Source organism: Cryptomeria japonica, chromosome 3, assembly GCF_030272615.1.
Source record: "Cryptomeria japonica chromosome 3, Sugi_1.0, whole genome shotgun sequence".
Classification (NCBI taxonomy): domain Eukaryota; kingdom Viridiplantae; phylum Streptophyta; class Pinopsida; order Cupressales; family Cupressaceae; genus Cryptomeria; species Cryptomeria japonica.
This window is the reverse complement of record NC_081407.1, coordinates 868816986-868961164: the sequence shown is the minus strand read 5'-3', so window position 1 is coordinate 868961164 and position 144179 is coordinate 868816986.

Sequence of the window (144179 nt, the reverse complement as noted above, 5' to 3'; positions counted from 1 at the left end):
TTTGTATGCCCCCTCCAGAGATGGGCTGAAAATTTCAGAAAATCAGGTGATCTCTTGAAAAATAGAAAGAAATTAGAGGATGATAGAGGAGATGAAATTGGAAAAAATGGTGAAAGAATGGATGAAAATGGGGTCAAAATGGAGAAATGGCAAGCCTCAGAAGTTCTCGAGCTCCACAACGGTCAACGAGGTGAAGTAGGGGGAGGGTTGGGTAGGGTATATTTAGGTTAGAAGGACTAAAATGGCCCTCATTTGCACACTCTCCTATAGTGATCCAGATCTCCTGATAGTGACAATTGTAGTAGATTGGGTGATCGAAAATGTTGTTCCCACTCGCAGATCATTGCCTGGAGTGGATCCAAAGGTACCAAGGGCCAGCCGACTATGAACCCATGATATATCCAATTATAATTTTTTCCTTTAGATCTCATTTATTGCACCTAATAGCTAGGGGAAAATTTTGGATGACAAAGGCACTAAAATGTTGTTTTAGCACTTTTGTCATCTAAACTAGCACTTTCGTGTTGAAATGGCACTTTTGTAGAGTAGTTATAACACTTTTGTCAATGTAGTGCTATTGTTAGCTAGATTTAGAGGACATCATTCAATATCTCTTGGACATCATTGACAATAAGCATGGACCAAAAGAGTAGTCAAGTTTCATTACCAATTCACAAGGGTTTGAGCAATGCAGGTAATGACAGTCACAGAGAGTTCTAGTGATTCCTAATCTTATCAAAGTGAATATAGACGAAGATGTTAGGTGAAAGATAGCAATGAAAGCCTAAGAGGTTTAACGCGATAGTAGAAGGCACTAGTAGAACAACAAAGAGCATAGCCAAATCATTTGGTTTAGCATAGTCTCTTATGCTTATCTATGGTCACAACCTATAAAGAATTCTAATTGACCATGTTGGACCAAAAATCCCCTTAGCATACTAGACAACAAGTTTTTCATTCTTGAATATTTATGAATACTTCAGGGGGCTCCTTCTAGTACTCTCTAATTGTGTCGTAAGAATGAATAATGGTGTGATCAGCTTACTTGTCATCACTTTGGGTCTGTAGATGATGAAAAAGCCAAGTTCGGTTCCTAAAAAATGCTTATCTCATACACCAGTTATGAATGACCTAATAACCAGTTGGGTTTGGTGGACTATACTGAATGTTGTGCTTGGATTACTTGCTGGTGTAATGGTGAGAAAGGTGAATGATGGAGAGACCAAGACAAAATATTTTCTTCCCTTCGAGGAGAGATGAAAGCATCACTATGAATTTCCCTTCAAACACTTTATCGACATTAAATTTAAAAGAGGGGGAAACTCACTAGATCCAATCTCTTAGGGAAGAGATTGAATACTAAATGAATTGATAATGGGATAGAAATGACAAGATAACCCCTCTTTTAGAAATGGAAAATGATTGAATTATGTGTTGTAAGACTAAGTGAAAAGTAGCAAAGAACACATTATAACTCAAGATACAAGTGTGAGATGAATTTTTTCACCTTGATCTAGCTATAATATGTCAAGACGAAGCTACCCTACAAATTTGAGGAAAAGTTGTCAAGACTATGCTGAAAGTGTCCACGGTCCTCCGAAAAATCCATGAAATGAAAAGGGTTTTCCCACCTCTGCAAATGGAGTCTGAATATACAAACACAACTGTACACTTGCAACCTACACATAGAAAAGAGAGGAAATGGGGTTGGGATTGGGGGTTTTCCTTCAGGTTAAACCCCAATTTTGGAATTAACCAAATGATAAAAGAAAGCACTTGCAAGTAAATGTAAATGAAGAGAGGGAGCATGTTATCACAAGGATTTAGCCCTAGTCAAGGAATAAACCCAAGAGTAATGAACACAAAACATGAGGTAGTTTCACTTTCCTCAGGGTCACTATGTTGTATAATAACTCATCTATATTATTTATATATATATGTGTGTGTGTGTGTGTGTGCATATAATAATCAGCATTCCCAAAAGAAAGGACACTACCTTAGAAGAAAGAGAATAGACGATGTCTTTTGACTCAACATGAAAGAGACAAAAAGAGATCTCAATGCTTTGCATCATCCTCAAGTAGACATTGAGGGAAAAATAGAAGAAAAAGGATACACATAGAAGAATAATCACAAAAGAGAAAGAAAGGAGAGAGAGATAAGATCTACAATGCTAATATTACTAATCTAGCACAACATTTGCCTCCCAATCTTATTTATCACTATTTTGGCAAGGCGAGCAACATGCCAGAGGAGAAACATTGAGCATAGAAGATGGAGCTATCACAAGATCCAAACAAGGACTATGCTCATGTGGTAAGTCACTTCATTCGATTCTTGGAGCTAGGATTAGGGTTTGTGAAAATTCAATTTATAAATCCTTCTCCATATCAACATATTTATAATCACTATGAGAAGCATTAGGATTTGTATTGGCATCATGAATAACATTTTCACTCATTTCTTCATCAAGATTTATAGAAAGAGGAGCACAAAAATGAATAGGAGTAAAACCATCACATGTTTTGTACAACTTATGATTTGGAGATGTCGGTTCAACATTTTTCTTAGGAGAAAGGGGAATCATATCAACTATTATAGTCTTGGGAGATTGAATAGTTTGAGGAACAAATTCACAAGCTCGACCATAATGCCTTCATCGGTGGTTTGTCACACAATGATTTCATCAAGTCTTAGGGGAAGACTGAGAAGGAGGAGGAATATTAATGAAAGGAGGAACAATCTCCTCTTTGATAGTTGAAGGCTTCAGTTGAGATCTTTTAGGTTGGACAAGAGGAGAGGCAGGCCTCTTCTCTCTATAAGAGCAAGGAGGTGGAACTAATCCATATAAAAGAGGAATATAAGTTGTAGGAAGGATACCAGGTCCATCATGGGGAGGTGATAATGGTCTAACCTTAGGAGGAATATTGTTGTTCTTCTTGGGAGAAGGCATAGTCACATCCATAGGAATAGGTTGAGGATTTTCCTTAGGAGGAAGATTAGTCCTATCCGTTAGAGGAAGGATTTCATCTTCAATAAGGATGGGAATGTTAAGTGTTTGGGATCTAGGTTGACTCAAGGATAAGATCATATCTTTCTTCCACTTTTTATAAGATTGAAAAAGAGCATTGATCCTTTGTGGAAGAGATTGAAATTGCTTAGACCAAAAGAGATCAATAGTAACACTAGGGCTTCTTTCGGATGGGTAAAATAAGCTATGGTTCACGGTTATGATTTCTCCATTGTGAGGAAATTTTAAACACTTATGAATAGGAGAAGCAATAGCCTTCATGGAAGATAGCAAAGGGTAACCCAACTTCACACGAAATTGTTTGGAAGAGGGAATGATAACAAAGTTGACATCCATAGATTTAGTGTGAAGTTCAACAGGAAGGGTGATAGAACTAATGGTAGGACAAGAGAATCATGTTGGCTATTTGGAAGAATTGATTATGTGTCGCATTGATATTTTGTGATTGATGTCAACACTAGTTGTTTTGGATGCTTTACTGACACCCTTCTGGTCTTGGTAGGTTGAGTGGTTTCTAGTTGGTTTGGATTCAGCACGATCCAATATAATTTGGTTATGGAATTTCCTTACTCATGTTCATATTCAATTAGTTGGTTTTGGTCTAGTGATCAGATGCTATCTTGTTTTCTTGGAAGCTTGGTTTGTGGTTCCAGCGAGGGTTTCACAGATAGAGATTTTGATGAAGATCTTTGATGATATGCATAAGTGGTATTGGTGTAGCTTCTGGTGGAGATTCAAGATGCTGATGGTGATCATGTTCAAGACTTGGTGGATTGGGATCATTGTTTTAGCATGTGGACCTATATTTGGTCCTTGTTGATCTAGGTTATGGACCGAGCTAATGTAACATGTGGATTGGACCTCTCGATGTGTTTCTGGGATGTCTTATGAGTTGGATATTATTTGTTTCATCTAAGGCCACCATGTTTTGTAATTATGTAATTGGTTTATTGTCTAGTGGATGATTTGATTATTTATGGTCGAGGGTTTGTATATATACGATGTAAGATCTCATTTTAGATTATGGTCATGGAATGGGATATGGATATGTAATATGTGAATAATGTAATATCATTTAGGTGGAGGATTTGGTCAATCATTGGAGATCAAATTGGGTTTATGCAAGAGGATTTAGTCCTCCAGTATTGAGCTTAATCAAAACTGTACTTAGGCATAGGAGATACTATCTTTGTAGTCCTTTCCTTCTTCTAGATTGTAGTTTGTATTTCTATGTAGTAAGTGAGACTCCTTTTGTGATGAGCAGTGTGCTCTAGGTTGTTGGCCTTCCTACAAGTGCAGCCCCCCCAATTGTAATTCACATACTTACTGTAGAAGTATTATCTGATCGTGGGTACACTTCCCACATTGGTTTTTCCCTTTACCACATTTTCCACATATAAATCTTGGTGTCATGTGGATGGTATTTATTCTCTGATTATTGTTTATGCTTAATTGGTTTAAGTATTATCCTAGTATTTGGTTTAAGCATTCTGGTATTAATGTTTTGGGTTCTTGTATTAAAGTTTCGATTGGTAATGGTTCTGGTAAACTGTGACAACCGATTCACCCCCCTCCCTCTTAGTTGTCTTCTGGTTATTTGAACTATCTAACAATTGGTATTAGAGCTCTGGTCATCTTTGCAGAAAGCTTAACCACTTGAGGAAGATCCTATGGCAACTAATAGTTCAAGTTCATCTAGAGCTATCTTTTGGAGAGATATTCCTAGGCTTGATGGAACAAATTACATAGTATGGAAGATTTGGATGGACTCATCTGAGATGTCTCAGTAAGGAGATTTGGGAGATCACACAGAATGGTGTTACACCTCATAATATGACATCTAGCAACCCTCCTCTGACAACCCTGGATAAGGATCTTTAGAATGATTGTAGAGGAAGAGAAGCCCTCTTATGTGCACTTTCTAATCATCAAATAATGGGATTAAGCAATAAAACATCTAGAAAGGCTATATGGGATAAGTTGGTGACTCTTAATGAAGGTGACCCTACTGCCAAGATTGCTAAACTTGATGGTTATTGGGTGAGATATGAAAACCTGAAGATGGAAGAAGATGAAAGGATTACTGCATTCATGGAAAGGGTAAATGAGATTGTTATGGGAATTCAATGTTGTGGTGGAACTCTGAGTGAAGATGAAATAGTTTCTAAAGTTCTGAGAGCCCTACCACTGGCTTACATAATGAAGGCTACTTAAATTAATGAATTGAGAACAATGGCTAATACCTTTGTCAATAGAGATACCTTGGTTGGGAAAATATCTTCTTTTGAGCTTGAATAATTTGGACCTTATGGAGTTGTGAAGTTTGAACCCACTTTTCATGCATCTACATCATCAATCGGTAAGCAAGATTGGAAAGCTTTATATGCAAAGGAATTGGATGATATGAAGAGAGAAGATGATGAGTTTGAGCAACTTGAAGCACTATTTGCTAGAAGAGTACCTAAAGGACCCATAGGAAGTAAGTATGAAGGAAAAGCACCTTTAAAATGTTTTGCATGTAACAAGATTGGTCATTTTAGATCTAGATGTCCTGAAAGGAATTAATGATTTGAAGAAAGAGTTAGAATATCTTTTAGGCCTAACCCTAGATATCAGAAAAAGTATAAGTGTAGGAAAAACAAAGACAAATCATGCTACATAGTGGATGAGGATGGTGCTACTGATTTTGATGATGAACCAACAGAAGAATTTGCTAGTGGTTCTGACAATGGGAAGGAATGGATGTTCTTGGCTATCAAGAAAGATGTTTTGACACTAGAAGAGAATGTACCTAAAGAGAAGGCACTTGTTGCTAAAATTAAAGACAAGGATGCATGGGTAATTGACAGTGGTTGTTCACATCATCTGACTGGAGATAAAGGGAAGTTTCTATCTTTGCACAATATTGATAATGTTTCTTTTGTTCAAGGTTTAAGGAATAATATTTTGAGTGTAGGATAATTGGTGGATAAGGGATTTTAATTACAGTTGAAGGATGGAAAATGAAAAATCATTAACAAATCTAGTTTGGAGATTGCAAATGGTACACAGACAAAAGGTAATAAATTCCATTTCAATTCCGATGAGAAGACATGTTTGATTTCACAAATTGATAAGAGTTGGTTATGGCATAAAATGCAATGTCGTGTGAAATTTGATTGCATTGTAAAGATTGGTTCAACAAAGGTAGTTAGAGATATACCTAAGATTGTGAAGCCCTATAATCCGGTCTATAAAGAATGTCAAATGGGTAAACAAGTCAAAACCTCTTTTAGGAGTATACAAGATAAATCTAATGGTGTGTTTGATCTTATTCATGTTGATTTATGTGGCCTTGCTAGAGTTAAAGGTTTTCAAGGTGATAGATATTTCATGATAATCATTGATGATTATTCTAGAATGATGTGGGTTACTTTTCTAAGGGAGAAATATGAGGCTTTTGAAAAGTTTAAAATCTTTAAAGCTAAAGTTGAGATAGAGACAAGATTGAAGATTAAATGTTTGAGGTTAGATCATGGTGGAGAATTCACATCCGGTGAGTTTAATAACTTTTGTGAGAAGCATGGTATAAGGAGACAATTTTTTTCTCCCCAAAAACCTCAGGAGAATCGAGTTGTGGAAAGGAAGAAGAAAACTATCTTGGATGTTGCTAGAACAATGATGATGGAAGCTAGTCTACCTCATATCTACTAGAGAGAAGTAGTGAGCATAATGTTTTATACATTCAACATAGTACATATCAAAGGAGAAACTGGTGAGACACCTTATGAATTATGGTTTGGCAATACACCTACAGTTAAGTATTTCAAAATATTTGGTAGTAAATTTAATATCAAGAGAGATAATATTATTGGCAAATTTGATCCTAAATGTGATGGACGCATATTTCTTGGTTATTCTAATGAAATAAAGACATATAAATGTTATAACAAGAGATTACAGATAATTGTGGAGAGTGCTAATGTCAAGGCGGATGAGTTGAATAGAAGTCAAATCAAATTTTATGAGTAAGAACTAGTAGTGGAAATGATTATATCTGAATTGGTAGTGCCTTTACTGGAAAAGAGTGTTGAACTAGTTACTTCAGCAATATCAGAAAATTCAATAGTAATAGAAGAACCAGGAAGAGGAACAGAGAGTCAGAAGACTCCTAGGTATGTGAGATTGAATCATTTAGAAGATCAGATCATTGGGGATAAGAACAATAGAGTGATGAAAAGCACAAGACTGACAACTAATGTGGTATGTTTAATTTCTCAAGTTGAACCAGTATCAGTAATTGAAGCATGTAAATATGAATATTGCCCGAAAGCTATGGAAGAAGAATTAGATTAGATTGAGAAGAATAACACATGGACTTTAGTTCCCCAGCCTAAAAATAAGAATGTTATTGGAACTAAATGAGTTTTTAGGAATAAATTGAATGAGGATGGTCAAGTTATTAAAAAAAAGGCTAGATTGGTTTGTAAAGGATATTATCAGAAGGAAGGAATTGATTATGGAGAGACTTTTGCACCTGTAGCTAGGATTGAGGCTGTAAGATTATTTATTGCCTATGCCACCCATAAAAACAACAAGGTGTATCAGATGGATGTTAAGTGTGCATTTTTTAATGGGGATCTTGATGAGAAAGTTTATATTGAGCAACTTGATGGTTTTTCACTTTTAGATGATACAAACATAGTTTGAAGGTTAAGGAAACCTTTATATGGATTGAAATAGGCACCTAGAGCTTGGTATGCAAGGTTGGATAAATATCTTTTGAAGCTTGGTTTTACTAGAGGTAATGCTGACAGTAATTTATATTATAAGATCACTGATGATGATATACTAATTATTGAAGCATTTGTTGATGACATTATTTTTGGAGGTGAAGATAAGATATGCATGAAATTTTCTAAGAATATGGAGAAAGAATTTGAAATGTCTATGATTGGGGAAATGAATTTTTCCTTAGGTTTGCAGATTACTCAGGCTGACAAAGGTATTTTCATCTATCAAACTAAGTATACTAGGTAATTATTGAAGAAATTTGGTATGGGAGATTCTAAACTAGTAAGTAATCCTATGGTTACAATTGAGAAATTGAAAAGGAAAGATGTTTCTACATCGGTAAATCCTACAAGATTCAAATCTATGATTGGAGGTCTACTTCATTTGACTCAGACTAGGCCTGACATAATGAATGTTGTTTGTATTGCATATACATTTTAGAGTGATCCTAGAGAAAATCATGAGAGTGCGGTGAAAAGAATTTTTAGATACTTGCAAGGTACATCAGAATATGGTTTGTGATACCCTAAGGATGATGACTTTACTTTATGTGCATATACATATGCAGATTAGGCTGGTGATGTTGATGACTAGAAAAGTACTTCTGGTGGAGCTTTCTTTCTTGGAAAGAAGTTGGTTTCATGGATCAAAAAGACACATCCATGTACTTCTTTATCTACTGTTGAAGCTGAGTATATTGTTGCTGCTACTAACTGTGCATAGGTTCTATGGATGAAGAAAATGTTGAAGGATATTAAAGTGCATTGCACTGGACCAATAGTTATTCACTATGATAACTCTGCTGCTATTGTCATATCAAAGAATCTAGTATTTCACTCTAAGACAAAGAACATATCTATCAAGTATAACTTTTTCAAGGAGAAGGTGGAAGAAAATGGACTTAGACTGGTTTATGTGACCACTAAAGAGCAGATTGAAGATAATTTCACTAAACCTTTTCCTAAAGAACCACTTGAGTACTTCAGAGATAGGTTAGGGGTTTTTGTTCTTTGGTAGACAACTGAATGATGCTTTTTGGCATCAGTCCAGTATGTATTATCAAAGATATTATTCATTCTAGCATTGATGTGGGGATGCTTCTACTCTGGGGGGAGTAGTTAGCTTTGTGATTCAGTGGTTTATGCTTTTGCTTTGCTATTTATGTCAGATTTATGGAATTGAAGTCAAAGGGGGAGAGGTCTTGATGTGAAAAACTTAAGGAGTTGTATACATTAGGGGGATAGATACATGTGTAATTTAGAGATTTATAGAGATATCATTCACAAAGGGAGTTTGGTCTTTGTTTCAAGACTTCATTGCTATATCTTTATGTGGGAGATTGTTGGTTGTCTTCCATTGGGGGAGACTTGTTTGGAAATTCTTGGTACTTAGATGTTTTTCTCATCTAGTGTTTCCATCAATGCCAAAGGGAGAGACTATTGGCCATTTGGAGGAATTGATTATGTTTTGCATTGATGTTTTGTCATTGATGTTAACACTAGTTGGTTTGGATGCTTTATCAAAACCCTTTTGGTCCCAATAGGTTGAGTGTTTTCTTGTTGGTTTAGATTCAGCATGATCTGGTATGCTCAAACATGATTTGGTTATGGAATTATGTTACTCATGTTCATATCCAATCAATTAGTTTTGGTCTGGAGATCAGATGCTATCTTGTTTGCTTGGAAGATTGGTTTATGGTTCCGACGAGGGTTTCACTAGCAGAGATTTTGATGAAGATCTTTGATGATATGAATAAGTGGTGTTGGTGTAGCATCTGGTGGAGATTCAAGATGCTGATGGTGATCATGTTTGAGACTTCGAAGATTGGGATCATTTCTTTAGCATGTGGACCTATATTGGGTCCTGGTTGATCTAGGTTATGGACTGTCTTAATTTAACGTGTGGATTGGACCTCTAGATGTTTTTCTGGGATGTCTTAAGAGTTGGATATTATTTGTTTGGTCTAAGTCCGACATGTTTTGTAATTATGTAATTGGTTTATTATCTGGTGGCCGACCTGATTATTTATGGTCAAGGGTTTGTATATATATGATGTAAGATCTCATTGTAGATTATGGTCATGGAATGGAATATGGATATGTAATGTGTGAATAATGTAATATCATTCAGGTAGAGGATTTGGTCGATCATTGGAGATCGAATTGGATTTATGTAAGAGGATTTAGTCCTTTGGTATTAATATTAACCAAAACTGTACTCAGGCATAAGAGATGCTATCTTTGCAGTTCATTCCTTCTTCTGGATTGCAGACTAGATTTCTATGTAGTTAGTGAGACTCCTTTTGTGATGAGAAGTGTGCTCTAGGTTGTTGGCATTCCTACAAGTGCAAGCCCCTCAATTGTAATTCACATACTTACTGCAGAAGTATTATCTGACTATGGGTAGGCTTCCCACATTGGTTTTTCCCTTTACATGGTTTTCCATGTATAAATATTGGTGTCATGTGGATGCTATTTTATTCTATGATTATTTTTTATTCTTAATTGGTTTAATTGTTATCCTGGTATCTAGTTTAAGAATTCTGGTATTAATGTTTTGGGTTTTGGTATTAAAGTTTTAATTGCTAATGGTTTTGGTAATTTGTGACAACTAATTCACCCCCCCCTTCTTAATTGTTTTCTAGTTATTTGAACTACCTAACAAATCCATTAAATAACTTCACAACCATATTAGAGTCATCATAGATTGGTTTATTCAATCATAAAGTGAAGAGATACTCCTCAGTGATGAGATTAACCATGCAAGAGGGATCAACAAGAGCACCACGACAAGGTATGTCCTTAACCTTTGCAACTATGCATAAAGGCCCATCGGGTGCCCTAATGGTCTCACTAGGGTTGAATGTAATACAAGGATCCTTAGGTGTCTCTTATTTCTCTAACATGTTCACCAAATTTGGAGTTGTGGTAGTAAGATCAGAAGGAGAGAAAGAGGTATGTTCAGTCTCAATCACATTAGAGGTATGAGAAGGCAAAGGGTCAGTAAAAATCTTAAGATTTTGATTAGGAGGAGATACTGATTTGTTTCCCTTATCATTCACACCTACCATGGATATAGTATTATTATCAATCAAATCTTGAATCTCAATTTTCAATGCAAAATATTTCTCAGTATCATGACCAAGCTGACGATGAAATTGACAAAAGGAATTGCTATCAAAATAAGGGGATGCAAGCTTAGATGGGTCAACTGGTTTGATAGGAGGAATTTTGATCACATTTCTTTGTAATAACTGAGACATAATACTATGCAAAGATTCATTCAAAAGAGTAAATTATCTTTCTCTTTTAAAGAATTTAGAAATAGGAGGGACACCAGTTGTAGCATTCACATTGTTGTTGTTGATTGTATCATTGAACTTGATGAATCTTTTTGTTGGTTTGAATTTCATAAATGGTTGTTGAACACTTTCCCCCTTATCACTCAAAGCCATAGGTGTAGATTGCTCCATTTGACTCATAGCTAGTTGATAATTGTGGAGTGTTGTGCACAACTAGGAAAAGGAAGTAAACTCAGACAAAAGAAGTTTTTCCCTGATATCTTTTTGCAAATTAGAATTGAAAATTATTTGAATATCATTATCAGGTACAAGAAAAGAAATGTGAGCACACAAATTATTATATCTACCAATGAAATCTGTCACTTTTTCTTTAACGCCTTGTTTACAATGTATTAAATCAATAAAAGTGATTGTAGGACCAATGTTGTTTTGAAATTGTTGAATGAAAGAATTTGCTAATTGTTTAAAAGAAGTGATAGAATAAGAAGAAAATAGAAATACCATTGTAAAGCCTTATTTCCTAGTGTTCTTGTAAACAATTTTGCAAGCAATCTTTGATCATAAGAAAAATCACTACACAAGGTTTGAAATGTTTTAACATGTGTGAGAGGATCACCTGCTTCATTATAGAGTTCCAATTGAGGGACCTCAACGTGCTTAGGTTGGATGGCTTCAATAATATCAAGACAAAGCGGGCTTGCAACATCAAAGCGGAGAGTGAGAAGAAAGAGGTTGTGGGAGAGGAGGAGAAGGTTCAGAGAAAAGAGTATGTTGAAGAGCTAGATTCAAACCCTATTGTCTTAGATAGTAGGAATGAAGCTCAGCATACAATGAAGGAAGTTAACCCTAGGTCTGTGAGCTCTGCTCAAGGTATGGAAATAACGGATTCCATTTTGAACGCTGCCAGAAATAACACTCTAGAATTTTTCAATTTCCAAAAATGGGTAATTGAAAATATCTGTAGTATTCTGAATAAAGAGAGAGATTTAGATTATAAGATTCAGAATTTGATTAAGAATACCAATACAGGTAAAGAGGATGCGGAGGTGGACACCAGTGAGGCAGCTGACGAAAAAGAAACGTAGGATTGGCTAGAAAAAGAAATGATTAAGGGAGACTTGAAGCATCTTGAATATGTGATCAGAACCATCAAAGATAAGGGAGAGGTTGATAATGAAATTATTATCAACTGAATTACTAAAACCAAGAAGGCCTTGAAGAAATTTATGAAATATAGCCTTGAGATTTTGAAGGTCTCGTCTCAAAATATGAATGCCCTAGTTGATTGTTTGGAGAAGAACCAGTAGAACAAAGAGATGGTAATCATTGATGATGTCCTGACCATCAGCTCTGCTCCTCAACCTTCCAGATGAAGAACAAGGTAGACCACTAGCAATTTGGAGATGAAGACTAAAGACACCCATCAGAAGCAGGATAACAAAGACCTGAGAGAAGCTGCTAAGGCTATGATGATGCTGGTTAAGGATGCGGAAGAGTCTATAAAGTTTTTATCTAAAATGTAATATTGGTCTTTGGTTGCCAGTCTCTTGTTGGCCTTTTGTTGTCGTTTTCCATAGTTGTTTTTTTCTTTGTTGGTCTTTTGCAACTTTCCTTTATATGTCCTATTCTCTCCAGTTTCTTTCATGCTTTTCTTCTCATTATGTAAGCGAGTTTTGGGCCCCTTAAAACCCAATTTTCCTTAATCAAAAACATCAAATGGGGGCACACTAAACTTGGATTGACTCATGGAAGCAATTTGTTGTTGTAAGGAAGACACAATTTGAGCAAGATTGTTAATGGTCGCTTTAGTAGAAGAATTGATGTTAAACATGGTTGATTGAGAAGGTAGTGTGATGTTATTAAAGGAAGGTATGGATTGAGAATAAGTTGGTGGGACATTATGATAAGTAGGCATAGGTGATGATTGAGTAGGAAATGGGACACTTAAAGGAGGAATAAAATTATTGAATGAATTGCCCGTTGTGTCACATTGATTGGTTGAGAGATAATAGGAATACTTATGGAAGACATAGGTAAATATGGAGGATTAATGAAGAAGAGGGATTTCCCCCATGACTAATGGTTGTAGGAATGACATTTTGAGTTGACGTAGCCATGTTGTTTGAAGTGAAAGTAGGAATACTAACCATAGGAGTGGTCAAAGGAATAGAAGAATTAATTTGATTCAAAAGTTACGAATAACCTAAGTTCTCAGCACAACTCTTGATAGACATGACATTAGAATCAACAATATGAGTAATCCCATGAAATATATCAGTTACATTATTATCACTTTGAATCATGCATTTAAGGCCTTGAATTAATAGAAGAGCTTCACTATTAGGGTATTGTTAGGACATCCATTGTTGAAATTTATCAAATTGATTATCCAATTTTGAAAGTTGATCTATGGAAACTCTACTTAAAGCTTCTTCGGGTTCATCATGAGATTCATCAATTGGATAGATAGGGACATGATTAGGATGGGAAGAATTACCATTATCCTTATTAAATAAGTCATCCAAATTATGCTCCATCTCCTCAGTAGTTAAACCTTGGAAAGCCTTAATTCTAATGCTTCGTCTAATAGGGATATTGTAGGTAGGACTAATAGTGGTAAAACTCATGCACTAGAGAGAAAATTTTGAATTTAAAATTAGAAGAACAAAGTGTAAAAAAATTGAATAGTGCAAAATTTGGGAAAATGATGATTAAACAATTTGAACTTTGTTGAAAGAAGAAAATGACACAATTTCTAAAAATAGTTTTTATGATAAATGAAAGAAAATTGGCATTTACAATTAGGGCCAATGGGATACCACTTAATTTTTTAAAAATTCTTGAAATTTGAAATGTTGAATATTGAAGGTATTTTTTATTCTATAGGGATCCAAAATTGACAAAATCAGCCAGTTTTCTGGATTTAAGCTATTAAATATGTTCATAACAGTCTCCCAAAATTTCAAGAAAAAAGCAAGGGACAGTCTTGAAAGTGCACACGGTCCGTCCAACTTTTTTCAAAATTTTTCAGGGATTAAAGTTACAATGATTTTAAAGCTAACCTCAAAAAATTGGTAAACTTTACGATCTCTAGATAGGCAAAATGAAGGGTTGAATGTGAAAATAGGACCCTATTAGGGTTTTGAGAAAAAAAAAAGAAATGAATTAAAAATTTGAAAAGGTTCAAACCTAATGTAAAGGGACAACTTGAAAAATGTTCAGAAAACTGAAATTGACTGAAATTGATTGAAATTTGCACAAAATCCAATTAAATTTGAACATTAGGATTTTAGGACCTAACCACTTAATTTTTAAAATTTTGAATTTTGAAAAAGGGGGCAAATTGAAAATTTGAATTGTAGGACAGAAGACAAGTCTGAAAATAATCACAAATCTGAAAATTAAATGGAAATTCAATTTTTGCACAATTTCAAGATGATTTTTGAAAGTTAGGGTTTTGACAATTAACCTCTTAATTTTGTGAATTTGATTTGCAAATTGAACAAGACAATGAAGAAATTGAATTTGACAAACAAAGCAATTCTCAGATATAAGACAATAACAAGCAATTTTTACAGCACATGTTCAATTTCAATTTTAAAATCTAGGGTTTTGAATGAATTAACCACTAAGTTCGTAGAAAATTTAAACTTTTAAATTAAAAATATGCAATGATTTTCAAAAAAAAGAATGTAAGATGTCGGGTTCACAAAAATGTAATGGTGAAAAAGGTGAATGATGGAGAGATCAAGAGGAAAGCTTTTCTTCCCTCCGAGGGGAGATGAAAGTTTCACTAGGGATTTTCTTTCAAACACTTTATCCAAATTACATTTAAAAGAGGGGGAAATTCACTAGATCTAGTCTCTTAGGGAAGAGATCAAATAGTAAGTGAAATGATAATGGGATAGAAATGACAAGCTAACCTCTCTTTTAGAAATGGAAAATGATTGAATTATGTGTTGTAAGACTAAGTGTAAAAGTAGCAAAGAACTGATTATAACTTGAGATAGAAGCGTGAGATGAAGTTGTGCATTTGGATCCAGCTATAATATGTCACGACAAAGCTACCTTGTGAATTTGAGGAAAATTTGTCAAGACTGTGCTGAAAGTGTCCACGGTCCTCCAAAAAATCAGTGAAACGAAAAGGGTTTTTTTGCCTCTACAAATGGAGTCTGAATCTGCAAACACAGCTATACACTTGCAACCTACACATAGAAAAGAGAGGAAAAGGGGTTGGGATTAGGGGTTTCCCTTCAGGTCAAATCCAATTTTTGGAATTAACCAAATGATGAAAGAAAGTACTTGCAAGTAAATGTAAATGAAAGACTGAAATATAATTCACCTCAAGGGAGGTTGTAGATAGAATGTATGTAGATTTTCTTGTATTGAATTTAATGTTGAAAGGGATCTCATCTTCAATGGTTGAATGCTTGAATTGATTGCAACACCTATCCTTGAAGGGAGACTTGAGAATGCTCAATGATGGAAATGAATGTTTGAATGCTCTTGAATGCTTGAATGTGTGATCTCATGTATTCCCACTTATCCAACTTCTCCATATTGAAATTATGAAAATGGGAGGGAAAATGCCAATAATATACTCGTCAATTAGGGTTAATTGACTAATTTTTCATCATAGGCTGAGATAGGGAAAGTTTTTCCCTCTTTATGCAAAGTCCAATGCAAGGATAGGGATAGAGGGGGAATCAAAATAGGGCAAGGACAAGGGTGCCATGCCCTTGTCTTAGGATAGGAAGCAGGTTCAAACAGTGCAGAGGGAAGAACAAGTGTGGTTTCTGGGGGTTGAGCAAGTCTCGGGTCTCTGATTAGGCTTGGGGATTTAGATAACCAACATGAAGACAATTATATGGTTGCAAATGGCAAGGGTCACAATTTTATGACACTACAATTGGATATGTACTTTTCCCTAAGAACTATTTTGGGGTCTAAGGCTCATTTTACTATTCAAAAATGTAATAACATTCCTTTTTTATTCTCTAATTACTTATCCTAATTGAGGTTGCAACTTGAATGTGGTTTAGCAAGGTTGGGAGGTTGTGTTGGGTTGTGAAAGTAGTTTGGGATTCTTGGGAGGTATAGATGCCCAATTTCTTTTGTAATTAGAGGAATAGGGTGGCCAATTATTTTTGGTTTGAAGCCAAAGTGATGAACAAGAATATTTTACCAACTTCAATTGATTTAGGTAATTACAAATGTCATGATTTTTCACAATCTATTACAAGTTTTAATAATTTAAATCAACTTATTACGAGAAGAATTGTAGTGTCCCTCCTAGACTTATATTTTATCTATGCATCAATAGACTTATTTAGACACATGGTTGATGTTTTGATTATTACCTTTGACTTTATTTATATCTTAGATGATGTTGATAATGCTGGATACTCTAGATGGATATATGCTATTTGATTATTTATGAGTATGATTGTTACATCATAGACTATATTGATGATGGACCTATATTTGATGGTTTATATGTACTCACTATTCATTATGGTGTTGGCATTTGATTGAAGATTGCATTGATGACCTATTGTGTTGTCATTAATGTCAATTGTAACTAGTAATGATGTTGTCTTGCAACCGATAGTTGAGCAAGTGAAGGAAATTGGTATTACTCTAGAAGCAGTGTGATCAATCGGTAACCCTACATGTTGATGTCCCAAACCCTAACCGATGAAGCTTAGTGAATCAGTTATGTTTATGCCACATATGCATGTTGTATGTGATGAGTTTCAAGTGGTTTTTGGCACGTAGATATAACAATTTTATCTTGGGGCAGAGCGAGTAGATTTCATAAAGAGGAAACCGCATGATGAGTTACAGGAATTGATGAGAGGTGATCAATGAGTGGTCTAAGTTGTCTTGAACAATGTGCTGATAATTGCTATGTAATCTAATGGTCATACTTGAACCGATTTGTTTGTAATCTCTTTTAGATCTTACGTTTGTGATGTTTTACCGACCTATTGTTTTGCTTATAAGGTCGATGAGTTGTTTTGTAGTAGTGTTGGAAATTTTGGTTAAGTGTTAGTGTGGTTGATTGCCAAACTAGAAGGAGTATCTATAGTATGTGTGAAGGCAGATAGGAGCATAAAAAGGATCTGATCAAGTAGAGTAGTGCTATTTACCAGATCAACAAAACCCTATTGTTCTCTAACAATTACAATTGTTAAATCCCTTAACTGGGTAAGATTTAACAGGATTAGTTCTATCTAAATCCTCTAACCAGGTGATCCATTAGCTTGGATTTCAAATCCTCTATCGAAGTTACTCCTAATAGGGTATTGCTTCTAATAGGGCATTATAGTCAATCCCTTAACCGGGTGGTCCCTAATAGGATTTGTTCCTAACTGGACAATTTGTAAAGCTTTAATAGGCTTGGCTCCTAACAGGGCAAACTTCAGAAGAGTTCAAAATACTTGTGGATACTCATCCCCACCATGGTTTTTCCCATTTGGGTTTCCACGTCAAAAATCATTGTGTCAAGTGGTGAATGGCTTTTGTGGTTATGTTTTGATATGGTTAATTTGCTTAGTTGTTAAATCCACTTAGATATGTTAGGATGGACAACAGTAATCTAAAATATGATTTTACTATTGTTAGTAAAGTATATTGATGTTTTGGTTGAATGGTTTGGAAGTTTCAAATCTATTATACTATTATTTTGATATGCTAGTCAACCAGTAAATTGCCAGTGCTATTGTAGTTTGTAGTTTAGTGTTTGAACTAGTTAGTCAAAAGATTGTTTTTGAGTTTGGTGAAATTTGAGTCAGTTTTATATCTACTGATTCACCCCCCCTCTTAGTAGTTGTCTAGATCCTCATTGATTCATCATATCATCAATTGGTATCATATCATTTCAGGTCCTTTAGTGTCTAAGCCTAACAGCTTGAGGTAAATATCTAGAAGAACATGATGAAGAAAGAAGGTTCAAAGTTTAATAGGTAAAACTAAAGAATATGGAGTGATAGGATAAAAATCTATATCAAGAGTCTAGGAAGTCAATGCTGGGAACATGTTGTTACAAAATATACTGCACCTAGTGGGATTTTGTCTAATGATCAAAAGAAAGAGCAACAAGAGAATAATCAAGAATTGGAGATCATTATCATTTCCTTGCAGAGTTTGTTGATGTCCATGGTCTGGAGACTGCTTATGATGTGTGGAAGAAACTTGAGGATATCTATAGCAGTGATGAGCATGTGAATATTGCCAAAGAAGAGAGTCTGAGAGGTAAATTTGATGACATGCGAGTGGCTGAAGGTGAGAATATTCAATAATATGGTCAAAGGATCAAGGAGATAGTCAGTGAGATCAAGAGTGGTGGTGGTAAGGTGGAGGATTCCATAGTGGTTAGTAAGGTGTTGATAACCCTTCTACCAGTCTACGCTATCTGAGTTGCAGCCATTTAGGAGCTAAAGTCTATTGATAAAACAAAGGTAACTCTTGACTCCATCATTGGTAAACTTACTACATTTGAGCTAAATGGTTATGATGGTAGTGCTCAGAAATCCAAATCTGCATTTAAAGCTTTAGTTTCTAACCCACCTATGAGGAAAAGCAGAGAATCTAGTCATAATTATGAGTCTAGATCTAGGAGAAAAGTTGATGTTGAAGATAGTCTGATCGAGCTTGAAGCATTGTTGGCCAAGAAGTTACCCAGAGGTACTGGTAAGTATAGAGGTAAATTACCTTTGAAGTGTTTTGCATGTAACAAGATTGGACATATTGCTACTAACTATCCTAATGGTGACAATGAGCATAAGCGTGAGAAGTATAAGTACAAAGGAAAAGGAAAAAGAGATTTCCTCATTGTAGTTGATGGTGGAATCACTGATGAGGAATCTGAGGGAGATGCAAATGAAGACATTTTCTTTGTTGCCATTAAAGAGGAGACATCTGATTAGAAGGCATTAGTTTATTGCATGGATCTTTCTAATGATTGGATCATAGATAGTTGTTTTTCACACCACATGACCAGTGATAGGAGTAAATTTATCACTTTGAAGGAATTTGATGGAGTTGTGAAAATTGGAAATGACTCATTTTGCATGGCAAAAGGAAAAGGAACCATTTCTCTTAATGGAAAGAGAAGTGCAGATGATGTCTGCTGGGTTGAAGGATTAAAGCACAATCTTTTGAGTGTAGCTCAACTCAATGATAGAGGTTATCCATTGGAATTTAAGAATGGAATATGCAAAATCTATGGGAGAAAAGGAGAAGTGATTGCAACTAGCAAGCAGACAAAAAGGTAAGCCATTTCACCTAAATCCTAAAGTCAACAATTGTTTAATTGCTAAAGTAAATGATAGTTGTCTTTGGCATCGAAGATTTTGTGATATAAATTTTGATAACATTACCAAAGTCAGTAAGTCCAAGTCAGTAAGAGGTTTGCCTTAGTTGGACAAACCGATGAATTCTCTATGTAAGGAATGTCTGTTAGGAAAAATGACATCCTCAACTTTTAAGAGAAAATCTTTCTCAACAGAACATTTGTTAGACTTGGTTCATATAGATCTTTGTGGACCAATAAGGACTAAAATTATTCAAGGTGATAGATATTTTATGATCTTCACTAATGATTGCTCAAGAATGATGTGGGTCACATTTTTGAAGGACAAAACAAAATCCTTTATTAAGTTTAAGGCATTTAGGGCCTTAGCTAAAAAGGAAAGTGCTAAGAAGATAAAGTATCTAAGAACTAATCAAGGAGGTGAATTTACTTCAGAGGAATTCACTAGATATTGTGAAGACAATAGACTTAAGAGGTAGCTTTCTGCACCTAGGACACCATAGTAGAATGGTATTGTAGAGAGGAACAATCGGTCAGTTGTTGAAGTTGCTAGAATGATGCTAATACAAGGAGGTGTAGAGAAAAATTTCTGGAGAGAAGCTGTCAGCATAGTTGTCTACACTATGAAACGGATATTGGTAAAGAGAGGTAAGGATAAAACTCCTTATGAATATTGTTATGGTAGATCACCTAATGTTAGTTATTTTAAGATTTTTGGTAGTAAATGTTTTATCAAGAGAGTTGACTATGTTGGTAAGTTTGATGCTAAGAGTGATGAAGGCATATTTCTTGGGTACTCCACCAAGAGTAAATCCTACAAATGTTACAACAACTAGACAAAGAGAATCATTGAAAGTGTTGATGTTTGAGTGGATGAGTGTCCTAAAGTTTCAAGAGAAACCAGTGAGGAGAAGAAGGAAGATGATCCTTACATTCTGATTTTGGAACTAGAACCGGTGAAGCCAGAAGTTGGTGAAGTGAATGTTGTAGTACCAGTTCAACTGAAACAGGTAGATTCTGCAGAAGATGAAGATAGTGAGGAAGAAAAACCTAAAGATAATGATCATGTCATTCCAAGGTATGTGAGACTCAATCATAATCCTGACCAGATCATTGGAGATAAAGATGTTGGAGTGTTAACTAGAAGAAGAATTATAGTTAATTCTTGCATGATCTCCACTATTGAGCCTAGTACTACTAAGGAAGCCTTTGGAGATGATAACTAGATCAAGGCTATGGAAGAGGAGCTTGACCAGATTGAAAAGAATAATACATGGACCCTAGTACCCAGATCGGTAAACAAAAATGTGATAGGTACTAAATGGGTATTCAAAAATAAACTGAATGAAGATGGAGTAGTAGTCAGAAACAAAGCTAGATTGGTATGCAAAGGTTATGCACGAGAAGAAGACTATGGCGAGAAGTTTGCACCAGTTGCTAGATTGGAAGGTGTTAGGACTCTACTTACATTTGCAACATATAGTGGATTCAAAGTATATTAGATGGATGTGAAGTCAGCATTTCTAAATGGAATACTGGAAGAGGAATTATATATTGAACAACTAGATGGTTATGCTTTGATTCATGCAAAGGACATGGTGTGTAAACTACACAAGGCACTATATGGTTTGAAGAAAGCACTGAGAGCATGGCATGAAAGAATACATTCACACCTAATGAAGATAGGTTTCCAGAGAACTAGTGAAGACAACAATATATATCTCAAGACTGAAGGAGATAAGATACTAGTTAGTGAAGTGTTTGTGGATGATATCATTTTTGGAGGCAATGATGACGAGTGATGACTATGAAAATGAGATGAAAAGTGAATTTGAAATGTCTCTGGTAGGAGAGATAAAATTAGTCATAGGTTTGCAAATTCAATAGATGAAGAGTGGTATTTTTATCACATAGTCCAAATATGTGAAATAGGTATTGAAGATATTAGGAATGGGAGACAGTAAACTATTTGGGACACCAATGGTTATAGTTTGTAAACTGTCTGAGGAGGATGATGCCACATTCGTTGATGATAAGGAGTATAGGTCAATGATAGGGAAACTGCATTATGTTGTTCACAACAGACTGGATATTTCTCATGCACTTGGATTAGTTGCCAGATTTCAGAAGAACCCAAAGGTAACACAAATGATTGCAACTAAAAGGATATTTAGATATTTAAAAGGTACTATTGATTATGGATTATGGTATCCATATGCAATTAAATTTGATTTTAAAGTTTATACAGATGAAAACTGGGCAGGAAATGTTTATGATAGGAAGAGCACAATTGATGGTGCATTATTTCTTGGATGAAGACTTGTATCTTGGAGCAGCAAGAAGCAAAGTTGTATATCACAGTCAACTGTTGAAGTTGAATATGTTGCAGTGTATATGCATTGTACCTAGGCAATCTGGATGAAACACATTATGGAAGGATTCAAGTTGAAGATGATAGAACCGGTAAAGATTTTATGTGATAACACCAGTGCAATAAATATCTCAAAGAACCTGATATTGCATGCTAAAACCAAGCATATTTAGTTGAAATATCATTTCTTGAGGGAGAAAGTGTAGAGTAAAGATGTGTTATTGGAGCATGTATCTACTAAGGAGTAGCTAGCGGATATCTTTACTAAACCTCTTCCTAAGACTACTTTTGAGTATCTTAGAAGTCAGCTAGGGGTTGTGCCCCTACATGAGGTCAATTGAGAAGATGTGAAAGACATAAGTCCCAGAGAAAATTTTAGAATCTTGAAGAAGGATTAGTGTAAAGTGGAGCTACTCCACAGGGGGAGAAACAAGATGCATATCGTTGTTGCAGAATAGTGAAGTCTGACATTGCATGTTTTGCTTTCACTTTGGATTTTTTGTCAAAAGGGGAGAAGAACTATATGATTATGGGGGAGAAGAATTGTATGATTGATAGAGAGAAGAATTGTAGCCAATTACCAGCTGAAGACATGCTGACTTAGTTGAAGGAGAGTACATGGTAAAATGTAAGCCAAGATTCCTATACCTGTGTATGTGCATTACTCTCAATCATCACAATCAAGGGTATTGATATTTGTATTGCCATCAATGCCAAAGGGGGAGATTGTTGACATTTGATTGAAGATTGCATTGATGAGCTATTGTGTTGTCATTGATGTCAATTGTAATTGTTAATGATGTTGTCTTGCAACTAGTAGTTGAGTAAGTGAAGGAAATTGGTATTACTCTAGAAGTAGTGAGATCAACCATTAACCCTACCTATTGATGTACTAAACCCTAACCGATGGAGCTTGGTGAATCGATTTTATTGATTTATGATCAAATGGTGATCGGTTATATTTATGCCACATATTCATTTTGTATGTGATGAGTTTCAAGTGGTTTTTGGTGAGTAGAGATAACGGTTTTATCTTGGGAAAGAGCGAGTACATTGCATGAAGAGGAAACCATGTGATGAGTTACAGGAATCGATGAGTGCTGATCAAGGAGTGGTCAAGGTTGTCTTGAACAATGTGTTAATAATTGCTATGTAATCTAATGGTCATACTCAAACTGATTTGTTTGTAATCTCTATGAGATCTTAGGTTTGTGATTTGTTACCGACCTATTTTTTTGCTTATAAGTTTGATGAGTTGTTTTGTAGTAGTATTGGCAATTTTGGTTAAGTGTCAGTGTGATTGATTGTCAAACCAGAAGGAGTATCTATAGTATGTGTGAAGGAAGATAGGAGCATAAAAGGGATCTGATCAAGAAGAGTAGTGCTATTTACTAGATCAACAAAACCCTATTGTTCTCTAACAATTACAATAGTTAAATCCCTTAACCGGGTAAGCTTTCACAGACTTAGTACTATCTAAATCCTCTAACAAGGTGATCCATTAGTTTGGATTTCAAATCCTCTATTGAGGTTACTCCTAATAGGGTATTGCTTCTAACAGGGCATTATATGCAATCCCTTAACCGGGTGGTCCCTAATAGGATTTGTTCCTAACAGGACATTTTGTAAATGTTTAATAGGCTTGGCTCCTAACAGGGTGAACTTTAGAAGAGTTTAGAATACTTGTGGGTATTCATCCCCATTGTGGTTTTTCCCATTTGGGTTTCCACGTCAAAAATCATTGTGTCAAGTGGTGAATGGCTTTTGTGGTTTTGTTTTGATATGGTTAATTTGCTTAGCTGTTAAATCCACTTAGATATGTTAAGATGATTGACAGTAATCTAAAATGTGCTTTTACTATTGTTAGTAAAGTATTTTGATGTTTTGGTTAAATGGTTTGGAAGTTTCAGACTTGTTATACTATTATTTTGATATGCCAGTCAACCAGTAAACTGCCAATGCTATTGTAGTTTGTAGTTCAGTGTTTGAACCAATTAGTCTAGAGATTGTTTTTGAGTTTAGTGAATTTTAAGTTAGCTTTTTGTCTACTAATTCACCCCCCCTCTTAGTATTTGTCTAGATTCTTATTGATTCATCATATCATCATATGGATCATATTGATTATAATGATATATTGGTTATGCTAGCCCTAGTTCTTGATCATATGGGTTGAGTTGATGTTTTGATGATTGTGATTATATTCTATCATCTTCATGATTAGGGATGATTTCATACCACTCATTGTGAGCACAATATCATGTGGTGTATATATGTTGTATTATGTTTAATGGTCGATGCAGGTACCAAACATCAACTCCACCTAGTCTCATAGGTCTAATCATTTCTTTATCCCAGTAGCAAGTTGTTGGAGATGGCATGTGTTTTCCTCTTACAGTCTAGGCTTAAATTGTCTATCTAGTCAATTTGTATTATGGCATAGGTTGGTGGTTAGAGTTTGTGTTGTTGTTCGACCCTATGTCAAGTTAATTGAGATGTTGTGAGCATGTGTTTATTATTAAATTAATAATTACTTCATTATAATTTATTAATGTTTAAATTAATTTATTATATAGTATGGTTATTTAATTATTTTGATAATTTATTATTGAGATTTTATATTTATTTTATTGGCTTGATTAATGTTGACTGAGCTTGATTTATTTAATTTATTGATTTATTGTTTATTGGATATTTACTAAGTATTTATTGTTTATTAATGTTTCTTATGTTGATATTGATTTTATAATTAATTAAATTATATTTATGTTGGTCTTGATTTATTTAATTTGTTTATTCATGAGTTTGACTTAATATTAACCTATTATTGTTTATAATAATATTATTTATTTTTGTTACTATATGGTTGATTGAGGAAAATAAATTTGTTACTTACCCTTTTATCTGACTGGTTGAATTTCGAGGGGTAAGTAAATAGAACTATTTTATATTATTTTCCTTGATATTATGAATGGTAGGTATAATATATAGTTTTATGAAATATTTTGATTGGTGGATGATTTTCTATGGTTTTGCATTAATTGTCTATTTATTGAGATTTCTTTGAATTAATTATCTATTTATTGAGATTTCTCAGAATGTTGTCGGGTTACCATCTAGGACCATTCTGATTGCATTTTAAGTTTGGATTTGGGCGAAGCTTGGATTAATTGAAGATTTGGTGATTGAATTTGGAAACTGTTTGGAATGTAATTTGCTGGTTGGATTTTGTCTACTTCAAGTTTCTTTGTCTTCACTTTGATATTCCGAGTTTGGAGCTTCAAATCTCTCAACATTTCAATTTTAAAATTCTATCTTCATTGCGTCTATTGGGGGGAATGATTGTAGAGAATAATTTAGTATTAATGAATTGCAATTTTTGTTTGGGAAAGATTGAATTTATGTTATATAAATACATATGTGTAAATCTGAAAATGGAGTATTCTTGGGAAGCTATTTTGTATATTGTCTTTATGAATTTATGTATGTTAGGGTAACCAGTGAACAACTAAGGGGGGGTGAATCAGTTGTTAACAAGTTATATCATTTAATCTAGTTAATAACCATAAACTAGATTAAGTACCGGTAATAACAGAAACAGATACTGGTAAGCAATATAAGTTAACAATGAAACATATAATCAACACAATGCAACCATACAACATAACACCATGATTTGTACGTGGAAAACTTGGAAAGGGAAAAACCACAGTGGGAAGCCTACCCACAGTTAGATGATACTTATGCGGAAAGTATGTGATACAATGAGGGGCCTACACATGCTGGAAGGCACACTGCCTAGAACAGACTTCTCATTACAAAAGAGTCTCACTAACTATAGAGAGGTTATAACCACATCAAGATAAATGGACAACAATCCGGAGTTAGCTTATAACCACCTCAAGATAATTACAGTAAGATCATTACATAAATCCATATTACAATGATATGCCATGTCTTGTTAAGACCAAAACAACAATAACCAATCCATAGAACATCATGAAACATCCTAATAACGTGTAGAGTACATGTTAACATGATACTAGTCCATAACCTAGATAGGTACCAGACCTATTCTGGGTCCACCATGCCAAAGAAATGTCTTCAAGCAGTTGAAGCATGATCAAAGAACATCTTCAACATCTTGAACTCCATGTAGAAGTCTCACCAACACCACTTATGCATCCTATCAAGATTTCTCATTAAAATCTCTGCTAGTTAAACCTTAAACCAATGTCAATAAGGGTTTACAAGAATGTATGATAGCATTCGATTACCAATTCAATACCAACTGACCAAAAAATGCTCAAGGAACATGTAACACATAAAATCAAACATGCTCCATTGATCCAAACATGTCAGAAGTTTCTAACAAATAGTATCTTCTGTTGCTAACACTAGATCTTCTACCGGTAACCAAAACTTGTCTGCCAATAACCAATCATAAAAGCTAGTGTTGACATCAATGACAAAACATCAATGTAACACATAATCAATTCATCCATAATGCCAACAATCTCCCCCTTTGGCATTGATGGCAACATTAGATGTGAAAAACATCTTAGTACCAAGAAATTCCAAGAAAGTCTCCCCCTGTGGAAGACAACCAACAGTCTGTTGAATATCAATAACTCTCCACCTATGAATGATATCTCTAAATTTATTTTTCACATCACTATCTCTCCCCCTTTGACATCAATGCCAGAAATCTTACATAAATATCAAAGCAAGAATGTAATTCCTTGAATCTCAAAGCTGACCACTCCCCCTAAGTAGTAGCGCCACTCATGAGTGCTAGAATGAATACTTTCTCTCATAATGCTTGCTAGACTGATGAAAAATTGCATCAATCAAGTCTCTACCAAAGGGGTAGAAACTCCTAACCTATCTCACAAATACTCATATGATTCTTTAGATAGGGGTTTAGTGAAGATATTTGCAATCTATTCTTTAGTGTTCACATAAACTAATTTGATTTCCTTTCCTTCTACCTTATCCTTCAAAAAATTATACTTTATTGATATATGCTTAGTCTTAGAGTGAAATATCGGATTGTTAGACATGCCAATAGCTGCAGAGTTATTACAGTAGATAACTACTGGTCCACTACAATTTACCTTGATATCCTTTAACATTTGCTTCATCCACAAAACTCGAGTACAATTAGTTGTTGTTGCAACATATTCAACTTCTGTAGTAGATAAAGAAATGCATGACTATGTTTTGATGATTCATGAGACTAGTTTCTTTCCAAGAAAGAAATCTCCACCGGAAGTGCTCTTCCTATCATCAGTATCTCCTGCCCAATCCAAGTCAGTATATGTAGATAAAGTGAAATCATCATTTTTAGAATACCATAAGCCATATTCTATTGTTCCTTGCAAATACTAGAATATCCTCTTTACTACACATTCATGATTTTCTTTAGGATTACTTTGATATCTAGAAACAATACTTACTGTATTCATAATATCTGGTCTAGTCTGAGTTAGATATAACATACCACCAATCATACACTTATACCTTGTCAGATTTATCAGTGTAGAAGTATCCTTGATAGATAATTTCTCACTTGTCACCATAGGAGTACTTACCGATTTGGAATTATCCATACCAAACTTCTTCAACAATTCCATCAGATACTTAGTTTGACAGATAAAAAAGCCTTTGTCAGTTTGAGTAATCTGGAAACCTAAGAAAAAGTTCATCTCACCAATTATGGACATTTGAAATTCATTCTTCATGTTGTTAGCAAATTCCATGCACAATTTATTTTCTCCTCCAAAAATGATATCATCAAGAAATACTTCAATTATCATAATATCATCATCAGTGATCTTATAATATAAACTACTATCAGCACTTCTTTTAGTAAAACCAAGCTTCAAAATATATTTATCTAGCCTTGCATACCAAGCTCTAGGAGCTTGTTTCAATCCATATAAATGTTTCTCCAATCTAAAAACCATATCTTTATCATCTATCAGTGAAAATCCATCAGGTTGCTCAATGTATACTTCTTCTTCAAGTTCACCATTCAAAAATGCACATTTAACATCCATTTAATAAACCTTATAGTTCTTATAAGCTACATAGGTAAGAAATAGTCTAAGAGCTTCAATTCTAATTACAGGTGGAAATGTTTCACCATAATCAATTCCTTCCATTTGAGAATATCCTTTACAAACCAATCTAGCTTTGTTTCTTACAACTTGACCATCCTCATTCAGTTTATTTCTAAAAACCCATTCAGTTCCAATAACACTCTTATTTTTAGGCTGGGGAACTAAAGTCCAAGTTTCATTATTCTTATATAGCTTTTAACTGATTTAATTCATCTTACATAGCTTTTAACCAATGTTTATCCTTACAAGCTTCAATAACAGATGTCAGTTCAATTAGAGAAATAAGACATACCTCTTCATTTGGTAGTCTTCTTTTTATCATAGCTTCCTTGTTCTTATCTCCAATGATTTTATGTTCAGAATGATTTAATCTTACATACCTCAGTGTCTTCTGAACTTTAGGTTCACTACTTTGATCATCAATCACAATTGAATTTTTTTATTGTGCCGGTGTAACTGTTTCAGTTTCTTGTACCTATTGAGGCATTGTCAGTTCAGTTATGATCATTTCCACTACTAGTTCCCTATGATATGATATAGATTGATTTCTGTATTGCTCATCCACTTCCACATTAGCACTCTCCACAATTTTCTACAATCTTTTGTTATAACATCTATATGCTTTGCTTTGAATTGAATAACCAAGAAATATCCCTTCATCACATCTAGGATCAAACTTTCCAATTGAATCATCTCTTTTGATATAGCATTTACTTCCAAAAATTCTAAAATATTTAACAGTAGGTGTATGTCCAAACCATAATTCATAAGGGGTATTATCAGTTTCACCTTTGATGTGAACTCTATTGAATGTGTCGACTATTGTACTCACAGCTTCTCTCCAGTAGATGTGAGGCACTTTGGATTCCATCATCATAGATCTTACTACATCCAAAATGGTTATGTTCTTTCTTTGCACTACTCCATTTTGCTGAGGAGTCTGAGGTGCAGATAATTGTCTCCTAATTCCATTTGTCTCATAATAACTGTTAAATTCATGAGAAGTGAACTCACCGCCTTGATATGATCTTAGACAATTGATTTTCAATCCAGTTTCTATTTCAACCTTTTCTTTAAAGATCTTGAATTTCTCAAAGGATTTAGACTTCTGCCTAAGAAAAGTCACAAGCATCATTCTAGAATAGTCATCAATAATCAACATGAAATATCTATCACCTTGAAAGCTTCTGATCCTTGCTAGACCACATAAGTGAGTGTGAATCAAATCAACTATATCATTATATTTATCATGTATTCTCTTAAAAGAAGTTCTAACTTGATTTCCCAATTGACATTCCTTACATACCAGATTATGAGGCTTCATAATCTTAGGTATATCTCTAACTACCTTATTTGAATTGATCTTAACAATACAATCAAAATTAACATGACACAACCTCCTATGCCATAACCAACTCTTATCAATATGAGCAATCAAACATGTCTTATTACTAGTGTTCAAGTGAAAGATATTACCTCCAGTTTGAATACTGGTTGCAATGTCCAAACCAGTCTTGTTAATGATTTTGCATTTTCTATCTTTAAATTGAAGTTGGAAAGCCTTGTCTACCAATTGACCAACACTCAAAATATTATGCTTTAAACCTTCTACATAATAGACATTCTCAGTATTATGCTTACCATCCAGAGAAATAGTACCTCTACCTTTGATCATGCATGCTTTGTCATCTCCAAATATGACTTGATCGTCATTGTATTCTTGCAGGGACATAAATTTTCATTTATCTCTAGTCATATGATGTGAGTATCCATTATCAATTACCCATTCATCCTTATCTTCAACTTTTGTTGCCAGGGCCTTTTTTTCATTCATGATAGTTGGTTCTGATTCATCTTCTTTTAAAGCATAGAACACCCATTCCTTTCCACTAGCAGAGTCTTCTATCGATTCATCCCCAAAGTCATCAGTTACTCCTTCCTCATCTGCTATGTAGCATTGTTTACTTTTCTTGAATCTATATCTGTTATGGTTAGGCTTAAATGTTTTCTTAACTTTTTCCTCAAACTTAGCATTCTTTTCAAGACATCTAGATGCAAAATGACCAATCTTATTACAGGCAAAACATTTAAAAGGTTATTTTCCTTCATACTTACTTACTATCGGTCCTTTAGGTACTCTTCTAGAAAATAAGGCTTCAAGTTGCTCAAATTCTTCATCTTCTTTCCTCATATCTTCCAATTCTTTTGCATATAAGAATTTCCAATCACTTTTGCTAGTAGATGATGATGATGATGCTTGAAAAGAAGGTTCAGATTTTACAGCTCCAAAAGATCCAAATTATTCAAGCTCAAAAGCAGATAATTTCCCAATCAAAATGTCTCTGTTAACTTAAGTGTTTTCCATTGTTCTTAGCTCATTAATTGCAGTTGCCTTCATCTTGTAAGCCAGTGGAAGGGCTCTTAAGAGTTTGGAAACTATTTCATCTTCACTAAGAAATCCTCCACAACATTGAATTCCCATAACAATCTCATTTACTCTTTCCATAAACACAACAATTCTTTCATTATCTTCCATCTTCAAGTTTTCATATCTTACCCAATAACCATCAAGTTTAGCAATTTTTAAAGTAGGATCACCTTCATTTAGATTTTTCAATTTATCCCACATAACCTTTTCTGATGATTTATCAGTCAATCCCATGATTTGTTGATCAGTAAGTGCACACAAGAGGGCTTCTCTAGCTCTGCAATCATTTTCAATATTCTTGTCCAAGTCTGCAGGAGCAGGATTTCCAGATGTCGAATCATAAGGTGTGCATCCTTTCTCAATGACCTCCCAAATATCCTTGACAAGACATATAAGATGAGTCTCCATTTAAATTTTCCATATCCCATAATTTGTTCCATCAAGCTTAGGGATTTCTCTTCTGAAAATAGTTGTCGGTGGATTTGAAGTGTTAGCTGCCATAGGATCTACCTCAAGCAGTTAAGCTTCTGGAAAATAGGACCAAAGCTCTAATACCAACTATTAGGATAACTGGTGAGCAACTAGGAGGGGGGGGGAATCAGTTGTTAACAAATTATATCATTTAATCTAGTTAATAGCCTTAAACCAGATTAAGTACCGATAATAACAAAAACAGATACCGATAAGCAATACAAGTTAACAATGAAACATATAATCAACACAATGCAACCATACAACATAACACCATGATTTGTACATGGAAAACCTGTAAAAGGAAAAACCATGGTGGGAAGCCTACCCACAGTCAGATGATACTTTTGTGGAAAGTATGTGATACAATGAGGGGCCTTCACATGTAGGAAGGCACACTGCCTAGAGCTCACTGCTCATTAAAAAAGAGTGTCATTGACTACAAAGAGGTTATAACCACCTCAAGATAAATGGACAACAATCTATAGTAATGAATTTCTAGAGATAGCATCTACCATGTCTAATTACAGTCCCGGTTAAGCTCAATATCGAAGGCCTTTGACCTCTTTCTTAATCCCAATTCGATCATCTATGATCGACAAAATCTCCTTCGCATATGATATTGTATTTCAAGACTATGAATACCTTTTCCATATTCCCATAACATTACAATGATCTACAATGAGATATTACATCATTTTATATCAACCCTAAGGCCTTAACCAATTAGGTTGGCCACCTAAAAGATATTATAATAAGATCATTATAGAAATTCATATTACAATGATATACCATGTCGGCTTAAGACCAAAACAACAATAACTAATCCATAGAACATCCTGAATCATCCCGGTAACATGTAGAGTGCACGTTAACATGATGTCGGTCCATAACCTACATAGGCACTCGACCTATTCTGGGTCCACCATGCCAAAGCAATGTCTTCAAGCAATTGAAGCACGATCAAAGAACATCTTCAACATCCTAAACTCCATGAAGAATTCACACCAACACCACTTATGCATCCTATCAATATTTCTCAGTAAAATCTCTACTAGTTAAACCTTATACCAATGTTGGTAAGGCTTTACAAGAGTGTATGATAGCATCTAATTACCAAGTTAATACCAAATGACCAAAACATGCTCAAGGAACATGTAATACATAAAATAAAGCATACTCCATTGATCCAAAGATGCCAAAAGTGTCCAACAGATAGTCTCTTCTCCTGGTAACCAGCCATAATAGCTAGTGTTGACATCAATGACAAAACATCAATGCAACACACAATCAATTCATCAATAATGCCAAAAATGTATTCCATTCCTTGTATTCTTGTTAGCCTTTGAGATGCCTTGTAATGTTGTTTTGTCTCCCATTATGATGTTTTTCATTTTCATGAGTTTTTGTACTAACTTAGTGTCTTTCTGTGTAAGCCTGTGTGACTTGTGAATCTAATTTTTATGTTATCAAGGCATTATTTGTACAACACAAGATGATGCTAAGAGGGGGGGTGAATCAGTGGTTTTTAAAAAACTTTAACCTTTTAATCCTAAAATTTAATACCGGTTAGTTGTTCAAACACAAAGTATATATACTAGAGAGATAGGGGGAGACATAAAGATGCAGGCACACACAAATACACATCACATAAAATTGGATATATGAGGAAAACCCAATGTGGGAAAAATCTTGGTGATAAATGTTGCTAGAGTCTACTGCTCCAATCCAGTCTCACAATAAACACTTGTATTACAAAGTTTAGGGTATCGACCCCTTATTTAGGGCACCAATCCAAGGAGCACCAACCCCTAACTATTTATGGGCACCAACCCCTAACTATTTATGGGTACCAACCCAAAGGAGCAGCAACCTAGTGAAGATAATGAATAGTATCAAAATAATACATTAGTAATAACCTAGTTACAAATGAGTTATGTAATCTCTGCATACAATCTCTTCACCAGTTCACCTCTGCTCTATTCTCAGCCAGTTCTCTACTCACCTTCACTCTCTGGTGCAACTTTACCAATTCAAACTCTACCTCTTCTCTATCGGTTTACTATTCTTTGATCCACTGCCTCTTGTCACTACTAGTACTTTGCTCACGATGTTCTGCTTCACTTATTGTTGCCTTCTTATGGTTCTAACACTACTGGTCCACTTCTGCTCTATTTTTGCATTTCTTAATCCCCACCGGTACTCACCTTTCTCTCCTTGACTCTCTATTATTTTCTTGGCATTTCTCCCTTGTTGGTTCACTCAACTATTATATTCTTTTGCATCTTATTGGCTACTTTAACCTTACCAGTTAAACCTTTGCTAAACCCTCTTACCGATTAGATCTTCCAACACTTAGTCACTATGATCTTCGATGAACTCTCTGACTGGCTAACTCTCTAATGCATTATTACATACTCTTATCTGACATCACAATATCATTGGCAACATCAATCATCTACAATCTTCCCACCAAAACTAAAAATCAAACCTTGGAGCACTTAGGGTTTCTTCTACTAACACCATCAATATCAAATCATATATGATCTTGTCTTGGGATTGACAACCTGCAACAAATCAGATAACATGCCATCTTCTGATCCTTCCTGTGCACGTTTACTATACTTAGTATTCTACAACTTGTTTGTCGACCTTGACCATGTCAATCACCATAATTTATCTCGCGGTTGCCTTCACCAAATTTGATCTACATCTGCACAGCCTGCAATGATTATCACACCATATATTTTTAGCATTTGGTCTATCTAGAGCTGCATTCTCCTATACCTCACTTGTGATTTCCACAGTCAACATTAATATGGACCTACTCAACATCTACCTCACCAAACACTCTTCACTAACTACTGCATTTTTGACACATGAAGTTCATGTGTCCTCTTTGTTATCATCCATCTTAGCTATGTCACTTATGTCAGTTCAGACTTAGTCATAGACCACAACACACAATTGGTGTATACCTATCGGTTCAAATTCCCTACCATTTATCCTTCATACTATGTGGCTTTATGTTCTGCTAGTTCGATCATATTAGCGTATTTACTACAATAAGACACATGTCTAGAATGATTCACCATACACATCTTCATCCGGTGAGAGCCTTTCACCTTTGCCTCTTTGGTCTCTTGTCAATTGACTACACTTCTATCTGCATACTGGTAACAAACCTTACTTGCCTACTTGCATTCTAGTTACATGACAACTCAGACATCAATCATCAACATGGATCTTTGTTGATATCAGTATTCTTCTAACTCCATGTTTGCAACTTCAAAACCTCACCTTCATCTTCATTTGATTGGTTCTCCTCTCAACTAGATTGCCAAGGTGGCAAAAACATCACTCCTTATCCTACCTTTTCTATCCCGGTAGCTCATCATGCCATCTCTTGTTGATTTAGTGCCCATCTTTGGTTTCACATGTTGGAGGCTTTCTCATGTTTCACTTTGATCACCCAGTGTCTGTATTCAACCACCTTCCTTTAAATTCTCTGACTATCTTTGTTGGTATTTTGGTATGGTTTTGTAATTGATGTCAACACCTGCTAAATACACCTACTTTGGAGATCCAACAGCATTCACCAGCAATTAATAAACTATTCAAACAATCACCGGTATATGGTTAACCAATAGGATATAATGTTCACCGGTACTTGCAATGACATGGATGACACTTGGTAATGTCGAAGACATCACGTGGACACTTTTCCTTGAAGTAATATCATAGGTATATTCTTATTTGCATATTTTCTTTTATCGACAAATAGGTCTAGGTTATCTAGGGCTACACCGGCAGGTTTATCTTCTCCAGATTAGCATGGCTCACTATGGAGATGATTTATTATTGTTGTAAAAGCATTAAGCCGACATGTTTAATCGGTTATTGCCTCAGATATTGTATTATTTGAAAAATGTTTTTATTGTAATATCTTGTAGAGCCGACCTACTAAAATTGGTCTTAAGGTATGGTATCAATATAAGATCTTATTTGAAAGATCAGATGTGGAATGCAAAAAAGATTTAAGGAAGGGTATATGCGAGATCAAGTAGAGATATACACGAAGACATCATTTGAAGGTGAAGTTAGGTTTTTGTAGAAGCATATCAGCATTACACTAGTACTGAATCTAGCATATGAAGATTCTATTTTGTATAGTACATTCTTATTGGATTTAACCATCCAACTATAGTCAGTGTGACTCCCATTTGTGTTTGAGCAGTGAGCTCTAGGCTGTTGGCCTTTTTGCATGTGCAGACCCCTCTTGTACACTTACTATCTGCAGTAGTATCATCTGATTATGGGTAAGGTTTCCCACCATGGTTTTTCCCCTTATAAGGTTTCCACGTACAAATATTTGTGTCATGTGTTGTGGATGACTTTGTGCTTATGTTTCATGCATTAATTCTTACCGGTATAGCAATTTTCTATTAACACTGTTTACCGGCATACTTAACTGTCTTACCAGTACTAAGCATTAAGATGGTTAATAAGATTTTGGTTTGAATTTATTAGACAACTGATTCACCCCCCCCTCTCAGTTGTCCCCGGGACCTACAGTCTTATCCCGAAGGGTTATAATACATTCTATGTATGTTGATAGATAATCTAAGTATTACCACTTACCATTTGGAATAGATGGACCAATGCACTGAACATGTCAATCACCTAGTGAGAGTGGATCCTTGTCACCTGGTGGTCACCATTTGATAGGAACCGGTTGCCAATACATTTTTTTCTATAGTTATAGTATAGCACTGATATGACTTAGCTGACATTAAGTAGATACATCTTCAATTAGGAACGTAACCTGATAGACATTGCCTTTGTCTACCTCACTAACTTGCAGCAGCCCAAACTCTGTCAGTCATATCTTCTTCCTTTGATGCAGGTGGGAGTCCTATTGTATTACATCCAACAATTTACTAGTTGTTTGCACATTCTTCATTAGTTCAACCTTGCTTTCTTATTGGTTACATGCTTACCAGTTGGCATTGCCAACTGTCTCCAATGTCTACTCACCAATTTACACTAACTTGTATACCGGTGACTCCAATGACTCATTGACATCCCATACTTACTGATGACTGGTTATACTGATAACATGCTATACCGGTTGACATCAATGATAACACAATGTCAACAATCTCCCCCTTTGGCATTGATGTCAACACATGTAGTATTTGGTATACTATTGTCTTATCTCTCCCCCTTTAACAACAATGGCAAAGGGTACTAACAAAAATTTCTACTAGTTACTTCTCCCCCTTTTACAATTATTCTTTGCATTCTCTCATCCAGCAACACTAGAGGTAGAGGGTCTAGACACCAACTGATACCAATTGTATATACTAATCTAATACCAATTGCAGAAAAGTGTGTCAGTGAATTTCACTTACCTGCCAGTCAGACTGCATCTTCTCCCCCTTTTGGCATGTATGAGGTTATTTTGACATTAATTGTTGATGCTGAAACTAATACCAATTTGATATCACTTGTATATTTCTTTGATACCAAATGTATGTTCTCCCTCTTTGCAAGTGACTCTCCCTCTTTGTCAACTCTCCCTGTATACCAGCCTAGTGTTCCTTTTACCTGGTGGTCCAATTGTGATTTCAATTAAACACAAATTGAATAGCCATTGAAAGACCTCACAAACAAGAATCGATGAGCACATCCCAAAGTCTCAAATGTATTGGTACAACCATAGACACTTGATATCCTCCTATGTTCAATATATCTGATACCAATCAGAAGATATGGTTGTGAACTCCCCATGAACCACATATCTCAGGTCTTCATTTCCTATCAGGTCCTAAACCGGGACTCCAATTTGCACCTTATACTGGTAGAGATGAGCATATATGATCTATAGATGATCTTCTAGCTCCATGATATCCATCACAACATATGACATGATCCTATATGACAACAATGCCAAACCACACCACCATCATGTCAACTATCCAACTGGTTAAATCAAAATGATGTGTCCATATAAGCTTGACTATTGGACTAACACATTGTCATTCAAGACTTCTCCAATATCACCTAAGATAATTTACTCAATCTAAGCCACTAGAGTCACCACAATGATCATAATCTGCCATTTCAGTTAACAACCATACCGGTAACATACTATACATACTGGTTTACCATACCGGTCCAATATCTCTACCAAAACACTTTGTCCATTAGCCTTTGTCTTCTTGTGGGAAGTGCCTCTAATCCCAATTGCAATTCAAACCTTCCATTGACACATACAACAATAATGCATCTCTCATATGTAGATGTGTAGCCAAGGTAGCAACTACACACACTGTCATCTCATCTTCTTCCTTGTACTGACAACAAATAGTCCTTTCCTTGGTCCTTTTCTAATTTGAGGGTGAATGATATGATCAATATGTAACTCCCCTTGAGTACTGCATCTCCTTTAAGCCTTAGGAGATATCACCTATGCATTGGATGCATAGTGTCGGTCCATGGTTCTACTCTCTTGCTTCTTCCTCCATACTTGCTTGATCTCCCTTTTTTCATTTTGAGTCTTTGGAGCATTGCTAATTTGCGTCTGTTGATTGCTCCTTGCTCTAGAAAATTTTGAAGCATGACAAGAAGCATTTCTATAGAAACATATTGTGTTCATGCCAGCCAAATGATTGGAGGATCTTCTATCAAACCAATTTGATCTTCTTCTCCAAACCATGCCATTGTGACCAACTATCAGAACTAGTAGGTTTCTTGATCTTGTAGGAACAAATCTCCTTTTGTTCCATGCCAGTCTTTGATTCTCATATGCTCTATAACTCTTTACAAATTGAGCATAACTATTACACCAGCTGCCATATGACTGAAATTTCTTCTTTCTACATTCATGACTTCTATGGCCAAAATCATTACATCTTTGACAAACTAAATCGTTATTTTTATGAAAAAGATTTTTCTAATCTTAGATCTCATTTTACACTCATCTTCTCTATGGCCATAATCTTGGCATGAAAAATAGTAACTGTAGAAGGAGGGCTTACAACTTACAAATTTATTTTGTCAAGCATGAGGTGATCTTACCATCTTGGTTTATCCATTTCTACTTCTTCGGGGATTGTTCTTGGGAATAGTAACATCTCTTTGTCTTCCATCGGCAAAAGGTCTTTTAGGTTGTCTTCTTATGTTTCCATTTCTGATGAAGCTTTCTTCTCTTAGCTTTCCTTTCTCTTTAGGATAAACATTATTCCTTCTTGCAACAATGCTGGTCTTCATCCTCATGTCTTCACCAGTTGTAGTTAGGTCTACCTTCTTTCTTGGAGCATTTCTGACAGTGAAGGTATGTCCTTTATTATTTCTGCTTAAGGATACAAAATGAATTTCTTTGTTGGAGGTATTCTTGCTTGTGGATCATTTTCCAACATCACATCCAATTCATCTCGTATCCTTGGAGTGTTTTTGTTTGCTAAAAATTTTATCTAGAGCTTCAGAGCTGCTATCATGCCAGATCCTCACCTTGAGCTCATCTTGACATTTCTCAAGGTCTTTCTAGAGATTCTCCATTTCTCCTTCTAACTTCTGACATTGTTTTTCTGTGGCCTAAAGCTCTGATTCTAAATCTTTACACTTTTATTTCTTGGTATCCAAATCTGATTTTGGTTCTTCATTTATCCTTTTATCATCATCCACTTGTTCTATTGGATTTGCAATGGTTGACTCAGACTCTTGAAGACTTTTTAACAATCGGTCTTTTTCCATAATGGCAACATTCTTGAACATCTTATATTATTTTCTTACTCTACTAATCTCCACAAGTGTACTTACAAGGTCTCCTTCAAGATCGGCCTCAAATTCAACTTCTTCTTCATCTTCTTCATCGTTGCCAAACATATCTTGCCGGTAGGATTGATCTCTAATATCACTTTCTATCTATTGGGCCATGAAGAGATGGGCTTCCTCTTCATCATTACTATAGTAGCTAACTGATCTACCTTTATCAAATCTACAGATTTGTTTGTTTCATTGATCTTCTTACTTTCACAAACTGATTTTGCAGTGCTAGGTTCATTACCATAGAGCTTCTTCAATTTGTCCCATAGGATTTTTGCACACTTGCACCTATCTACCTGTGAAGAAACATCATCGAAAAGTCCACTGAATATGGCATTCATTACTTCAGCATTACATTCATATCTTCTTTTTGCATCAAGACTGTTGGGAGGACTGACCAGACTAGAGAGACCATTAACAACTAACTTCTAGACATCATAATCTAAAGAGGAAAGGTAGACTTCCATTCTACAACTCCATATAAAATAGTTTGACCCATTAAACATCAGAGTGGGGATTGACTCAAAATTAACCATTGTGTTCCCAAAACCAAAATCTACCCAAGTTGGAGAAATCTTATCTAACTAGGAACCTATGCTTTGATACCAATTGTAGAACACAAGATGCCACTCAAAGGGGGCATGAATCAATGGTTTTCAAAAACTTTAACCTTTTAATCCTAAAAGTGTGTACTAGTTAGTAGTTCAAAAACTAATTAAATATACCGAAGAGAGAGGGAGAGACATCAAGATGAAAGCACACACAAATACACATCACATAACACCGAATGTACGAGGAAAACCCAATGTGGGAAAAACATCGGTGAGAAATGTTGCTGGAGTCTACCTCTCCAATCCAGCCTCAAAATAAACACTTTTATTACAAAGTTTAGGGTACCAACCCAAGGAGCACCAACCCAAAGGAGTACCAACCCAAAGGAGCACCAACCCCTGCACCAAGTACCAACTCAGTGAATACAATGAATACTATCAAAACAATACATTAGTAATAACCTGGTTACAAATGAGTTATGTAACCTTTGCATATAATCTCTTCACTGGTTCACCTCTACTTTGTTCTCTATCGGTTCTCTGCTCACCTTCACTCTCTACTACAACTTTACCAATTCAGACTCTACCTCTTCTTTGTTGGTTTACTATTCTTTGATCCACTACCTCTTGTCACTACTAGTACTCTACTCATGTTGTTCTATTTCACTCATTGTTGCCTTCTTATGTTTATACCACTACCAGTCCACTTCTACTCTGTTTCTTCCTTGCCCGATCCCCACCGGTACTCAACCTTCTCTCCTTGATTCTCTTCTATTATATTCTTTTGCAACTTACTAGTTACTTTAACCTTACCGATTAAACCTCTTCTAAACCCTCTTACTGGTTATACCTTCCAACACTCAGTCACTATGATATTCGATGAACTCTCTATCTAGTTAACTCTTTAACACACACTCATGCGCTCTTATCTGACATCACAACATCATTGGTAACATCAATCTTTTGTCTTCCTATATATCCATCAGTCTTCCTACCAAAACTAAAAATAAAACCCTACCACACTTAAGGTTTCTTCTACCGATAACATCCATATCAAATCATATCTGATCTTGTTTGGGGATTGACAACCTACAATAAATCAGATAATATGCTATCTTTTGATTCTTCTTGTGCATGTTTGCTATACTTAGTATTTTGTAACCTATTTGTCAGCCTTGACCTTGTCAATCACCATAAATGATCTTGCAGTTGCCTTCACCAAATCTGATTTGCATCTTCATAGCTTTCATCAATTATCACACCATAGATATTCACCTTTTGTTCTTCCTTGAGTAGCATCTTCCTGTACCTAACCCATGATTTCCACAATCGACATTAATGTCGACCTACTCACCTACTACCTCGCCAAAACACTCTTCACCAACTACTAAATGTTTGACACCTAGAGTCCATGTGTCCTCTTTGTAAGCATCCACCTCAGCTCTGTCACCTATGTCGGTTCAGACTTAGTCACTAACCACAACACACAACCAATGTATATGTACTGGTTCAACTTCCCTACCAGTTATCCTTCATATTATGTGGATTCATGTTCTGCCAGTTGGATCACATTAGCCCGGTCACTACAATAAGACTAATGTCTAGAGTGAGTCACCATACACATCTTCATCCAATGAGAGCCTTTCACCTTTGGCTCTTTGGTCTCTTGTCGGTTGACTACACTTATGTCTGTATATTGGTAACAAACCTTACTTGCCTGCCTACATACCAACTGCATGATAACTCAGACATCAATCATCAACATGGATTTATGTTGATATCAGCATTCCAGTAACTCCATGTTTGCAACTACAAAATGTCACCTTCATCTTCATTTGACCTATTCTCCTCTCAACTAGTTTGCCAAGGTGGCAAACACATCACTCCTTATCCTATCATTTCTATCTCGGTAGCTCATCATGCCATCTCCTTCTAATCTAGTGCACATCTCTAGTTTCACATGCTGGAGGCTTCCTCATGTTTCACTTCAATCACCCAGTATGTCTTCAACCACCTGCCTTTAACTTCTCTGACTGTCTTATCTCAGAGGGTTATAATGTATTCTATGCATGTTGGGAGATAAGCTAAGTATTACTACTTACCGGTTGGAGTAGATGGACCAATGCACTAAACATGACAATCACTCAGTGAGAGTGGATCCTTGTCACCTACTAGCCACCATTAGATAGCAATTGGTTGCCAATACATTACTTTCTCTGCTTACGATATAGCACTAATATGACTTAGCTAACATAGAGCAGATACATCTTAAATTAGGCACATAACCCGATAGACATCCCTTTGTCTACCTAACTAACTTGTAGCAACCCAAACTCTGTCGGTCATATCTTCATCCTTTGATGTCGGTGGGAGTCCTCTTGTATGACATCCAACAACTTACCAATTACCTAGACATTCTTCATTAGTTCAACCTTGCTTTCTTACCGGTCACATTCTTACTAGTTGGCATTGCCATAATGCCAACTGTCTCCAATCTCTACTCACCGGTTAACAACAACTTATATCTCCAACACTAATTTGTATACCGGTGACTCTAATGATTGGTTGATATCCCATACTTATAGTAATGCCCACCAAAATACCCCAGAGAAATATAGCTAAAAACATGCTAATTTAATTTTTTTTTTCAAACATCACAACACATAAAATCACTTAAGAAATGCAACAGGCACCCAACAACATTTAAGTTTTATGAAAATAGAATAATTCACTTAAGCTATTTAAACAATTATGCAAACGGAATACACTAAATCATTTCTACTACTCCCTAGGTTATCTCAACAACATTACTTAATCTACCTACATAAGGAATAAGCATTTACTTTCTTCCAATTCAATACCTCATAATCTTAATCATTATACACACATAGGTGCAACATAGCAATACCTAATACCCATGATATGCAGCCTACCTAATCTTTCATTTAATATGAGATTCTATCTTTTAACGCATAGCTATTTCCTTTGTCACTTAGATTCATTTTATACACCAAGTCCAAATATTCCTATTACCATTAACCGACCTTCGAATATTAACAAAACCATTCACATACCAAGATTAACCCTTACATTGCATTACCATGATTTCCATTTACAATTAACTTCTACATAGTCATTTATAATTCTATGCTCATAGCATACTTATTACTTCATCATGATTCCAAAAGCACATAATGCAATAGTCACAAATTCTCCTTAAAAATTTAACCCATAGCTCATTTAGTAATCATAAAATCTCTTACACTATATCAACTAACCAACAATCATCTCATCACAAATTAAGTAATTACATGAATTCATCTCAACACAAATTAAGGTACAATATCCTAATTCCATAACAACTAATAGCATCCACCAAATGGAGATATAATTCTTAAACTATAACACATGATGCATTATAATCCTTTCCTAAAAGACAATCATTCATTTTACCATCTACCCATACACTTACTAATAATTTCCATTAATAAGATTAGCAATTCATTCACTAAGGACATCCATACAATATTTTCATAAGGAACATTCAACTGCTCCCCAAACATTATAAGATTTCAATTCAATCATTAGATCACTTTCTACGAAGTATGATACTATAATTTCAAATTCTTTAATCATAGCTCATAAACATGTCCTAATACATCTTCCAACATTACTCAAACTCACACATCTTATCAAGACAAAACATTTCTTCTACTTAAATCATTAGTTAAAGACATCATTTCAAATCTAATACCATTATCATAATATTTACTCGATTTACTTTTAACATGGCTCATCAAGAATACAAAATACATCATTTCAGTTTAAACAACAATACTTATCCACATCTCATGCATCCATTTCATTTAATTTAAATATGTTACAATACAACTCAAGGTTCATCATCATAATCATATATCATAATCAAAATCTATCACTATATCTAGAACAACATAGTCATTCCTCATAAACATGATCTCTTTTACAACCATTACATAAGAATTTCATTACATAAGTCACATCATCATTTACATTCTTGCTGTAATTATTATCCATGAATAATCTAAGAAGCATCCTCATCCACTCAAGAAGAATCCAACGACAAGAACATCCCAATGGTTTAAAAGCACTAACCACCTAACCATGTGGAACCAAAGGAACCACCCTCCATGCTAGGAGATGACACAAGGTCCCAACACACACTCTACATCTAGACTGACACTCAAAACCAAAGAGACTAACCAACAAGGACTCTCAAGAAAGAACTCACACAGACCCACAAGAATAAACTCCCAGAGGCGTAAAACTCATTAGGACATAAATGCATCCAATAAGCATAATCATAAATCATAAAGGGGGAACATATGTAGGAGTGGAGTGTCATCACACACCATCCTCATAACATAATAACACAAGGCACTAGCCTGATGGACATGTGGAGCCATCTCAACCTATGAGAGACCAAGGGAGATTAGCTTACCGTCTTCACAGCCTTCTCATGCTTATCCTAAAACATCCTCCCTAGGACATAAGTCATGAGGCTCAAAACTATTCATTATCTTGTTTAAGTGAGTTATAATTTTCCCATCCCAATTAATTCATTATCAATGTTATCACTTGTTTACAAATCATGGAAATCTCCAATGTGCCCTGGTGGTCTAGACTTCATGCATCCTTAGAAGGAACCTCATGCCAGCCTATCTCTCATGACCTCGGTCATCACAAGGAAGCCCACTCCTCCTAACATGGCCCAACAACACATCACAAGAGGCTATACCAACATAAATACATGAAAATAATACTCAATGCAGCCAATAACTTCCACACATACTCTCACAACATATGCAAGGCTACAACAACATCAATATAACAAAATGAGCCTCTTGGTTAGCAATAAACAAAGGCATATCAAGGCATTAAATTTTCTCTCATTAATGAAAGTAAAACCACAACAAAGCCAACTCACTTGCTGTCCCAAAACAACAACACTTCCAACTCACCAACCATAGCACATCAATATGGATGAAAGCACAATTCTTTACCCAATAACATAGGAAGGTAAATATGCTTGAAATCAACAAAATACATCAAATAAAATCAGATATAAAACTATAAATCATCAACACCCTCAACAATGCCTCTAGTACAAGAATTAATCCGAAAAGTACCACAAAATCAAGCAACTAGCAAATGAAGGCCTATTTATCAAAAATAAAAAAATAAAAAACAAAACCAAGCAAAACCATGCTCCAATCAAAATATTTTAAAAATATTATATTCCATACCTACCTTCCCAAAGTTCAAGAAAATAAAATATATTTTCTACCTACCATAAACTTCCAGCCAATCAATTCCAAGGGTAGGTAAAATAAATTAAACCATTGACCTGGGGTGAAAATAACTTTTAAATAAAAGAATACAAATTACCCCCTTTTAAATTACTTAATGGGTAAAATAATTTACTCAATAAATAAAATTCACTTCAACATTAAATAAATAATAAACACTTGAAGGCCAATATTAAATCAAAACTCCATGCACGACACAGACTCAGAAAGACAAACCGAAAAATACAAATATTTCCCACAAACTATAGAATAAAACCTTACAACAAATTTATGCATTCATATATTTCCTTCCTCGCTATACAAATTTTAGATTCATTTCCCCAAGCTCACACATTCAATCTACAGACACGGAGCATATAGGAAAACTATAAAATAAAATATAAAAAAGTAGAATGCATCTCCAACCTACAACCCTTGTTATGGAAGAAGTTAAAGAAGAGTTTCCACCAGCCAAACCAAATCCAACCCAAGCTCCAGCCAAAATCCAAGAGAGAAGAAAATCAAAACCAAGAAGAAAACTTGCTGGAAGAGAGGAACCAACCCCCCACGAAAAATTGACGGAAAAGAAAATAAAAAGACAAACATTAACCAAAAACCCTAGCCTCAATCTCAGCCAACCAAAATATTACAATCTATAATATATTTTACCAACCCCACCATATAATATAATTTTACCTCCCTTTTCAAATTCAACCAATAAGAGAAGAGGGTAGGTAAGGTAAATATAAATCATGCTTTATACAATTTGGTGGGAATGTTTTCTCATTTTATTATTTATACAACCCACTTAATATAAAAGTCAAACTAATAAATAAAACATGAGCCACAATTAAATAAATTAAATGGGGAAATTAAATTAAATAAACCAAAGGTTCATAAATGAATTAATGAACTAGTTAAACATTAAAAGACAAATAAATATTAAACCATAGGTGATTAAATAAATAAATAAATATCAATAAAGGTCAAATCACAAATAAATATAAAACACATCATAAGCTAAACAATAAAAATTAAATAAATATTAAATCATCATTAAAATAAATAAACATTTAAATATCAAATAATCAAATAACAAAAAAAGCAAGAATCCAATAAATTAAATTAAACATTAGCTAGCAAAATAATCAAATCGCTATTAATCAAAATAATTAAAATAAACATCATTAATTATTTAATCCCGCATCAATAATCAAATAGTCAATCTCAACATAAAAGGAATAATGAGCCAATACTAACATACTCACAACACAGAAGAAACCGAACTTACTAACTATCATGATGACTTGCACCAAGACACTAACGACTCACAATGGACAACTTAGACCTAGAGTATGTGAGGGGAAATTGTGCCAACTCCAAACCACATACCATTGGGATTTAAAGACACACTTAGACCTGTGGAGCCAGGTGGAGTCGATGTCTGGTACCTACAAATCCTGCATCCACAAAGCAACGATACGACATATGCATATATATATTATAACAGACAAGGGTTAGAGAATTGCAATGACACATCTCGCTCGCAATGAGTGATGTGGAATTGTCTCTATCCCAAAGATAGTCATACAACAATCAAACACACTATAAGATCAACTCATCATAGATAATCATTAAATATGGTTAGTACATAAAAACATCATCAAGTGCATGATTAGCATAATTCACAATTATAGTAAAGCATGTAAAATCCATCAACAATTATGCTCATCAAATCACATGATCAATATAATATTTTGATAGTCAATCACATAATAGGCATATAGTGTCTAATAAATCACACGATCATTAATAATAGTATCAACATATATAAATCATCTGAAATAGTCTATGCCCAATAATTCCTATCATGCATGAATTAAAATTCAACTCTAGTCAAAACAAGTCAAGTCAAGGGTGGACACTACATCCTCCCCTCCTTAGACTCGACTTACTCCTGGAAGTCATAAGATTTAGGGTGACAACTAGCACACATAAATCAAAAACTTTCTTTTAACACAAACATATTATAATATTTTCTAACTCCAATAAAGATAACGACAAATAAATTTCCTCTTTATGCTTCAATTATTCGAAATAAACATGTTACACAAGAGGTAAATGAAGGACCAATTGTTATTAATTATGATATGTAAACTAATTTGTTAAAATACTTACAAGTGAATTTCATTTTAACCACACTTGCAATACAAAGTTGTACTTTCAATCACTGATTCAAGCATCAATAAGAAGAAATCACTACATTTTGCACTAGTATTCATAATAATACTCCCTCAACATCTAGTTGCATGCAATAGAGATATATATATATATACATTTACATAATATCTTACACATATGCACCTATTATATTATTGAACAAATCATGTCATAAGCCTAAATGAGTGAAATTTTCTTAGAACTAAGCTTCCTCAAATTAAATGTACTCAAGACCTCACACAATAACCAAACATAAATAACCTATTTATTTAAAAAAACAAATGTCATGACATTCAAATGTCCTAATTTCCACCATACTTACACTGCTCTACACTTTATACAAACATTAGATGCAATCCTTATCTAATCAAATCATTCATAGGGCATCCTTAATCCAGTATGTGTACACAAAGATTTGAAGGCAAGAAATCAGTAACTTCTTTTTATTTAGCTATTCCATAATTTCATACTTCACAATTCCAAGGCACTTCTATCTACTATAAACTTTTAGAAAATTACTAATAGATTTCGCCTTATTAACACTTTTCATTTACTTAGCTAATAACAACATTATCTACTTGTTTTCTTAGTCTAGCGCACTTTTTCGCGATGTCCTCCCTCACACACACTATCAGAGGTTCAAAATGAACATGATAGAGACAACACTGACTCAAGATATGGGCCAACAATACATCGACACTCAAAATGACTACCATAGACAACAAAAGAGGAGGTCAAAGGAAATATCCTCAAATCAATTCATTAAATTAAAAGAGAAGAAAAGTTGCCAGCGAAATCATTTGAGAAATTGAAGTGTGGCAAGTGCCACCACAAGGGAAAAATAAAAGAAAGAAGAAATCAGTGGTCATCCAAAAGTAAATAAATCTCAAAAAAAAAAAAATACACATTAATCCTTAGAACACATCACATAAATCATAAATTAATTAAAGGCAAAATAAACGATTCATCCAACCCATATCATGAGGTGACCAACATTAGTCACACCAAAGGGAGTAACCGCTACACAACATCCAAGGGTGAAATGCCTTGAATGTGTTAGAGAGTGCACGCCATATTTTAAGACTTTTATTTTAATCCATATGTCTGTATTCTCTTCATTATTTTTATGCAATTCAATATTTTCAAAAATATAGGCAATTATCCTTTATGAAAGTTGACATAGGTAGGAAGAGATAAAGCAACTATGCACTCACACATGCACAAGCAATATACTCATACCATTACTAATGTTCACGATATCTTATCTATACCATGATCATATTCACCAAGTTATAACATAAACAAAGGTTAGAGCTTCAGTTACTCACTTGATAGTAAACTACAACATGCATTATTTCCATTAATGCACAACTAATAACCTATAGAAGATTAGAAATTCCTTCACAAGGTCTTTAATAAATTTATTCAATCATATATTTAAACAAGCAAAATAGGTCTCATTACAAAATCCAAAGTTCAATATCAATTTCTACTCTTACCAATAATAATCTTCTGACATACTTCTAGTTATCTAAGTTAAGAATATCTCGGTCCCACTTCTAGAACTTAGTTTTCTTTTCATCTAATACCACTTAAATTACAAGAACAAATGCATCATTCTATTTAAAATCACTTCCTATTATTACTTGATTACTATCATTCATAGACTATGTATTTTCAACATTTCAAGAAAAATTGGCATTTAGAATCCCAACACAATTTCATATAACTAATTATTATATTTTCTCATTATAATTCTCTAAGAAAGCACTTCTTAAAATTCAAATAAGGCAGTGATATAGTAACCTTTCTTAATTTATCCATCTAGTTAAGAGAAATATTTATCCAATGCCACACAATTCCGACACAAAGCTAAAACCTTTATCTTGCCAAACCAAATAAAGACACAATGATATCATTTCGATTTTTACATATGCAATGCACAAATCCTTGCTTCAATACACATATTTATCTCCTTTTAGTTTCACGTACATTTCCTAATTAAATGATGGGATATTCTATTTAATCAATTCTTCGTTTAAAGAATAAGGATCATGAATGCAATACCTAAATTTTAGTCTCCAATGCAAGTTGTCTTCATCTAATCTTCCCTTTAATGTTTACGAGTCATATTCATAAATCATTATCCAATCCTTTTACTTAATGTCAATAACCCCAAGTATTTGAATCCTTTACCCCAAAGAGAGAAGAGAAAGGAAGGGATACTGCTACACAAATCAATACACACAAATTTATGCAAACTCAGTTTGAATTTCCTAGTCATGCCAAATGCAACTACCACTTTTAAAGATACACAATTTTAAATTCCTTAAAATCTCCTACCAATACACGTGCAACTAGCAATCCCCAATCCTTTGATACCTATGATTTCCTCAAACAATCTTTTATTACATACAAAATCACACATATACCAAAACAACCTATAGTTCTTTGGGGAAATCATTACATTACCAACTAACCTCCTTACATTTCACATAAGAGATTAAATAAGGAAAAAGGCATTCCAACTACTTCTATTAAGCACCACATACAATTCCTTCGATTTTCACATCATTATCTATACTAAATTATTAATAAATGTATAATACAAAAACTTCATCCTTCTATTCATAGGAAGATCAAAATAACATACTAATTTTATGATCATCACATTAGTTAAGAGGATACACACATTCTTTTCTCATTCTGCAACATAATTAATCATGTATAAGGAAAGCAACCCTAATCATCCAAGTAAGCACTAGAAATTTACAAAGAAAGTAAGAACATATAGACACTTCTCTTATTCTGAAGGCATGCATATGGAATAAATACACCCTTTACTTAAAGTTATGATTCCTATAAGGATTTAGAGAGAAACACAAGGCATAGATATCTAAGATTCCAAAAATTCCAATAACACTTCTTCTAACACAAATTTCAAAGAGTAACTTAATTAAATGAACATCTGCCACACAAATCAATACACAAATTTATCCAAGCTCAGTTTGAATTTCCTAGTCATGCCAAATGCAACTACCACTTTTAAAGATACACAATTTGAAATTCCTTAAAATCTCCTACCAATACACATGCAACTAGCAATCCCCAATCCTTTGATAGCTATGATTTCCTCAAACAATCTTTTATTACATACAAAATCACACATATACCAAAACAACCAATAGTTCTTTGGGGAAATCATTACATTACCAACTAACCTCCTTACATTTCGCATAAGAGATTAAATAAGGAAAAAGGCATTCCAACAAGTTCTATTAAGCACCACATACAATTCCTTCGATTTTCACATCATTATCTATACTAAATTATTCCTAAATCTATAATACAAAAACTTCATCCTTCTATTCATAGGAAGATCAACATAACATACTAATTTTATGATCATCACATTAGTTAAGAGGATACACACATTCTTTTCTCATTATGCAACATAATTAATCATGTATAAGGAAAGCATCCCTAATCATCCAAGTAAGCACTAGAAATTTACAAAGAAAGTAAGAACATATAGACACTTCTCTTATTCTGAAGACATGCATACGGAATAAATACACCCTTTACTTAAAGTTATGATTCCTATAAGGATTTAGAGAGAAACACAAGGCATAGATATCTAAGATTCCAAAAATTCCAATAACACTTCTTCTAACACAAATTTCAAAGAGTAACTTAATTAAATGAACATCTGCCACACAAATCAATACACACAAATTTATGCAAACTCAGTTTGAATTTCCTAGTCATGCCGAATGCAACTACCACTTTTAAAGATACACAATTTGAAATTCCTTAAAATCTCCTCCCAATACACGTGCAACTAGCAATCCCCAATCCTTTGATAGCTATGATTTCCTCAAACAATCTTTTATTACATACAAAATCACACATATACCAAAACAACCAATAGTTCTTTGGGGAAATCATTACATTACCAACTAACCTCCTTACATTTCACATAAGAGATTAAATAAGGAAAAAGGCATTCCAACTACTTCTATTAAGCACCACATACAATTCCTTCGATTTTCACATCATTATCTATACTAAATTATTCCTAAATGTATAATACAAAAAATTCATCCTTTTATTTATAGGAAGATCAAAATAACATACTAATTTTATGATCATCACATTAGTTAAGAGGATACACACATTCTTTTCTCATTCTGAAACATAATTAATCATGTATAAGGAAAGCAACCCTAATCATCCAAGAAAGCACTAGAAATTTAGAAAGAAGGTAAGAACATATAGAAACTTCTCTTATTTTGAAGACATGCATATGGAATAAATACAGCCTTTACTTATAGTTATGATTCCTATAAGGATTTAGAGAGAAACACAAGGCATAGATATCTAAGATTCCAAAAATTCCAATAACACTTCTTCTAACACAAATTTCAAAGAGTAACTTAATTAAATGAACATCTGCCACACAATTCAATACACACAAATTTATGCAAACTCAGTTTGAATTTCCTAGTCATGCCAAATGCAACTACCACTTTTAAAGATACACAATTTGAAATTCCTTAAAATCTCCTACCAATACACATGCAACTAGCAATCCCCAATCCTTTGATAGCTATGATTTCCTCAAACAATCTTTTATTACATACAAAATCACACATATACCAAAACAAAAAATAGTTCTTTGGGGAAATCATTACATTACCAACTAACCTCCTTACATTTTGCATAAGAGATTAAATAAGGAAAAAGGCATTCCAACTACTTCTATTAAGCACCACATACAATTCCTTCGATTTTCACATCATTATCTATACTAAATTATTCCTAAATGTATAATAGAAAAACTTCATCCTTCTATTCATAGGAAGATCAACATAACATATTAATTTTATGATATCACATTAGTTAAGAGGATACACACATTATTTTCTCATTCTGCAACATAATTAATCATGTATAAGGAAAGCAACCCTAATCATCCAAGTAAGCACTAGAAATTTACAAAGAAAGTAAGAACATATAGACACTTCTCTTATTCTGAAGACATGCATATGGAATAAATACACCCTTTACTTAAAGTTATGATTCCTATAAGGATATAGAGAGAAACACAAGGCATAGATATCTAAGATTCCAAAAATTCCAATAACACTTCTTCTAACAAAAATTTCAAAGAGTAACTTAATTAAATGAACATCTGCCACACAAATCAATACACACAAATTTATGCAAACTCAGTTTGAATTTCCTAGTCATGCCAAATGCAACTACCACTTTTAAAGATACACAATTTGAAATTCTTTAAAATCTCCTACCAATACACGTGCAACTAGCAATCCCCAATCCTTTGATTGCTATGATTTCCTCAAACAGTCTTTTATAACATACAAAATCACACATATACCAAAACAACCAATAGTTCTTTGGTGTGAGGCCCTACCCCGACTCAGTTTGACATTTTTAGTTATTTGCATATTGAGACTTTTATGGATGCTTTATTTTATGTTTTATGGATTTAGAACCTATAAGACTTCATGATTTGGATCACATTGACATATAATGATGCTTTATTTTATGCATGATGATTATGAAACTTTATATGTTGCTAGAATAGAATTATTTTGAAATGGTGAATGTCATTACTGGAATTGCAGGAGTTCATTTTGATGATAGAAAAATGATGCTTAGTTTATGAATGGTTCAATTTTGAGAATTATGTTAATTGCTTATGTGGAATCAAATTTGAATGAATGAGATATTGAATTATTGTTGTCAAATGTATGAGTGTTTGATGTGCAATGAAATCCATGTATTTAATTATGTATAATTGTGATCATTTGGAATTACTAATGTGTTAATTGAGATGCACAGGAAAATTATCCATGTGACCATGGAATGTATATGGAGAACCAAACCTAGACCATTGTACATTTGTTAAGCTAGGGGTTGTCTATTTGGAGAGACAACACCCCGTTTGTAATGTATTTTATTTGTGAAGTGTATGATGCTTGAGTGTTAAAATTAATTTTTATGTATATGTGTAATCATACAAGAGACAAATTCCATGTGTGATTTTTATATTGTATTTTTATTGTGTCACTTGACACATGTGCTGATTAGTGTCATTGATTTTGACTTGTCTCTTGGAGGGAGTTTTGTTTCTACCAAAGCCATTCAAAAATATGAGTGTGGTCCCAAATTTGCCTTGGGTAGGGAGTCTTGCGAGTGGTCAACTCAGGTTTGACCCGTAGGTAAACTTCAGTTGGGTTTCTAAAGGGTTAAATGGACTCCTAGGGTCAGTTTTAGGGCTTTTCCAAAGGTCCAAAGGGTATACCTATGGGTTAGGGGTATTTTGAAACATGTGACTACTCCCATGTGACTGTTTAGTCACTTCAAAAAGTGGTTTTTCCAAGGTGAGAGAAAATTCAACTTAGAAGGTTCGTCCTAGGATAGACAACCTTCCCTTTTGATGTCAAACTCTCTTCCCCATCTTCTCTCACCTTTTTCCCTTTCCAGTTTTAGTAATGTGTAAGAGTTTGGGAAGAGAAACCAATGCGAACTCTCACCTCACCCAAGGGGTTGGGAAGTGTGTGAGAGTCCTTCTTAGGCAAGGATTAGAGACTTAGTGAGTAATCACCCACTCTCCATTGTTGGAGATTATGCTTTTGTTTTGAAAATTAGTTGTAGAATAGATTTTGGAAAAAGATTGGAGAAAAGTTTGTGTGGATTGGGCAGCTCATCCCCAACTAAATCTAACATACCTATTGGTAGAATAAGGTTGGTTTTATTTCCTCTTATTTATGTTGTTTATGTTGTTTTGTTGAAGGAAAGAATTGCTTGTTGAAAGAGATGTGTTTATGTAAATTGTTGTTGAAAAAAAAAGTGTAAGCTTTCATTTCTATGTTTTTTTTTTATGTGTTCTTGCCTTGGGAGTGTCCAAGATCTCCTACTCTTGGGGGAGTAGGATGGTCTTGGGGTGGAAGGAGTATGACAGCCTTGGGTGAGAGGCTCTCCTTATGGAGAGTGATCTCAAGGGTGTCCTTTGTGACCCTTGCTGCATAGCCTTGTGTATGCATTTGGGGGTCATAAGGTGAGAAAATATGGCCTTTGAGCCTTTGGGGGGCATAAGGTATGGAGATGTATCTTTGTTGTATTTTGTATTGCCATGAGGTGGCTTGAGTTGTAATCTTTGGCTTGCAATCTCCCCAATGGTACTTGGTCCACTTCCACCCGTGGAATGAACATCACACAGTGTGGTGAAGTGTAGCATGGGATGGGAAGATGTTTGTTGAGTGTATGCCCTATATGTTGAGTTGTTTGCTTGTTTGTAACCCATCTAGTGCTTGGTTCTCCAAGCTCGGGGGTGGCTTCTAGTAAGCCTAGGTTGGGAGGTGAGCTTTCCATGGTCAAGTTGTGTTTTTATTGCAGGTTGCTTTGGATGGGAAAAGAAAGAATAAAGAGCTTAGTTGCTGTTTTGTGTTGTAGAAAAGTTTAAAAGACAAATGTATTTATTATTGAAGTTTGTAAAGAAAAATGTGAGCTATGTTGTATTTATTTGCAAGAAAAGAAATGTATTCATATTACCATGGAAGGAAAATATTGTTGTTTTATTTTCAAAACCATTTGTAGTCATATATACTTTCTTTTTACATTTGCTAAAGAAATATAAATATTTCTCCTACTTGGGTAGTTTTGCAAAAGGAAGAGGAAATGAATCAGTTGTATTTAAATCTCAAAAAAAAAAAGAAAAAAATGTTGTTGCATTTATGTATATTTGGCAAATGAAAATTTTATTTCTGTTTCTATATGTTCATTTAGCTATATTAATGCTGCTGCAAATAAATAAAAACAGTCATTTATCTTCCCATTTAATGCAAAAAATGAAACTTATTATAGTAGTCTATTTCCTTTCAAAAAGACTAGCATTTAGTCTAAGTTTATTTTGCCTACAAAAAAAAATATATATTTTCCTCATTATTAAATCTGCAAATAACATTAGGAAGACCTTGCATGCTTTTTAGGGAATATAAAAAAATAGTAAACTCAAAAGAAGGCCTAAATGAGTTAAAGTTTAAAAATGTAGCAATATATATATATATATATTTTACTCCTTTAAATGACATTCTGAAAACCTATTTTTTAAAAAAAAAGTAGAAAACTAATAAGCTTGTTAATCAAGCCATTCATATATATATATATATATATATTTTTTATATATATATCATTCATTATTTGTGAAATCTGTATATTTCAAGTTAAAACTGTATATATTGTCATACCTTTATATTCATATATATATATATATATATATAGAAAAATATATATATAAAAAAAAGTAAGAAAAAAAGAAATTTCACATTTTATTTTAACCCCCCCCACAAAAAAAGAAGGGGTTTTAAAAAGATATCGTACTATATGTTGGGGGCCGCAGCCTTGGGCGGCGGCACCCACAGTCTACGAGAGCCCGCAGCTGTGGGCGGTGCCGTTCACAGGCTGCGGAACCCGCAGACTATGGGTGGTGACGTCCACGACCTGCGGGAGCCGCAGACTGTGGGCGGCGATGTCCACGGCCTGTGGGAGCCACAGACTATGGATGGTGCTGTCTGCAGCCCGCGGTACCCCTGCACTACCTCCCCCTACACCTGCAAATAGCAAGGAAAAAAAAAAAGAATATACGCCCCTCCGCTCGGCCATTAAATAGTCCGGTTCGGCCCTGCGCGCGCCACCTCCCATGGCCGCCACCCAACCTTCACCTACACACACACACTTACAAAATTAAAGGAGATACACACACAGCACACACACACAAAAAAGATAAGTATGTTTTTACACACATGCCCTAACCCTATTTTCGGGTTAGGGCAAACACATTTAGGTTTTAAACTAAGATGTGTGTGTGTGGGGGTGATAACAAAAAGGGGTGAAATAATAAAATAAAATAAGAGCTATTCCCCCCCTCTTTCTAGAATATTCTTATAAATATATATATATATATATACCATTATATATGTATATGTATATATATAAGTAATTTAAATTTGCTATAGTTGTTGAAATTCAATTAGTTAGTTGTAAAATTTACTAATGCTCTTTTAAATTAGTAAATAAATGTAGGAGCATTTGTAACAGGAAGATTTTAAATTCTTGGGTAGAATAGACCCTTAAAAAAAAAAATATTAATAACACAATGATAATTGTAGGGTCAGGTGGCCAATTTAAATTTTAAATTTATAAAGTATTTTAATTTATGGAATTCTTATTTGATAGGGTTGTTAAATTTAATAAGTAGATCCTTTTATTTAGGCCCTGGGTAAATAAAGAACTATAAGAGATCATTAGTCAAATAATTTTGGAAATTATAATTTAAGTTTGAGATTAATTGCTAGAGAGTGTAATTATTTAATAATGGAAGATTAGTGAAAAATTATTTTGGAGAAATATTAGCTCACATATAACTTAGTTAATTTTATCACCAAATTAAATTAATGGTTTGATTTACTAAAAATATAGTTAAGACCAAACTAGATTTGCATTATTTTATTTAAGTAAGTCGTCCTAATTCACGTATTTAAAAAAAAAAAATTATTCCGTTTGTGCCCAAAAGCTTGGGCATGACATTTGGGGAAATTAGTAACCTACCAACTAGCCTCCTTACATTTTGCATAAGAGATTAAATAAGGAAAAAGGCATTCCAACTACTTCTAGTAAGCACCACATACAATTCCTTCGATTTTCACATCATTATCTATACTAAATTATTCGTAAATGTATAATAAAAAAACTTCATCCTTCTATTCATAGGAAGATCAACATAACATACTAATTTTATGATCATCACATTAGTTAAGAGGATACACACATTCTTTTCTCATTCTGCAACATAATTAATCATGTATAAGGAAAGCAACCCTAATCATCCAAGTAAGCACTAGAAATTTACAAAGAAAGTAAGAACATATAGACACTTCTCTTATTCTAAAGACATCCATATGGAATAAATACACCCTTTACTTAAAGTTATGATTCCTATAAGGATTTAGAGAGAAACACAAGGCATAGATATCTAAGATTCCAAAAATTCCAATAACACTTCTTCTAACACAAATTTCAAAGAGTAACTTAATTAAATGAAATTCCACTTTTAAATATACACAATTTGAAATTCCTTAAAATCTCCTGCCAATACACGTGCAACTAGCAATCCCCAATCCTTGGATAGCTATGATTTCCTCAAACAATCTTTTATTACATACAAAATCACACATATACCAAAACAACCAATAGTTCTTCGGGGAAATCATTACATTACCAACTAACCTCCTTACATTTCACATAAGAGATTAAATAAGGAAAAAGGCATTCCAACTACTTCTATTAAGCACCACATACAATTCCTTCTATTTTCACATCATTATCTATACTAAATTATTCCTAAATGTATAATACAAAAACTTCATCCTTCTATTCATAGGAAGATCAACATAACATACTAATTTTATGATCATTTCATTAGTTAAGAGGATACACACATTCTTTTCTCATTCTGCAACATAATTAATCATGTATAAGGAAAGCAACCCTAATCATCAAAGTAAGCATTAGAAATTTACAAAGAAAGTAAGAACATATAGACACTTCTCTTATTCTGAAGACATGCATATGGAATAAATACACCCTTTACTTAAAGTTATGATTCCTATAAGGATTTAGAGAGAAACACAAGGCATAGATATCTAAGATTCCAAAAATTCCAATAACACTTCTTCTAACACAAATTTCAAAGCGTAACTTAATTAAATGAACATCTGCCACACAAATCAATAGACACAAATTTATGCAAGCTCAGTTTGAATTTCCTAGTCATGCCAAATGCAACTACCACTTTTCAAGATACACAATTTGAAATTCCTTAAAATCTCCTGCCAATACACGTGCAACTAGCAATCCCCAATCCTTTGATAGCTATGATTTCCGCAAACAATCTTTTATTACATACAAAATCACACATATACCAAAACAACCAATAGTTCTTTGTGGAAATCATTACATTACCAACTAACCTCCTTACATTTCCCATAAGAGATTAAATAAGGAAAAAAGCATTCCAACTACTTCTATTAAGCACCACATACAATTCCTTCTATTTTCACATCATTATCTATACTAAATTATTCCTAAATGTATAATACAAAACCTTCATCCTTCTATTCATAGGAAGATCAACATAACATACTAATTTTATGATCATCACATTAGTTAAGAGGATACACACATTCTTTTCTCATTCTGCAACATAATTAATCATGTATAAGGAAAGCAACCCTAACCATCCAAGTAAGCACTAGAAATTTACAAAGAAAGTAAGAACATATAAACACTTCTCTTATTCTGAAGACATGCATATCGAATAAATACACCCTTTACTTAAAGTTATGATTCCTATAAGGATTTACAGAGAAACAAAAGGCATAGATATCTAAGATTCCAAAAATTCCAATAACACTTCTGCTAACACAAATTTCAAAGAGCAACTTAATTAAATGAACATCTGCCATACAAATCAATACACATAAATTTATGCAAACTCAATTTGAATTTCCTAGTCATGCCAAATGCAACTACCACTTTTAAAGATACACAATTTGAAATTCCTTAAAATGTCCTACCAATACACGTGCAACTAGCTATTGCCAATCCTTTGATAGCTATGATTTCCTCAAACAATCTTTTATTACAAACAAAATCACACATATACAAAAACTACCAATAGTTCTTTGGGGAAATCATTACATTACCAACTAACCTCCTTACATTTCCCATAAGAGATTAAATAAGGAAAAAAGCATTCCAACTACTTCCATTAAGCACCACATACAATTCCTTCTATTTTCACATCATTATCTATACTAAATTATTCCTAAATGTATAATACCAAACCTTCATCCTTCTATTCATAGGAAGATCAACATAACATACTAATTTTATGATCATCACATTAGTTAAGAGGATACACACATTCTTTTCTCATTCTGCAACATAATTAATCATGTATAAGGAAAGCAACCCTAATCATTAAAGTAAGCAGTAGAAATTTACAAAGAAAGTAAGAACATATAGACACTTCTCTTATTCTGAAGACATGCATATGGAATAAATACACCCTTTACTTAAAGTTATGATTCCTATAAGGATTTACAGAGAAACACAAGGCATAGATATCTAAGATTCCAAAAATTCCAATAACACTTCTTCTAACACAAATTTCAAAGAGCAACTTAATTAAATGAACATCTGCCATACAAATCAATACACACAAATTTATGCAAACTCAATTTGAATTTCCTAGTCATGCCAAATGCAACTACCACTTTTAAAGATAAACAATTTGAAATTCCTTAAAATCTCCTACCAATACACGTGCAACTAGCAATTGCCAATCCTTTGATAGCTATGATTTCCTGAAACAATCTTTTATTACATACAAAATCACACATATATCAGAACAACCAATAGTTCTTTGGGGAAATCATTACATTACCAACTAACCTCCTTACATTTCACATAAGAGATTAAATAAGGAAAAAGGCATTCCAACTACTTCTATTAAGCTCCACATACAATTCCCTCGATTTTCACATCATTATCTATACTAAATTATTCCTAAATGTATAATAGAAAAACTTCATCCTTCTATTCATAGGAAGATCAACATAACATACTAATGTTATGATCATCACATTAGTTAAGAGGATACACACATTCTTTTCTCATTCTGCAACATAATTAATCATGTATAAGGAAAGCTACCCTAATCATCAAAGTAAGCACTAGAAATTTACAAAGAAAGTAAGAACATATAGACACTTCTCTTATTCTGAAGACATGCATATGGAATAAATACACCCTTTACTTAAAGTTATGATTCCTATAAAGATTTGGAGAGAAACACAAGGCATAGATATCTAAGATTCCAAAAATTCCAAAAGCACTTCTTCTAACACAAATTTCAAAGAGCAACTTAATTAAATGAACATCTCCCACACAAATCAATACACACAAATTTATGCAAACTCAGTTTGAATTTCCTAGTCATGCCAAATGCAACTACAACTTTTAAAGATACACAATTTGAAATTCCTTAAAATCTCCTAACAATACACGTGCAACTAGCAATCCCCAATCCTTTGATAGCTATGATTTCCTCAAACAATCTTTTATTACATACAAAATCACACATATATCAAAACAACCAATAGTTCTTTGTGGAAATCATTACATTACCAACTAACCTACTTACATTTCACATCATTATCTATTCTAAATTATTCCTAAATGTATAATACAAAAACTTCATCCTTCTATTCATAGGAAGATCAACATAACATACTAATTTTATGATCATCACATTTTTTAAGAGGATACACACATTATTTTCTCATTCTGCAACATAATTAATCATGTATAAGGAAAGCAACCCTAATCATCCAAGTAAGCACTAGAAATTTACAAAGAAAGTAAGAACATATAGACACTTCTCTTATTCTGAAGACATGCATATGGAATAAATACACCCTTTACTTAAAGTTATGATTCCTATAAGGATTTAGAGAGAAACACGAGGCATAGATATCTAAGATTCCAAAAATTAAAATAACACTTCTTGTAACGCAAATTGCAAAGAGTAACTTAATTAAATGAACATCTGGCACACAAAACAATACACACAAATTTATGCAAACTCAGTTTGAATTTCCTAGTCATGCCAAATGCAACTACCACTTTTAAAGATACACAATTTGAAATTCCTTAAAATCTCCTACCAATACACGTGCAACTAGCAATCCCCAATCCTTTGATAGCTATGATTTCCTCAAACAATCTTTTATTACATACAAAATCACACATATACCAAAACAACCAATAGTTCTTTGGGGAAACCATTACATTACCAACTAACCTCCTTACATTTCACATCATTATCTATACTAAATTATTCCTAAATGTATAATACAAAAACTTCATCCTTCTATTCATAGGAAGATCAACATAACATACTAATTTTATGATCATCACATTAGTTAAGAGGATACACACATTATTTTCTCATTCTGCAACATAATTAATCATTTATAAGGAAAGCAACCCTAATCATCCAAGTAAGCACTAGAAATTTACAAAGAAAGTAAGAACATATAGACACTTCTCTTATTCTGAAGACATGCATATGGAATAAATGCACCCTTTACTTAAAGTTATGATTCCTATAAGGATTTATAGAGAAACACAAGGCATAGATATCTAAGATTCCAAAAATTCCAATAACACTTCTTCTAACACAAATTTCAAAGAGTAACTTAATTAAATGAACATCTGCCACACAAATCAATACACACAAATTTATGCAAACTCAGTTTGAATTTCGTAGTCATGCCAAATGCAACTACCACTTTTAAAGATACACAATTTGAAATTCCTTAAAATCTCCTGCCAATACACGTGCAACTAGCAATCCCCAATCCTTTGATAGCTATGATTTCCTCAAACAATCTTTTATTACATACAAAATGACAAATATAAAAAAACAACCAATAATTCTTTGGGGAAATCATTACATTACCACCTAACCTCCTTACATTTCACATAAGAGATTAAATAACGAAAAAGGCATTCCATCTACTTCTATTAAGCACCACATAAAATTCCTTCGATTTTCATATCGTTATCTATACTAAATTATTGCTAAATGTATAATACAAAAACTTAATCCTTCTATTCATAGGAAGATCAACATAACATACTAATTTTATGATCATCACATTAGTTAAGAGGACACACACATTCTTTTCTCATTCTGCAACATAATTAATCATGTATAAGGAAAGCAACACTAATCATCCAGGTAAACACTTGAAATTTACAAAGAAAGTAAGAACATATAGACACTTCTCTTATTCTGAGGACATGCATATGGAATAAATACACCCTTTACTTAAATTTATGATTCCTATAAGGATTTAGAGAGAAACAGAAGGCATAGATATCTAAGATTCCAAAAATTCCAATAACACTTCTTCTAACACAAACTTCAAAGAGTAACTTAATTAAATGAACATCTGCCACACAAATCAATACACACAAATTTATGCAAACTCAGTTTGAATTTCCTAGTCCTACCAAATGCAACTACCGCTTTTAAAGATACACAATTTTAAATTCCTTAAAATCTCCTCCCAATACACGCGCAACTAGCAATCCCCAATCCTTTGGCAGCAATGATTTCCTCAAACAATCTTTTATTACATACAAAATCACACCTAGACCAAAACAACCAATAGTTCTCTGGGGAAATCATTACACTACCAATTAACCTCCTTACATTTCACATAAAAGATTAAATCAGGAAAAAGGCATTCCAACTACTTCTATTAAGCTCCACATACAATTCCTTCGATTTTCACATCATTATCTATACTAAATTATTCCTAAATGTATAATACAAAAACTTCATCCTTCTATTCATAGGAAGATCAACATAACATACTAATTTTATGATCATCACATTAGTTAAGAGGATACACACATTCTTTTCTCATTCTGCAACATAATTAATCATGTATAAGGAAAGCAACCCTAATCATCCAAGTAAGAACTAGAAATTTACAAAGAAAGTAACAACATATAGACACTTCTGTTATTCTGAAGACATGCATATGGAATAAATACACCCTTTACTTAAAGTTATGATTCCTATAAGGATTTACAGAGAAACACAAGGCATAGATATCTAAGATTCCAAAAATTCCAATAACACTTCTTCTAACACAAATTTCAAAGAGTAACTTAATTAAATGAACATCTGCCACACAAATCAATACACACAAATTTATGCAAACTTAGTTTGAATTTCCTAGTCATGCCAAATGCAACTACCACTTCTAAAGATACACAATTTGAAATTCCTTAAAATCTCCTGCCAATACAAGTGCAACTAGCAATCCCCAATCCTTTGATAGCTATGATTTCCTCAAACAATCTTTTATTACATACAAAATCACACATATACCAAAACAACCAATAGTTCTTTGGGGAAATCATTACATTACCAACTAACCTCCTTACATTCTGCATAAGAGATTAAATAAGGAAAAATGCATTCCAACTACTTCTATTACGCACCACATACAATTCCTTCGATTTTCACATCATTATCTATACTAAATTATTCCTAAATGTATAATACAAAAACTTCATCCTTCTATTCATAGGAAGATCAACATAACATACTAATTTTATGATCATCACATTAGTTAAGAGGATACAAACATTCTTTTCTCATTCTGCAACATAATTAATCATGTATAAGGAAGGCAACCCTAATCATCAAAGTAAGCACTAGACATTTACAATGAAATTAAGAACATATAGACACTTCTCTTATTCTGAAGACATGCATATGGAATAAATACACCCTTTACCTAAAGTTATGATTCCTATATGGATTTAGAGAGAAACACAAGGCATAGATATCTAAGATTCCAAAAATTCCAATAACACTTTTTCTAACACAAATTTTAAAGAGTAACTTAATTAAATGAACATCTACCACACAAATCAATAGACACAAATTTATGCAAACTCAGGTTGAATTTCCTAGTTCTGCCAAATGCAACTACCACTTTTAAAGATACACAATTTGAAATTCCTTAAAATCTCCTGCCAATACACGTGCATTAGCAATCCCCAATCCTTTGATAGCTATGATTTCCTCAAACAATCTTTTATTACATACAAAATCACACATATACCAAAATAACCAATAGTTCTTTGGAGAAATCATTACATTACCAACTAACCTCCTTACATTTCACATAAGAGATTAAATAAGGAAAAAGGCATTCCAACTACTTCTATTAAGAACCACATACAATTCCTTCGATTTTCACATCATTATCTATACTAAATTATTCCTAAATATATAGTACAAAAACTTCATCCTTTTATTCATAGGAAGATCAACATAACATACTAATTTTATGATCATCACATTATTTAAGAGGATACACACATTCTTTTCTCATTCTGCAACATAATTAATCATGTATAAGGAAAGCAACCCTAATCATTAAAGTAAGCACTAGAAATTTACAAAGAAAGTAAGAAAATATAGACACTTCTCTTATTCGGAAGACATGCATATCGAATAAATACACCCTTTACTTAAAGTTATGATTCCTATAAGGATTTACAGAGAAACACAAGGCATAGATATCTAAGATTCCAAAAATTCCAATAACACTTCTTCTAACCCAAATTTCAAACAGTAACTTAAATAAATGAAATTCCACTATTAAAGATACACAATTTGAAATACCTTAAAATCTCCTGCCAATACACGTGCAACTAGCAATCCCCAATCCTTTGATAGCTATGATTTCCTCAAACAATCTTTTATTACAAACAAAATCACACATATACCAAAACTACCAATAGTTCTTTGGGGAAATCATTACATTACCAACTAACCTCCTTCCATTTCGCATAAGAGATTAAATAAGTAAAAAAGCATTCCAACTACTTCTATTAAGCACCACATACAATTCCTTCTATTTTCACATCATTATCTATACTAAATTATTCCTAAATGTATAATACAAAACCTTCATCCTTCTATTCATAGGAAGATCAACATAACATACTAATTTTATGATCATCACATTAGTTAAGAGGATACACACATTCTTTTCTCATTCTGCAACATAATTAATCATGTATAAGGAAAGCAACCCTAACCATCCAAGTAAGCACTAGAAATTTACAAAGAAAGTAAGAACATATAAAGACTTCTCTTATTCTAAAGACATGCATATGGAATAAATACACCCTTTACTTAAAGTTATGATTCCTATAAGGATTTAGAGAGAAACACAAGCCATAGATATCTAAGCTTCCAAAAATTCCAAGAACACTTCTTCTAACGCAAATTTTAAAGAGTAACTTAATTAAATGAACATCTGCCACACAAATCAATACACACAAATTTATGCAAACTTAGTTTGAATTTACTAGTCATGCCAAATGCAACTACGACTTTTAGAGATACACAATTTGAAATTACTTAAAATCTCCTGCCAATACACGTGCAACTAGCAATCCCCAATCCTTTGATAGCTATGATTTCCTCAAACAATCTTTTATTACATACAAAATCACACATATACCAAAACAACCAATAGTTCTTTGGGGAAATCATTACATTACCAACTAACCTACTTACATTTCATAGAAGAGATTAAATGAGGAAAAAGGCATTCCAACTACTTCTATTACGCACCACATACAATTCCTTCGATTTTCACATCATTATCTATACTAAATTATCCCTAAATGTATAATACAAAAACTTCATCCTTCTATTCATAGGAAGATCAACATAACATACTAATTTTATGATCATCACATTAGTTAAGAGGATACAAACATTCATTTCTCATTCTGCAACATAATTAATCATGTATAAGGAAGGCAACCCTAATCATCAAAGTAAGCACTAGAAATTTACAAAGAAATTAAGAACATATAGAATCTTCTCTTATTCTGAAGACATGCATATGGAATAAATACACCCTTTACTTAAAGTTATGATTTCTATATGGATTTAGAGAGAAACACAAGGCATAGATATCTAAGATTCCAAAAATTCCAATAACACTTTTTCTAACACAAATTTTAAAGAGTAACTTAATTAAATGAACATCTACCACACAAATCAATACACACAAATTTATGCAAACTCAGTTTGAATTTCCTAGTCCTGCCAAATGCAACTACCACTTTTAAAGATACACAATTTGAAATTCCTTAAAATCTCCTGCCAATACACGTGCAACTAGCAATCCCCAATCCTTTGATAGCTATGATTTCCTCAAACAATCTTTTATTACATACAAAATCACACATATACCAAAATAACCAATAGTTCTTTGGAGAAATCATTACATTACCAACTATCCTCCTTACATTTCGCATAAGAGATTAAATAAGGAAAAAGGCATTCCAACTACTTCTATTAAGCTCCACATACAATTCCTTCAATTTTCACATCATTATCTATACTAAATTATTCCTAAATATATAATACAAAAACTTCATCCTTCTATTCATAGGAAGATCAACATAACATACTAATTTTATGATCATCACATTATTTAAGAGGATACACAAATTCTTTTCTCATTCTGCAACATAATTAATCATGTATAAGGAAAGCAACCCTAATCATTAAAGTAAGCACTAGAAATTTACAAAGAAAGTAAGAACATATAGACACTTCTCTTATTCTGAAGACATGCATATGGAATAAATACACCCTTTACTTAAAGTTATGATTCCTATAAGGATTTACAGAGAAACAAAAGGCATAGATATCTAAGATTCCAAAAATTCCAATAACACTTCTGCTAACACAAATTTCAAAGAGCAACTTAATTAAATGAACATCTGCCATACAAATCAATACACATAAATTTATGCAAACTCAATTTGAATTTCCTAGTCATGCCAAATGCAACTACCACTTTTAAAGATACACAATTTGAAATTCCTTAAAATCTCCTGCCAATACACGTGCAACTAGCAATTGCCAATCCTTTGATAGCTATGATTTCCTCAAACAATCTTTTATTACATACAAAATCACACAAATATCAGAACAACCAATAGTTCTTTGGGGAAATCATTACATTACCAACTAACCTCCTTACATTTCACATAAGAGATTAAATAAGGAAAAAGGCATTCCAACTACTTCTATTAAGCTCCACATACAATTCCCTCGATTTTCACATCATTATCTATACTAAATTATTCCTAAATGTATAATAGAAAAACTTCATCCTTGTATTCATAGGAAGATCAACATAACATACTAATGTTATGATCATCACATTTGTTAAGAGGATACACACATTCTTTTCTCATTCTGCAACATAATTAATCATGTATAAGGAAAGCAACCCTAATCATCAAAGTAAGCACTAGAAATTTACAAAGAAAGTAAGAACATATAGACACTTCTCTTATTCTGAAGACATGCATATGGAATAAATACACCCTTTACTTAAAGTTATGATTCCTATAAGGATTTAGAGAGAAACACAAGGCATAGATATCTAAGTTTCCAAAAATTCCAAAAGTACTTCTTCTAACACAAATTTCAAAGAGCAACTTAATTAAATGAACATCTGCCACACAAATCAATACACACAAATTTATGCAAACTCAGTTTGAATTTCCTAGTCATGCCAAATGCAACTACAACTTTTAAAGATACACAATTTGAAATTCCTTAAAATCTCCTACCAATACACGTGCAACTAGCAATCCCCAATCCTTTGATAGCTATGATTTCCTCAAACAATCTTTTATTACATACAAAATCACACATATATCAAAACAACCAATAGTTCTTTGTGGAAATCATTACATTACCAACTAACCTACTTACATTTCACATCATTATCTATTCTAAATTATTCCTAAATGTATAATACAAAAACTTCATCCTTCTATTCATAGGAAGATCAACATAACATACTAATTTTATGATCATCACATTTTTTAAGAGGATACACACATTATTTTCTCATTCTGCAACATAATTAATCATGTATAAGGAAAGCAACCCTAATCATCCAAGTAAGCACTAGAAATTTACAAAGAAAGTAAGAACATATAGACACTTCTCTTATTCTGGAGACATGCATATGGAATAAATACACCCTTTACTTAAAGTTATGATTCTTATAAGGATTTAGAGAGAAACACAAGGCATAGATATCTAAGATTCCAAAAATTCCAATAACACTTCTTGTAACACAAATTGCAAAGAGTAACTTAATTAAATGAACATCTGGCACACAAATCAATACACACAAATTTATGCAAACTCAGTTTGAATTTCCTAGTCATGCCAAATGCAACTACCACTTTTAAAGATACACAATTTGAAATTCCTTAAAATCTCCTACCAATACACGTGCAACTAGCAATCCCCAATCCTTTGATAGCTATGATTTCCTCAAACAATCTTTTATTACATACAAAATCACACATATACCAAAACAACCAATAGTTCTTTGGGGAAACCATTACATTACCAACTAACCTCCTTACATTTCACATCATTATCTATATTAAATTATTCCTAAATGTATAATACAAAAACTTCATCCTTCTATTCATAGGAAGATCAACATAACATACTAATTTTATGATCATCACATTAGTTAAGAGGATACACACATTATTTTCTCATTCTGCAACATAATTAATCATGTATAAGGAAAGCAACCCTAATCATCCAAGTAAGCACTAGAAATTTACAAAGAAAGTAAAAACATATAGACACTTCTCTTATTTTGAAGACATGCATATGGAATAAATACACCCTTTACTTAAAGTTATGATTCCTATAAGGATTTACAGAGAAACACAAGGCATAGATATCTAAGATTCCAAAAATTCCAATAACACTTCTTGTAATGCAAATTGCAAAGAGTAACTTAATTAAATGAACATCTGCGACACAAATCAATACACACAAATTAATGCAAACTCAGTTTGAATTTCCTAGTCATGCCAAATGCAACTACCGCTTTTAAAGATACACAATTTGAAATTCCTTAAAATCTCCTATCAATACACGTGCAACTAGTAATCCCCAATCCTTTGATAGCTATGATTTCGTCAAACAATCTTTTATTACATAAAAAATCACACATATACCAAAACAACCAATAGTTCTTCGGGGAAATCATTACATTACCAACTAACCTCCTTACATTTCACATAAGAGATTAAATAAGGAAAAAGGCATTCCAACTACTTCTATTCAGCACCACATACAATTCCCTCGATTTTCACATCATTATCTATACTAAATTATTCCTAAATGTATAATACAAAAACTTCATGCTTCTATTCATAGGAAGATCAACATAACATACTAATTTTATGATCATCACATTAGTTAAGAGGATACACACATTCTTTTCTCATTCTGCAACATAATTAATCATGTATAAGGAAAGCAACCCTAATCATCCAAGTAAGCACTAGAAATTTACAAAGAAAGTAAGAACATATAGACACTTCTCTTATTCTGAAGACATGCATACGGAATAAATACACCCTTTACTTAAAGTTATCATTCCTATAAGGATTTAGAGAGAAACACAAGGCATAGATATCTAAGATTCCAAAAATTCCAATAACACTTCTTCTAACACAAATTTCAAAGAGTAACTTAATTAAATGAACATCTGCCACACAAATCAATACACACAAATTTATGCAAACTCAGTTTGAATTTCCTAGTCATCCCAAATGCAACTACCACTTTTAAAGATACACAATTTGAAATTCCTTAAAATCTCCTGCCAATACACGTGCAACTAGCAATCAACAATCCTTTGATACCTATGATTTCCTGAAACAATTTTTTATTACATACAAAATCACAAATATACCAAAACAACCAATAGTTCTTTGGGGAAATCATTACATTACCAACTAACCTCCTTACATTTCACATAAGAGTTTAAATAACGAAAAAGGCATTCCAACTACTTCTATTAAGCACCACATACAATTCCTTCGATTTTCACATCATTATCTATACTAAATTATTCCTAAATATATAATACAAAAACATCATCCTTCTATTCATAGGAAGATCAACATAACATACTAATTTTATGATCATCACATTATTTAAGAGGATACACACATTCTTTTCTCATTCTGAAACATAATTAATCATGTATAAGGAAAGCAACCCTAATCATCCAAGTAAGCACTAGAAATTTACAAAGAAAGTAAGAACATATAGACACTTCTCTTATTCTGAAGACATGCATATGGAATAAATACACCCTTTACTTAAACTTATGATTCCTATAAGGATTTAGAGAGAAACACAAGCCATAGATATCTAAGATTCTAAAAATTCCAATATCACTTCTTGTAACACAAATTTCAAAGAGTAACTTAATTAAATGAACATCTGCCACACAAATCAATACACACAATTTTATGCAAACTCAGTTTGAATTTCCTAGTCATGCCAAATGCAACTACAACTTTTAAAGATACACAATTTGAAATTCCTTAAAATCTCCTACCAATACACGTGCAACTAGCAATCCCCAATCCTTTGATAGCTATGATTTCCTCAAACAATCTTTTATTACATACAAAATCACACATATACCAAAACAACCAATAGTTCTTTGGGGAAACCATTACATTACCAACTAACCTCCTTACATTTCACATCATTATCTATACTAAATTATTCCTAAATGTATAATACAAAAACTTCATCCTTCTATTCATAGGAAGATCAACATAACATACTAATTTTATGATCATCACATTAGTTAAGAGGATACACACATTATTTTCTCATTCTGCAACATAATTAATCATGTATAAGGAAAGCAACCCTAATCATCCAAGTAAGCACTAGAAATTTACAAAGAAAGTAAGAACATATAGACACTTCTATTATTTTGAAGACATGCATATGGAATAAATACACCCTTTACTTAAAGTTATGATTCCTATAAGGATTTAGAGAGAAACACAAGGCATAGATATCTAAGATTCCAAAAATTCCAATAACACTTCTTCTAACACAAATTTCAAAGAGTAACTTAATTAAAAGAACATCTGCCACACAAATCAATACACACAAATTTATGCAAACTCAGTTTGAATTTCCTAGTCATGCCAAATGCAACTACCACTTTTAAAGATACACAATTTGAAATTCCTTAAAATCTCCTGCCAATACACGTGCAACTAGCAATCCCCAATCCTTTGATACCTATGATTTCCTGAAACAATTTTTTATTACATACAAAATCACAAATATACCAAAACAACCAATAGTTCTTTGGGGAAATCATTACATTACCAACTAACCTCCTTACATTTCACATAAGAGTTTAAATAACGAAAAAGGCATTCCAACTACTTCTATTAAGCACCACATACAATTCCTTCGATTTTCACATCATTATCTATACTAAATTATTCCTAAATATATAATACAAAAACATCATCCTTCTATTCATAGGAAGATCAACATAACATACTAATTTTATGATCATCACATTATTTAAGAGGATACACACATTCTTTTCTCATTCTGAAACATAATTAATCATGTATAAGGAAAGCAACCCTAATCATCCAAGTAAGCACTAGAAATTTACAAAGAAAGTAAGAACATATAGACACTTCTCTTATTCTGAAGACATGCATATGGAATAAATACACCCTTTACTTAAACTTATGATTCCTATAAGGATTTAGAGAGAAACACAAGCCATAGATATCTAAGATTCTAAAAATTCCAATATCACTTCTTGTAACACAAATTTCAAAGAGTAACTTAATTAAATGAACATCTGCCACACAAATCAATACACACAATTTTATGCAAACTCAGTTTGAATTTCCTAGTCATGCCAAATGCAACTACAACTTTTAAAGATACACAATTTGAAATTCCTTAAAATCTCCTACCAATACACGTGCAACTAGCAATCCCCAATCCTTTGATAGCTATGATTTCCTCAAACAATCTTTTATTACATACAAAATCACACATATACCAAAACAACCAATAGTTCTTTGGGGAAACCATTACATTACCAACTAACCTCCTTACATTTCACATCATTATCTATACTAAATTATTCCTAAATGTATAATACAAAAACTTCATCCTTCTATTCATAGGAAGATCAACATAACATACTAATTTTATGATCATCACATTAGTTAAGAGGATACACACATTATTTTCTCATTCTGCAACATAATTAATCATGTATAAGGAAAGCAACCCTAATCATCCAAGTAAGCAGTAGAAATTTACAAAGAAAGTAAGAACATATAGACACTTCTCTTATTCTGAAGACATGCATATGGAATAAATACACCCTTTACTTAAAGTTATGATTCCTATAAGGATTTAGAGAGAAACACAAGCCATAGATATCTAAGATTCCAAAAATTCCAATAACACTTCTTGTAACGCAAATTGCAAAGAGTAACTTAATTAAATGAACATCTGCGACACAAATCAATACACACAAATTAATGCAAACTCAGTTTGAATTTCCTAGTCATGCCAAATGCAACTACCGCTTTTAAAGATACACAATTTGAAATTCCTTAAAATCTCCTGCCAATACACGTGCAACTAGTAATCCCCAATCCTTTGATAGCTATGATTTCGTCAAACAATCTTTTATTACATAAAAAATCACACATATACCAAAACAACCAATAGTTCTTCGGGGAAATCATTACATTACCAACTAACCTCCTTACATTTCACATAAGAGATTAAATAAGGAAAAAGGCATTCCAACTACTTCTATTCAGCACCACATACAATTCCTTCGATTTTCACATCATTATCTATACTAAATTATTCCTAAATGTATAATACAAAAACTTCATCCTTCTATTCATAGGAAGATCAACATAACATACTAATTTTATGATCATCACATTAGTTAAGAGGATACACACATTCTTTTCTCATTCTGCAACATAATTAATCATGTATAAGGAAAGCAACCCTAATCATCCAAGTAAGCACTAGAAATTTACAAAGAAAGTAAGAACATATAGACACTTCTCTTATTCTGAAGACATGCATATGGAATAAATACACCCTTTACTTAAACTTATGATTCCTATAAGGATTTACAGAGAAACACAAGGCATAGATATCTAAGATTCCAAAAATTCCAATAACACTTCTTCTAACACAAATTTCAAAGAGTAACTTAATTAAAAGAACATCTGCCACACAAATCAATACACACAAATTTATGCAAACTCAGTTTGAATTTCCTAGTCATGCCAAATGCAACTACCACTTTTAAAGATACACAATTTGAAATTCCTTAAAATCTCCTGCCAATACACGTGCAACTAGCAATCCCCAATCCTTTGATACCTATGATTTCCTGAAACAATTTTTTATTACATACAAAATCACAAATATACCAAAACAACCAATAGTTCTTTGGGGAAATCATTACATTACCAACTAACCTCCTTACATTTCACATAAGAGTTTAAATAACGAAAAAGGCATTCCAACTACTTCTATTAAGCACCACATACAATTCCTTCGATTTTCACATCATTATCTATACTAAATTATTCCTAAATATATAATACAAAAACATCATCCTTCTATTCATAGGAAGATCAACATAACATACTAATTTTATGATCATCACATTATTTAAGAGGATACACACATTCTTTTCTCATTCTGAAACATAATTAATCATGTATAAGGAAAGCAACCCTAATCATCCAAGTAAGCACTAGAAATTTACAAAGAAAGTAAGAACATATAGACACTTCTCTTATTCTGAAGACATGCATATGGAATAAGTACACCCTTTACTTAAACTTATGATTCCTATAAGGATTTAGAGAGAAACACAAGCCATAGATATCTAAGATTCTAAAAATTCCAATATCACTTCTTGTAACACAAATTTCAAAGAGTAACTTAATTAAATGAACATCTGCCACACAAATCAATACACACAATTTTATGCAAACTCAGTTTGAATTTCCTAGTCATGCCAAATGCAACTACAACTTTTAAAGATACACAATTTGAAATTCCTTAAAATCTCCTACCAATACACGTGCAACTAGCAATCCCCAATCCTTTGATAGCTATGATTTCCTCAAACAATCTTTTATTACATACAAAATCACACATATACCAAAACAACCAATAGTTCTTTGGGGAAACCATTACATTACCAACTAACCTCCTTACATTTCACATCATTATCTATACTAAATTATTCCTAAATGTATAATACAAAAACTTCATCCTTCTATTCATAGGAAGATCAACATAACATACTAATTTTATGATCATCACATTAGTTAAGAGGATACACACATTATTTTCTCATTCTGCAACATAATTAATCATGTATAAGGAAAGCAACCCTAATCATCCAAGTAAGCAGTAGAAATTTACAAAGAAAGTAAGAACATATAGACACTTCTCTTATTCTGAAGACATGCATATGGAATAAATACACCCTTTACTTAAAGTTATGATTCCTATAAGGATTTAGAGAGAAACACAAGCCATAGATATCTAAGATTCCAAAAATTCCAATAACACTTCTTGTAACGCAAATTGCAAAGAGTAACTTAATTAAATGAACATCTGCGACACAAATCAATACACACAAATTAATGCAAACTCAGTTTGAATTTCCTAGTCATGCCAAATGCAACTACCGCTTTTAAAGATACACAATTTGAAATTCCTTAAAATCTCCTGCCAATACACGTGCAACTAGTAATCCCCAATCCTTTGATAGCTATGATTTCGTCAAACAATCTTTTATTACATAAAAAATCACACATATACCAAAACAACCAATAGTTCTTCGGGGAAATCATTACATTACCAACTAACCTCCTTACATTTCACATAAGAGATTAAATAAGGAAAAAGGCATTCCAACTACTTCTATTCAGCACCACATACAATTCCTTCGATTTTCACATCATTATCTATACTAAATTATTCCTAAATGTATAATACAAAAACTTCATCCTTCTATTCATAGGAAGATCAACATAACATACTAATTTTATGATCATCACATTAGTTAAGAGGATACACACATTCTTTTCTCATTCTGCAACATAATTAATCATGTATAAGGAAAGCAACCCTAATCATCCAAGTAAGCACTAGAAATTTACAAAGAAAGTAAGAACATATAGACACTTCTCTTATTCTGAAGACATGCATATGGAATAAATACACCCTTTACTTAAACTTATGATTCCTATAAGGATTTACAGAGAAACACAAGGCATAGATATCTAAGATTCCAAAAATTCCAATAACACTTCTTCTAACACAAATTTCAAAGAGTAACTTAATTAAATGAACATCTGCCACACAAATCAATACACACAAATTTATGCAAACTCAGTTTGAATTTCCTAGTCATGCCAAATGCAACTATCACTTTTAAAGATACACAATTTGAAATTCCTTAAAATCTCCTGCCAATACACGTGCAACTAGCAATCCCCAATCCTTTGATAGCTATGATTTCCTCAAACAATTTTTTATTACATACAAAATCACAAATATACCAAAACAACCAATAGTTCTTTGGGGAAATCATTACATTACCAACTAACCTGCTTACATTTCACATAAGAGTTTAAATAAGGAAAAAGGCATTCCAACTACTTCTATTAAGCACCACATACAATTCCTTCGATTTTCACATCATTATCTATACTAAATTATTCCTAAATATATAATACAAAAACTTCATCCTTCTATTCATAGGAAGATCAACATAACATACTAATTTTATGATCATCACATTATTTAAGAGGATACACACATTCTTTTCTCATTCTGAAACATAATTAATCATGTATAAGGAAAGCAACCCTAATCATCCAAGTAAGCACTAGAAATTTACAAAGAAAGTAAGAACATATAGACACTTCTCTTATTCTGAAGACATGCATATTGAATAAATACACCCTTTACTTAAACTTATGATTCCTATAAGGATTTAGAGAGAAACACAAGCCATAGATATCTAAGATTCTAAAAATTCCAATATCACTTCTTCTAACACAAATTTCAAAGAGTAACTTAATTAAATGAACATCTGCCACACAAATCAATACACACAAATTTATGCAAACTCAGTTTGAATTTTCTAGTCATGCCAAATGCAACTACAACTTTTAAAGATACACAATTTGAAATTCCTTAAAATCTCCTACCAATACACGTGCAACTAGCAATCCCCAATCCTTTGATAGCTATGATTTCCTCAAACAATCTTTTATTACATACAAAATCACACATATACAAAAATAACCAATAGTTTTTTCGGGAAACCATTACATTACCAACTAACCTCCTTACATTTCACATCATTATCTATACTAAATTATTCGTAAATGTATAATACAAAAACTTCATCCTTCTATTCATAGGAAGATCAACATAACATACTAATTTTATGATCATCACATTAGTTAAGAGGATACACACATTATTTTCTCATTCTGCAACATAATTAATCATGTATAAGGAAAGCAACCCTAATCATCCAAGTAAGCACTAGAAATTTACAAAGAAAGTAAGAACATATAGACACTTCTCTTATTTTGAAGACATGCATATGGAATAAATACACCCTTTACTTAAAGTTATGATTCCTATAAGGATTTACAGAGAAACACAAGGCATAGATATCTAAGATTCCAAAAATTCCAATAACACTTCTTGTAACGCAAATTGCAAAGAGTAACTTAATTAAATGAACATCTGCGACACAAATCAATACACACAAATTAATGCAAACTCAGTTTGACTTTCCTAGTCATGCCAAATGCAACTACCGCTTTTAAAGATACACAATTTGAAATTCCTTAAAATCTCCTATCAATACATGTGCAACTAGTAATCCCTAATCCTTTGATAGCTATGATTTCGTCAAACAATCTTTTATTACATAAAAAATCACACATATACCAAAACAACCAATAGTTCTTCGGGGAAATCATTACATTACCAACTAACCTCCTTACATTTCACATAAGAGATTAAATAAGGAAAAAGGCATTCCAACTACTTCTATTCAGCACCACATACAATTCCTTCGATTTTCACATCATTATCTATACTAAATTATTCCTAAATGTATAATAAAAAAACTTCATCCTTCTATTCATAGGAAGATCAACATAACATACTAATTTTATGATCATCACATTAGTTAAGAGGATACACACATTCTTTTCTCATTCTGCAACATAATTAATCATGTATAAGGAAAGCAACCCTAATCATCCAAGTAAGCACTAGAAATTTACAAAGAAAGTAAGAACATATAGACACTTCTCTTATTCTGAAGACATGCATATGGAATAAATACACCCTTTACTTAAAGTTATGATTCCTATAAGGATTTACAGAGAAACACAAGGCATAGATATCTAAGATTCCAAAAATTCCAATAACACTTCTTCTAACACAACTTTCAAAGAGTAACTTAATTAAATGAACATCTGCCACACAAATCAATACACACAAATTTATGCAAACTCAGTTTGAATTTCCTAGTCATGCCAAATGCAACTAAGACTTTTAAAGATACACAATTTGAAATTCCTTAAAATCTCCTACCAATACACATGCAACTAGCAATCCCCAATCCTTTGATAGCTATGATTTCCTCAAACAATCTTTTATTACATACAAAATCACACATATACCAAAACAACCAATAATTCTTTTGGGAAATCATTACATTACCACCTAACCTCCTTACATTTCACATAAGAGATTAAATAACGAAAAAGGCATTCCATCTACTTCTATTAAGCACCACATAAAATTCCTTCGATTTTCATATCGTTATCTATACTAAATTATTCCTAAATGTATAATACAAAAACTTCATCCTTCTATTCATAGGAAGATCAACATAACATACTAATTTTATGATGATCACATTAGTTATGAGGACACACACATTCTATTCTCATTCTGCAACATAATTAATCATGTATAAGGAAAGCAACACTAATCATCCAGGTAAACACTAGAAATTTACAAAGAAAGTAAGAACATATAGACACTTCTCTTATTCTGAGGACTTGCATATGGAATAAATACACCCTTTACTTAAATTTATGATTCCTATAAGGATTTAGAGAGAAACACAAGGCATAGATATCTAAGATTCCAAAAATTCCAATAACACTTCTTCTAACACAAACTTCAAAGAGTAACTTAATTAAATGAACATCTGCCACAAAAATCAATACACACAAATTTATGCAAACTCAGTTTGAATTTCCTAGTCATGCCAAATGCAACTACCGCTTTTAAAGATACACAATTTTAAATTCCTTAAAATCTCCTCCCAATACACGTGCAACTAGCAATCCCCAATCCTTTGGTAGCAATGATTTCCTCAAACAATCTTTTATTACATATAAAATCACACATATACCAAAACAACCAATAGTTCTTTGGGGAAATAATTACACTACCAACTAACCTCCTTACATTTCACATAAGAGATTAAATAAGGAAAAAGGCATTCCAACTACTTCTATTAAGCACCACATACAATTCCTTCGATTTTCACATCATTATCTATACTAAATTATTCCTAAATGTATAATACAAAAACTTCATCCTTCTATTCATAGGAAGATCAACATAACATACTAATTTTATGATCATCACATTAGTTAAGAGGATACACACATTCTTTTCTCATTCTGCAACATAATTAATCATGTATAAGGAAGGCAACCCTAATCATCCAAGTAAGCACTAGAAATTTACAAAGAAAGTAAGAACATATAGACACTTCTCTTATTCTGAAGACATGCATATGGAATAAATACACCCTTTACTTAGAGTTATGATTCCTATAAGGATTTAGAGAGAAACACAAGGCATAGATATCCAAGATTCCAAAAATTCCAATAACACTTCTTGTAACGCAAATTTCAAAGAGTAACTTAATTAAATGAACATTTGCCACACAAATCAATACACACAAATTTATGCAAACTTAGTTTGAATTTCCTAGTCATGCCAAATGCAACTACCACTTTTAAAGATACACAATTTGAAATTCCTTAAAATCTCCTGCCAATACACTTGCAACTAGCAATCACCAATTCTTTGATAGCAATGATTTCCTCAAACAATCTTTTATTACATACAAAATCACACATATACCAAAACAACCAATAGTTCTTTGGGGAAATCATTACATTACCAACTAACCTCCTTACATTTCACATAAGATATTAAATAAGGAAAAAGGCATTCCAACTACTTCTATTAAGCACCACATACAATTCCTTCGATTTTCACATCATTATCTATACTAAATTATTCCTAAATGTATAATACAAAAACATCATGCTTCTATTCATAGAAAGATCAACATAACATACTAATTTTATGATCATCACATTAGTTAAGAGGATACACACATTCTTTTCTCATTCTGCAACATAATTAATCATGTATAAGGAAGGCAACCCTAATCATCCAAGTAAGCACTAGAAATTTACAAAGAAAGTAAGAACATATAGACACTTCTCTTATTCTGAAGACATGCATATGGAATAAATACACCCTTTACTTAGAGTTATGATTCCTATAAGGATTTAGAGAAAAACACAAGGCATAGATATCCAAGATTCCAAAAATTCCAATAACACTTCTTGTAACGCAAATTTCAAAGAGTAACTTAATTAAATGAACATCTGCCACACAAATCAATACACACAAATTTATGCAAACTCAGTTTGAATTTTCTAGTCATGCCAAATTCAACTACCACTTTTAAAGATATAGAATTTGAAATTCCTTAAAATCTCCTGCCAATACACGTGCAACAAGCAATCCCCAATCCTTTGATAGCTATGATTTCCTCAAACAATTTTTTATTACATACAAAATCACACATATACCAAAACAACCAATAGTTCTTTGGGAAATCATTACATTACCAACTAATCTCCTTACATTTCACATAAGAGATTAAATAAGGAAAAAGGCATTCCAACTACTTCTATTAAGCACCACATACAATTCCTTCGATTTTCACATCATTATCTATACTAAATTATTCCTAAATGTATAATACAAAAACTTCATCCTTCTATTCATAGGAAGATCAACATAACATACTAATTTTATGATTATCACATTAGTTAAGAGGACACACACATTCTTTTCTCATTCTGCAACATAATTAATCATGTATAAGGAAAGCAACCCTAATCATCCAAGTAAGGACTAGAGATTTACAAAGAAAGTAAGAACATATAGACACTTCTCTTATTCTGAGGACATGCATATGGAATAAATACACCCTTTACTTAAAGTTATGATTCCTATAAGGATTTAGAGAGAAACACAAGGCATAGATATCTAAGATTCCAAAAATTCCAATAACACTTCTTCTAACACAAATTTCAAAGAGTAACTTAATTAAATGAACATCAAGGCACATTCACAAGGCTAATAACAATATCCTTAACTAGAGATCCCAGTGTTGCAACATGGGCTCTGATACCAAATGTAATGCCCACCAAAAATACCCCAGAGAAATATAGCTAAAAACATGCTAATTTAATTTTTTTTTTCAAACATCACAACACATAAAATCACTTAAGAAATGCAACAGGCACCCAACAACATTTAATTTTTATGAACATAGAATAATTCACTTAAGCTATTTAAACAATTATGCAAACGGAATACACTAAATCATTTCTACTAATCCCTAGGTTATCTCAACAACATTACTTAATCTACCTACATAAGGAATAAGCATTTACTTTCTTCCAATTCAATACCTCATAATCTTAATCATTATACACACATAGGTGCAACATAGCAATACCTAACACCCATGATATGCAGCCTACCTAATCTTTCATTTAATATGAGACTCTATCTTTTAACGCATAGCTATTTCCTTTGTCACTTAGATTCATTTTATACACCAAGTCCAAATATTCCTATTACCATTAACCAACCTTCGACTATTAACATCACCATTCACATAGCAAGATTAACCCTTACATTATATTAGCATGATTTCCATTTACAATTAACTTCTACATAGTCATTTATAATTCTATGCTTATAGCATACTTATTACTTCATCATGATTCCAAAAGCACATAATGCAATACTCACAAACTCTCCTTAAAAATTTAACCCATAGCTCATTTAGTAACCATAAAATCTCTTACACTATATCAACTAACCAACAATCATCTCATTACAAATTAAGTAATTACACGAATTCATCTCAACACAAATTAAGGTACAATATCCTAATTCCATAACAACTAATAGCATCCACCAAATGGAGATATAATTCTTAAACTATGACACATGATGCATTATAATCCTTTCCTAAAAGACAATCATTCATTTTACCATCTACCCATACACTTACTAATAATTTCCATTAATAAGATTAGCAATTCATTCACTAAGGACATCCATACAATATTTTCATAAGGAACATTCAACTGCTCCCCAAACATTATAAGATTTTAATTCAATCATTAGATCACTGTCTACGAAGTATGATACTATAATTTCAAATTCTTTAATCACAGCTCATAAACATGTCCTAAGACATCTTCCAACATTACTCAAACTCACACATCCTATCAAGACATAACATTTCTTCTACTTAAATCATTAGTTAAAGACATCATTTCAAATCTAATACCATTATCATAATATTTACCTGATTTACTTTTAACATGGCTCATCAAGAATACAAAATAAATCATTTCATTTTAAACAACAATACTTATCCACATCTCATGCATCCATTTCATTTAATATAAATATGTTACAATACAACTGAAGGTTCATCATCATAATCACATATCATAATCAAAATCTATCACTATATCTAGAACAACATAGTCATTCCTCATAAACATGATCTCTTTTACAACTATTACATAAGAATTTCATTACATAGGTCACATCATCATTTACATTCTTGTTGTAATTATTATCCATGAATAATCTAAGAAGCATCCTCATCCACGCAAGAAGTATCCAAAGATAGGAACATCCCAATGGTTTAAAAGCACCAACCACCTGACCATGTGGAACCAAAGGAACCACCCCCCGTGCTAGGAGATGACACAAGGTCCCAACACACACTCTACATCTAGGCTGACACTCAAAACCAAAGAGACTAACCAACAAGGACTCTCAAGAAGAACTCACATAGAACCACAAGAATAAACTCCCAGAGGCGTAAAACTCATCAGGACATAAATGCATCCAATAAGCATAATCATAAATCATAAAGGGGAAACACATGTAGGAGTGGAGTGTCATCACATGCCATCCTCATAACATAATAAAACAATGCACTAGCCTGATGGACATGTGGAGCCATCTCAACCTATGAGAGACCAAGGGAGATTAGCTTACCGTCTTCATGGCCTTCTCATGCTTATCCTAAAACATCCTCCCTAGGACATAATTCATGAGGCTCAAAACTATTCATTATCTTGTTTAAGTGAGTTATAATTTTACCATCCCAATTAATTCATTATCAATGCTATCACTTGTTTACAAATGATGGAAAACTCCAATGTGCCCTGGTGGTCTATACTTCATGCATCCTTACAAGGAACCTCATGCCAGCCTATCTCTCATGACCTTGGTCATCACAATGAAGCCCACTCCTCCTAACATGGCCCAACAACACATCACAAGAGGCTCTACCGACATTAATACATGAAAATAATACTCAGTGCAGCCAATAACTTCCACACATACTCTCACAACATATGCAAGGCTACAACAACATCAATATAACAAAATGAGCCTCTTGGCTAGCAATAAACAAACGCATATCAAGGCATTAAATTTTCTCTCATTAATAAAAGTAAAACCATAGCAAGGCCAACTCACTTGTTGCCCCAAAACAACAACACTTCCAACTCACCAACCATAGCACATCAATATGGATGAAAGCACAATTCTTTACCCAATAACATAGGAAGGTAAATATACTTGAAATCAACAAAATACATCAAATAAAATCAGATATAAAACTATAAATCATCAACACCCTCAACAATGCCTCTGGTACAAGAATTAATCTGGAAAGTACCACAAAATCAAGCAACTAGCAAATGAAGGCCTATTTATCAAAAATAAAAAAATAAAAAATAAAACCAAGCAAAACCATGCTCCAATCAAAATATTTCAAAAATATTATATTCCATACCTACCTTCCCAAAGTTGAATAAAATAAAATATATTTTCTACCTATCATAAACTTCCAGCCAATCAATTCCAAGGGTAGGTAAAATAAATTAAACCATTGACCTGGGGTGAAAATAACTTTTAAATAAAAAAATACAAATTACCCCCTTTTAAATTACTTAATGGATAAAATAATTTACCCAATAAATAAAATTCACTTCAACATTAAATAAATAATAAACACTTGAAAGCCAATATTAAATCAAAATTCCATGCACGACACAGACTCAGAAAGACAAACCCAAAAATAGAAATATTTTCCACAAATTATAGAATAAAACCTTACAACAGATTTATGCCTTCATATATTTCCTTCCTCACTATACAAATTTTAGATTCATTTCTCCAAGCTCACACATTCAATCTACAGACACGGAGCATATAGGAAAACTGTAAAATAAAATATAAAAAAGTAGAATGCATCTCCAACCTGCAACCCTTGTTATGGAAGACGCTGAAGAAGAGTTTCCACCAGCCAAACCAAATCCAACCCAAGCTCCAGCCAAAATCCAAGAGAGAAGAAAATCAAAACCGAGAAGAAAACTTGCTGGAAATTTTTTTTTTCAGAGAGGAACCAACCCCCCATGAAAAATTCATGGAAAAGAAAATAAAAAGACAAACATTAACCAAAAACCCTAGCCTCAATCTCAGCCAATCAAAATATTACAATCTATAATATATTTTGCCAACCCCACCATATAATATAATTTTACCTCCCTTTTTAAATTCAACCAATAAGAGAAGAGGGTTGGTAAGGTAAATATAAATCATGCTTTTTACAATTTGGTGGGAATGTTTTATCATTTTATTACTTATACAACCCACTTAATATAAAAGTCAAACTAATAAATAAAACATGAGTCACAATTAAATAAATTAAACAGGAAAATTAAATTAAATAAACCAAAGGTTCATAAATGAATTAATGAACTAGATAAACATTAAAAGCCAAATAAATATTAAACCATAGGCGATTAAATAAATAAATACCAATAAAGGTCAAATCACAAATAAATATAAAACACATCATAAGGTAAACAATAAAAATTAAATAAATATTAATATATCATTAAAATAAATAAACATTTAAATATCAAATAAGCAAATAACAAAAAAAGCAAGAATCCAATAAATTAAATTAAACATTAGATAACCAAATAATCAAATCGCTATTAATCAAAATAATTAAAATAAACATCATTAATTATTTAATCCCGCATCAATAATCAAATAGTCAATCTCAACATAAAAGGAATAATCAGCCAATACTAACATACTCACAACACAGAAGAAACCCAGCTTACTAACTATCATGACGACTTGCGCCAAGACACTAACGACTCACAATGGACAACTTAGACCAAGAGTATGTGAGGGGAAATTGTGCCAACTCTGAACCACATACCATTGGGATTTAAAGACACGCTCAGACCTGTGGATCTAGGTGGAGTCGATGTCTGGTACCTACAAATCCTGCATCCACAAAGCAACGATATGACATATGCATATATATATTATAATAGACAAGGGTTAGAGAATTGCAATGACACATCTTGCTCGCAATGAGTGATGTGGAATTGTCTCTATCCCGAAGATAGTCATACAACAATCAAACACACCATAAGATCAACTCATCATAGATAATCATTAAATATGGTTAGTACATAAAAACATCATCAAGTGCATGATTAGCATAATTCACAATTATAGTAAAGCATGTAAAATCCATCAACAATTATGCTCATCAAATCACATGATCAATATAATATTTCGATAGTCAATCACATAATAGGCATATAGTGTCTAATAAATCACACAATCATTAATGATAGTATCAACATCATATAAATCATCTGAAATAGTCTATGCCCAATAATTCCTATCATGCATGAATTAAAAGTCAACTCTAGTCAAAACAAGTCAAGTCAAGGGTGGACACTACACTTACTGATGATAGGCTATACCAATAACATTATATACTAGTTGACATCAATAAAAACACAATTCCAACATTATTTTGACCTCCCATACCTTTTGGGAGTTTCTTATGCTCATCTTGAGAGGGTATGTACAAGATTGTGCAGTTTCATCACTTAATTCTTTGGTTTTATGTCATTTTTACTCTCTCAACCCAAAATGCTAAAAATAGCAACAAAATTCTAATATTTGGCATGGATGCACTAGATGATGACCTCTATGCACTAAAATTTCTCCCAGATGTGCTAAAATGGGTTTTCGATGCGCTATTTTACCCTTAGTTGCCAAATTTGTCAGTTAGGTCTTGTGAAGTCACTTTTTTGGAATTTGGGATTTTACTAGAGGCTTCTTGTGATTGATTTGATGTTCCCAGAGGTATCTTTGATTTTTATTTAATCCTTTTATGACTTTTTTTGGATTCATTAGGATGATTTGTGCCTTACCATTGATGGTTATGCATATTCGTTGTTTTTCTCTAGCAAGAGGATGATTTCCTTGCTATTGAGTGATAGATTTTGAATTCTCTAGTGAGAGGATAGTGCCTCATTGTTGAGGATGTGTTTGGTTGTGATTGAGCAAGAGGAAATCTTGTTAGACTCTTATTTATTTCTATGCTTTTGTTAGTAAAGGCTCTTGCTTCATATGTTGATATCATAGTTTATTTTGTGTGTTAGTTTTGTATCAATGATATTATGATTTTGTATCTTTTTATGTTGATCCTTCATGATGTTATTAGGATTTTCTTTTGATTCATGTTTCACCCCCAAGGTATTGGTCCATGGTTAGGAATAGTGGTATCTTACATGTGTAGGACCAGGGTCATGAGCGATAGACTTCTAGGAGGTTCCTAAAGAGGATGGTTAGGGTCTAGACCTATCATGGGACAACAAGAAGCATTTTCCTATGTAATTGCAAGTGATAAACTTAATAATTGACTAGTGGGCTTGGGTATTTAAGAATTCACTTAATCAAGATAATAAAATTAGTTTATGGTGCCCCACCTCATATCACTTGAGTCGAGACTCTGAATGATCTTGGGAAGACTGTGGAGATAGTAAGCCAAACTCCCTTGATTTCTCATAGGTTGAGATGGATCCACATGTCTATCAGGATGTAGCTGGAGATTCCGCAGTGTCGGGTGGATATCCCGATATTTATATATTATTACCTTCTTTGTGAGGATGGCATGTGATGACACTCTTCCCTACACATGTCAAATATTATTATGCTTTGATTGTTGATTATGCCTCTGGGAGTTGATTGATTTGTGATTAGCCTTGAGATGTGATTTGATACATTATTATGGTTGTTGTCTTTGTGGATGTCTTGTTGAATCCCCTGGTTGTTAGGTGTAAAACTAGGTCTTAAGTGTGAGTTGGAACCCCATGTCATCTCCTATCATGGGGGTGGTTCCTATTTGGTTCCGCATGGTGGGGTGGTTTGATGCCTTCTTCCATTGGGATGTTTTAATTTGTATGGATGTGTGTGTGGATATGGATTCTATGATTCTTCATTATGTGAATAGTTGTGGAGCTGATTTCTATGCATTGAGAGAGAGATTGTATCATGATAACATTGTACATGTAAAAGAGACTATGTACCTGTACCATGTATGCTTATGTAATAGGACATGATGATGTGGAGACTATGATCTTGTAATGGTATGAGATGATGTATTCATTGTATTATTCATGTTGTAAGAATGTTCATTATGTTAAGATTGAGATATTATGTTGGATTAGGTAAAATAATTATTATAATGTGTGCATTCTTGCTGTATTAAATGGTTCTCAAATCGGTCTAGTAGCTTGAGATTCTAATTGGAAAGAAGATTAGTAATTTCTATTATAATCTTGCATAAGTTTGTAGATAGTAGTCTTGATGAAATGTGTAACATTTATTCTTAAGGAAGTATTCTAGTTCAATTGTAGGAGAAGGATATATATATATATGGTCTTATGATGTGGTAGATTAATAATGGATAGTTATGTGAATTAGGAGCATTTGATTTGGTATTTAAAAATGAACTTAGAAAGTTAATAGGTGTCTATAGATAGGCATTTTATAGCTCATAATATCATGATAGGAAAAAAGTAATTGAGTATAACTTAAAAGAAATGGATGTTAATGAATTCTTGATATGGATATGTTAATGTGTTGTTGCTAGTAAGTAGTGACATTGGAATACCCTAGGGAGAGAGTAAATGGATGTATATATTTATTGAGATGAAAATGATTATGATGTTATTTCCACTTGCGATATATGTGGCTATGATTATGGTTATGTTTAAGTTGTTTATGTAATCATGATATGTTATGATTCATACATATGGGTAATGGTATATTTATATGATGCATTGGTTGATATTTTAAAAAAAAATTATCTATATTTGTTAGTTAGATTAGTAGTTTTCTCTAGGGTATTTTGGTGGGCATTACAAGAATTTGTGATCTCACACATGATGTTGTCTATGTAAGATTGCAACTTAGAAATAATGATACTTGGTGAAGATATTGGATTCCATATTTTGTCAAACCTTTGATGTGTATTTCCTCTATCCTTTAATGTAGTTACTTTGATAACTCTTGCAATTTGGTGAAGAGAATAAATTGCAAATGTGGATGCACAGCTCATCCTTCTAAATAGTCATAAAAATTTTATACCCTCTATAAAACAAAATGACAGTCCTAAAATGCCTTTCTATCTTAGTATCTCATACGTCAAGTGTTTATTGATAGGGATTTTTTTGTTGTTGAAATTGCAGGCACTAAATGTGAGTGTCCTTTTTCATTTTTGTAATAAAGAAGAATACATTTTGAATTCGTATTTTGGTTCTAATTTGAGGCAAGTGTACTTCATGTCTTAGAAATCAAGCCAATCTTTCTACTATAATCCTAGTTGGATTGGATTTTAGATGCTTCACTATTTGTAATGAGTAAAATTATGTTGTTGATCCAAATTTTGGTAAGTCAAGTTAGTCAAGAAGGCTATCTTTTCACTAGTGGTTCTGTTGAAGGTAATCATTATGCCTAGCCCAATATGAATGTGCTCATTCTTGAAAAAATGATACATATGTTGATTTAAGAAGATAATCATTAGAAAACATTGATGCTTAAACTTCCTAATTTGCACAACCTCAATATGAAACTTTAAAGGCATACAATGAGATGATAAAATCATTGGGGTCATGCAACTACCCTAACAAATATGTATGCAAAATGTGGAAACATAAACAAAGTTTGTGAAAAATGAGGTCTTATGGGTCTCATGGAATTCCATGATTGTGGGATATGCATAAAATTGATATGTGGAAAAAGACTTTGAAAGTTTAATTGTAGACTATTAGATATATATTATATAAAAGAAGAAAGTATGAGTTGCATTGGTTTGGGAGTTTGGTGTAAATTATGCAAATACAATTCATAGGTGTAAAATTGAACTCTTCAACTTATGCAAGCATTAATAGAATATGTGCTATAATTGGAACTTTAAGAATATGGTATAAAATATATTGAAGCATAAAAGAAACAACAATTTCTTGAAAGGAACACATTTTGTTTAGGTTAGATTTGTTAGAAAGGCTTTAGAAACTTCCAAACAAATGCAATCAATAGGTGTATAATGAGCAGTGAATGGATAGGGAAATAATGATAAAATCTATAGGGGTGATTTAATTGCACATTCACTTTATTTTTAAAGAGGTGGAGATGAAGAGGGAGATTGTGTGAAAAGGAGGTAGGGTGACTTCAACAAGAGGAGATATAGTGGAAATTTGTGTGAAGATACAAAACATTGGGAGTCAGAAAAGCCTTATGACAAGGTAGTTATAGAGAATAATATCCAAACATCAAACTCTTTCAAGAAGTGCACTAATCAAGTAGATATTGGGATGTGATCCAGATATAATGGTTGATTGGGTGGCTTTTGATGTTCGATCTTACTATCTCCTCACAAGGGCAAAGGGTAGATCTAAAAATGAACACTCACAAAAGTCCAATTAACAATGGAAATTTAAAAAAAAAAAAGAAAGCAACCCCAATTCTCTATAAATAAAAAATACAACCCAAAAAAATTGTCCATTCACAAATAAATTCACCCAAAAAAATTCATTGAAATTATGGCAAAAGACTTACCTCAAGTTATTGCCTTCAATATGCCACTGAAAGAAAATGGGAAAAATTTATAGAAAAAATATTATGAAACCCTACAAAAAAAATAAGTAGTAATTGCCATCAATATGTCAGTGAAAGAAAATGGGCAGAGTTTACATAAAAAAATATTATGAAACCCTTCAAAACAAATACATAGTAATCATAATAACATATTATGTTTTTATATGAAACTCAAGCACTAGCCATGGTTAAACATTGTCGCTTGTTGGAGTATTGCTAGGCTTCAATGACCATGGATTTGGTTATGGAGATGATGTCGGATCGAAGCTTCATTGAGCATATTCAAGAAAAGACACTCACTTGGAGTGTGTGCTTGAGAATCAAACAAGAGCATGGATGAGGGATTGAAGATTTTCATCATCAATGTCTGCAACCAATTTTACACTATGATTTAAGACCATCCAACATCTTGTTTAACATATACAAGTTTCAAACATCTGTAGGTAGAAAGAGGCATAATACCTGATTTGCAAAGACATACAAATTCACTTCCCTCCATTCCTCTTTCCCTTGCCCTCAAAAAATATGAATGTTTCTTTTTGTCTTAATTTTTTATTGAAGACAATTAAAATAGATTTAATTTTTAATTAAAATAATAATATAGTGTTTAAGATAAAATATTGATTTCATCTTTAAAAAATATCTTAAACAACCCTCTTCTGTAGTAGTGTGTATGCATATACATATGAATATATATTATATATATATTTAAATATTGTTAATGTTGTTTATTTTGTAGATGAACTAATAAACACAACCAAAACACATATATATGCACATATATTTTTTAGTATGTTCTCTACTAAAAAAATATATAATAACTACTATAGCTACTATCTTTTGAACCTAAAGGTATATATGCATAACTATATACTTAAGTGTTTATATATATAAATATATATACAATAGTTATTACATATTTTTCTAAAAAATATATGTGTGTATATATGTGTTTTGGTTGTGTTTATGAGTTCATGTACACAATAAATAAATATATATATACATATATATATATATATATACATACATATATATATATATATATATACATACATATATATATATGTATATATGTATATATGTATATGTATACATATGTACATATATACATATACATATATGTATATATATGTATATGTATTGTATATTTATATATATATGCATGTGTGTATATGTGTATATGTGTATATATGTATGTATTACATGTATAATATAAATGTATGTATATATGTATATACATACATACATATTTACATATATATAGATAGGGAAAAGGCCTTGGAAATATTTATCTTAGAATCTTCTAGTATAGTATTTAATGAATTTCTAATTTAAACATGAATAGGGTAATTTAGTCTATTGTTAGGAAAAAAATCTGTAGTTGTGTGGTGTGTTGGCATGTTTGGCAAAACTGATGAAGATGAGATGATGGTGGATGACTGTGTCGATAGAGAAAGATGACATTATCATTTATTTATATTGTCATTGGTGGAAACCAGGTTCAATTGATGTTTAATGATGTTAATAGTTGGTTTTTGGTGATTGACTTGTTAGCTAAGAGACTTGGTCTACTGAAGTAAGAGTTTGACAATTTGACAAAGTTTATCAACAAGACTAGGAATTAGGACCTCAACTGGTAAAGCAGATAAGTTTTGATGGAATCAGGTGATTGGTGAGGTTTGGTAAATTTTGGTTTGATACATAAACTTTTATAATGGATTTGAGTATGTAACTGAAACTGCATCCTATGATGGTTATTGGAAGGCATGCTTTGAATTCTTGATGAAGTTTGGCCAAGGTTCAAGAAGGGTTTAAGGACTGATAAATAATTTTGTTAACCGGTAATAATTTTTGGTTTGGTAGTGATCTACATCAAGTTCACATGTTGATGATAATGCGACACAAACTGTGTAATGAGTTTGAAAGATGTTTTGGTGCGTTTGGAGAACGAATTTCTTGGGAATGTGCAAAGTGCTTAGCAGAATGTGCTAAGGGTTTGAATTTGTAATAGATCGACTTGATGTGTCAATTTATGATCCCTCAACAACTGATATTGATTTGTAATTGATTGTAATGATCCATATGATGATCTGTAATAACTTATAAAGATCTGTGATGATCTATGTAGTAAATCTTATGGTTTTGATGCCAACCTAGTTGTAAAAGTTATTTATGTTGGCAAGGTTAATGTTTTGGAGTGTCGGTGATTTTGAGAAGTGTGAGAATCCAAACCAGTGTGTCTGAGAAGGCCTACCAGAGAGATGTAGACTTAAAAGTTAATTTGATCTGATCAAGGAAGCAGTAGAGTGCTATACATAGATCATTCACAATTATTCTCTAACAATTACAATAGCTAAAATCCCTTAACCAGGTAGGTCCTAATAGGCCTCACATTGTAAAATCCACTATTAGGGTGACTCAATATCTGAGTTCTAAATCCTCTTGCGAGTTTGATCCTAACAGATCAAAGCTTCTAACAGCTGGGGTAAATCCCTTAACTGGGTGACTCCTAACAGGGTCTGTTCCTAACAGAGCATCATTATAAGCTTCTAACTGGGCTTGGCTCCTAACAGGACACATTGTGAAAGAGTGCAAATTTTTTGGGGGTACCAATTCCCACCGTGGCTTTTCCCTATTTGGGTTTCCATGTGAAAAACACGGTGTTCATGTGTGTTATGCTTTTCTTGTGATGTTCATGTTTTATTTCTAATAACCGGTAAAGAGAATTTATGTTTGTTTATCAGAGATCTTAAATTGGTTATCAATATTGATGATTATATGATTGATAAAGTATTCTGATTAGTTAATAAGTTAGTAACTGTGTTTGTTGATCTAATATTGAATTGATGGCTGATCTAATTAATAAGTTTGCATAAGAGGAAATGACTATGTAGATTTGATAAGGAAATCTATTATGAAGATTTGGTTTAAGCATTGAATGTTTTCAGATCTGAGATAAGTTCATTTTGGTGTTGAAAGTTTCATTTTTTGTTAATACTGATTCACCCACCCTCTTAGTATTGACTGGATCCTCTAGGATTATCATAGTGTTCCATTTTGTGAAGAATGGGGCATGGCATTAAGATACAAGTAGTAGTTATTTATTTAGTCATTTTTATTTATGTTACTAATTATCTAGTTGTTGTTTTTACCCAAAGATCAAATTGGTCATTTATTTAGTCATTTATAGCTATCTTGCAAAAAATTAGTAGAATTTAGTCATTTTAGTTGTTGTGACTAAAGTTTTTAGTCAAATGGTCATTTATTTTCTAGATTCTACTAGTTTGTTGAACTAAAGGAAGGACTGAGAGGGGGGTGAATCAGTCAAACAAAAATTAATGCAACACATAAATAATTAATCAACAACACAAAAAAAAGACATCAACACCAAGATTTTCTATGTGGGAAACCCAAACAGGTAAAAACCATGGTGAGAACTTTCCCACAAAATATATTTACTATGTATATCGAATTATAATGAATGAACTCACTACTCTAGACTTGCAAACCAAGGCTAATTTTTTTTCACGAAAGATACAAAAAGAGGAATTTCAAACATAAATCTAATTGCAACAGGGAAAGATACAATTTAATTGATTTGGAAAGAAGGATCTCTTAATAATAAATTTGACCTTGAACTCTACATCAATCAACCAACATCATCTCACCCAACTCAAACCATGATTATCAACACTCTATCTCATACCTTTTCCATGGTCTCAAACAACTTGGATATCATTTAATCACAAATATTCTTCTTTTCTCTTCACTGAATATCTCAGACTATCTTCACATTACATATTTTCCCACACTTGCACACATTCTCATCCTTATCCATAGAACTTAGTCACATACACCCTTTATATAAATGATATATCATCAAAGCTTGAACAAAGTTAGATTGAACCAAAAATATATCTTTCAGACCAAAAAAACACAGGCTGATCCACTCTAGGAGAAATAGGGGACCAAAATACAACTTCCAAAACTCAATCCACTAATCTGCAATCATTGGAACATAACTAACAACATATTGACATGCAAAATATCCATATAAGAAATTAAAGGTCAAAACATATCCTCCAATGCAAATAACTCTACTCCAGAACACCACACACTATGGTGAGACCCATAACACATTAAATAACCATCAACAAATCATATCCAAACTTAAAGATAGGTTTAACATAGAATATCACAATTGGGTATGAATAATGCCACAACATCTAGAGAATATAAATATATTTCAAGATCACAAAACCAACTCATCCATAATACCAAAAATATAACAAATAAGATAACAACATCAGAAACACTTTTTGGATCCGGAATCTTCCAAAACAACCAATAGAACAACTACAACATCAACACAATAAGATCTTTGCACTACAAACTTTCTAGACCAACAACTATCTAGAATAACAAGTTTGACATCAATGACAACCACAACAACACATACTTCAAACAATCTACCCCTTTATCATTGATGGAAACAATTGAATAAAATCAATGGGAAACAACCTATAAAACAATATTGTTGCTATATCTGAAACACTACAAATACTTCTCTATCTCTCCCAAATAACTACCTCTCTCAAAATTACCTAGCCTCTCCCTAAAACTACTTAATATATTGCCCTTTTCCATCAAATACAAAGGCCACAACATTACTACACACTCCATTACTCCCCATGAGAGAAACCACAACATCAATCCAAGAAAAAAAATAAGTGTGAAGGCTCCCCCTAGAAAGAGACATCTCCAAAATGCACCTAGCTAGAAGGAGGGGCAATAACCTCGAGATACTCTTGAACAAACTCAAATATATCCTTTACCAATGCCTTACTAAAAATATTTGCAACCTCTTCCTTTGTAGAAATGTATTCCAATAAAACTTCCTTCTGAACAACCTTCTCCCTTAAGTAGCAATATCTGATTGAAATGTGCTTTGGTCTTGAATGCATAGTCAGGTTATTTGAAATGTTTATTGCAATTGTATCTTCACACATAATAAGAATTGCTTCATCATATGCTACCTTGATATCTTTAAAAGTTGGTCTCATCTGCATTACCTTAGTACATCAAGATGCTACTAAAATATACTATGCTTTAGTAGTAGATAAGGAAACTGAATCTTGTTTCTTATTGAACCAAGAGACCAATCTATCTCCTAAAAAGGAAGCATCACCACTAGTAATCTTCTAGTTTATTGACAACAAAGAGGAGGAAAACAAAGAGGGGGGGTGAATCGGTTTTCACTAGATCTACAAACTTAATCACAATTACATATCTAATAAACTGGAGCAATAACAAAGATAAGAAAATTGATAGCACAACACAAAACACCAAGATTTTTATGTGGAAAACTCGGTTAATGGAAAAACCACAGTGGAAACCTACCCACAATTAGATGATACTCTCTAGTAGTATGTGAAAATATTACAATGGGGAATGTACATGCATCTAGGCAAACTGCCTAGACCTCACTGCTCAAAAGATAATGACTCAGAAGGCTACTGTTAGGAATCCCACAGATACTGAGAGGGGGGAGTGAATTAGTATCTAACTGGTAATTAGAATTTCTCAACTTAAAACATGCAAAACATATTATAACAGTGTATCGATATGCAAGAAATAATGTAATAAATAGAATTAAAAACATCCACATGAAAAGCACACCATGACACAAGGATTTAACAAGGAAACCCGGTGTGGGAAAATCCTCTGTGACCCACAATATCCACTTACTGGCCAATAAGAGAATATTACTTACAAAAGGGGGCCTGCACATGTAGGAAGGCCAATTTTCTAGAGCTCACTACTCAATGGGAAGTCTCACTGACTTACAATGTGGATTATACAAATCCAATATCTTGTACTTCTTTACAATAGCATCTATAATACCTAATCCAGTACTGGTTTTTGCTCTGTTTTTACATAAAACCTTTAACCTATATTTCGCATAATAGGTCTGCCTAATATCTTCTTTTTCTTTGCTTTAATTACTTACAAAATGTCTACAATGATCTCTCTTATATATAAGAGTCATTTTACAACTTGCCAAGTTGGCATACAAAGTTTTTACAATAACAAACAAAATATAATATAACAAAAATCTTGTCGGCCTCTATGCCGGTATGCTTCCTTTCTCTATGCCGGTGTCGGTGGTCTGAGTGCCAGTGTGAAGTGTGATCAATGTAATGCCTTGCCGGTGTAATGCCTTGAGAGTGTAATTCCTTGTCGGTGCCATAGGATTGTAAGGTTGCCATCAATGACAAAACCTTCAATGACATACAATGTCTCATTGGAGTGTGCATATGCCAACAATCTCCCCCTTTGGCATTGATGGCAACACTCATGAGAAATTTCAAAAGTGTATCCAAAAATGTGAATTCCAAAAATGTTACCAAAAATGTGTGCTCCCTCTGAGCATATGATTCCTGTAATATTGATTTTTCTCATATCACTACTCCCCCTTTGTCATCAATGACAAAGGTTGTCAAGATGTCAGTAGAGTTTATAGTTTCAACCTTGTAACTGGGTAGTTACAATTTGAAATAGATCTGCCAAAATCAAGTTTATACTCTCCATAAACTTTTTACTGTCTCTTATTGTTGTCTCTGTTCTTTTAACTGCACCAGTGAGGTGCTGCAAATGCTCTGCAGGTGTTTTTTGTCCCTTTATCAGTGCCTCTGTTATTTCCTTCCGCAATGATGCTAGATAGTCCAATCTTGGACTCAGTTTTAATCTTAGGTGCTTTGCCTTATTCACTATTCTCTCCTTTTCTCTTTCTAATTTAAGTAACTCTTCCTCAAAATTTGTTATCCTTTGCTCAAAAACTAATAATGTATCAAGTGAGTTAACAAAATTATCAGCAAGTTTATTGATTTCATCCTATACCTTGCTTATTTTCTTATCTATGTCTACTGTCAAAAAGTTTTTCTTGCAGGTGTCTTTGTACAGAGTTTTGTATTCCTTTAATAAGTTACACAGTTCTAGTAGAAGTGTGTCAAATTCCCTAGTACACTTCTTTATCTGATCTTCAAAGAATTTTTTCTTTTCAATTACCTTGTCCTTCAATGCCTCTTCCTTTATTTTCTCAATGTTCTCAGTGATATATTTACACAAAGTATCAAGTTGTCCTAAAGAATCTTTATTGTTTATATTACAGGTAGGAGCAATTACCTTCAAAATTGGGATTGTGTCATCTATAGCTTTGTAAGCTTGTGAACTACAATCTATTGTCCTTTTGATTGAATCCAAAAGTATTTCAGTTACATTTGTTGGTTTGTGGCCTGCTGAGGAGGAACCAACATTTTGAATTCCACTGGTGGAAGAAGTAACCAAGCTTGTTGTGACCTCTGGTAGGTCTATTTGTGTTTGCATTTCTTTAAGCAATGGTTTGTGTACTTCTCCAGTTGCCGGTGGCACTATTTCCTCATGAACCTATTCCTGTTTCTATTTTGGAGCCTGTTCCTGTTGCTGTTGCTCTTCTTGTTGCACTATCTCAATCTAAGCTTCTACCTATTGTTCTTTGTCATCTGCCGGTTTTTCTTATGTTTTAACAGTTTGCTCAGCTACCAGTGGCTCACTAGCCATTTCAGTCTTACCAGTTGTATCTTTGTCTACCACAATGTTGATCTTTTGTGTATCAACATCTACTGTGTATAAGACTTTAGGACTAGGATTAACATCGTCTACATCCATACTTTCAACTGCCGATTGATCTTCTATAGTTGCTGTTAACAGTGATGTAAAAGGAGATGGGGATAAGTTGTCTTTTACTTTGATACTTGGAGGTCCACCAACCTTTCCTTTTCCTTTCTTTCTTTCTTTCTGATATACCTTTATTGGTTTGGGGTTCCTGTATTCTTCCTATTTTTCTTTTTCAACTAGGAATATATCCCATCCATTTTTTGTTTCTTCAATCACCTCATTGACTCTTCCAACCATTAATGCAATGTGCCAGTGTGCAGTAGAGAATACTGACCAGTTGGCTTCAACAATTAAATCATCAATTTCTTTAGGTGAGTTCATTGGGTACACAAAAAGTAGCTTTTCTATCTTGATTTTCTTGTCAAGTTCTATTACTGCTTGTCTCCTTGCTTCCAGTCTTTTGAACAGTTCATCTAGTACTTCATCTACAACTTCCATAGAAAATTTCTTATACATGTCCATATGCAATATAACACTGTTTTCTACTTGTTCTTTGTCATCTGCAATCAAAGTGCCATATAATTTTTCTATAATCTTCAGTTTCCCTTCCTCTATAATTTCATTCAATAGTATTTCAAGAGGAGCCAATTTTTTTTTGTTCTCTTCTTCTTCTTGGGTGTCAATTTCTTCTTTGGTGTAGTCTTCTTAACTGGAGATCTCACTGCTTGTTGTTTCTGTCTTGTCCTCCTAGGTGAAGGTGTGGTTGCCAGTGAGGGATCTCTTTTCCTTACAACTCTTTTGAAAGCTGTAGGCATGTCACTCTCCAAAGAAGTGCCTACTAGTGATAGATGAGTCTCAGGCTGTAGAGTTCTTAGCTCATCCTCAGTGATACCAGTTTGTTTTAACACATCTTCTTTAATAGCTTTTGCTTGTCTAGAGCCTCTTCTTACAACTGCCTCAACCTTTTTCACTCTCTTCTTATATTGTATTTGTTTTTCTATAGTCTTAGAACTACCAAATACTTCCTCCTTTAGTTCGTTTGGAGCTTCCAGAAGTGCTTTAGCATAAGTCTCAATTATATGATCATCTATCTCTTAGCCCATCTTTGTTACCCAGATTGTTCTTGGGATGACCACTTCCATCTAGATTTCATCCTTTTTTATTAAAAAACATATTTCATCCTTATATTTGTCAACAATCTTTTATGATTATCTAATTCTCTTCTTCATTTTTGCCTTAAGTGCTTGAAAAAAATCATGGATATTGTTTTCCTTATCTTCTCCCATATTGTTGAATAGTTTTGTTAGCTGTTTACCTATCGATATATCAAATCCAAGTTCTTTGTAGCCTATACTGGGAACTTGTTTGGTTATATGTAGCATCAAACATACTAGCAGATTTCCAAACCTAAAAGTTCCTTTCTTATCCTTCTTAATCATTCCTAGGTTGTCAATTAACTCATCCTTCAACCACTCACGTATATCAATCTTTACATTATCTGTAATCATGTCATAAGAACTTTTAATGCATAAAATTGAAACTGAATTGAGTCTGTTTGCATGAGTTTCCTTATACCCTAATATCATGCTGATAAACCTTACATTGGTGTCGGTTACATCATTGACTCTTAGGGACCTTTTATCAGATGTAGCACCAGTTAGCTTAGTAACTAGGTCATTGTAGACCTTCTTAGTTTTGTCTAGCCTTTTACCGGTGGTTGGTAACCCTGTGACAATTTTCACAACTTCCTTCATGATTTTATGAATTGCATCTAACTAGAAAAATTCACCATGTACCCTGCTTAAGACTATCCTAATCACATCCTTGGGAAATTCAGGAATGCAAAGGATTTTAGTAAATCCTAGGGTTTCAATGATTTTATGTTCCAGTTTCACATTTCCAGAATTATTACATATGACAATTTTATACATAGTTTTGATCTCTTCATCTCCCAATTCCTTTATGTTGCAGTGAATGTAAATTCTAGGGTCTTCAGCATAAACAACTCCTTTTGGTATTTGTGAGAAAGCACCTATATTGTCATCTTTCTTTGCTACTTCAAGAACTAGTTGAAATGCGGGCCTAGGGCATTTTATGACCTCGACTACAGTAGGGTTTGCTATATATTCAAGTGCAGAGGTGGATGTTATGATGATAAATACCTTTTTCTATTTTGGATGGATTGATTGCTTGAAGTTCTTCTCCTCTTTGCTTGAAATTCCTTAGCTCTGCAAATTTCACACTCTTCGAATGTTTGAAATCACAGTGAAATGAAATGGAGCCAAAACCACAAATTTATAGTGTTAATTTGCCATCTACCACATTAAATGCATGCCGGTTAAGTATTCACTTAACATTGTCTGCTGGTAATGAAGTAATTTCCAAATTCTCATCTCTAACTGAAAGAATAATAGCACATGTGTCATTAGATTACCAAACCCTCAAGGAAACTTTCTTCAATTTGATGAAGAACTTCCTACCGGTGGAGCACTACTATGTCCTGCCGGTGAAGCATCACTTTGTCCTACCGGTGAAGCATCACTCTATCCTACCGGTGAAGCATAGATTGGTTCTACTAGTGGAGGAGTATTCCCAACATTTAGATCAACTTTTCTAATCCATTGTTTTGAGAATTGTTGCTTAACCTCTTCAACTTTATCTTTACCTTTGAAGCTAGAACTTTTGTTGTCTGCCAGTGATCCTTTACTTCTATAGAATTTTGCATTATGCCCAATTTTATTACATGCATAACAAGTCACATTATTCTTTTGAATAGCTTTCCCATAACCTATGTCGGTTTGTGTTCTGCATTGATTAGATAAATGTCCAAATCTTCCACAAACATAACATCTCACATTCATTCTACAATTTTTAGAGTTGTGACCAACTTTGTTGCATTTTGAACATTAATCGGTGGGTGTGTTGATATTCTGATAATTTCTAGATCTACATTCATTTGCTCTATGACCATACTTATTATAGTTAAAACATTTTCCATTGAATTTATAAGCATTAGGTTGTCTTACCGGTTTGTTGTGATCCTGTGTGTTTGCAGTACCGGAGCTTTCACCAACTTCAAATCCAATTTCAGAAGTGTCACCTTTAGGTTTTTGATTCTTCAGTAAGTTACCAAGTTCCTCTGAGCTTTTCTTGAATTTTTCTTTATGTTGATTTGCAGTTTCTAGTTGTCTTTCTAAGACTTCTTTCTGTCTCATCAATTCATTGGAGTCACTCTGAGTGTGCATTAGATCTATCTTTAATAAATCATTTTCATAGCTAAGTCTTGTGTTCTCATTTGCTGCATCACTTAGTCTTATGGTCAATTCTTCTTCATTCTTCTTCCTATCTTCAATCTCTTTACAAAATCTCATAGTCATATCCTGCATCTCATTCTTTGTAGTTATGTTCTCCAGTTTCAGCTTACTTAACATATCATTAAGTGATTCCTTTTCATCATTCTCATTTTGCATCTTTTCACAAAGTTCTCTTCTCTTATTTCTTGCAATAGTAAGACTCTCTTGAAGTGCTTGAATGATATCTTGAGCTACTTTTAGATCATCTTCTAGTTTGATATTTTTTAATTTTTCTTTATCATAGTCTGAGAGAGCTACTTCAAGTTGCTTCATCAGATTTTCCATCTTTACTTGTGTCAAGATCTTCCTCAAGCTATTAGGCTTCTGAAAATAGAGGACCAAGCTCTGATACCAATTGTTAGGAATCCCACATATACTGAGGGGGGGGGGAGGGTGAATCAGTATCTAACTGGTAATTAGAATTTCTCAACTTAAAACATGCAGAACATATTATAATAGTGTACTGGTATGCAAGAAATAATGTAATAAATATAATTAAAAACATCCACATGAAAAGCACACCATGACACAAGGATTTAATGAGGAAACCTAGTGTGGGAAAAAACTCACTGGGATTTGTGACCCACAATATCCACTTACTGGCCAATAAGAGAATATTACTTACAAAAGGGGGCCTGCACATGCAGGAAGGCCAATTGCCTAGAGCTCACTACTCAATGGGAAGTCTCTCTGACTTACAATATGGATTATACAAATCCAATATCTTGTACTGCTTTACAATAGCATCTATAATGCCTGATCCAGTACTGATTTCTACTTTGTTCTTACATAAAACCTTTAACCTATATTTCACATAATAGGTCTGCCTAATATCTTCTTTTTCTTCACTTTAGTTACTTACAAAATGTCTACAATGATCTCTCTTATATATAAGAGTCATTTTACAACTTGCCAAGTCGGCTTACAAAGTTTTTACAATAATAAACAAAATATAATTTAACAAAAATCTTGTTGGCCTTTGTGCCAGTATGCTTCCTTTCTCTATGCCGGTGTTGGTGGTCTAAGTGCTGGTGTGAAGTGTGATTGGTGTAATGCTTTACCAGTGTAATGCCTTGCTGGTGTAATGCCTTGCCGGTGCCATAGGATTGTAAGGTTGCCATTAATGACAAAACCTTCAATCACATAAAATGTCTCATTGGAGTGTGCATATGTCAACAGCTACAACCCTCAGGGAAGTCTCATTGACTTACAATCAGATTCGAACTACAACCCAAAAGAAATGAACTGAAAGAATAACATCTCCAAATTTCTAATTATAGTCTTGGTTAAGCACATTTTTATGCTCAGCAACACCAATCTCTCCTTAATTACAATACTAAAAGATGAGTCACTTAATCACACATACACCACTCTCTGATAATGCAGACACAATCTCTACACCTAAATTACATGAATATATCACCTATATAAACAAATCATCAACCTTGATAACAAGGTTAGCTAAACCCTCAACTCACAATTAGAAAAATACATTACACGATACAAAGAACAACCACCAGACCAATATAATAATTTGCATGATATAAAATGGACCTAATTCAAATTACCAAATGCTCAGTTCCATCAGAACACATGCCAAGATTAACCACAACATGCTACACCACCACAAATACCACATAACACAAAAAATCATCACTGGTTCATAGAAACCACCAAAAAAATGCACAATGATCAATGCAGATCATAAAAACAAATAGGATATAATTAGAAAATACCATCAAGCATGTTAGAATCATTAGAAACAATTGCACCAACACCACTTATCAAATCTTCATCTATCAACATTTGAAACTCAAGAATACAGCCAATCAATGACTATCACGAAGAAAGATAACTTGTAGAGAACCAATCACAATCCATCTGAATTGAAGATACACAAGACCATCCCTAATAATATCCCAAAATCTCAACACAAGATCTAATCACATTGGAATATACCAGAGGAAATACTAAACTCTGCAAAACAGTGATCAACCAAATAAAAATGCAAAACTAGATCTTAAAATCTTCTCAATCTACAAACACCAAAGCAAATCAAAGGAATATGTCGACATCAATGACAACAACATATCCTAGCAGCAGCAATGTCCAACAATATCTAACAATCTACCTCTTTTGCATTGAAGGCAACATATGAATGTGAAAAATAGTCAATGCAAAGAAAGAAGATATCTCTCACAAACTCCCCCTAAGATCAAGACAGATAAAGAAGTTTTTCACATGATCTCTCTCCCCCTTTGAAAACAATGCCAAATATTTCAAAACAAAGAAAAAACTCTCTCTCACCCTTAGAATATGAAACATGAATCTCAAGAATCTCTCAAATACTCCACTAGAGGAGCAGCACCAACTCATCAATCTAGATAGAAAGATAAGGCACTGAAATCCACTAGATTGATGCAACTTTATTCATCTAGTTCTCAATAGGAGGCACTAACACATTTGGGGTCATTTTCCAATGAACTATCATCATAATTCTGACATATTATTGTCATAGATCTGACAAAATGATGAAAAAAAAATTTGTCGCTCAAGTTTCATCGGGTTATTAGATGGACAGATGTTCGTTGGAATTCCGATGCATTCTTTGTCAAAAGTTTACACATAATGTGGGGGCCTAATTCATTGGAATTCCGATGAAGTTGCTAATCTTCTAATGAACCATGCACTGGGTTTTTCATCATAGGTACAACATTCCTGTCAAAGAATAGTGCCCTTTTTTTGTCGGAATTCTGACGAACAATGTAAGGAGGCTCCGACAAGAATGATGCACCTACAATGAAATGTTTAGTCGCACATACAACATTCTTGTCAAAGCATAGTGTCCTTTTTTGTTGGAATTCTGAAAAAAAATGCAAGGAAGCTCTGACGAGAGTGTTGTGACTTCGATAAAATATTTCACCAAAGATATAACACTCTTGTCAAGGCCTATGTTGGGTGTGTCTATCGGAATTTCAACGAACAAGCTATATTAAAAAAAAAGAAACAATTGCCACCAGGGAATATAATGCATTGAAATATATGGAATATGATTTGGCTATGTTGGACCCTGCAATTAAGATCCAATACATATTGTTCAATAAGATTAACAGTGAATCATAATGAAATATTGAAAAGTGTATTACCTTATTGAGCTTCTCTTTGTTACAAAAATAGTTTAATATTCTCTACTTAATAGGGCCAACCACATTAAGGTGGAAGCTCATTTGGCCCTTTCCCCCCTCCCTAACATCACTCTAAATTCCCCATTAACATATAATATTCATTCATTCTTCCATCTATTAATAAAATATAGCATTCATTCATTATCACATAACATTCATTAACACATAACATTCATTAAAATTCATTAACATGTAACATTCATCAACATTTATTAACACATAACTATATTCATTAACACATAAGATTCATTCATTAACAAATAATACGATTACAATCATTTATTTTATTTCTAATTTTTTTCAAGCTCAGTAAACACTAAGTGGACCATCGCTTTCTTCAACATTTTTCCCCTCTTCAGTTGTTGTGCCCTCTTGTCGTGATCTTAATGTATGCCTAGTTCTGTACTAATGACAAGGACGCCTAGGTAAGGGGGGCTTCCCTACAATAACAAAGAAATGGGTTAAATTCATAAGATTTTTGATTATTGTTACAAGTATTTCATTAATTAAAAGAACATTACAAGGGTTCTCTTTACTTGATGGGACCACATCATCTTCTTGATCATTTTGTCTAGCATCATCCTCAACTTGTTGAATATCCTCTAAATTCTCTAGAGTTGAAACACACACGAAAGGTTACATTAATCAATACACCAATTGCAATTAAACTCATTTAAAGGAATAAAAATGGTGTTGGGACTCGTTAAAATTGAAACAAGATTAGAGGCCCTTTTCAAAAATTTTGCTCTGCATGTCAGAAAGGTACCTGAATGAGTCAGTTTGAATGGCCTAGTTAGATAGGGGGTAAAATGGAGCCGATTGATTTTTAGAGGGTAAGGCTCAAAAGACATGTCCTACACCTTTCATTTGGCCTATGCAGTGATGTGAAACTTTCAAAATTCAGTTTGGATAAGTTTATGAGGCACCCATTTCGAGGGGCAAGCTCAAAGTGCATTTTAGGCACAAATGCAGCTTTTATTGAGTAGCCTACTTTGAGCAATTATATCTTTTTCCCTGTTGATCGTCATGAATAAATTCAAAATGAATTGAATTATATGCAAAACTATGAGTCAGCCTGCAAAATTTCAAGTCTTGATGAATCCATTTGCTCAGTTTTTGAAGATCAATCCATTTGCAGTTTGTGTCCCTGTTTCGATAGCTAGTCAGAGCCCTGTTTCGCATAAGTGTAAAAGTTGCCTCAGTGAGTGTTATGTTAGAACGTTTGTTCCAGGCTAATGCTGGTATAAATGATGAGCTACTTTTCAAATTTCAAGCCTCTGTCAATCCGTTTGATCAGTTTTCGAAAGGGTTCATTTAGCCATCATTTTTAGTTATCCGTACTTTCAATGTTATATCAGTTAAAGTAGCTATTTTTATGAGCGCGCCATTTGCATCCAATCAGGCTTTTGGTCAAACTGAGATTTTAAAGATTTAATATGTACTTCAACGTACGTATGTTTCAAATTTGAGGGCCTACAGAGGTCGTTTGATATTTTTGAGAAAGGCATCATGTGTTGCTAGAACATTGACTTCATCAGGTCCGTAGTGTCTACAAAGCCAGTTTGTCATTTTTGCCAATTAATATCTCTTCGCTCAGGACTCATCTTGAGAAACTTCTTGGCAATGTTCATGCTTGTATATTAGAGTACACGCCTGTCAGATGGCAAGGTGAAGGAAGGTGTTTTGACCACTTTGAAAAATACGTCTTCGCGATTAAATGCGAAAATGCGGCGCAAGTGCCTAAAAGTTGTAGAACTCAATTTGATGATCCGAAAATGATGACAATAATTTCTAGAGGTATGTTTGAGGTCTGTGAAGCATTTCAGAGGTCAGTTGCATGAAAATGAATTTTTTTTAGTTGGACCCACTTTGGGGCCAACCTGGCTCGTGCCTGCACATTAAATTTTATGGTGAAATATTTTATTTCATGGCAGGGCATATTAATTCTGACTCGATCTGTTTTATTTTTGTTGGAAAATTGGTTTATTATGAGATGTTTTCATTTCATTATGTGGGTTTATTGTGAACATATAACTAAGAGGTTATTAAGTGGGCCATTTTGAAGTGGGTTTTCCAATGGGCTTTACAAAAATGTTGGGCAAATGATGTGGTGTCTGGTAGCCATTAAAATCTTTCAAGCAGATGCAATTAGCTTGTGTAAAGACCGTCAAACTCTCTGCCAGTGCAGACTAACCTCCACACTCCTCTCTGCTGTGTGTGACATTTGAAGAGGAAAAGGTTTTAAATCTTTGTCAAATGTAAATTGGCAGCTATAAAGTCATCTTCAGCAATGCCCATGTGGTGAGTTGAAGTAGCTACAGAAATTATCAAAACAAATTGCCAATGTTAAAACTCCAAATTGCAAACTAGGGCATGGTGGATGGAGAGAGGCATTTTAAACTTCATATAGTGTAGATTTGGCAAATTGAATGTCTGTCCTCCCTCACGTGCCTCCCCCCATCTCCGTCCAGGCTTCACGTGGTATGCAGAAGGGGCTATAGAGGACCTCCAAGGTGGATGTGATAGTTGGAGAGAAGCAATAAATGTTTCAAGCAAATGCAACTTGCAGCTAACTCACTCCTGTGCAGGGATTGAAAGGTTCAAACAACAAAACCTATAGCCTTTGCTGAATTTCCCTGCATGGAGTTTGCAGGGCAACAAAAAATACTTCATTTCTAATGCAAATCGATGTTATCCCCTCCTCCCTCCATGGTGCTGGTTGGGCATTGGAGTTTACAAAAGGCAAAAAGTTTTTTTTAAGGAAACACAGCAATAGAAACCTCCCTCCCACGTGACTGGTGAAAGAGGCCATTGAAAAATGGAATAATGCAAAATGTCTTGTTATTTGCAAGGTTGAAAACATTGAACTTGACAGAATTCTCCCTTTGCATTGTATAGAGAAGGGTCCAGAGACTTTCAATGAAGTATTATATATTGCCATTGAATTGTAAGTTTGTGTGTAGTAATTCTTTTTCCCTATGCGTGGTTATTGAAATGGCCAAAGTCCAACACTGAAACTTTATGCAAATGCAATTGGCATGGTGCCAAATTCCCTTCTCCTACGTCATTATTGAAATGGGCATCTAAATAAACCGAATCCAATGCAATGATAGGTGAGCCAAAACTCAGAAAAAGCCTTCACAAATGCTTTTTTGGGCAAAGTTTAAATCCCACATTCAATGGGAAATGAGCAATTTTAGTATTTAAAAGCAAGAACACACACATCTAATATGTCAAAACCATCAAGGCTTTTGACAGATGGTGCCCATTGGGTGCCAAAGGCAGACCCCACACGTGTGGGCATGGATCCCAAGGCGACCAGAGGCAGTGATGTGGTGATGGGTGGACCCCATGCGGGCATGCTTCTCAAGGCAGACGGGCAAAATTTTGCAGAGAAAGGCTGACTTAACCAGCGAGCAAGTTGAGGAGATCGGACGGTGCATGTGACTTCGCACAGGGGAGATGATCACGAGTTAAGCCTTGCGAAATGGGGAAAAGCTCAGGCGGATCGCGAAGAGTTAAAGAGTGAGCAAGTTTGGAGGATTTGACAGCTTGCACGACTTCGTGACCCGAAGATGCTCAAAGGTTAAGCATTGCAAAATGGCGAAAGCCAAGTGGTGAGTCCAGGTGGAAAGACAGCTCGCAGGTCATTCGAGGTGGCAGTGATGTGGCACATAGTTGGCGGACATGTGGCAGTCCAATGATGATGACGTGGCACTGAGGTGGTGACGATGTGGCCGACAAGCAAGCGAACATGTGGCGGAGTGATGAGGTGTCATCCCAGGTGGAGCCTGATAGATCCCATCAACAAATTAGGTCCCAACACGTGGCAGGGCGTTAGAGCATAAAAGAGCCAAAAATCAAAATTAAAATCAGTTTATTATATAGTGCAGACTATATAAAAAAATGAAAAATTTAAATGATATGCACACATGAGGAATTAATTTGCTCAGGGATCAATTTTTGGCCAAAGTATGAAGTATTATATGTTTCCAAAAAGCTCTCGGAGTGAGGAATCCAATTATGTAGTCAATTTCAACAAAGATTAGATATTTTGGGAGAAATTTGGATGGGAATGAAATTTAGTTAGAAAGAGGGACACTTGGCATGTTCTGATGCAGACTTTTCTTTTTTCGCTCTCCTTCTTATTCCAAATTCTTCTCAGTTGTAAGGGTTCTAGAATTCTGTGAGAATGCTCCAATTTTCATGGCCTCCATTTTCTGAAATTTCTTGACCCAAATGTGTAGAGTTCTATGGTTTGTTCCAAGGTATAGAGGTTGTAGTGCAGTGTTGTAAATGTGGTTTTAGTCGCAGGTCTTACTTGTGTCAGGCATGAGTAAATTCCACATAGTATTGTCTCTAGGTATGTATTTCAGTATCATAAATTGAATCCTCAAGGAGGATGAAATTTGTCAATTTCAAGGAGATTGTTGTGGCTATTTATAAGTATCCTTCAGTGAAGGTTTTAAATTTTGTAGTCAGTCATAAATGATGAAATATGTATCCAGATTTGATAAATTTGTGAATGAATCAAATAGTGCATTAATATAAGGTATTGATGCATGAGTATCTTGTTTAAGGAAAACAAACTTGCATCTATGATTTATATTTGTAGTTCTGTGTGTGACTCTGCTACCCAATGAAACAAGGCACTGGTCTTTGACAGATTTGGGGATGGTTTCAAATATACATGTTAAAAGATAAATCTATTTCTCTTTATGTTTAGAGGTTTGTGTTCCATTCTTTCCAAGCTCTATTTCATCTTATTGTTTGTATAGATCTAGCCAATCTGTAGTGTTTCCTAACCCGTTGAGCTTGTGAAATGATCTATCTACTTATAGTTGACGTAGTTGTGTGTTTGTAATTGTTGTATTCAAAGCATCAAAGGGTGTCCCCCCCCAGATCTAGCAGAACCTGAAGTGCAGGAGGATCAATTAGGGTCCCATGTTATGTTGTCCAAGTCCTAATGTGTTTTGTAGACTGAAATTGGCCATTTCATAGAAGGATTGCAGGTGTTCTTGGGTTATCACTTTTGGTGAACAACAAAAATGGCAACTCTGCTGGGGAATAAATGAACTATCAAGAGCCTCTAGTTAAGAAAGATTTAATTCATATAAGGCTGAGATTATCCCATCCGAGTCACCACAACAAAAATGGTGACTCTGCTAGGGAATTGGTGAATAAGAATTGCCTAATTTCATATCCAGCCAGTCTGTCCATTGTGTATGCACGGAGTTTTGAAATTGAATTTTATGTTAGAGAATGTTCCTTGTTCGGGATCTGTAGAATGATATGTGTTTCATGTCATATTTTATGAAGGAGTAATAGTGAATACATTGTTGAGAGTTGTAAGAAGTTCTTGCAGCTGTGTACAAATTTTTTCCCAATTCCTTATTGGATGGCAACTCTGTAGTTCATACCAGTGTTAAAGAGCCTGGAAGAGTGTTTATTGCAGCAACATTGAAAGAGAAATAGAGAATTAAATAAATGTTGAATGGTATCCTGCTATTCAAAATGTTTTCTATGCAAGAGGTGGTGACTCTATGATAAAAGACCATGCTGAAAGTGAAGTAAATCTTCAGATCTACAAGTTTTTTTTTTACAGCTACAAATCTCCAAGTATTTTCAGAGGTTTTAAATGCAAGATATCTCTTCTAAAAATTTGAATGTGTAATGTTGTTTTCCCATTTAGTGAACAACACTAGTCTAGAGGGAAAGAAGAATCACAAAATAATTTTGCATAGCTATTCTGCTGAAATATCCAGTGTTTATGATCTTCTGTAGTATGCAAATTTAGGAAAAACTTTGTGTCAAGCAATGTTATGAATAGTTTCAGTATGATGATATGTGCTTGAAGTGTTTTATCATTCAACACAAGGTTGCATAATCATTTGTGGAAGTAAGGAAGAAATGTGTAGTGAATTTTTTTAGCCCCAATCTTATCCACATATGACCATGTCTAGTGAAATAGAACAACCATGTAATAGGAAGAGTTTCAATATAAACCATTATGTTGCTCTAAACTTTGAAGGTATTCTGGGCTATCCAAATTGCATACCCATAGAAATTAGAAAGTATTAACCAATTTTCAGTGGGAAGAAATTAGAATTAGCATGTCAACATGTGAAAAGAGTTTCAGATTTGATAGGAGAGTTTGAAATTTGCCAAGAAGATATATGCATGAAATTGTTTGTTCAGTCATTGAAAGAGGATGCAAGGGATTGGTTCTCTTTTTTGCCGGAAGATTGTATTTCCTCATAGGAAGAATTGATTTCAGATTTCATGGATCAATTTGATGAAAAAATGAGTGATTGTGATTTACTGAAAGAATTCACTTATATACAAATCAAGGAAGATGAATTGGTACCAACATTTAATATCAGGTTTTCACAAGAATTGTCTAAAATTTTCAGCAGGTATAAGTTTGAAGATAAAGTATGCTGGATATTTATATGAGTGCATTTGACGAGAAGATGAGTTTCTTATTGAGAGACAAAGAACCCAAAACCTTGTATGAAGCTTTTAACATAGCTAGGGACATTGAAAATAATTTGAAATTTGGGATAGCCAAGAAATTTGTGTCTATTGTAACTTCTTGTCAAAGCACTTTCAATGGTGAAATACCATGTGAAGTTGAGAAAATCATTCTGTGTCTAGGTGCATTAAGCTCTGTAGTTCCAAATGGTTTTGTTGATGCATGTGCTTCAAATTTGAATGAGAGTCAAGATCCTCTACTGTTAATATTGGTTGCCTCTCACAGTAATGATGGAATGATTAGTGTGCAATGTTGTGATAATGCTGATACAAAGATTGATATATACAAGGGATATGTACCATTTGATTTGTATGCCAGTTATGCTGACTATGTGACTGCAAATTATCAAGTAAATCATGCATATCCTAAGGTTAACAATAATGAAAACAATGATGGTGATGACCACCAATCTTTAAATGTTGCTGATGTATTTGATGTTCAAATACCAAATACTGAAGGATCACTGAATGTTGTTGATTATGTAAGTGAAGATGTGCAATATGATGAAAATTAGATTTTTGTTAAGTTTGATAAATTTGAAAATGAAAATGTGAATGATGTTGATGATGTGTTCAGTGCAAGTATACCCAGTGATGAATGTGTTTTAGAATGGAGTGGTGTTGCTAATTATAAGGACAATGAGTTCTATTCCCAGCAACTTGAAGGTATGCAAATGAACAATGAAGATCAATTTCAGAATGAGAATGATCTTGGCATGAGTGTTTCACTTTCTTATGATCAGCAAATGAATGTCAGTCATGCAGCTGATGATGGTTATGAGAATTCTTATTATTCATCTTGTGAAGATGATATAATAGGAGACCAAGTTATGTACCTCAGTTATGAATTTGAAAACGAAAGTATTTTTGAAGATAAGAATGTATGTGATAGTGCTGATAATGTTCTATTTTGAGATTTAAGTAAACTCGTGTTTGAATGCTTTCATAATTTGAGGTACCATGAAGAGAATGAAAATGATGATAGTATGCTTGGACTAGATATGGAGTTCTTTGCTTTTGATACTAATGTTCATGGTGTTGATCTCTTTGATGAAAATGCTGAAGCTACCCTTTGTCTTGAACAAGTTTGTAATGCTGATGTAATTCTGAACAATAGTAACATAAATTGTAAAAATTTACTTCATGATGAAGATAAGAGGCATGGGTTGTGTGATGATTATTTCAGACCACAAATGGAAGTGTTTTAGGTAGATGTAAGCCCGATAGAGAAAGATTTAGTTGAGGATTTGCTTCAGCCAAAGGTATGCATTCTTTTTCAGGAATGGGATCTTGAGGATGCAGATGTGTTGAGTTTGATAAACAAGGAGAGTATAGAGTGTGGTCAGCATAGTGAAGTATCACATCCAGGTTGTAACATTTATGTTCCTTGTTTGCATCAGCTGGTTAGTAGTGTCCATCATTCTATTGATTTAAATGATAATAAGGCATGTGCTGATAAGAATTACAATGTTGAAAATGAATGTTTTATTTTTTAAGTTCAGCATGATGATGTCTCTACAAATGGTAGAATTGATTGAGATAGTGAAATGTATGGTATCTTGTGGGAAGGCCTCTATGGTGAATTGTCTCATGTTTTTACTTGTGTTGAAGTAGTGTGTGATTACAAAGTTCAAAATTAGACCAAAGGTAAGCACACTAGTTGTTACAGTGATGAGACCAAAGAGGTGGATTATAAAATTTATGCTCAGTTGTTATTGAAAGGTGCCTTTGTTTAGATCATGGTATCAAGTGATGAAAATTAGATTTTTGACTAAAATGCTAAGATTGTTTGAGCAGCTTATGATTAGTTATGAGTATGTTTGTATCTATTGTATAGTTGCTTTTCTTTTAGTTGTGTGGTTTTCAATAAAGTGCCCTACTGTTTGGGTAGAATAAGGAAGCCCTGTTTTTGAGAAGAGAAGAAGAATGATCCGTTTTTGGGTGGTCTGCTTAACCATTGATTCTATGTTCTTGTGTTGATCTTGCAATCAACCATCCCCAGTCAGAGCCACTATTGAGACTCATTAAAATTGAGTCAAGATTAGAGGCTCTTTTCAAAAAATTTGCTCTGCATGTCAGAAAGGTACCTGAATGAGTCAGTTTGAATGGCCTAATTAGAGAGGGGATAAAATGGAGCCGGTTGATTTTCAAAGGGTAAGGCATGAAAGACATGTCCTACACCTTTCATTTGGCCTATGTAGTGATGTGCAACTTTCAGAATTCAGTTTGGATAAGTTTATGAGGTACCCATTTTGAGGGGTGAGTTGAAAGTGCATTTTAGGCACAAATGCAGATTTTATTGAGTAACCTACTTTGAGTGATTATATCTTTTCCCTGTTTATCATCATGAAGAAATTCAAAATGGATTGAATTATATGCATAACTATGAGTCAGCCTGCAAAATTTTAAGTCTTGATGAATCCATTTGCTCAGTTTTTGTAGATCAATCCATTTGCAGTTTGTGTGGTTTGACTAGTCCCTGTTTCGACAACTAGTCGGAGTCCTGTTTCGCATAAGAGTAAAAGTTGCCTCAGTGAGTGTCATCTTAGAACGTTTGTTCTGGGATAATATTGGTATAAATGATGAGCTATGTTTCAAATTTCAAGCTTCTGTCAATCCGTTTGATCAGTTTTCGAAAGGGTTCATTTAGCCATCGTTTTCAATTATCCGTACTTTTAGTACTATATCAGTTAAAGTAGCTATTTTTATGAGTGCACCATTTGCATCCAATTAGGCTTTTGGTCGAACTGAGAATTTAAAGATTTAATATGTACTTCAAGGTACCTATGTTTCAAATTTGAGGGCCTACAAAGGTCGTTTGATATTTTTGAGAAAGGCATCATGTGTTGCCAGAACATTGACTTCATCAGGTCCGCAGTGTCGACAAAGCCAGTTTGTCATTTTCGTCAATTAATATCTCTTTGCTCGGGACTCGTCTTGAGAAACCGCTTGGAAGTGTTCATGCTTGTATATCAAAGTACATGATGAGCTTAAAATATGCTCATAATTTGGATGTTATGATAAACTTTTAAATGCCTTTACTTTTATTATTTCATGGATGTTCAGGCTTTGTTGAAACCTTTTTGGGATATCCTGTAGCAAGATACTTTTATATTCCTACAGCTCATTGTGTTGACTTGATTGCATTTATTGCCCTGTTGACTCCCTAAAATGACTGGTATATCGTATACAGTTTTTGAATGATGAAGTAGATTTAAAATGTGTGATTAATGAATAGATATCATGTATGTGCCATACGCCTTTTCTGTTGCCTGTTACCTTTTGTTTCGCAGGTTGTTGAAGAACGATCAAGTCAAGCACAGCCGATCTCAGCCTTGCAGTAAAGTCCATTTCCTGCACGACTTCGAGGAAGCTCCGGCGAAGACTCTTTGACTGAAACCATGGGAAAGAATTTTAATGACAAAAAGTGGAGCGCTAGATTCTCTCTGGATCGGGTTGAATGCATAAATTCATTTATGAAGTTTGTTCTTTGATTCGAGGATATGTTTTACTTCCACGTCTTTCTTTGATGGGGTTAGTTAGTTAGTTGCTCTCCTATTTTTAAATAAAGCTTCTCCTCCTGTGCGAGAAGAGAGTTAGAATAGGATAGAATCATAGTAGTAGATGTCATGTAAGAATCAATATGATAATGAAAGACAAAATCTATTTAACCAGAGACAGAGTTTGTTGTTAGTTTCCATATCAACAAAACAATGTATATCATTCTGTTTTTATGAATAAAGTTCAATGAAGTTCTGAGTTTAGCATCTGCGTAATTAGGAGATGCTTGCTAAGGGGGCCCACTTAGTAGGTATCTATAGCTAGTTAGTTAGTTGTTCTTTCCTGTTAAGCTTTAGTTTGCTTTCATCTTTAAAGTTTTTATACAAACTCAGCTTTACATTGCTCCTGCAGCACAAGGAATCCATCACTGTGTCTGTTCCTGTAGCATAAGGCTAGTTCATAGTTTGTGTTTCAGTTGTAGTTATCATGGTTTTTGTTTTAATAAAATCATAGTTGAGTTAAAGAGCTTTGCATTACCTTCCTGTAACATAGGTAGAATTTCTTTCCAGTATGTGTTTCTACTAAGATTTGACCAAAATGAGTTCCTAGTGCATATATTTTGCTGCATCATTTAAAGTATACGTCCCCTTGTTTGACAAGTAAATGAACATCTACAGAGAGAGATATTGGTCACCTGTTGGAATGCCCAATTCCCAGGAAAGGTTTTTACTATGATTTTCATATCCTTTTGTGGGCGCGACCATCATTTTTGGCACTGTTGTCAGGGATGGCGTCTAGCTAGGAGTTTATCAGAAGTCATTTTTAGCATTAGTTTAGCTTGTTAGTAAAATTTTCTAGATCCTTCAAGCCACTATTCATTATATTGCATGCATAGAAGAAGAAGAGACGGCCTGGGAAGGTTCCTCCCTAAAAATCTATTTATTGAACTACCATTTGACCTAGCTGACAATGAACCTGAAGAAAATCCATTCACTTTGTTATTCCAACAACCAAACATGGCAAATAATCCACCTAATAATCCACCTCCTGCATTTGAGTTTCCCATTGTTCCCTAGGGAGATACTGACAATCTTAAAAACATTCCCTCTTCTTTGCTTCCAAAGTTTTATGGCCTGCTCACAGAGGACCCAGAAACCTTTTTGTTTGAATTTGATGTCCTCTGTCGTAGCTATGACTACAACACAGATGCTCATAAACTGAACTTATTTCCTTTCACCTTGAAGGAAGGAGCTCTTAGATGGTTTATGAGTTTGGGAAGAGGTGTAGTCGATAGTTGGGAGGTCATGCAGACAAAATTCCTTGAAAAGTATAAGGAATATTGTAAGAGTGCCAGTAAAGGTGATGACATATTCCAAATTCAACAGAAGGACGATGAAAGTCTGGAAGATTACATTTCCAGATTCTTGTTTTCACTATAGAGGAACTCAAACCATACTCTCAATGAGGACTCTCAGAAACTATTCTTTCTAAAGGGAATCAGTGATGCTTGTATAGACGCCCTGGATCTAATAGGAGGAGGTGATATAACCCAGGTGCCTTGGGATGATATAAAGATAATATGTCTTAACTACTCTTGAGCAATAGTTAAGAAAGGTCGAGGCCATCATGCTACAATAGGAAAGTCTTCTTCTGGTGGAGTTTCCCGAATGGAGATAACAAATTTGCTATCTGACTTCAAGCAGGACATCATTAATAATATGGCTATGCAACTGGATACTATGCAAGCTCGAAAGAAACATGAGGAGGTTGACGCAGTTTTGACCGAGTTCTGTCCATACTGCAGACAAAAGAAGTGTGATTGCAGATGCAAGATGGTGGCTAATTTGGAAGCCAAACAATTACCTACTGACTTTAAGCCAGTAGAAGGAGATGATGATCACATGTTCTTTGTTGCATAAAGGAGACCATGGGCCCAAAGACAAGGTATGCCTCAAGACCCTTTAACTTCTGGTGATTCTTATTCTAGATATAATAACCAATGGCAACATGCATATGGACCACCACCATCCTAGAACCCACCTCAACCAAATTGGCCTAATTATCAGAACCAGCAATGGCAATCCCCTCAAAGAGGATGGCAGCAGTCACAGGGGTAATAGACCTCACCTTTAGGAAATTGGCAGCAAAATTCTCAATGGCGAGGCCCTCAACAATGGCAAAACTAGTCCTTTGGATTCTTGCAGCTTCTACAACCACAACCACAACCCTTATGCCGCCTCCTGCAGTAACTGCTACAAATCCTGGACCTCCAAAACAAATGCCTATGCCTGCCCAGTCGTTGCCCAATCCCAATAATAAGCCTCAGCAGCCTGCGTATCTTGCCGAAGCCAACCAATATCAAGCTTATGCCTTAAACATTAATGACATCCATTTAAGGTCTGGAACTATTTTACCTGCTCCAAAATTGCCTCTGATTACTGAAATATCAGATCCTCCCCATGAAGAACCTACTGCACCTATTGTTCTTACTGAGCACATGCCCATAATAGATACTGTTCCTAAAGAGCCTGTTCTACAAAATCAAGATAACCCACCTTTTCCTCAGAGGTTGTAAAGTACTGCATATAAACCCATGGAACAACCCACTTTTGACATTATGGATCAGCCCAAAAATGTGCAGATTCAAATTCCTTTATTTCAGGCTATTAAAGATATTCCTATTTTTGGAAAAGCTATTAAAGAAGCCTATTTGAAAAAGCTTAGACAAAAGAAAAAGGACCCTCAAACAATTCATGTATTAGGGAAATTGGCTGATATAATGTTGGGAAATGTAGTTATTCCAAAGTATATTGACCTTGGAAGTCCTGTAGTGCAGATAAATGTAAATGGTCAAGTTGTAAAAAATGTTTTGATTGATTTAGGTGCTGCCATTAATGTCATGACAAAGCATACTATGGACTCCCTGAACATTTCAAACATAAGGTCTACACCCACAGTTCTATAGCTTGCAGACAGCTCCACAGTTAAACGTGATCGGATAGTAGAAGATATAATTGTCATTCTTGAATCTTGGGAGTATCCTGCCGATTTCACAATATTATCAGTTAAGGCAACTTTAGGAGGGTATCCAGTTATTCTTGGTAGACCATGGTTAGCAACTACTGATGCTTTTATAAGATGCTGTTCTGGAGATATGACCATTTTTTATGGGCAGTCCACAAAGAAATTGGCTTTGTATCCACCTGCTAGACCTCAGTCATATTTGTCCCAACTTGTTTGGCCAGATGTGAGGGAGGAAATTGACGAAGCCAATTTTTTGGCTCAATTAATGATGATTCAAAATGACCCATTCTCACAACTTCAGAGTGAAGATGCCTTACTGTTTCAAATTCTACAGAACAACTCTGATAAAGGTAGTTCATCTGGTCCAAATGATACTCATTTACAATGTTTCCTGCAACAACCAGATTCTGAAAGTTCACTGCCTAAACTTCCTGCAATTTTTCATAATTTGCTTCCACAAGAGGTACAAACATTACCTGTAGACTCTATGAGTAATCTCACGGAGCAGATAGAATTGTCTCAAGGTCATTGTTTGAATATCAATAACAAGCTATCACAATCTCAATAGGCTGACCTATTAAAAATGCTACAAGAACAGCATAAAGTTTTTGCATGGGAATATGGGGACATGCAAGGAATAGATCCTCGAGTTTGTACTCATAGGATATATATCAAAGAAGATTGTTCACCAATTAGACAACCTCAAAGAAGAGTAAATCCAGCACTTATGGAAATAGTTAAAAGTGAGCTTCAAAAGTTGCTTGATGTTGGTTTTATTTATCCAATCTTTGATAGTCAATGGTTTCTCCCTTAGTCATTGTTCCCAAGAAAGGTGGAAAATGGAAAGTATGTGTAGATTACAGAGAATTGAACAATGTCACTAAAAAAGATCACTTTCCACTACCTTTTGTAGATCAAATACTAGACTCACTATCTGGCAAAAGATATTTTTCCTTTTTGGATGGTTACAGTGGGTACAATTAGATAAAAATTGCCCCTGAAGATCAAGATAAGACCATTTTTACTTGTCCATGGGGAATATTTTCTTATTCGATCTTGCCTTTTGGCCTATGCAATGCACCAACAACATTTCAAAGAGCAGTAATTAGTATCTTTGCTGATATATCTCATGAATGTATGGAGATTTACATGGATGATTTCATTACCTATGGAGTCACATTTGAAGAAGCACTGGTAAATTTAGAAAAAGTATTGAAAAGGTGTAGAGTGCAAAATTTGTCTCTAAACAGTGAGAAGTGTTTTCTAATGATGGAAGAAGGTATTGTTCTAGGTCATCATGTTTCAAAGAATGGAATTCAGGTCGACCCTGCTAAAATTGAAGTAATTCAGAATTTACAAACTTCTACAAAACAGAAAGATGTCAGAAGTTTTCTTGGTCATGCAGGGTATTATAGAAAGTTTATAAAAGACTTCAGTAAAATTGTCAGTCCACTTTATGCTTTGTTAACAAAGGATTCCCAATTTGAGTGGACAGAGGCCTGTGAAAAATCATTCCTACAATTAAAAGACTTGCTTACTAAAGCTCCTGTTCTTCAAGGTCCAAAATAGAATTTGCCTTTTCACATACATGCTAATGCTTCTGACTTTAGCATAGGAGCAGTTCTGAATCAAAAAGAAAATTCAGTTGAACATGCTATTTACTTTATCAGCAAGAACCTTCAAGGTCCTGAGCTCAACTATACTGTCATAGAAAAGGAGTTGCTTGCAGTAGTATATGCTTTGAATAAATTTAGACATTATGTCATAGGTTATCAGATATTCATCCATATTGACCATGTAACAATCAAGTATCTAATGAACAAACCTGTCATTTCTGGTAGGTTGACACATTGGCTCCTGTTACAAAAATTTGACATTTTCATAATTGACAAACTAGGGAGAACTAATGTTGTAGCTGACTTTTTATCAAGACTTCAATCAGCTGCACCTGTTGAACATGAGATCATTGATGATAGGTTCCCAGATGAACACTTGTTTTCCATCGATACACATATACCCTAGTATGCAGACATTGCCAATTACCTAGTAGCAAATAGAATATCAAACTACTTTTCTCCAAAAGAAAAGAAATTGTTAATAGAGAAAAGTTTTAACTTTTCCTGGATTGCAAATAGTTTGTTTTATACTGGACCTGATCAAGTAATGCGAAAATGTGTAAGAGAAGATGAAACTTATGACATATTGCATGCTTGCCATGATGAACCATGTGGAAGACATTTTGCAGCAAAAAGAACATCAATGAAAGTTCTTACAACAGGGTACTACTGGCCAACATTACATAAGGATGTTGTGGCCTATACAAGAAAATGTGATAAATGTCAGCGTATGGGAAGACCAACTAAGTCTGATGAAATGCCACTATATCCGCAGATAATAATCACCCCTTTTGATAAATGGGGGATGGATTTTGTAGGGCTAATTGATCCACCATCAAATGGAAAGTCATACATTCTAGTTTGCACGGACTATGTAACAAAATGGGTCGAGGTAACAGCTATGACTCATGCTCGAGATAACAAAGTTGCTGAGTTTCTGTATGAACAAATTTTCACAAGATTTGGGGTTCCTAGAGAGCTTGTAATCGATCAAAGAGCTCAGTTTACGTCTAATCTGATCACTGCACTAATGAATGACTATAAAATCAAACACAGGAAGTCCAACCCTTATCACCCTCAAGCCAATGGTTAGGCAGAGGTAACAAACAGAGAAATTGAAGCGATCGTCACAAAGACAGTGCAGATCCATAGAAAAGATTGGAGCAATAGACTTCCTAAAGCAGTTTGAGCTTACAGAACTACATGGAAAACAACAACTGAATTTACACCTTTTGAGCTGCTTTATGGGAAAATAGTCATGTTACCCATAGAATTTGAACACAAAACTTTGAGGACAACTCTTGAACTCAATATAGACATATCTGAAGCACAGAAGGACCATCTCCTATAGTTAAATGCTTTGGATGAAATGAGAAAAGTCGCCTTGTAGCATATAGAAGCAATCCAATAGAAAAAGAAGAAATGGCATGATCAGCACATCAAAACCAGGAAATTTTCTACTGGAGATTGGACTCTGTTATATGATTCCAGATATCAAGAAAACCAAGATAAGCTCACAACACGCTGGCTTGGCCCCTATGAAGTTGAAAATGTGTTCAACAATGGAGCTGTACATCTGGTAACAATAGACCCAGTCTGCTTCAAATTGCTATTGAATGGCCACCGACTCTGGTTATACCACAAACGAGTCTCCAAGGAAGAATTCATGCAGCAGTTCATTCAGGTTCCTCCTGCTACTCTTTCTGCAGTCGAAGGCTTTAGCTTTTCTCCTACAGCATCACTGTAATTTTCAAAAAGCATGCCCATAATAAAGGTTTTCTTTTTAAAAAGGAAACCCCTTTTTCTCCATTTTCATTTATCACTCCCATTTCACTTCTTTAACTTCCATCCATTCATTTCATCTGTTCATTTCATCCTCCCATTTCACCCATCCACTTCATCCATCCACATCAGACTTAATTAAGATATCTTTCCCACTTGTCAATCCATGTAGATGCCGTCATCTTTCTTCACACGTACATGCAATTATCAAAGGTACGCCATATCTTTTCTTATCGCATATTTGATTTATTTCATTCTATTCATTTACTGCTATGCATGTACTGGTCATTATTACCCGAATCTCTACGTGTTCTTTACGACATGTGAGGACACATGTCATACTTTAAGTAGGGGGTGGGATAATCCATCTTTTAAAACCTATCTTTTCGCCACTGCCATAACTGCAAAATAATCTTTCTTTAATACTTTTCTGGTACTTTCCAACTATGATCGCATGTCTTTCTTTATTGTATAATCATGATTAAGACTGTTTGTTCAAAAAGTTTATTTTTGAAAAAGAAAGAAAGAAATGTGACGGCACGAAAGAGGAAAAACCAGAGCAAAAAGGGAAGCAGAGAATTTGAATCTTCAGCAAGGAATTGAGTTCAGCTAAAGGAAAACTGCAAACATGGGTGGTCAGTTGATGCGACATGAGCCTATAGCTCATAAAATGTTATTGCAAAATCGGCAAACAGTCCATGCATTCAGCCTCTGTGGATGGTTAAATTATTTCTTGAGCTTAAATGATTTTGATGAGGAGGCTGCTGGAGAATTTTTGAAAACCCTTTCTGAAGGGGAAGCCACCGTATGGGGTCTAATGGTTGTTGCAACCGAAAATAGAATTGCAGAAGTAACTGGGCTTCCAGCCGTTGGAGAAAACTTTTTTTCAGACGCTGTAACTGTAAGGGCTGAGTTTTCAATGCCTACTGATGGACCTCTGGAAGTCTCCAAGCAGGGATGCAAGCACGTATCGTTGCCTCCTCCTTATTCAGAGTATGCTACTTACATAATCAGGTATTTGACTTGTGAAGGCCATTTTTCCTATCTGCATTCTCATCATTTTAAATTATTGAGCCATATGAGGCATGTGTTAGTTATAAATGTTCCAAATTTTTTGTTAAAATTTTTAGAACACAATGCCCACGAAACTCAACAGGAGAAAGATAATTGTGTCGCTCATCATGACCTTATTAAATTACTAATTGAGCGCTCTTTGAGGGATGTCTCACCTCTCTCTTGGCAACAATTTTTTGCCCAAAAGAGTTTACAAATCCCACAACCCTCTAGGGTACTTACCCCACAGCCTCAGAAAAAGAAGAAAGAAATTGCATCTATCAGTAAAACAGGGCAAGGGTCATCTACTCCTGTAGCACCTGGTCTTGCAGCTTTCACACCTAAATCCTCTGCTAGGGTACAAACTAGGTCTGCTACAAGAAGTGAGAAGAGAAAAACAAAGGCAGAAGGGTCCCCAGAATCTGACCCTCATTCTCGGAAAAGGAAAAGCCCTTCTCCTACAGCACCTTCTCCTGTAGTTGTTTCTCTTACAGCAACGCCTATTGCTATTACTAGTTCACCATCATCCTCTGGTAGGGCAAAGCCCTCTAAACAAACAAAGAAGAAGAAAGCTATCGGAAAACCTCCTGCAGCCGCATTAGTGCCAAGAAGGGTTTCCACAAGGAAACAATCTAAGACCTCCCCTGCTTCACCGCAACCAGAGGTGATTGTAATTTCAGAAGGGTCTGTTGAGTCCGAATTTAATATTTCTCAGAATGTGTCCGAAAATGCTATCCAGAGTTCGTTCGTTCCTGAAGAGGAACAAGTTGAGACAAAAGAAATAGGGCATAATGAGCAAGGGTTACCAAATCTTGATGATTTGGCTACTGCTGCTATGCAATTTTCGGAGGAAGTACAGACTTCTCCACCGCAGCAACAAGAAGAATTTATCTTGCAGCAAAAGCAAGAACAGACTGAACAATTGAATGTGCCTAGTGAAGTTGTATTTCATCCTACAATTTATAAAGCCATTGTTGTGTATAAGAGAACGTTTTTAATGGAGTTTCAAGAATATGTTAAAGTTAATTGGGAAACAGTTACATTGCAAACCCTGATTTTCTGATACATAGCCCAAACTGACATGCAACAAAGTTTATGGGAAATAGAAAAGAAGAAATTGAAAAAGAAAATTGAAAATCAGAAGCAGGAAATTGCTGAATTGAAAGCAAAAATAGATGAAATGTTAAAAGTAATTGGTCAGATTATGGAATGTAGACCACCACCCAGAATTTATGCTCTATGCCTTAAAGAATAGTTTTTATGGTTCCAATTGATGAGAATTTTCAGAAAACAAGATCCTATAATTCATACTGCCAAGGAATTCTATGAAGCATACCAGACAACCCCTAACTGGTTAAGGAATTCTCTCTGTGAATTCTATTTGCATGGCTTTTTAATACCATTTGAAACATAATGGAATCCTCTTCTATATATTGGTGATATTCATTTGAGAGCATTTATGTCATGGGCAACAAATGAGGCGAATTATGGCAAGTAGTGGGAAACATATGAGGAAGCTGAGAAAACAGAGCATGTTCCATTACATTCTCACAGTTCAAACCTCCATGCAATGTTGAAAGATTGGTTTACTCTGACATATGGTATTAATAATGTTTCAACAAAAGAGAAAATATTTGATATCAGAAAACAAGTATATGATGAATTCCAGGCACAACAATATTCATTTTGGAAATTGGCATTCACCAGAAGTGAGAAAAGATGGGAGAGATTAAATGTTGGGTTAAAAAAGTTAGAACCACATGGTCCCCTAAATTTCACAGCAGCTCTCAAACGAACAAGCAGATATATTCAATTGGGACTTCAAACAAGATTTGAACTGTGGTTGCCGCTGACATTCAGACCCCCTGTGCTAATGTGGCCACTTTATCCTCACCAAGCTACAAATCTTAACAATGAATTAGAAGAACAAAGGTATGAAAAATGTCAAGATTTCAGAAGATTGTATTACAAGTTTAAAAATCTGTTTCAGAGTCATGTAGCAACCACCGACTTCAGAGAAACCACCAGGAAAGTTAATGGTGGAGGACCAGCATTGGACGAAGTAGGGGGCAGTGATGAGCTTAAAATATGCTCATAATTTGGATGTTATGATAAACTTTTAAATGCCTTTACTTTTGTTATTTCATGGATGTTCAAACTTTGTTGAAACCTTTTTGGGATATCCTGTAGCAAGATACTTTTATATTCCTGCAGCGCATTGTGTTGACTTGATTGCATTTATTGCCCCGTTGACTCCCTAAAATGACTGGTATATCGTATACAGTTTTTGAATGATGAAGTAGATTTAAAATGTGTGATTAATGAATAGATATCGTGTATGTGCCATACGCCTTTTCTGTTGCCTGCTACATTTTGTTTCGTAGGTTGTTGAAGAACGATCAAGTCAAGCGCAGCCGATCTCAACCTTGCAGTAATGTCCATTTTCTGCATGACTTCGAGGAAGCTCTGGCAAAGACTCTTTGACCAAAACCATGGGAAAGAATTTTAGTGACAAAGAGTGGAGCGCTAGATTCTCTCTGGATCGGGTTGAATGCATAAATTCATTTATGAAGTTTGTTCTTTGATTTGAGGATATATTTTACTTCCATGTCTTTTTTTGATGGGGTTAGTTAGTTAGTTGCTCTCCTGTTTTTAAATAAAGCTTCTCCTCCTGCGCAAAAAGAGAGTTAGAATAGGATAGAATCAGAGTAGTAGATGTCATGTAAGAATCAATATGATAATGAAAGATAGAATCTATTTAACTAGAGACAAAGTTTGTTGTTAGTTTCCATATCAACAAAACAACGTATATCATTCTATTTTTATGAATAAAGTTCAATGAAGTTCTGAGTTTAGCATCTGCGTAATCAGGAGATGCTTGCTAAGGGGGCCCACTTAATAGGTATCTGTAGCTAGTTAGTTAGTTGTTCTTTCTTGTTAAGTTTTAGTTTGCTTTCATCTTCAAAGTTTTTATACAAACTCAGCTCTACATTGCTCCTGCAGCACAAGGAATCCATTACTGTGCCTATTCCTGTAGCATAAGGCTAGTTCATAGTCTGTGTTTCTGTTGTAGTTATCATGTTTTCTGTTTTAATCAAATCATAGTTGAGTTAAAGAGCTTTGCATTACCTTCCTGTAGCGTAGGTATAATTTCTTTCCAGTATGTATTTCTGCTAAGATTTGACCAAAATGAGTTCCTAGTGCATATATTTTGCTGCGCCATTCTGGTTTGACAAGTAAATGAGCGTCTATAGAGAGAGATATTGGTCACTTGTTGGAATGCCCAATTCTCAGGTAAGGTTTTTACTATGATTTTCATATCCTTTTGTGGGCGCGACCATCAGTACACACGTGTAAGATGGCGAGGTCAAGGAAGGTGTTTTGACCACTTTGAAAAATACGTCTTCACGATTAAATGCAAAAATGCGGTAGAAGTGTCTAAAAGTTACAGAACTCAGTCTGATGATCTGAAAACTATGACAATCATTTCCAGAGGTATGTTTGAGGTCTATGAAGCATTTTAGAGGTTAGTTGCATGAAAACAAAAAAAAATTTAGTCGGACCCACTTTGGGGCCGACCTAGCTCATGCCTGCGCATTAAATTTTATGGTGAAATATTTTATTTCATGGTAGCGCATATTAATTCCGGCTCGGTCTATTTTATTTTTGTTGGAAAACTAGTTTATTATGAGATGTTTTCATTTCATTATGTGGGTTTATTGTGAAAATATAACTAAGAGGTTATTAAGTGGGCCATTTTGAAGTGGGTTTTCCAGTGGGCTTTACAAAAATGTTGGGCAAATGATGTGGTGTCTGGTAGCCATTAAAATCTTTCAAGCAGATGCAATTAGCTTGTGTAAAGACTGTCAAACTCTCTACCAGTGCAGACTAACCTCTAATCTCCTCTCTACCGTGTGTGACATTTGAAGAGGAAAAAGTTTTAAATCTTTGTCAAATGCAAATTGGCAGCTATAAAGTCATCTTCAGCAATGCCCATGTGGTGAGTTGAAGTAGCTGCAGAAATTATCAAAACAAATTGCCAATGTTAAAACTCCAAATTGCAAACTAGGGCATGGTGGATGGAGAGAGGCATTTTAAACTTCATATAGTGTAGATTTGGCAAATTGAATGTCTGTCCTCCCTCACGTGCCTCCCCCCATCTCCCTCCAGGCTTCATGTGGTATGCAGAAGGGGCTACAAAGGACCTCCAAGGTGGATGTGATAGCTGGAGAGAAGCAATAAATGTTTCAAGCAAATGTAACTTGCAGCTAACTCACTCCTGTGCAGGGATTGAAAGGTTCAAACAGCAAAACCTACAGCCTTTGCTGAATTTCCCTGCACGGAGTTTGGAGGGCAACAGAAAATACTTCATTTCTAATGCAAATCAATGTTATCCCCTCCTCCCTCCATGGTGCTAGTTGGGCGTTGGAGTTTACAGAAGGCAGAAAGTTTTTTTTAAGGAAACACAGCAATAGAAACCTCCCTCCCACGTGACTAGTGAAAGAGGCCATTGAAAATTGGAATAATGCAAAATATTTTGTTATTTGCAAGGTTGAAAATATCAAACTTGATAGAATTCTCCCTTTATGTTGTATAAATAATGGTGTAGAGACTTTCAATGAAGTATTATATAGTGCCATTGAATTGTAAGGCTGTGTGTAGTAATTCTTTTTCCCTATGCATGGTTATTGAAATGGCCAAAGTCCAACACTAAAACTTTATGCAAATGCAATTGGCATGGAGCCAAATTCCCTTCTCCTACACAGTTATTGAAATGGGAATCTAAGTAAACCAAATCCAATGCAATGATAGGTGAGCCAAAACTCAGAAGAAGCTTTCACAAATGCTTTTCTGGGCAAAGTGTTAATCCCACATTCTCTGGGAAATGAGCAGTTTTAGTATTTAAAAGAAAGAACACACACATCTAATATGTCAAAGCCATCAAGGCTTTTGACGGACAGTACTCATTGGGTGCCCAAGGCGAACACCATGCATGTGGGTGCGGATACCAAGGCAATCAGAGGTAGTGATGTGGTGACGGGTGGACCCCATGCAAGCATGCTTCTCGAGGCAAACGGGCAAAATTTTGCTGAGAAAGGCCGACTTAACCAACGAGAAAGTTGAGGAGATTGGACGGTGCGCATGACTTCACACAGGGGAGATGCTCATGAGTTAAGCCCTGCGAAATGGCGAAAAGCTCAAGTAGATCGCGAAGAGTTAAAGAATTAGCAAGTTCAGAGGATCCGACGACCAGTGCAACTTCGTGACCTGAAGATGCTCGAAGGTTAAGCATTGCGAAATGGCGAGAGCCAGGTGGTGGGTCCAGGTGGAAAGACATCTCGTAGGTCATCTGAGGTGGTAGTGATGTGGCACACAGTTGGCACATAGGTGGTAGTCCAATGGCAATGATTTGGCACTGAGGTGGTGATGATGTGGCTGACAAGCAAGCAGACACATGGCGGAGTGATGAGGTGTCATCCTAGGTGGAGCCCAGTAGATTCCATCAGCCAATCAGGTCCCGACACATGGCAGGGCGTCAGAGTACAAAAGAGCCAAAAATCAAAATTAAAATCAGTTTATTATATAGTGCAGACTATATAAAAAAATAAAAAATTTAAATGATGTGCACACATGAGGAATTAATTCGCTCAGGGCTGAATTTTTGGCCAAAGTATGAGGTATTATATGTTTCCAGAATGCTCTTAGAGTGAGGAATCCAATTATGCAGTCAATTTCAATAAAGATCAGATATTTTTCATACATTGCTTATATTTTTCTTTAAATGTTTAATATCCCATAGGTCAATTTTAATTTTTACATATAATTATAATATCCCATATAATATCCCATTTAATTATAATTACCCATAAAATATCCCATTTAATTATGTAATTGAAATTTCCCACTTACATATAATTATAATATCCCATAGGTTAATTTCAATTTCAAATTACTCTACAAAGCAAAAGAGTTTCAAAAACTTCATTCCCGCAAGGCAAAGAAGAAGACCATTGGCGCACGTAGGAGAGGATATTTGCAGGGTTAGAGATGGTGGTGAATGAAGAATTCATTCACACGTGCAGGAGGAGGAAATGAGTTTATAGGTGAGCAATAACTTAGCTTCATCTTATGTGCATTTTATAATATATATATGGGATATTTCAATTTCATAGACATATGCAAATGGGATATTATATGGGATATTATAATTATAAGTAAATGGGATATTATATGGGATATTATAATTATATTTAAATTGGATATTTCAATTTTAATTTTTATGAATAATTATAATATCCCATATAATAGTTGTTAATATAAATATCACCCTTTTGAAAGAGTGTAACTCTTCATTATTTATGCCTTTTGAAAGGGACATAAACTTTCATAATCAGGTCTACACTTCTTATTTAAATCATATGTGTACTTCTCATTTCCATTCAGGACTAGACTATTGGCATATGCACAGAGCTTGATGACATGATGATATTGTATGTTGTCATTGATGTCAATATGTTGAAGTATGAACTGGTATATTGTAGTAAGCAAACTGGCAAGAGAACCAGTATGATGTTGTGAACTAGTATATGTGAAAAAGTGAAGTGGTATGTTGGAATGACTATCAGTTGGGAAGTTTTGTATTGAGGTTTCATTTGGCATGACTACTAGTTGGTAGTCTCAGCTTCAGGGTTTCCGATTGATGCATTCCAAGCCTATGTGATTTAACTAATGACATCTTGTGATGAAGTTAACATTGTAATGAAGATCAGACCGTGTTTCCACATCATCCTTGTGCATGTGAAGGATTTCCTTGAGGGTCTTGTATGAAGAAGATTGATCCTATCTACCTCAGGAATGTGTGAAATCTCTGTAAATGGTGGAGAGCATGTGATGGGTTATCAGCTTCTACAAGTGGTAAAGAATGAACGTTGGAGAACGTCTTGAGATCTATTCAAGATTGTTGTATTCAATGCAGTGTGATTAATGGTCAGGATTAAACTGACTGAATTGTTAAACCTAAATGTTTAGGGTTTAGGGTTTATGCTACTGACCTATCTATTTCCTATAAGGTCGATGATGTTTTTCATTTTGAAGTTGTTGGCAAATGTTATTTGTGTATCCAAATGAAGAGATAATTGATTCTTGCCAGACCAAAGAAGCGTGTGGATACCTACAGAGTGTGATTGCAGAAGAAAAGGAGCTAAAGAGGATCTTCCTTGGCATTGTGTGTTGTTATCAGATCAATGTATTACCTATTGACTTCTAACCATTTCAGGAGTTGGAAAATCCCTTAACCGACTAGCTTTAGCAGTCTTTTGTGTAAATCTTTTAACAGGGTGACTCAATTCAATGAGTTCTTCAAACCCTCTTGTGAGGTAACCTTTAACAGGGTTCTAACCTTTAACCAGGTATTTAGCCATCCCTTAACCGGGTGATCCCTAGCAGGATTGGTTCCTAGAAGAACCTATTGTAAAAGTCTTTAACCGAACTAGGCTCCTAACATAGCGGACTTCAGAAGAGTTCAAAGATCAGCTTCTAGGTATTCATCCCCACTGTGGTTTTTCCCAGTTGGGTTTCCACGTGAAAAATTAGTTTGTCATGTGTGATGCTTTTCATGTGATGCTTTAATATTTTCTGTCAAGCGGTAAAGCATATTGAACGAGTAGTCATTATATTTCTGATGATATATTACTTGTTTATGCATATGGGAAAAGTGGAAATGAGATATTAGATTGTGTGGAGATCTAAGCATTACCAGTTTATGTCTTTCACATTCTCACTGTTTTAATAGTAGTGTTCTGATTTAGACTAGAGATATTGTTTACCAATTAAGTGTAGTCTTTGTAGTCAAACTAGTTCAGGGAAAGTTTTTTTGTCTGTACTGATTCACCCCCCCCTCAGTACTGGTTTGGTACTAACTATTCATCATTATTCATCAATTGGTATCAGAGCATCCTCCAGGTCCTCTGTGTTGTAAGGTTAACTGCTTGAGGAAAAGATCCTACTCTAATGATGAAGAGGGAAGATCCAAAGTTCAACAGAGATAACTTAAAGATTTGGAAGGACAGAATGAAGATCTACATTAGAAGCATGGGTGCTCAACACTGGAGCAATGTTGAGAATGTTTATGTTATTCCTACTGGTACTCTCACCGATGATCAAAGAAGAGAGATTCAGGAGAATCAGTAAGTCATGGAAGCCCTAATCAACAGTCTATCCTGACATTGAGTTTATTGATGTTCAGGATAAAGATAATCCTAAAGAAGTATGGGATGCTCTAAAGAATATCTATGGCGGTGATGAGCATGTGAAACAAGCTAAGGAAGAGAGCCTTAGGGGAAAGTTTGAAGACATGGGGATGGTTGAAGGAAAAACCATTCAACAATATGGAATAAAAATCAAAACTGTTGTTGGAGACATCAAGAGTGTAGGAGGTAAAATAGATGATTTCACTATTGTTAACAAAGTATTGAGATCCTTGTTACCAGTCTATGCAATAAGGGTTGCTTCTATTTAGGAGTTGAGGTCTATAGAGAAGAAAAAGGTATCCCTAGACTCCATCATTGCTAAGTTGATCACATATGAGCTCAATAATTATGATGGCAGTATTCAGAAGACTGAATCAACCTTTAGAGCATCTGTTGCACCATCTAGAAAGGGAAAAGAAGCTAGTACCAATTGTGAAATAAGACAAAGCAGAGAAATGGATGATGAGGAGATCCTAATGGAATTTGAAGCTCTTCTTGCCAAGAGACTTCCTAAGGGAACTGGTAAATATAGAGGTAAGATAACTTTGAAACATTTTTCTTGCAATAGGATGGGACACATTGTTGTATACTATCCTAATGGTGAAAATAAGGACAAATTGGAGAAGTTCAAGAAGTTCAAAAGAGGAATAGGAGAAATTGTTTTGTAGCAGTTGATGAAGGTGTCACTGATGAGGAATCAGAAGATGAAGAAAGTGAGGATATTGTGTTTGTAGCAGTTAAGGAAGATGTGTCAGACAAGAAGGCTTTTGTCTTTTGCTTTGATAATTCCAATGAGTGGATTATTGATAGTTGTTGTTCTCACCACATGACTGGTGACCGGAGTAAGTTTATGTCTCTGGAAGAGTATGATGGTGGTGTGGTCCGATTTGGTAATAATGCACCATGTATGGTAAAAGGCAGAGGGTCCATCTCTCTAAATGGAAAAAGTAGTATTAATAATGTGTATTAGGTAGAAGGTCTCAGGCACAACCTTTTGAGTGTTGCCTAGCTGAATGATAATGGACTCACTCTGGAATTCAAAGATGGAGTGTGCAAAATAAAAGGAAAGAGTGGTGAACTAATGGCCACCGATATGTAGACCATAGGTAACTTATTTCAGCTGAATGCAAATATCGGTACATGTCTAATGGCTAAGTTTGATGATAGTTGGATATGGCATAGGAGACTCTACCATGTAAACTTTGATAATATTGTGAAGGCCAGTAAGATCAAGGTAGTTAGAGGATTGCCTGTGGTGAGAAAACTGGAAAATCCTTTGTGTAGAAAGTGTCAACTAAGGAAAATGTCTTGCTCAACCTTCAAAGGTAAATCTTTCATACTTGATCTTGTGCATATTGATTTGTGTGGTCCTCTGAAAACTAGGAGTGTGTAGGGAGATAGGTACTTTATGATTCTCATTGATGACTTCTCAAGAATGATGTGGGTCACATTCTTGAAAGATAAGTCTGAAGCTTTTGGAAAGTTCAAAACTTTCAGAGCACTAGTCGAAAAGGAAAGTGGTAAGAGGATTAAGTGCCTAAGAACTGATCAAGGAGGAGAATTCACTTCTAGTGAATTCAACAAGTACTATGAAGAGAATGACATCAAGAGGCAACTGTCTTCCCCCCAGACTCCATAGCAGAATGGCCTAGCAGAGAGGAACAACCAAACTGTAGTTGAAGTAGCCAGAATGATGCTGATTCAAGGGAAGGTTGCTCACACCTTCTGGAGAGAAGCGGTGAGCACTGTAGTCTACACTATGAACCAAGTACTCATCAAGAAAGGTAAGGATAAAACTCCTTATGAGTATTGGACCGGTAACACACTAGTGGTAAGCTACTTTAGAGTGTTTGGTAGAAAATGTTATATCAAGAGGAGTGAACATCAGAGCAAGTTTGATGCAAAATGTGATGAGGGAATATTCCTAGGGTATTCCACCAAGAGTAAAGCTCTCAAATGTTTCAACAATAGGACTCCGAGAATTTTTGAAAGCATCAATGTTAGAGTTGATGAAACTTTTGAGAAACCTAAGGAAACTGATAGTGAGCAAGTGGTAGATGAACCGATTGTAACCTTCTGGGAACTGGTTGCAAAATAGGCTAGTACTAGCAACAGTGCTCCTACACTGGTAGATGTTGATGCTGATGAAGATGAGGATGAAGAAGAAAAGAAAGAGGAAATAGCTAAGATCATTCCTAGGTATGTTAAGCTAAATCATGTTCCAAAGTAGATCATAGGAGACAAGGATGAAGGAATTCTTACAAGAAGAAAGGTCAGAGAAAAATCTTGAATGATCTTTGAATTTGAGCCTAAAACTTTTAAAGAGGCACATAAAGATGAAGACTGGATCAAAGCAATGGAAGAGGAACTTGACCAGATAGAAAAGAATGGCACATGGTCTTTGGTATCCAGACTTGAGCATAAAAATGTCATTGGCACCAAATGGGTTTTCAGAAATAAGCTGAATGAAGATGGCACAGTGGTAAGAAAGAAAGCTAGACTGGTGTGTAAGGGATATGCTCAAGAAGGAGAAGACTATGAAGAAACCTTTGCTCCAGTAGCTAGATTGGAAGGAGTTCGTATGCTTCTTGCATATGCAGCCTTCAAGGGATTCAAAGTATATCAAATGGATGTAAAATCTGCATTTTTGAATGGAATACTTGAAGAGGAGGTGCATATAGAGCAACCAGATGGGTTTGCCCTATCAGACGACAATGACATGGTGTGTAGGCTACATAAAGCTTTGTATGGATTGAAGTAGGCACCAAGAGCATGGCATGAATGCTTACACTCCCATCTTGTGAAGATTGGATTTGAAAGAACAAGTGAAGATAGAAATATCTATTTGAAGTCAGAAGGAGATCAGATTCTGATATGTGAAGTATTTGTTGATGACATAATTTTTGGTGGGGATGACAAGATGAGTCATGATTTTGCAGATGAGATGAAGAAGGAATTTGAGATGTCACTTATAGGGGAGATTAAGTTCTTCATTGGACTACAAATTCAACAAATGAAAGATGATATCTTTATCACTCAGTCCAAGTATGTCCAAGAGGTGTTGAAGACCATTGGCATGGAAGACAACAAACTGGTTGGTACACCGATGGTGACCAGTTGTAAATTGTCAAAAGAGGATGGCTCAGCATTGGTGAATAAGAAGGAATACCGATCAATGATTGGTAAGTTGCACTATGTAGTACATAGCAGACCCGACATTGCACATGCAGTGGGCATTACTGCATGGTTCTAGAAAAGCCCAAGAGAATCCCACTTAGTAGCAGTCAAGCGGATTCTTAGATATTTGAAGGGAACTATTGACTATGGATTGTGGTATCCATACAGTAATGGTTTCAACCTCAAAGTGTTTACAGATGTTGATTTGGCTGGTAATGTGGACGACCGAAAGAGCACAAGCAGTGGTGCATTCTTTTTTGGTAGTAAACTGGTCTCATGGATGAGTAAGAAGCAAATTTGTATCTCTCAGTCTATAGTAGAAGTAGAATATGTTGCAGCATTTATGAACTGCACTCAGACAATTTGGATGAAGCATGTATTAAGTAATTTTAAAGTTCTTGTATCTGAACCGGTGAGTATATTCTGTGACAACTCAAGTGCAATTAATATTTCCAAGAATCTGATTTTGCATGCTAAGACCAAGCACTTCGAGATCAAGTATCATTTCTTGAGGGAGAAGGTTCAAAATAAAGAGGTTGTATTGGAACATGTTTTTAGTAAGGAGTAGTTACCAGACATATTCAACAAGCCTCTACTGAAGGCTACATTTGCCTATTTAAGAGGTGAATTAGGGGTGCTGCCCCTTTAAGAGGTGAACTAAAGGTGTATGATCCACATCAGTCAGGTATTGCATTGATAAATCTTTTTTTAGGATTGGTGTGTTGAAGGATGCTACTCCTTAGGGGGAGAAACATACTAGGACATATCTGTTTGTGCCTCCACTTTGGAATTGTTGTCAAAGGGGGAGAAGATGTGAAGTGGAGAAGATATCTGCAGTATTGGGGAGAAGATGTGAAGTGGAGAAGATATCTACAATGTTGGGGATAATATGTGAAGCAGAGAGATACCTTTTTTTATTGTCATCAATGCCAAAGGGGGAGATTGTTGGCATATGTGCAGAGCTTGATGACATGATGATATTGTCTGTTGTCATTGATGTCAATATACTGAAGTATGAACTAGTATATTGTAGTAAGCAACCTGGCAAGAGAACCGGTATGATGTTGTGAACTGGTATATGTGAAAAAGTGAAACAGTATGTTGGAATGACTATCGGTTGGGAAGTTTTGTATCGAGGTTTCATTTGGCATGACTACCAGTTGGTAGTCTTAGCTTTAGGGTTTTTGGTTGATGCATTCTGAGCTTGTGTGATTCAATCAATGACATCTTGTGATGAAGTTAGCATTGTAATGAAGATCAGATCGTGTTTCCACGTCAGCCTTGTGCGTGTGAATGATTTCCTTGAGGATCTTGCATGAAGAAGATTGATCCTATCTACCTCAGGAATGTGTAAAGTCTCTATAAATGGTGGAGAGCGTGTGATGGGTTATCAGCTTCTAGAAGAGGCAAAGAATGAACATCGGAGAACATCTTGAGATCTGTTCAAGACTGTTGTATTCAATGCAGTGTGATTAACAGTCAAGATTGAATCGACTGAATTGCTAAACCTAAATATTTAGGGTTTAGTGTTTATGCTACCGACCTATATGTTTCCTATCAGGTCGATGATGTTTATCATTTTGAAGTTGTTGGCAAATGTTATGTGTGTATCCAATTGAAGAGATACTTGATTCTTACTAGACTGGAGAGGTGAGTGGATACCTATAGAGTGTAATTGCAGAAGCAAAGGAGCTAAAGAGGATCTGCCTTGGCATTGTGTGCTGTTATCAGATTAGTGTATTACCTGTTGACTTCTAACCATTTCAGCTATTGGAAAAACCCTTAAGTGGGTAGCTTTAACAGGCTTTTGTGTAAATCCTTTAACAAGGTGACTCAATTCAATAAGTTGTTCAAACCCTCTTGCGAGGTAACCTTTAACTGGGTATTTAGCCATCTCTTAACCGAGTGATCCCTAGCAAGATCAGTTCCTAGTAGAACCTATTGTAAAAGTCTTTAACTAGACTAGGCTCCTAATAGAGCAGACTTCAGAAAAGTTCAAAGAACAGCTTGTGGGTATTCATCCCCACCGTGGTTTTTCCCAGTTGGGTTTCCACGTGAAAAATCAGTGTGTCATGTGTGATGCTTTTCATGTGATGCTATAATATTTTTTGTCAAGTGGTAAAGCATGTTGAACCAGTAATCAATTTATTTCTAATGATATATTACTTGTTTATGCATACGGGTCAAGTGGAAATGACATATTAGATTGTTTGGAGATCTAAGCATTACCGGCTTATGTCTTTGACATTCTCATTGTGTTTTACCGGTAGTGCCTTGATTTAGACTAGAGATACTATTTACTAGTTAAGTGCAGTCTTTGCAGTCAAACTGGTTTAGGGATAGTTTTTTTGTCTATACTGATTCACCCCCCCTCTTAGTACGGGTTTGATACTAACTGTTCATCATTATTCCTCATAGACACCAAGGAACTAGAAAAATGCACTTGGGAAGAATAGATTTAAGGACAAAGGATGAGTAGGTTTTCGAGGCAATCCCGAGTGAGGATTTGGAACAAATTCTAGTGGACGACTAAGGGAGGGTACTGATCTGGATTCTGAACCACAAATTTGGATCCAGACTGATTGAGGTGATCATGATGGACAAAAATAAGGCTTTGATTACCGTGAATGAAGGGACATTGGGAGAAGGTGGAAAGAGATTTGGACACTTCAAATCTAATGATGGATTTGGTTTTCATGGGATATCAGATTTCTTTCTTGTTTAGACAGAGCCTGATGTTCGATAAGGATAGGAAATTTACATCTTGAAAATAAAAGGATCTAATTAGTCTTTTTCAATATTGTTGCCATTTAAAGTGATCATAAGGTTGAGGTTAAATAGGAAGGTAGATTGAGCAATGAATGTAGGAGGAGAACTAAGGGAAAATGGTCGATCACTTTGGGTTGAGCTACCTATGTGCGTAGGAGACATTTCAGCAGCAATGTAGGAGACTTTTTAACTTGGATGACCTCACTTGGGATGCACTGCGGCATTTGGCAAGGGGTATTTTGGATGGTGACATGAACTGATGTGATGGTTTCATCTATGAGGTGATTCTATGGGTTGAAATCATTGATTCCAAGGAAGCATGCATACAGATGATCGAAGGCTTCGTAAGATCAGATGATGGGCAAGTGGCAGTAAGTGTTAGTCTGGACTTGGATTCGGGTGGTTGGACTAGGGTTCTGGACATGTACTTCAATCCAGAATATCACATACTAGATCCACCAAAGAAAGAGTCTGATTTGGAGGATGAGGATGCTTGGAAGGCTAGGGCTGTGCGAGAAAAAAGGAAAATCAGATATTTTTTTGTTTGATTTCTACTATTGAGTTGAGAACAGTAAGAGAGGCATTAAAGGATAATGTCTAGATTAGTGCAATGAATGAGGAGTTAGATCAGATAGAGAAGAACAAGATATGGACACTTGTTCCCATACTAGAAAACAAGAATGTGATTGGAACCAAATGGGTTTTTAGAAACAAGTTAAATGAAGAAGGAAAGGTTGTGAGAAATAAAGCGATATTGGGTTGCAAAGGCTATGCACAAGAAGAAGGAGAAGATTATGGTGAAACCTTTGCACCTATGGTGAGATTGGAAGGACTAAGAATGCTACTTGCTTATGCTACATTTAAAGGATTTAAATTCTATTAGATGGATGTTAAATAAACCTTTCTCAATGACATCTTTGAAGAAGAAGTATACATAGAACAACTAGGTGGATTTTCTTTGTCCGAAGACAAACATTTGGTTTGCAAACTACATAAGGCATTGTATGGATTGAAGAAAGTACCAAGAGCATGGTTTGAAAGGTTGCATGCACACCTAATCAAGAGAGGATTCCAACATACCAGTGAGGATAGTAACATATATCTATAGACTGATGGAGAGAAAGTATTGATAGTTGAAGTATTTGTGGATGACATTATCTTTGGTGGTAATGATGACTTATGCATGGATTTTACTGAGGAGATGAAAAAGGAATTTGAGGTGTCTCTTATTGGAAAGATTAATTTTTTTATTGGATTGTAGGTCCAACATTTGGGGGGTGGAATTTTTATCCATCAAAGTAAGTATGCCAAAGAGGTGTTGAAAACATTTGGCATGGAAGATCGTAAACTGGTTGGTACTTCGATGGTGATAAGCTGCAAATTGTCTAAGCAAGATGAATCACCATCTATGGATGAGAAAGAATACAGGTCTATAATTGTTAAATTGTATTATGTCATTCATAGCAGACCAGATATTGCATATGTTGTTGGATTGGTTTCTAGATTTCAAAAGGATCCCAAGGAGACTCACTTGGTAGTGGTGAAAAGGATATTTTGGTACCTAAAAGGTAGAGTAGATTATGGTTTGTGGTATCCTTATAAAGTAAATTTCTCTTTGGATGTGTTTACTGATGCAGATTGGGTAGGAAATATAGATGACTGAAAAACACTATCGGTGGAGCTTTTCTTCTTTGAGGCAGATTGGTTGCTTGGACAAGAAAGAAGAAAACTTGTGTTTCTCAGTCAACAATAGAGGCAGAGTATGTTGTAGCATCAATGAATTGCATGGAGGCAATCTAGATGAGACATGTGCTTGAAGGATTTATATTTGTTATATCTAAACCGATAACTATTTACAATGATAATACTGGTGCAATCAATATTTCAAAAAAGATTGTGTTACATGCAAGAACAAAGCACATATAATTGAAATATCATTTTCTAAGGGAAAGAGTATAGGAAAAACAAGTCCGCATGGTGTATGTGACAAGCATTTAGTAGCTAGCAGATATTTTCACAAAATATTGCCGAAGACAACCTTTGAGTATCTTAGAGGTAAATTAGGGGTCAGACCATTACTCAGAAAAAACTAGAATGTAGGATGCATCAATCCAGTGGGCATCATGACTATTTTTCACTTTGGATTGATGAGATGTAGGCTATTCCATAGGGGGAGTACCTTAGATGTGTTTGTACACATGTTGAAGAAAACTACAATAGACTTGATGATCTATGATTCTTATGCACCTTTGGCATTGTTGTCAAAGGGGAAGAAGAAATATGATTAAGAGAAGGCATATGATCAGTTCAAGTAGATATAGTGTAACCAACAGATGAGGTGCAATAGAGAAGAGAAGAGTTGTAGAGTGTTGGCATATGTGTAGAGCATGATGACATGATGATATTATATGTTGTCATTGATGTCAATGTGCTGAAGTATGAACCGGTATGGTGTAGTAAGAAAACTAGCAAGAGAACCAATATTTGTGAAACTGGTATTTGTGAAAAAGTGAAGTGGTATGTTTGTTCAAAGTGAACTGGCATGTTGGTATGAGAACTGGTAAATGGAATTTTTTGCATTAGGGTTTCATTTGGCATGACTACCGGTTGGTAGTCTCAGCTTCAGGGTTTCCGGTTGATGCATTCCAAGATTGTAAGATTCAACCGATGACATCTTGTGATGAGTTAGCATTGTAATGAAGATTGGATAACTGTTGCCACGTCAGCCTTGTGCGCGTGAAGGATTTACTTGAGGATCTTGCATGGAGATTGATCCTATCTACCTTGGGAATGTGTGAAGTCTCTATAAATAGTGGAGAACACGTGATGGGTTATCAGGTTTCAGAAGTGGCAAAGAATGAATGTTGGAGAACATCTTGAGATCTGTTCAAGACTATTGTAATCAACAGTTAGGATTGAACCGACTGGATTGTAAAACCTAAATGTTTAGGGTTTAGGGTTTATGCTACTGACCTATTTGTTTCCTCTAAGGTCGATGATGTTTATTCATTTTGAAGTTGTTGGAAAATGGTATGTGTGTATCCCAGTGAGTGATACTTGATTCTTGCCAGATTGGAGAAGTGTGTTGATACCTACAAAGTGTGATTGCAGAAGAAGAGGAGCTTAAGTGGATCTGCCTTGGCATTAAGTGTTGTTATCAGATCAGTGTATTACCTGTTGACTTCTAAACATTTTAGCAGTTGGAAAATCCCTTAACTAGGTAGCTTTAATAGGATTTTGTTTAAATCCTTTAACATGGTGACTCACCTTAATGATTTCTTCAAATCCTCTTGCGAGGTAACCTTTAACAAGGTTCTAACCTTTAATCGAGTATTTAGCCATCCCTTAACCAGGTGATCCCTAGCAAGATTAGTTCCTAGCAAAACCTATTGTAAAAGTCTCTAACCCGACTAGGCTCCTAATAGAGTGGACTTCAAAAGAGGTCAAGAACAGCTTGTGGGTATTCATCCCCACCATGGTTTTTCCCAGTTGGGTTTCCATGTGAAAAATCAGTGCGTCATGTGTGATGCCCTTCATGTGATGGTTTAGTGTTCTATGTCAAACTAGTAAAATATGTTGAACTAGCAGTCATTATATTTTTTATGATAGATTACTTCTTTATGCATAAGGGTGAAGAGGAAATGAGGTATTAGATTGTATGGAAAGATAAGTGTTACCAGTTTATGTCTTTGACATTCTTATTATGTTTTACCAGTAGTAATCTGGTTGAGACTGGTGTTAGTGCTTGCCGGTCAAAGTGCACTATCTACAGTCAAACCAGTTCAAGAAAAGTGTTTTTTCCTATACTGATTCACCCCCCCCTCTCAGTACCGGTTTGGTACTAACTGTTCATCATTTATTCATCAATCGGTATCAAATCATATTCCATGTCCTTTGTGTTGTAAGCTTAATTGCTTGAGGAAAAGATCCTACTCTAATGATGAAGAGGGAAGGTCCAAAGTTCAATAGAGACAACTTTAAAATATGGAAGGACAGAATGAAGATATATATCAAAAGCATGGGTGATCAACATTGGAGCTATGTTGAGAATTCTTATGCAATCCCTACCGGTACTCTCACCAATATTCAAAAGAGAGAGATTCAGGAGAATGGGCAAGTCATGGAAGCCCTAATCAATAGTCTATCTGACATTGAGTTTATTGATGTTTAGGATAAAGACAATCCCAAAGAAGTATGGGATGCTCTTGAGAATATCTATGATAGAGATGAACATGTTAAACAAGCTAAGGAAGAGAGCCTTAAGGGAAAGTTTGAAGACATGCGGATGGTTGAAGGAGAGACCATTCAACAATATGGAATAAGAATCAAAACTATTGTTGGAGACATCAAGAATGTGGGAGGCAAAATAGATGATTCCACTTTTGTTAGCAAAGTCTTGAGATCCTTGTTACTGATCTATGCAATAAGGGTTGCTGCTATTCAGGAATTGAGGTCTATAGACAGGACAAAGGTACCCCTAGACTCCATCATTGCTAAGTTGACATCTTATGAGCTAAATAATTATGATGGTAGTATTTAGAAGACTGAATCAACCTTTAAAACATCTTCTACACCATCTAGAAAGGGAAAAGAAGCTAGTACCAGTGGTGAACCAGGACAAAGTAGAGAAATGGATGATGAGGAGATCCTGATGGAATTTGAAGCTCTTCTTTCCAAGAGACTTGCTAAGGGAACCGATAAATATAGAGGTAAGCTCCCTTTGAAATGCTTTTCTTGCAATAGGATAGGACACATCCCTATAAACTGTCCTAATGGGGATAATAAGGACAAATCAAAAAAATTTCAAGAAGTTCAAAGGTGGAAACTGGAGAAACTATTTTGTAACAGTTGATGAAGGTGTCACTAATGAGGAATCAGAAGATGAAGAAAGTGAAGACATTGTGTTTGTAGCAGTTAAGGAAGATGTGTCAGACAAGAAGGCTCTTGTCTCCTGCTTTGATAATTCCAATGAGTGGATTATTGATAGTGGTTGTTCTCACCATATGACTGGTGACTGGAGTAAGTTTCTATCTCTAGAAGAGTATGATGGTGGTGTGGTTCATTTTGGTAATGATGCACCATGTATGGTAAAAGGTAGAGGGTCCATCTCTCTGAATGGAAAAAGCAATGCTAATAATCTGTATTGGGTAAAAGGTCTCAGACACAACCTTTTGAGTGTTGCTCAGCTAAATGATAATGGACTCACTCTGGAATTCAAAAATGGAGTGTGCAAAATCAAAGGAAAGAATGGTGAACTGATGGCCATCGGTATGCAGACCAAAGGTAACCTATTTCAGGTGAATCTAAATATCAGTACATGTCTTATGGCTAAGTTTGATGTTAGTTGGCTATTGCATAGGACACTCTGCCATGTAAATTTTGACAACATTGTGAAAGAAAGTAAGATCAAGGCAGTTAGAGGATTGCCTGTGTTGAGAAAACTGGAAAATCCTTTGTGCAAAGAGTGGCAATTGGGGAAAATGTCTTCCTCAACCTTCAAAGGTAAATTTTTCACTGCAAACAATTTACTTGATCTTGTGCATACTGATTTGTGTGGTCCTATGAAAACTAGGAGTGTGCAGGGAGATAGGTATTTTATGATTCTTACTAATGATTGCTCAAGAATGATGTGGATCACATTCTTGAAGGACAAGTTTGAAGCCTTTGGAAAGTTCAAAGCCATCAGAGCACTGGTAGAAAGAGAAAGCGGTAAGAGAATCAAATGCCTTAGTATTGATCAAGGAGAAGAATTCACTTCCGGTGAATTCAACAAATACTATGAAGAGAATGGCATCAAGAGGCAACTGTCTACCCCCTAGACTCCACATGAGAATGGCCTAGCGGAGAGGAACAACCAAACTGTGGTTGAAGCAACTAGAACTATGTTGATCCAAGGAAAATTTTCTCACACCTTTTGGAGAGAAGTGGTGAGCACTGTATTCTACACAATTAACTGGGTACTCATCAAAAAGGGTAAGGATAAAACACCTTATGAGTATTGGACTGGTAAGACACCAGTGGTAAGCTACTTTAGAGTGTTTGGTAGCAAATGTTATATCAAGAGGAGTGAACATCAGAGCAAGTTTGATGCTAAATGTGATGAGGGAATATTCCTAGGGTATTCCACCAAGAGTAAGGCTCTCAAATGTTTCAACAATAGGACTTAGAGAATTGTTGAAAGCATCAATGTTAGATTTGATGAAACCTATGAGAAACCTAAGGAAATTGGCAATGAGCAAGTAGGAGATGAACTGGTAGTAACCTTCTGGGAACCAGTTGCAAAACAACCTAGCACCACTAGTAGTGCTCCTACACTGGTAGATTTTGATGTTGATGAAGATGAGGATGAAGAAGAAAAGAAAGAGGAAACAACTAAGATCACTCTGAGGTATGTAAAGCTGAATCATGATCCAAAGAAGATCATAGGAGACAAGGATGCAAGAATTCTTACAACAAGAAAGGTCAGAGAAAACTCTTGCATGATCTCTAAATTTGAGCCTAAAACATTCAAAGAGGCACATAAAGATGAAGACTAGATCAAGGAAATGGAAGAGGAACTTGACCAGATAGAAAAGAATGGTACATGGTCTTTAGTACCCAGACCTAAGCATAAAAATGTCATAGGCACCAAATGGGTTTTCAAAAATAAGCTGAATGAAGATGCCTCAGTGGTTAGAAACAAAGATAGACTGGTGTGCAAATGATATTCTCAAGAAGAAGGAGAAGACTATGGAGAAACCTTTGCTCTAGTAGCCAGATTGGAAGGAGTTTGTATGCTTCTTGCATATGCAGCCTTCAAGGGATTCAAAGTATACCAAATGGATGTAAAATCTGCATTCCTGAATGGAATACTAGAAGAGGAGGTGTATATAGAGAAACCAAATGGGTTTTCCCTATTAGAAGATAGTGACATGGTGTATAGGCTACATAAAGCTTTGTATGGACTAAAGCAAGCACTCAGAGCACGGTATGAATGCTTGTACTCTCATCTTGTGAAGATTGGATTTGAAAGAACAAGTGAAAATAGCAATATCTACTTGAAATCAAAAGGAGATCAAATTCTAATCTATGAGGTATTTGTTCATGACATAATTTTTGGAGGAGATGACAAGATGAGTCATGATTTTGCAGATGAGATGAAAAAGGAATTTGAGATGTTACTTATAGGGGAGATTAAATTCTTCATTGGACTACAATTTCAACAAATGAAAGATGGTATCTTTATCACTCAGTCCAAGTATGTCAAAGAGGTATTGAAGACCTTTGGCATGGAAGATAGTAAACCAGTTGGTACACCAATGGTGACCGGTTGTAAATTATCAAAAGAGGATGACTCAGTGTTGGTAAATGAGAAAGAATACTGATCAATGATTGGTAAATTACACTATGTAGTACATAATAGACCGGACATTGCACATGTAGTGGGCATTATTGCACAGTTCTAGAAAAGCCCAAGAGAATCCCACTTGGTAGCAGTCAAGCAGATTCTGAGATGTCTGAAGGGAACTATTGACTATGGATTATGGTACCCATATAGTAATGATTTCAACCTGAAAGTTTTTATAGATGTTGACTGGGCTGGTAATGTGGATGACCAGAAGAGCACAACTGGTGGTGCATTCTTTCTTGGTGTTAGACTAGTCTCATGGATGAGTAAGAAGTAGAGCTGTATCTCTTAGTCTATAGTAGAAGCGAAGTATGTTGCAGCATTTATGAGGTACACCCAGACAATCTGGATGAAGCATGTATTAAATGGCTTCAAATTTCATGTATCTAAACTAGTAAGTATACTTTGTGACAACACAAGTGCAATTAACATCTCCAAGAATCCGGTTTTACATGCTAGAACCAAGCACTTCGAGCTCAAGTATCATTTCTTGAGGGAAAAGGTTTAGAAAAAAGAAGTTGTACTAGAACATGTTTCTAGTAAGGAGCAGTTAGTAGAAAATATTCACCAAGCCTCTACCAAAGGCTACCTTTACTTATTTGAGAGGTGAATTAGGGGTGCTATCCCTTCAAGAGGTGAACTAAAGGTGTGTGTTGCACATCAGTCAGGACTTACATTGATATATCTTTTTCAGGATTGCTATACTGAAGATGCTACTCCTTAGGGGGGAGCAGCATAGTGGAACATAGATGTGTATGCCTCCACTTTGGAATTGTTGTCAAAGTGGGAGAAGATGTGAAGCAGAGAAGATATCTATAGTATTGGGGAGAAGATGTGAAGCAGAAGTAGAAAGATATCTTTGTATATTGCCATCAATGCCAAAGGGGGGATTGTTGGCATATGTGCAGAGCACGATGACATGATGATATTGTATGTTGTCGTTGTTGTTAATATGCTTAAGTATGAACCAGTATGGTGTAGTAAGCAAACTAGCAAGAGAACTAGTATTTGTGAAACCTATATTTGTGAAAAAGTGAAGCGGTATGTGTAGGTCCCAAGGACAACTGAGAGGGGGGGAGGGGTGAATCAGTTGTCTAATAAATTCAAACCAAAATCTTATTAACCAACTTATTACTTAATACTGGTAAGACAGTTAATTGTGTCGGTAAACAGTGTTAAAAGGAAATGCTATACCGGTAAGAATTAATGCATGAAACATAAGCAAAAAGTCATCCACAACACATGACACAAATATTTGTATGTGGAAACCCTGTAAGAATCAGATGATACTACTACAGATAGTAAGTGTATAAAGAGGGGTTTGCACATGCAAAAAGGAAACCAGCCTAGAGCTCACTGCTCAAACACAAATGGGAGTCACACTGACTATAGTTGGATGGTTAAATCCAATGAGAATATACTACACAAAATAGCATCTTCATATGCTGGATTCAGTACTGGTGTAATGCTGATATGCTTCTACAAAAACCTAACTTCACCTTCAAATGATGTCTTCATGTATATCTCTGCTTGATCTCACATATATCCTTCCTTAAATCCTTTTTCGCATTCCACACTTGATCTTACAAATAAGATCTTACATTTATACCATACCCTAAGACCAATTTTAGTAGGTCAGCTCTACAAGATATTACAATAAAACATTTTACAAATAATACAATAACCGATGCAATAACCGATTAAACATGTCGGTTTAATGCATTTACAACAATAATAAATCATCTCCATAGCATGCCATGCTGAACTGGAAAAGATAAACCTGCTGGTGTAACCCTAGATAACCTAGACCTATTTGCTGGTAAAAGAAAATATGCAAATAAGAATATACCAATCATATTACTTCAAGGAAAAGTGTCCACATGATGTCTTCGACATTACCAAGTGTCTTCCATGTTATTGTAGGTATTGGTGAACATTATATCCTGTCAGTTAACCATATACTGGTGATTGTTTGAACAGTTTATTGATTGCCAGTGAATGTTGCTGGATCTTTCAAAGTAGGT